Genomic DNA, 135,013 nt, shown 5'->3' with positions numbered 1-135,013 from the left:
GACTGCGTTGAACATTGTACATTATTGCGTAAACTTAATCACTATGGGATTAAAGGACAAGCTCAGAACCTCATAGCCTCATACCTGCATGATAGGATACAAACTGTAGTTGTTAATGGAGAACGTTCTAGCGGTGCGTCAATTAACATTGGTGTTCCACAAGGATCTATTTTAGGACCCTTCTTGTTCTTGGTATATATCAATGATCTACCTTATTATTTACAGGATAGGTGTGAAATAGTTCTGTTTGCAGATGATACCTCATTAATATTCAATGTGGATAGGCATGACCCAAATGTTGACGAAGTGAACAGTACTCTTTTACACATATCCGACTGGTTTACTGCTAATAATTTATTATTAAATGCCAAAAAAACAACTTGTGTTGAATTTTTACTACCTAACGTTAAAAAGTTGAGCAGAAATATTACCTTGAACGGGGAGGTATTACACCCTACAGAATCGACTGTATTTCTTGGGTTAACATTGGACGAGAAACTACAGTGGGGAGCCCATGTCAACACCGCTGCAGGTAAGCTCAGTTCAGCAGCATATGCAGTCCGAAAGGTAAGGCATCTCACCGATGAAGATACAGCTAGATTGGTTTATTTCAGCTACTTTCATAGTATTATGTCCTATGGAATTCTACTATGGGGCAGGGCAGCAGATATAGAAACTATATTTATCTTACAGAAAAGAGCCATTCGCTCTATATATAATTTACGTGCTCGGGACTCACTAAGAGATCTCTTTAAGAATACTGGTATCCTTACTGTACCATCACAGTATATATTTAATAATATTTTGCATGTACACAAAAATGCCGACGTACACACAAGAGTAGGAGATAGACACTGTTATGGCACAAGGAACAGAAATAGAATTGAAATGCCATTTTTCCGATTAGCTAAAGTTAAAAATTCATTTATGGGTCAAGGTATACGCTTTTACAATAGAATAGGCATGACGAAAGATTTTGAAATCCTCTTCCATAATGTGTGTATACGTTTACTATACAAGAAAAACCCTATATTTCGGTAATATACTTAAATTTAACGAAGATTAAAGCCATTTTTCAAAAAATATTTAATATCTGTGCCAAAACAGCTCGCAGGTGTCATGGCGTAGGCGTGACGTCAAACTTTTGTAAATACGTAATTATTTGTACGCATTGCGAAGAAAATTAAAAAAGTCTTTATTTAATATGTGTTATAGAAACGAATTTCAAAGTTTATGAGTGGTGTGCAGTATTGCAGTATGAATCAACATAAAAATAATGCTCAAAAATGTGTTAGTAATTATTTCAAGCGAGAAATAATAAGAAATGATTGTATAAAGTTGGTGCGGAGAACCCCGAACCACGTATTCGTGAATTCGCAATTATATTTCTGTTCTGAGTCGATAAAGCATACGTGAAACAATAGAAAATAAATAAAAATGCGTATTCTCAACATATTCATAACAACAAAACACATCTGACGCGAGTTGTTTACTTAAGCGTGACGTCACGCGTGTTTTAGTCATAATGGCTAACTGCAGAATTTCAATGTTTTATTTTATTGATAATCTCATTAATCTTAATGGTTTTAAGATTTCTAAGTCACTATATTGAATTTATTTATTGTACATTTTCCCTTAAAAACACTAATACGATCATTTATGGATACTGTCGTCATGCCTATTCCTCATAATATTAAAGAGTTTGGTAGTGCTAAATTTAAAACTTATGTAAAAAATATATTAGTTCAGAGAGCCTATTATAGCATTAAGGAATATATGGAAGATGAAAATCCATGGAGGGTTGTCGCGTAAGAACCACAGGACAGTTCTTTGGCATATTATGATATATTATGTAGTTAGATTTAAGTTACAGATTATGTAATATTGACAATATGATTTTAAAAGAGCAACTATGGAGTTTCTTGCCGGTTCTTCTCCATAGATACTGCTTTCCGAATCGGTGGTAAATGTTAAAAATACTTATGTAATGACGATTCGAAAGTGCTACTAAAAGTAGTCTAATTGAATAAATAAATGTTTGAGTTTGATGTTTGAGTTTGAAATCAACAAACAATATTATAGTTACCTACATATAATATTTTTTAATTTATAGTATCAAAACGGGTAAGTCCAATTTACCAATAAAATCTTCAAAATTGAAAATTGTGATGTGTTTGACCCTTCTTCATCGAATGTTTTTCTATACACATTATAAACAACACCTCTTGCTTGTGATCGCAGCGGCTTTTTCGACATTTTCGAAGATTTTTTAGACAAAATCCTAAAAATTATTCATCAACTGCAAAAAAGACAAATAATTTGACATCCAATTTGATAGTTGTCAAATAAGTTGCCACATAAAAATCTTTTATTTCTTAAATATAAATTTGCCATCAGATTCTGGTAGACCTATATATGCATCTTTACAGAAATACGTCAATCACGCGTGGTAGGGTATTACAGTATTAGTTTTCCAGTATTACTTAATTTCAAAGTTGCGTAAAAAATGTATTTAATCGTTTATGAAAAATACCGCTTCATTATATGTGTAGTATGGATTTTAAAGTGAAACTTTTATTACATCGTCTCAAACTTTTTGGTCTGTGTAGCGCATGTCGCGTGTATCGCGGCTGCCGAGTAGGTATACCTACTACCAACCTACTACCAACCGTCACGCGACATGCGCTACACAAAGCAGTGTTCGGAACCGTTCGAACAGTTTCACTTTTACCGTGGTTTCATAAAACCACACATTTTTTATTTGATTAATTGTGCAGCGGTATCGATAAGACAGAAAAAAATTACTTATACTTTATTATTATTAGAGTCAGCTCACACCAAGATGCGACGCGACGTACCTCGGCGGAAAGTTTTACCGTGGAAGGGGACACTCGTAACGTGTTTTCTACAATTTGGCCGATCTATCAAATTTAGTTCTTTAGTTAGCCTTGGACCTTGGTACACACAGATCAAGTAATATAGACGTACTACTTATTTTGTGGCGACTGAAGAGTGGCGAGCACTCCACACTAAAATGTAGAATATGGCCGCGTTTCCATCTGCAAGAAAACTTCCGCAAGAAATGTGCGACAGTGTCTGACAGCAGCTTGCAAGTCTACTTGCAGGTGAAAACGCGGAATTAGACTTACAAGCTACTGTCAGCCAGACTGTCGGACATTTCTTGCGTTTTCTTGCAGATGGAAAGGCGGCCTAAGTGAGGACATGTACCGGTTACACATATATGTCTTGCTCTGTGATATATGTAACTATACTAGACCACTATACACATGTATGCCGTTCAATTTATGTTAATAAGACTATGGAAAAATGTAATAACCATTTTTGTACTAAATAAAATTAAAAGATTTTATTATTTATAAAAAATTCCTGCACCACAGAATGGCACAATGGCACAGATGGTCACAAATTATAATCGTAACTGGTTACTGGTTACTGGTAACATTATTCACGCCATTTTGTAATTCTGAGCATGTTGATGTGCTCACGAAAATGATTTTAATTCCGATTGATATTAATTTTATTAGTTAATTTAGTTTATATTTAAGTTATAGTAAATAAATAAACAAAATGGATAAACCAGAAGTGAAATCGTTCAACGCGGAGGTAAAGATAAAACTTATTCGAAATTTACGTTTTCCGTGGCATCTTTCTTCATTAAAATTTTTCTTACAGTTATCCGGGTTGTACGAAAATAAGCCGCCAATATCAAAGGCAAAAATGAGTGCTATAACAAGAGGTGCTATCAAGGCAATTAAGTTCTACAAACACGTTGTACATAGTGTTGAAAAGTTCATCCAAAAGTGCAAACCTGAATACAAAGTTCCGGGACTTTACGTGATAGATTCAATTGTAAGACAGTCAAGGCATCAATTTGGACAAGATAAAGATGTGTTTGCCCCTAGGTTTGCCAAAAATATGCAACAAACATTTGCTAATCTGTTTAGATGCCCTCCAGAAGATAAGGTTGGTTATATAAAGTCACTTATTAGGTTATGATTCGTTCTCTGATAACTAGCGGTACCGCTAAAGTAGTATAGACTCAATAATTTGTCTATGAATTTAGGTAAATATTTGCTGTTTATTGGTAGACATCCTGTTAGTAAGTCAGATAAGCTAAATGCTCTTACATTATATTATTATAATGTCTCTTATAATCATTAGATTAATAAAAAAAGAATAGCATATTTTATGATATTATTGATATATAATTCTGATAATATCTTAGTTAAACAAAACCATACTATATGTTATCATAAAACTAATTATCAACAATTATTATAAACAAAATATATAATATTTTATTCTCACTTTATTAATTTTATAATATTACAGCGCAACATTATCAGAGTGTTAAACCTTTGGCAAAAGAATAATGTGTTTGGTCCCGATGTCATCCAACCCTTATTGGACATGGCAGATCCAAATCATCCTTTACATTTGGAAATACAACAACAACAAAATAACACTGCCAATGGTAACAAATGATGCAATATTATTTGCAATCTATTTTCTTATAGTCGCTTGATATTCATCTGCATCTTTAAACAATAAAGTTCAATAATTATTATTTGTAATACATTAATACCAAAAATTAAAATAATGAATTTGCTTCTATCTATATAGTATATTTGTCAAAATAACTAAGATTTTGTTATATTTTAGGAAGTTCATTAAATATCACCCATAATGCTTCAGATAATAAAATATCTCCTGGCCCTGCATCACAACATACGCCACATTCTTCTACACCAATGGGTGATCAGGTAATTATCCATATTTTATATATTTGCTTTTATTAAATTACAATAATTTTATATTTTCAATTTACTAAACTAACTGCTCAGATAATTCGAACCATTCTTAAGTTAATTTTGGAGATTATTCTCAATAAACTTTAATTTACGTTTAAAACAAGTATATTTTGATATAATTGTTATTACTATCAGTTTCAGGATCAGCCCTCAGGGCCGCCACCTGCAAAATTTAATCGCAAATTACTCAATGATTTTGAATATGAGAGTGGGGATGACACTCCCGCGGCAGACTCAAGTCCCGTGCAACACAACTCAGTTCATATGCAGAATATGCATAATGCTCACAATAATCAAAACAATATGCAGCATAATCAACATTCACAAAATACTCAATCTACTCATCAACATCAACAATCGCATAATCCAGCCGATGCGTTAGGAAGGTGAGTTTTAATTTGAATCGTTATTTATTTTAGTTCTTTATCATTATCATTACTCTACTCATATTGGTCTTAGCGTTACTATATGTATGTTTTATATTCCTCATAAATGGGCTATCTAACATCGAAAGAATTTTTCAAATAAAATCAGCCTTTCCTGAGATTTGCATGTTAATCAAACAAACTATTCAGCTTTATTATAGTATTAGTAAAGATTATAAAATAAAAAATCAGGACTTATTATAAACTGTGGAATGCAGCCTTGAGATGAATTTCCTTCATAAGTGTTTGTAATGGAGGTCATTAACCTTTTAACAAGATAATGTTTAATGAAGGTTACAAACATTTGCCTCATGCCTAGGGATCATGGAACTTTACTTGCAAATAATTAAATGAAACAAGGATAGCATTCCAATAGATATTTATTATGGTGCATATAAGTAACTTTTACACCAGGAACATATTATTAGAACCCAAACAAACAGACAGATTATTTAGAATAATATTCCTATTATTGAAAAAGCGGTTATTTTTATATCCAAGCATCCAGTTTTATTATCTTAAAAATGGTCTACAAAAACTTATATTACCTATATATTTTTTCAGCATATTAACAAATCCAGAGATTATGAGACAACTTCAAAGCTTACAAGCTCAAATGCAATTAGTAGCTGGAATGCAGATACCCGTGAGTATTATCACTTATCTGTACCCATTAGTGTTTTAAGTAGAAATATTTTTTTCTATATTATAATATACTAATGCCAATAATACCTTTTACTAATATAACTGTTATTTGTTTCAGAATTTAATGCCAATGATGTCAGATTTGCAAATGCAGCAAAATCAAAACCAAGGGCTTCCTTTCTTAGTGAGTATATTATGTGACTTACACTATGGTTTTTCTTATCTGATTAATTACTCTGGAGATAAGTTATAAAATTAATACTTTTACATTAATTGAAAAGTGATGAATGTACTTAATAAAATGGAAATCGTCACCTTAATTTCAGGGTTCGCAAAATGAGCCTCCAAAGCAAAATGAATCAAAGGATGACATGGCAAATGAATCTGACATAGAATTTGTGGACGCTGGACCTCAAGTTATTGAAATTCCTGATGCAAATGATTCTAGGTATGTATGTTTGTATGTGTTACTTTTGTCCAGACTAAACAAGCTAGATTGCAGCCTCTATAAATTTTATGAGTTTAATAAAAAATATTTATGAGTGAAGTATTCAATTCAATATGAAATTTAAAATTTATATTTTAATAATCATATTTTTTAACTAGCTGTTACCCTTTAGGGGATGAATTGACGCCTACGTTATGATATCTACCTGCATGCCAAATTTCAGCCCGATACGTCCAGTGGTTTGGGCTGTGCGTTGATAGATCACTATATCAGTCACCTTTGAGTTTTATATATATAGATGTAGATGATTCCGTCTTGGGATTGCTCCATTACATAATAAAACCTACCAAAATATATTTGAACTTGTAATTTATATCTGTTGAAGGCCGGCTTTCTAATCAATAATAAAAAAAAAATTGGTTGTCTGTAAAGTCGGTTTACTGACGATAGTTGAACGTGACAACATCATGATCATCATCAACAACAACTTACATGGAACGCCTCAGAGCGAGGTAACGCCGCATGAGTCATGTTTTTTCGTGCGTGCAGCCGGCTCTACCGAATTATAAGACGTTGTCACGTCAAAAATCTATTATGTATATATATTTCAGGAGTCCATCGCCAAAATCTCGTCGTCGCGGATCGCGATCACCGCGCAGAAGGCGTCGCTCGCGCTCGCCGCGTAGACGTCGGGACCGCGACAGAGATAGGGATAGGTATGTTATCTGTCTTTTTCATTTAATATTAAAATTGTGGTCATAATTTTTTTAAATGTATGTAAAAAATTCTTAAGATTCGAACCCCTCGTCGTGATTGGTTTTCTTATTCTAAGAAAATCGAATTTATAAAGCATTTGAATGCTATAAAACTAAATATTAAATGTTATGTTAATCAATATGTAGAGTGAATTAAAGTTGAATTGGAATGATAGATTTCGGATTACTTCAACAAATTGATGAATCTACATCCAATAACTTAATTGCATGAACTACATGATGTAGATAAATTGATCTTATATATGTTTAATTTTTTCCAGGGATAAAGAAAAGGAAAAAAGTTACAAAGAGAGGGAGGCGGAAAAAGAAAAACAACGGGAACGAGAAAAAAAGGGCTTGCCACCTATTAAAAAGGAGAACTTAAGTGGTAAGTTAATTATCAAGGAATCTTGGATTTAGTTTAAATTTACGTAAATTTTTGTTATTTTGCATAAGCTACATTATCAGTTAAATACTTAAAAATAATGGTAATTTTATTTAACATAAATTAACCCATTGAGCCCCGAACGGCCCGATCGGTCCACGACACAATAGATTTTCTATTGTGTCTGTGATTCTGGGGCCTGAGTTATTAATTGAGTAAAGTCCCTAATCTATAAATTATATTTCAGTGTGTAGTACAACACTATGGGTGGGCCATTTATCGAAACTGGCAACACAAGAGGAGTTGTCCGACCTTTTTGGTGCATTTGGAGGTCTCGTGTCGGTGGATTTAGTGCCGCCGAGGGGATGCGCTTTCGTTGTTATGGAAAGGAGACGAGATGCTGCGAGAGCGAAGCAAAAATTGGACAGGCATAAATTGCACTCAAAGGAAATAACAGTGAGTAATTGAAATTAAATTACATTAATGACATAGCAAGCAGAGTGTTTTAGAATTTAGATTTATTCATCAAACAAAAGTAGACAGTAAAAGTGCATGGCAAAACAGATGGAAAGAATTAGTTTGACAAAAGGTGACTAAGTACTTGTAGAACATTATTTTATTACCCAACTGCGATAGAAGCATTCGGATTTTTTTATGGTTTTCGTAATAATAATAATTCTTTATTCCTCTATTATTGTAATATCATACTTTACACAATATGTGCACGGCACAATAGATGAAAAATAGTTTGACGTAAAACAAAAGTACTAGTTTAAAGGTGACTAAGTAGATGTAGAACTTTATTTCATTACGCAACTGCGATAGAAGCGTAAGTTTTTCGTTATGATGATAATTCTTTTTTTTTTTTCCTCTATAATTGTAATGTCACACTTTTCACAATAACATCGTGCGCAGGTGGCGTGGGCGGCCGGCAAGGGCGTGAAGGGGCGCGAGTGGAAGGACTACTGGGAGGCGGAGCTCGGCGTGGCGTACCTGCCGTGGGCCGCGCTGCACGCGCGCTGGGTGCTCGGCGCGCTGTCGCTCGACGCGCTCGAGGAGGGCGGCGCGGTGGACGAGGAGACGCTGCCGCCGTGGCTGCCGCCCAGGGTGAGTGTGCGGTGTTGTTTGTTAAGCTATTGCATAGCTTCTATCGCGGGCCTTGAGCGCGGGGACCGAATCCAGAAATTGCGTATCGAAAAAACCCCACGCTCCCCACTCTGACGGGCGCGGAGCACACCTCCGCGCCCGTCAGAGTGGGGAGCGTGGGCTTGAAGGCATAGCATGCAATAGCTTTACCGCGGCAGTCTCCGAGTGCCACACGTCTTTTTTTGTTCTGATTGGATCAAACAGTGTGCATATGTATGTATGCGCTGTGCATGTGTGAAGAGGCCGAGCTGTGTGTGTGTATGGTGTTGCGTGTTTTATATTGTGAATGCAATCAAACAGGGAGCGGATGTATGTGTAATAGTGATTGGTGGTTTGTTTGAATGTGGTCAAATACCATCAACTGAACAGTCACGAGCGATGCCCTGGACCCTGGTTGCTGCACAAGGAATGTATATGTGCGTGCAGCAGTTTGCATGTTTGCGTCGCAGTAGTGCTTGGTGTTGAATGTAGTGAAACAATTTACTTTAATGTTACTTCACTTATAATTCTAAAATAAAGTATTAATTTAATCCGTCAGTCCTCGGATCACAGACACAATAGAAAATCTATTGTGTCTCGGCCCGATCGGGCCGCTCGGTGGTCAATGGGTTAAAACTACTTTAGAAATTATGTAAGTAAGTATATGAAAAAATAGGAATTACGAAAAAAACGCTTTATTTTCAAGTAAATTGAATAAAAGTTAATAATAACTGTCTCTCCACACAGATAATACCAAAATCCATGTCCGAGATACCGCTACTCGGCGGCATGCCACCAGTAGCCTTGCCGAGTCTGCCCAACCTGCCGCCCAGCACGATGGCGATGAGTGGCCCACTGCCGGCCAGCACGATGGCGATGAGTGGCCCACCGCCGGCCAGCATACCGCTGCCCGTGCCGAGGATGCCGCCGCCGGGGTACGTGCCCTATACTGTTGACGCTAGGTAATATATTACATATGTGATAGATAGTGATGGACCAGTAATACACTAACACTATTATAGTAATTGCAGACCTAATCTAATAATAAATATTTTTTCTGCAATTTTTTTTGCATAATTTGGATGTTACGGCAAGTGCGTTTTAAATGTTTAATTGATGGTTTATAAGTGTCGACCATGGACAAAATGATAGCCATAAAGATAATAGGTATATAATTTTTTAATGTTTTATGCTTCAAAATTATTGACCTTTGAATAAACAACATTAACTGCGCGTACGCAGGCCGTTACTTTCCATTATTCTTCATGTGGACGAGTGTATGATGTTTATCACTTAAAATTCTTGAAGTGAAAACTTCTTTAGCGGCGTTGGGTATAAAATCTTAAACTCGCGTCAGGACACGTGACCTGATCGAAAAAGCGTAAGACGGTTGGATATCAAACATGCTCAACGTTAATAATCAAGTTTTCACTTCTGCTGGCACTCCCGGAGTGCAACCCGTCTTTATTTTTAATTATATTTTGTTTTGCAGTATGGGACCTGGTCTGCCCACGGGCATGCCGCCCGGCATGCGGCCGCCGCTTCCCGCACCATTACCAGGTGAGACAAAACAGATCTTAAATATAAACTAAACTAGCAAACCCGGCGAACTCCGTTTCGCCTCCAGAGACACCTTTTCTTTGCTATAAACCTCACGGAGCCCGAGACCTTTCCAACGAATGCAAAACTGTGGAAATCGGTTCGTGCGTTCTGGAGTTATAGCGTCAGGAAGTAAAACCCGACTTATTTTTATATAGTAGATTAATCCTCTTAGCATATCCAAATTTTTTTGAGCTGTTGCATACATTAATTCTACCATCTGTAACAAATAATAATACATGATATTATTAAAAGAAACACATATTTTACAAAAGAACAGCCTAAGGCCAAATAGCATAATAAAGTCAACACCCATAAATTAAGCCATCACACTGTGTTATGGACATACACACAGGCATTCTGTCTGCTCATTTGGCTTTCGATAACATAAAAACTTGATTATTTAATATTGAATCTTGTTAAGGGGAGACTCCCTAAATTTCATGTGAATTTGTATTAATATTCTGAAACAGGCACACATACATTCTTTCGATGTACAAGACAGTAACTTAATTGTAACATTTTCGCTCGATTCATTGAAGTGAAACTTCTTTATCGGGGTTGGAAAAAAATTTTGTGTAACATTTTTCCGTTACGCGCCATCTTGTTTTTATCCCTTACACGCGTGATTGACGTATTTCTATAAAGTTGCATATAGTAAATTATTTTTTGAAAAATAAGGTCATAAAGAAGTTTCACTTCTTACGTGTGTACACTAGTACACGCATACATTTTTTTTTATTCAAAAATTATGCCTTTTTTAAGGATTATTACTTTTTTTAAAGATATACTGGGACTTTAGGTCTAAAATAAATGTTAACAGTAAGAAAATAGAGTTTACTATTGAATCACAAGATATTTTTTCTCTAGGTCAATTATTACTTTAGTTATAAACGAAATAATGAATTGAGACTTACTTTTCGAGCTCGAACGCGATCAAAGAGCGCACGCGATATTCAACTTTATTACGGCTGTGTTAGCGTCTAGTACCGTAACCGGTCTCTCAGTGCCAGAAATTATGTTAGGGAGCCTCGTCTTAAAGTGCCCATCATTGCTATGATTGAAGTTTACGTATGTATTTACTCGACATCATTCTAATGTATATTTGTTTGCACATACAGGTGTACAAGCAGAGGGTGGTTTAGGGGCGGGCGGTGCGTTATTAGGGTTCCCGCCTTCAATGCAACCTCACACTTTACAACAACCAGGTAATTAATTGTTTGAAATAAATACATGTACTTCATAAAATATATCAAAACAGTAAACAACCAATTTTTTTGAGTATCTATTTTATTTACCCATTGCTATTATTTCGTACAGGAATGGTGGGCGGTTTCCTAAGTGGGTTGATGGGCATGGGAATGGGCGGTCTTGTGTTACCGCTGCATCATGCACCGTTACCTTCGCAACCGCAGCCGCAGCAACAGGTTAGTATTAGTGTAATAAAATTAACTAATTCTTTTGTAGTGTATCATCTAAGGCAATTTTAATTTATACAAAAACGAGGTCCGCCCCGGCTTCGCCCGTGGTACATATTTCGCAATAAAAGGTAGCCTATGTCCTTCCTCGGGCATCAAAATATCTCCATACCAAATTTCATGCAAATTGGTTCAGTAGTTAAGGCGTGATTGAGTAACAGACAGACAGACAGAGTTACTTTCGCATTTATAATATTAGTATGGAAATAAGTAAATGTGACGCAAAAATGTTGAAAAAGAGTAATAATTATAAATTGTAACAAGTATAACATATTTTGAAGCATTGCAAATTTAATATGTGATATGAAATATTATATCGAAAACTTCCCCAAGTTTGCAGAACTTTTGGAATTTTTTTTCACGACCATACAGCAAAAAATAATTTAATTGCAATTTTAACAATGTTCCGGACTGCGGACAAGGTTGCAAAATGAGATTTATTGTCGTCCCAATGTACCATTCACTTGACCGAAGTTTGAAAACTTTTGGAATTATTGCGAATTGATTGTCTTGACTGACTGGAGTACAAAGTGTTTCTCTTCCAATGTGAATTAACCCTGTATAGAAATAAGTATATCTTGTAATTATGTTCTTAACTCATCAATATTATTGTTGTTAACAGCAGCAACAACAGCAACAGCAACAACAACAAGCCAGTTCAGACGTGAGTGGAGCCGATGACGCAATGGAGTTGGACCCAGAAGATACTCCTACAGATAGTCAGAGCGAAATGCATATACGTGACAATGTGCCTTCTAATATGCATCCTGATCAGGTAATATTATTAATTACTAGGTTTCCGCCCGCGGTTTCGCCCGCACAGTCAAAGAAAAACCCGCATAGTTTCCGTTCCCGTGGGATTTCCGGGATAAAACCTATCCTATGTCCCGGGGTAAAAAGTAGCCTATGTCCTTTCTCGGGTATCAAAATATCTCTATACCAAATTTCATGCAAATTGGTTCAGTAGTTAAGGCGTGATTGAGTAAAAGACAGACAGACAGAGTTACTTTCGCATTTATAATATTAGTATGGATTATAAACAAGGACATTACTTTTTTCCGTATTGATGGTTTTTTGATAATAACAAATCTGCAAACGTATCAATCATCATAATTACGTACAAAACAAACAAAATTTATACGTCTCTCGATTATCTCTCATTCTTTAGCAATGAGCCACTTGAATTTTTCGACCAAACCAGAAAAATTGCGGCGTTCTAACATGCAAGTAATATTTTTACGCAGTTACAAGCGCTGGTCTCGAAACCACCACCGGCGTTCAACAGCTCAGAACCGCCCCCTGGTTTCAACCCGGACAACTTCGACTCTACCCAGCCGCCCCCGGACGACAAGCGGGATGAGGATAGACGGGACCGTGACAGGGATAGACGGGATCGGGATCGGGATAGAGAGCGACGGGATCGGGATAGAAGGGATGGCAGTGGAAGGGATGGAAGCGCTAGGGATAGGGAGCCAAGGGGTGGCCGGGATCGCGAGAGAAGGGATGGACGCGAGCGGGATAGGTTTGTACGCATTGTTTATAGCTTTAAACACATCAAACACTGTCAAAGGCAGTTTATTTGTCAATGAAATACATGTGTAACTAATTTTACACTTTATTTAAAACTATTAATAACAAATATTTTGGAATTTTTCATATTCCCTTTTGATTTCATTTCACGTTATACAAAAATGGCATTGAAAGTAAAAGATTGTTGATATGCTAATTTTTACGAATAAAAATTGTTATACATGAAAATATCGATTTTATCATTAATAATTATATGGTTCAGTATCTATCGCATTGGAAGCATCGCGCCCTTCAATTAAAATGTGGTTAAAAAATTTAACAGTGGAGACACAAGCTTTTGTAATATTGTTAATCATCGCTTACAATAACCTGATTGTATAAACAATATAACAGAGGAGAACGGGACGACCGTCGTGACCGTGACAGAGATCGTGAGCGGGACCGCGGGCGGGAGCGACGTGACCGTGACCGCGGACGGGACCGCGACCGTGACAGGGATCGGGACCGTGTCAATAGAGATGCCAATAATCCGTGAGTATCGGTCAATTAAGGAAAGCTGGCATGTTCACAGTACTCACACTTATGCAATTTCACTTACAGTATGTTCAAAAATAATTTGGAAAATCCAAAAGTGCACGCCTCATAATTTTTTTTTAATAAATATTTATTAATTATTATTTTTGTTTATTTAATAACAATTAAACCACATCGAATCAGACCCTGAAAAATGAAAGGGTTCTATTCCTGAGCATACTCAAGCGTAAGAGAAAAAAAAGACTCGATTAGTAAAGTATTTCGGTCGCTATCGTGTTAACAAGAAAAAGGATCCGCACATACAGACACACGGACGTCCAAGACAGAACTTTTTTAAACTGTTTTTTAACTAGTTTAAATAACAAAAATGACATCAAAAATATCATGAACGTTAAAAATAGTGTTTTTTCTTAATATGTGTGTGTATGTATTATCTTACAAGTGCAATGTATGATACATAAAGACATTTTAAGTTTGAAAAATCAGATGTTTTGCGCGAAGTGACAGTAGTACCCACCTCAACGCTTCGCTTATGAGGCGTGCAATAAATGCGACTCTAGTTTCATTTTAGACTTGAATTGTAAAATGGTGCGTTGTAGATAAATATATGCAAATATAATTATGAAAGCTCTCATAATTTACCTGTAAAATTATAATTTAAAAGTAAATCAATTGATGAACTTAATTATTTATTCTAATAATAATCAATTGGATAAAAGAATTAATAATCATTCAATTATCAAATAATAATTAAATTTCAGGTCATAAAAACAATACAAATAACGCTCACTCCCAACACACGGATGGTTATTTTGATAATGATTTAAATAACGGACGTTTTCTTATTCAAAATCAAATTCTTTCATTTACTGTATCACAAAATTCTTCATAGATTTTTAGATATTCGTACTACACACATCACCCTGTATTTATAAACAATTGCAAAATAAAAGCTACACATAGGCCGGGAGATACTGACACAAAATTTCGGGTCATTTGTAACAGAATGGCGGTTCTACAGGGGTCTTATTACGCAATGACAAAAAGAAAAATGATGGTCAGAACGCTGGTACCGGTGGACTAGTCGCGTGGGCGTTAGTCGAACTCGTCGGATAAATAGCGAAAGTCAAACGATTTGTAACACAAAAATTTTAGAATTTACCGATAGCCCATAAAAAAGATGTAGGCGGTAGTGTCATGCCATACTTTTCCGGTGTAACTTACAGCCCCCCGTACCGACGCGATGCGTTGATTTAAAAAAACAATAAAATAAATAAAAAATAAAATAACGCCCACTGACCATCATTTTTCTTTTTGTCATTGCGTACTAAGACCCCTCTAGACCGCCATGCTGTAACAAATGACCCGAAATTTTGTGTCAGTATCTCCCGGCCTAACATGTGCAATGTGTAAATGTGTTGACGTTCCAGCTCTTCTTAATATAGGTATACAACAAGATTAATTAATTATTACAATAAAAACAAAAAACCTTACTGCAAGTTTTACTGTTTGTTTATAATTTTTGGCACCAAATTATTATTACTTTTTATATTTTATGTACACAGTTGTAGAGGTACACACCTCTACGACTGAGATGAATATATTGCCACAGAAAAATACGGCAAGCCGTTTAGGCTCCAGGTCGGGCCAAACAAATATAATACTTACAATCGAACAAGGGTTACATTGTCTCTGTCGCAGTCTGATACAATATAACTTTTTTAAATTTCTATTTTTTTTTATAATCGCTGTATTGATTAAAAAACACATTTAATAAACCTATTTTGATCAGGAGCCGGTTTACAGTCTAAATTCTATTTTCTTAAACATTTGGTTCCTTTTTTGAAGTATATCTCTTATTTACTTGTATTTTTTATTCAGCGAAAGAGGCCGCGACAAATCACCGCGCGGCAACGAGCCAACAAACGAGAAGACACTCCAAGAGCGGCTCTGGGAGATGGCCAACGGGAAGGAGATGGAGATTGAGGAAGAGCAACCGGAGGAACGGGGCAGTGACAGTGAGCAGATCGACCTGCCTCCCGCACTGCTTGATAATGGTAAGAAGATTTATATACGTGCAGCGATTCTGAAATAGGCCTCCACGTGGCAACGAGCCAAAAAAAGACGGGTTGCACTCCGGGAGTGACGGCAGAAGTGAAAACTTGATTATTAACATTGAGCATGTTTGATATTTTGGAATGGTATCCGTCTTACGCTTTTTCGATCAGGTCACGTGTCCTGACGCGAGTTTAAGATTTTATACCCATTACAGAAAAAGTGCTCAACGCCGCTAAAGAAGTTTTCACTCCAACAAACAAAAAGACTTTAAGGGTGCTTTTCCACCAGCGATGTGTTATGCAGGTATGCTGCGAAAGTGAAATAGCTATGCTGTGAAACCACAGAACAGTAAAAACAAATAGAAGTGTGATGTGGGCGTGGCCCACGTGTCAATAATAAGTTTAGATCACCTAACTTGCTCTCAGTTGTGCGTTCATATTGAAATGCTGAATTTATAACCTAAGTCGGTTTTGACTCAAATTAAGCTGTCCAATCAAAGGCATAGTTTACTTGTAGTGTACTGTATAACTATCGGTTTAAATGTGTGGGTTTGGCGACACTGGTTTTCATACTAATTATGACATTATAGCACTTCTATTTGTTTTTACTGTTCTGTGTGTGAAACTATGTAGCAGTTCGAGTAAGTTGTGCTATGAAGATGCGCCGACGCAAACTAGCTGCGCAAAGAAGATACGCAGCTCGAGCCATGCAATATATCGTAGTACACTACTCGCGGCCATTCGTAGCACGCATCCATAGCACAAATGCATAGCACCCAACATTCCATATAAAAAACATATCTTAGAGCGTATCCGCACTATGCGGGTAGCCGCATTGCGGGTAGCCGTCCGGCTGACCGCAAGCACAATTATGTACGTAACCGCAGACCGCACAGTGCGCATAGAAATGAATATTACGTACATAATTGTGATTGCGGTCAGCCGGACGGCTACCCGCAATGCGGCTACCCGCATAGTGCGTATACGCTCTTAAACTCTGTCCATTATATTATTTTCTTTTTGTCAGCTTCACGCCTATGAAGGATTGTATTGTAAATGTCATACAAATAATTATCGTACTTCATGGACAAGCCCCGCCCACTTAGTGATGTCTACAGAATTATTCAATGATGGGTCGATAAATTATAATAATCGATAGAAATACTCTGTAAAATATATCCGATACAGAAAAACTCTTCTATTATGATATATAATTTAAACGTAAAGACAACCAAATTGTAAGATAGAAACCAATAAATAATAAAATATTAGTTTAGTTTAGTTTTAACATACAATTCATAGATATGTGGTCTTATTATTACATATCTTATTAGTACGTTTACGATGTAATTATTATTTACGTACCTGATTCAATTTAGTATAATATTTTGAATTTATAATTGAAATGGTATCACAATCGATAATCTTTTGAACATCACTTCTGGTATCACCCATCGAGCTGTCAAAAAGCAATTCTTATATTGGACAGACAATAGTTGAATTCTATCCATCAGTGCTAAACTATATGCATGAATGAATATGATTGGTGGATATCAAACACATAGCAACGTAGCATAGCACATCTCTGGTGAAAAAGCACCCTTATGTTGATGTGGTGTGCGAGCGAGATATCTAACGATTAAGGTAGGTGTGATTGAGACAAGTAAATTATGTGATTCGTCCGTGTTAGATGATATTATTTTGTCATGTTTTTTACTCGACTTGGCCGTGTTTCTGGACTGTTTCTTATTATTTTTGACTCCTAATTAGGAATGGATTGACCTAACCTGTAATCCTAATTATAATTATACTAGCGACCCGCCCCGGCTTCGCACGGGTGCAATGCTGATACTTACTAAATACACTACAGAAAAATTGTGAACGTTGTATAGGTATAAAAATATAGCCCGCTCCGGCATCGCACGGGTATAAAATACATAGCCGGGCGGCCGCAAACGCTACGTCCTGCAATTTTTAAATCTGTAATATCTTCGAAAATATTCACTTAAATCATACGGTGTAAAGGGCCATATAGATCTATATTAAATGAACAATGTATCCTTATACAATATATTATTGAATTTTATTAGGGTAGTTAGTTAAAAAGTTCAAGTATCGTAACTACCATAATAAAATTCAATACCTCCTAAACGCCTCCATGGTGGAATCTGGTTTTTTTATCAATGATAGACCTAATTATGAGCAATCTATCGGTACCGGTCACAAGTTGCACTTTTGAGTTTTTTGGAAGAAAAAAAATAAAAAGTTCAAGTATCGTAACTACCCTAATAAAATTCAATTCCCCGTAAACGCCTCCGTGGTGGAATCTAGTATTTTTATCAATGATAGACCTAATTATGAGCAATCTATCTGTACCGGTCACAAGTTGCACTTTTGAGTTTTTTGGAAGAAAAAAATAAAAAGATCAAGTTCAGTAACTCAAACTACCCTAATATAATATTTTGACAATCGATTCCTCCTAAATGCTTCCATGGAGGAATGTGTTTATTTTACCAATTATAGACCTAATTAAGAGCAATCTATCAGTATCGGTCACAAGTTGCACTTTTGAGTTTTTTGGAAGAAAAAAATAAAAAGATCAAGTTCAGTAACTCAAACTACCCTAATATAATATTTTGACAATCGATTCCTCCTAAAGGCTTCCATGGAGGAATGTGTTTATTTTACCAATTATAGACCTAATTATGAGCAATCTATCAGTACCGGTCACAAGTTGCACTTTTGAGTTTTTTGGAAGAAAAAAAATAAAAAGTTCAAGTATCGTAACTACCCTAACAAAATTCAATTCCCCGTAAACGCTTCCGTGGTGGAATCTGGTATTTTTATCAATGATAGACCTAATTATGAGCAATCTATCTGTACCGGTCAAAGTTGCACTTTTGACTTTTTTGGAAGAAAAAAATAAAAAGATCAAGTTCAGTAACTCAAACTACCCTAATATAATATTTTGACAATCGATTCCTCCTAAAGGCTTCCATGGAGGAATTGGTTAGGGAGCCAGGTGCAAATTTGGTTAACTATTTCCTCTCAAGAGATAATTCGTCAAACGCATGAGAGTATAGTATTATAAAGCCTCGTGAACGTCAGCTGGCGCTCGGTTGGGGGGGTGAGCGGTTGTAGCCTCCCACGCACATAGGAAAAAAAATACATTCATTCATTCATTTCCTCTCAGCTAAAAATTTGTCAAATTGTAGCTAACCCAATATCTCAACGAAAAAAAATAGTCAGCTGGTTACAACATGGTGTATTATACGTCAGCTGGTGTCTCGAACATGAAAGTTAAATTTAAAGAAAAATTTATTTTCCGTTATTTCCTCTCAAACAAAAATTTACCTGATGATAGCTTATATTTAACTGTGGATAAATATATATGTCAGCTGGCTGTATCTTGGTGGAAAAACCGTCAGCTGATACGGGAGGCTACAACCGCTCTTCCCCCCAACCGAGCTCCAGCTGACGTTCACGAGGCTTCATAATACTATACTTTGATGCATTTTACTAATTACCGCTTGAGAGGAACTTGGTCATAAAATCTGCTGCTGGCTCCCGGACCAAATGTGTTTATTTTACCAATTATAGACCTTATTAAGAGCAATCTATCAGTACCGGTTACAAGTTGCACATTTGAGTTTTTTGGAAGAAAGAAATATTTTTTTGATCGGTATGGGGAAATTGTTTGAGCCAAAATCATTTTTTACTGCGTATAACTCAGAAACGGTAAGATATAGGAAAAAATGATTTAGGTACAACTTGTAGATAATTTTATGGCCTTTCAACTTTTGCTTAAAAGTTTTTCTCTAACATGTACCGTTTTTGAGATTTAAGCGAAAAATGAAAAAATGGACCCATTCCCCCCCTCCCCCCACTCCGGGGCTCCTCCTAGTGTCCCGGGGTTTTAGTATGTTTATTACCTAGGGACTCTTGACATGTTTCCGAAGAAACATCTTACGTTACTAACTCACGCACTCTAGAACTTTTTATTCAATGGACTAATTAACGTTCAGCATGTTTGATATTTTGGAATGGTATCCGTCTTACGCATGGAATATAAGGGCTAAAAAATAAAAAAAAATTCGTCTTACGCTTTTTCGATCAGGCCACGTGTCCTGACGCGAGTTTAAGATTTTATACCCAACGCCGCTAAAGAAGTTTTCACTTCAACAATTTCTGATTTAAAGAACTGACGTCGCTTCAATTTTGTGTTAATAAACCTTTTTTCTTTTTAAATACCAGAGACGTTACTCTAAAAATCGAAATCTGACATACAGAATCGAATGCATTGATTACTTGTGAATAAAAATCATCATAAAGTAATAAATGCGTTGTGTTTGTGTGTTTTACGAAAGAAAGTATATTACTGGGACAGGGATTCGCCTGATGAATTTTAAAATTGACATGTGTTTCAAGTTCGATTGACAAATGTTTCAAGTCCGTATCGATTAATTTACTTTAATCGATGTTTTTAAGCAGGTAACCTCTCTTCGAAGATAAAATTGATAGACGTCAAATGTTGCCTATTAAATTGGCTCGACTATAGGAGGATGCTTTGATGACATTAAAATTTACTTGATGAAATCGGTATAAATATACTTTAGTTAGCAATGTATGTTGGCATTTGGTTAATAAATATTACAGGGGGTGATAATCAAGCCGAAAACGAGGGCGGATGGACACAGCTGCCTCCACCGCGACAAATGGCACCGATGTTCAGGGCTGGTGAGTTTATTTATCAATTAATTCTTTATCCCAATTTCTTTATATAATATGATCCTATTAATAATTTACCTGAAATATACCTTGTGATATAACATAGCATGTTGCAAAATTTTCACTTTTTATGACTTAATTAAAAAAGTACTGTTTGATTGTGCATATTATTACCTGTTTCTAAGGTTATAAAGAGAGGAGATTCTATTGTTTGTGTTTGAAATGTAATAAATAATAAAAACATTCTTCTCCATGCCTTCAAATACTAGTTTAACTAAATAATTCAATATATTTTTACTAAATAGTAAAACTCATCTATTAACACAAATCACTATGATTGCTTAAACGCAATTGGCGTTATTGTCTGGTTCAATTTATTATCTTATAAATCATTTATATTTATTTATTTATACCTTATCAAAATAATTTTTAAACTAAGATTTTTCTGCTATTTTTCTTTAATGTGCGTAATTTTAAACTATTTATAGCCTTATTTTTTTTTCATGCTTTTTGTACTAATGTATTTATACAGTGTTTATTAGTATTAGTTATTATTTGCGTAATTGTATTTTGATAATATTATTATTTTTAAAAACTTAGCTCTTGCTATTGAATTATTTTTTTTATGAATCCTTCCAAATTATTTTTATTTTATTATTTCTAAGTAACAAACATCAATAGACAAGGATTCAAGCAAATTTTTAATTTGCAGAGCTAAGAATGAGAGGACCTCCGATCAGACCGCCTGTCAGAGGTATGAATCTCTCTTCTTCATAATTTTTCAGACTGAATTAAATCTGTCGTAGGGTATAAATCTCATTATTTAATATAGATAGTACAAATAAAATCACTCGTTATCAATGTTCGGTCTGAAAAATATAAGCTGACTTCGATCCTTACATTACATAACAATATAATTTTGTATCATTTCAGGACCGTGGATGGATCAAGGACCAGGAGGCCCAGGTCCGTTTGGACCAAGGTTCAATAATATGGGACCGCCTTTTAATAGACCACCTTTTGAACGACCACCGTTTGAAGGTGGTCCTGGGCCAATGTTTGATAGACCGCCGTTCAATCGAATGTCATTTGATAACCGACCACCGTTCGACGGCCCAAGACCTCCATTTGATGGTCCCAGACCACCGTTTGACGGACCCAGGCCGCCATTTGATGGACCACGACCACCGTTTGATGGTCCAAGACTACCTTTCGACGGTCCTAAACCGCGTCCTCCGTTCGATGGGCCTAGACCGCCTTTCGATGGTCCACGGCCACCGTTTGATGGCCCAAGACCGCCATTTGACGGTCCTCGACCTCACTTCGATGGCCCACGTCCACCAATTGACGGACCTAGACCGCCCTTCAATGTTCCAAGACCACCTTTCGATGGTCCCAGACCGCCTTTCGATGGACCGCGACCACCATTCGAAGGACCAAGGCAATACGAAGGTTTTGAAGGAGATAGACAGTTTGATGGGCCTAGATTTGATGGTCCCCCTGAATACTTTGATAGGAACAGAAGATTTGACGAACGCGAACAATTTGAAAGGGGCTGGAATAGAGATAGAGAATGGGACAGGAGAAACGAATGGGATGACAGAAGAAGGGACAGAAGGAGTGCAGGAAATAGTGAACATGAAGATAGATATAATAGAGATAGAAACGACAGAAGAAGAAACCATGATGACAGAACAAAACCCCGCGAAGACAGGAATTCGAGAAGAGATAAAGATAGAAAATCCAGATGGGGAGCTGCTGATGAAAACACAAATCAGAGTGAAGAAGCTGAACAAACGGAAGTTCAAAATAATACGAATGATAATGAAGCTAGCAACTGCGAACAAACTAGTGAGCCTAGTGTTAAGGAAACAAATTCTGTAGAAAAAGATACTAATAATGTAGACTCTGACACAAAGTATGTAGAAAATGAAAGCAATAATTTAGAATCTAAAGAAAATAGTGTTCCAATAGAAGAAAATACGTTAGAAAATAATGTACATGAATCGAATGTCACAGAAAAGGAAGATACTCAAGAATCAAACGATCATGAAATAGAGCATGATAATTTTGATAAAGTAGAAACAAATACTTTTAATGGTAACAGTGAAGATAGCAGAGAGATAAATGAGGAAGTTAGTGAACCAGCTAATCTTTACGACGCAAACGATGCTGTAGATACGAGTTTTTCAGTAGCGTCAAAAGAAGTACAAGAACCACTTGAACATGAACCCAGCACAGATACTGCTGACAAGTCGGACGATATATTTAACGATAAAGCGGTGGAGGAAGTTACGCAAAAGGAACCAGTACAAGAAAATACTGAAAGTGAAGTGGCACAAAGCAAAGAAGGTCATCTCTGACAGCGGTGGATAAAGTTTGGATATTTCCAGTGGAATTGATTCGGGTGACGCGTCCGGGCCCGACGTCACAAACACACAGCTACGCAGTGTTGCCAGCTCGGAATAGTTGCGCGTTGTTCGGGAAAGTCGTTTAATGAATTTTCTGAATATTATTGTTGCTATTTAAATGAATCAAAAATATAATTTTGTTGGCATAATAATATAATTTTAATATCACAAATGAGGTCGTCATCAAATGACACCAATAAATTATGTAATTTATTTAACTCGAACTGGTAGCACTGGTGAGCTGCAAATAGATTAACGCAGATTTATAACGCCAAAGATAATTTTATACAATATACGATTGCAATAAATACCGAGTGCCTTATTGGTGTTTTGTTTCTGCGGCGGTGAAGAGGAACCCGCCCGGGCGCTCAAGTGGAGCGACCCGGGCCAGGTACGGTTGCTATGTTGATACATACCAATACGCACGTCTACAACAATTTTCTATGTTTATCACGCCCTAACTGAATGTTAGTAAGTTGTTTTAGTTTCAGTAATTTCAATATTTTTCATTTACTTATTGACAAAAAAACAATTGTTGTCGACGAGTGTATATCATTTTTTAAATTATGTCGCAATGGATATATTAGTTTTGTATCAAATTAAGCCTACTTTTAGCTACCAATATGATCCATTGCAACATAAATTATATCACTAGCAATGTGTGCAAAGGCCTCGACGACGCCGTGCCACCCGAATCAACACTGGAAATAGAAGATAAGGAATAAAATGGATTCTTCAAGCGTCTTCAGTCGCCAAATTAGGTGTCCACGATACGGCCCATCGTTTAGCTCTTTCAGATTAATAGGCTTGACCTAGTGTTTATACAATCGTTAGTTAGGTAATTTTAATTTAATATTATAGACTATGATCAATTCATTATTCATTATTTGTGTTTCATATATCTTGGTGAAGGTCGAAAAGTTTTATTTTAATTTCATCTATTTACATCGTAAAGATACTAACAAAATCTATATCTTCATTTATGCATAAGGTAATAAAGTAGGATTATTTTTAAATTACATAATACATTGTTCACTTGACGTAAAATATAATTTTTGTTTTAAAATGATTATTATAAATTTATATAGCTGGCTTTGTTTTATGGATATAATAAGAACACGTTAGTTGGTGTAGTTATAAAGTTAAATTGCATGCTTAAATGTTTGTCATATTTGTGCTTACTTAAATAAAAATTAAAAATACACTGTGATTTTTTGATTCTTATTTCAAAAGAAAATAGGATCGCAACATGCTGCCTCGTCGAAGTGCCATTTGCACACATTGTTATGTTTGTTTTTTCCTGTTTGCATTTCAGCTCTACTTTTGCAACATTGGCGAGCCCTGTGTAGCCGAGTCACAATATATTCTATTATATATAAACATATCTATCAGCTTTTATTATAGTGGAATAAATATAAATCGTTAACGTGTATAAATACAGGGTTACTTGTAAAACATCAGCAACCTCGCAAGACAAGATAGCTAACATCATAAATAACAACATTTGTTCTACGACGTTTGATAATTTGTTAGATTTTATTATCATACAAAAATAAATATTCATTTAATTTTCCGTTTGAATATTATTTACTCTGCGCTCATCCCAAAAATTACGTAAACAAGAAGCGAAAGAGAGGGGGAAGGGGGCGTCGCGTCGTCCTTTCGATAATGAATAGAACATAGACTTACAAAATATGTTAGGATAGTACAATAAAAGCTTAAAAAATCATTTTAAAAATAATTTGTTGCATAATACCATGGACAAATAGAATATAATACCAATAGTCGTAGAACAAAATATGTTTTTACTTATGATATTAGATATCTTGTGACTTGTCCTGCTAGGTTGCTGGTGTTTTACAAGTGACCCTGTATATCACTTTCACTTCCTGTAACTTTTTTATTATGTTGTGTTAATCTAAATTGTAGATACTCCTACATGCCTCAATTAATTATTTATTATTAGGTCAATCAAATAGCTTTTATGCAAACTTTTTTTTTTTAATTTAGGATCCCAGAGATTATTTGTTCACTTTATTTTATTAAATTATAATTTTGATTTCAATATAAATAAATGGCATTCTTAGCTAAAACAAAAAAAGGCTCTCGTATAGTCGTTAGCGTAGTGGTCTATAGCATATCTGCACTGTGCTGCACTAGAACTATATAACGGAAGATGCGGGTTCGAATCCCACATTGCTTAAAATAACGGGAAGTGCTGCTGCTTCCTCACTTGTTTTGTATGCGCAAAAATCTAGCACCTTAGCTGTTTCCACCAAAGCTCTGCTAACCGAGGTCCGAGGCGAGGTAAAAGAAGCGATAGGATTAGTTCTTAGACATACCTCGAACATATCTAGTACCTCGAATACCCAGTTATTCAAATCGGACTCGTAGTTCCTTAGATTAGCGCGTTTAACCAAACAATCTAGGAAATAATTTTTTTCAAAGCTACTGATTAATAATATTAAGGTCGTTTGGTTGCAAAACTATAAATTCTATATTAATTATAGAAACATCTCAATTTTCTAAAATAGGTTCGTACTTCGTACCAAAAATACCTTAGCGTTTCGCCGTGGTTCCGCCCCGGCTTCGCCCATGGTACATGTTTACGTTATCTCCCCATAAGAACCATCCTCGTACTTAGGCATATATAGAGGAATATTATTAAAAAAAATTAATGAATTGTTAAAAGCCAGAAGGTTAAAACTTTTACCACCCTTTACCTTTGAGAGACATCTCGCTCGGACCGCTTGTGGCTCTCGGTAGAGAGTAGTATATTCTTTGGCTTGTGGTTAGTTTCCGCTAGGGAAAAAGTTACCAGGTTTAAAGCAATATAATAGAAAACAAATTCAATTATAGGTAAGTTTATCATCTTTGCGGCTTTGTTTCCTTCGTTTTTCATTTTTTTGATTTTCATCAAACCACAGCCGTAGATTTTTTTGAAATACAAGAAGGTTTTTTGCACATAAGTTTTAGTAAATATTTTATATGAGCTTTTTAATTGGCTTTGGCATACTTTGACAGTTGACACAGCTTTGACATTTTTATGCAATTATAAAAAATTATCTGTCTGCTGATTGCTGTCAACCTCGCAAATTTTCGTATTGTTTGTTGTTTTGAGAAAAAAATTCCACGAAAGATTTAGTTAAAAAATAGTATTTTGATTTAATATGATGGAAGGAGTTCAAGTGATAACGCAGGACTATGTAAATGTACATATTACAAAATCTGATTCTGAAGATGCACCTCCCGTGGAACGCAGGTTCAAGAAAGCCATTACTGTATTGGAATTTAAGGTTAGTATGATTCATATTATGTCTTCCTCTTCTTCTTCTCTTAAATAATGGCTCCACCCAATAAAAGGGGACTTCGCTAATGTCCAGTATATCATATTATGTCTCTGCTGTAATACATTTTGATATTTATTACAATTAATAGTATGAAAAGGGGGTCAAGCCATATTCCTACCAAATGTACTGATAGAGCTTTAAAAATTAAAAATACAAGGTAAAATCACCTAAGAAATTCTGTAGTAATATTGTTATCCCATTGTACAATTTTTAGACGAAGCTAGAACTGGTAACTGGAGGTTCTGCAACAACTATGAAACTGAAGCTTTATGACAACAAAAACAACTTAATTTGTGATATTGATAATGATAATGCATTACTTGGCTCATATCCTATTGATGATGGGATGAGGATACATGTCATTGATAAATTTTCTCTTATTCAAGATTTTGATGCATCAGATAGTGCTGAAAGGTGGGTTTATTATCAATGCTGTACTGAATTCATATAAATAATATAGATAGTGTGTCTCATACATGAAAATTAATTCTTATTCTCTGTTATCTTTCTAATAAAGTTTACAATTTTTCAGGTTCAAGTTATCTGAAGAAGAATATGAGAAAAAGAGTGATACTCTCAGGTCATTCTTGCAGCGCAATAAACTTGGCAAATACAATGAAGAAGAAATGAGCAAAATGAAAGAGACTCAGCAAAAAGAATTAGAGGAAGAAGCCAAGTGAGTTCTAATTCTAAATAGATAATAATTGCATTTTTTATTGCAAAAACCTTATGAATATCTTTTGTATTGAGTGGTAGAAATTTGAAAGCATTAAGTTATACAGTTTGCTTTTGTTAGTTTCAATAAATTAAACCAAACTAATTAAATAAATATGTCTGTTTTTTTACCTTGGGCAGTCTGGAAGAGATCGCTAGTAAGCAATAAGGCCGCCTTATGTACCTACCATATGATGTACCTTTGTATAATTGTAAATATTACTTGGTGTGGTATATTAAATTGATAAATAAATTTAAATGGTTTCATTCATTTTCCATAGATAATATTATTTTATTTATAACATTTCAGGATAGCAGAGTCTGTGCTAGTTGGTGCTAGGTGTGAAGTTCGTGTACCGTCACAGCCAACACGAAGGGCCACAGTTCGGTACAATGGACCTCTCGATGGAGCCAAGGGTCTGTGGATTGGTGTGCAATATGATGAACCAAGGGGAAAGAATGATGGATCGTTAGTTGCTTTTTTATACTTTTTTTTTTTTTTTTTTTTTTTTTTTTTTTGATATAACTGCGACCAGGCAATCTGTTAGGTAACAATTGGCCTTTATATTGTTTGGAACTCCGTCCGGGAACATTGATATTGTTTCAAGGGGCTCGTCCAACGACTCCACCCTTGTAGTCCAGTGTTATATTTGTTTAATTTTTATTTATTTCAGAATCTTTTAGCAAGGTTTGTAATGTCCTGTCTTTTTAGCCTGATGTATTGTTGGCCTCCCTCTCCACTTAACGCTTGAGCAAGGTCGTTGGTGTGTACTGTTAGCCTTTCCTGATATTTCTGGCTGCTTTCGACAATTTGTTTTCGAACTGTGGCTATACCGAGATCAAGGTACATGTATTTATTTGCAATACATTTGGGGATACCAAGTATTGTTCTGAGAGCCTTAGTCTGGAATCTCTCTAGGATTTCAATGTTGCTATTGCTGGCAGAGCCCCAAAGCTGTATGCCATAGGTCCAGATTGGCTTTAAGATTGTCTTGTAAATTAGAATTTTACTATTGTCTTTCAATTTTGAGTGGTGACCTATCAGCCAATTTAAGCTACGCAGTTTTCCATCAAGTTGTTTTCTCTTTGTCCATATATGTTTTTGCCATGTCAGTCTTCTGTCTAAGTGCATACCCAAATATCTAGCACTATCTTCTTGGGGTATTTCTTTGTTGTTTAAGGTTACCGGCGGGCACGTTTCCTTTCTGAGCGTAAATGTCACATGCGTGGACTTACTCTCATTTGCTTTTATCCTCCATAGTTTTAGCCATGTCTCAATTTCATTGAGGTGCTCTTGTATCATGAGAGATGCAGTTCCTGGATCCTTATGGATGGATATCACTGCGGTGTCATCGGCATAAGTCGCAATCATTGTTTCGCTGTTCGCGGGGATGTCAGCTGTATAAATAAGGTACAGTATCGGTCCTAGGATACTGCCCTGTGGGACACCAGATTTTATCTCGTAGAGTTCGGAGAGATCTTCGTTGCATTTCACCTGGTAGCTTCTTTTGGTGAGGTAAGATTTAAGAGTTAAATAAAAGCAGTGAGGGAGCTTCTCTTTCAATTTATATAGAAGACCTTCATGCCACACCTTGTCAAATGCTTGACTTATATCCAAAAAGACAGCAGAGCAATACAATTTGTTTTCAAGACATTTACTTATTATGTCTACGATTCGGTGGACTTGCTCTATTGTTCCGTGGTTTTCACGAAATCCAAACTGATGGTCGGGCAGTACAGTGAGTAGGTGTTCCTTAATTCTGCTGAGTAGTATTCTCTCGAACAGTTTTCCAATAATTGGCAGCAAGCTAATGGGTCTATATGAGGTCGTCTGATGCGGTGGTTTACCTGGTTTAAGCACCATCACCACTTGTGCTATCTTCCATTGCCCTGGGAAATGTTCGAGTCTTAGAAGAGCGTTGAAGATGTTGACAATTTTCATTATTCCTTTAGGTGGAAGATGTTTTAACAAAGTAGCATCGACCATATCATATCCAGGTGCCTTACCTTCTTTGAGGTATCTGATTTCTCTAGCGACTTCCTTTGGACTAGTGCTTTTAAGAGGAAGACACATCTGTTTTGCCGAGCCTAGGTATGTATTCACCTTTGCCGTATGATCAGGATTACTCTCAGGGTGTGGTTGAAAAACAGTGTTTAAGTGTTTTGCAAATGTTTCAGCCTTTTCTTTGTCCGATCTAGCCCACCCTCCGTTGCTGTTGTGGAGAGGGGACATATGAGCTTTAGGGCGTTTTAGGGCTTTAGTTACTTTCCACAATGAATAATCTGTGTCAGCATTGGGGCTTAGATTTGTAATACGGTTTTGGATGTTTTCATTTTCTAGTTGGCTAATGTAAGTTTTCAATTCCTCCGAAAATTTGTTGAAAGCTGTTTTGTCGCTCGGATACCCGCTCCTGTGCCATATTTTTCTAAGTCTGCGGCGTTCTTTGATTTTCTCTTTGATTTCTAGTGGATAAGAGTTTTGTTTTGGAGGCTTACCTTTCTGTTTTGAAGTGGCAATATTTGCAGCATTATGAATAGTCATATTGAGTTTTTCTATTTCATTTTCTACTTCATCAGAGGTTTTAAGTTTGCATTTCAGATCCACCAGTGTGTTTATTATGTCTTGATACTTACGCCAGTTCGTATTTTTACGGTTGTATAACTTAGATTGTGGTTGCAACAGAGTGATTGTTGAGCTTATGTTTAGGATGACAGGAGTGTGATCTGAAGTGAGGTCGATAGGTGATTCTATTGTGACGTAATTATTATCTATATTTTTTGTAACAAAGAAATCAAGCAGATCAGGTATCCTGTTTCTGTCATTTGGCCAATATGTAGGCTTGCCACCAGATAAGTATTCTAGATTCATTTTTTGTATTGTTTTCATAAGTTGTCTACCTCTAGGGTTATAGACTCTTGAACCCCAGTGAAGATGCTTTGAATTCCAGTCCCCTCCACAGACAAATCTTTTATTCAAAGTCGCAAAGTAGTTGTTGAAGTCTTGTTCAGATATTATATGTCTAGGCGGGCAATAGACGGCTGACAGTACAGTTTCCAATTTATTGTCTTCAATTATTATAGAGGTTGCTTGAATTTTCTCTGTGGAATAGTTCTCAATTGGGTAGTGCTTAATATTATTTTTAACAATAATGGCACTTCCTCCATGGCTGTTTCCAGATGGGTGATTAGTTGCATACATTTTGTAATTGTCAAAAACGGTGTGCGATTTAGAAGTGAACCTTGTCTCAGATATAAGTGCTACGTCAATATATTCTGTTTTTAAAAATAATTCAAATTCTTGACGTCTCTCCGTCAAGCCGTTGGCGTTCCAAGTGACAAGTTTTTATACTTAATTTTTTTGAAGTGAAACTTTGTTATCGGGGTTGGACAAAAATTTAGTGTAACATTTTTGCGTTACGCCGTACGCGTGACATTTTTGCGTTACGCCGTACGCGTGACATTTTTGCGTTACGCCGTACGCGTGACATTTTTGCGTTACGCCGTACGCGTGACATTTTTGCGTTACGCCGTACGCGTGACATTTTTGCGTTACGCCATACTCGTGGCATTTTTAAGGTCATAAAGAAGTTTCACTTCTTACGTGTGTACTCTAGGTCTAGTACATGCATAAGTACATTTTTTTAAAATATAAAACAGAATATATTTATTGATTAAAAAATGAAGGTATTTTACTAAGAATATAAACAAGGCACATTAGATATAGTAATTTTGAGATATATAAAATAGCTGTCTGACTAGGGCCCTTCTGGCCTCCTCTACTCAAGCGACAGCCCAAGCCGAGCCCTTTTTTTATTCCTAAAACAGTTAGACCCTATTTATATCTATATTATAATATATATTTTTTTAATATTTTCAGAGTGAATGGAAAGAGGTACTTTACGTGTCCGCCTAAATATGGAGGTTTCGTGAAGCCAGTGTATGTAACTGTTGGTGACTTCCCTGAAGAATCTTTTGATTTGGATGATGAAATATGATCCCAAACGAAAACATGCACAAAAGCCTATTAATTTTATTTAGCGCCTGAGCAAAAACATAATCGCTTAAATATTTAAAATCATATAAATATTAATCATGACTAGAAAGTGGTTGAATGATTTTGCTTTGTATGCAAGTTTGATAGAATCATTTATTAAGAAGAAAGACTGAAACGTAGTTGAATGTGTAACATCAAGATTTTGAATGTACTGGTTTAAATTGAATATACTTGTATTGTCAAAGATAGGATGTGAAAATTAATGATTCAATTGTGTTTAATCTTGAATAATTTCTTGTAAGCCTGTCTGATGCTGACCAGTTTTTACTAGTCTTATACTTTGTAGATTGTATGTGTGAATTATTTTATCGTTATATATTTTACTTGAAAAAAATCATGATAGTATTTTTTATATTTGATTATGAGTAATGTTCAATAACATAACTAATTATATTGTAATGTAAATTATGAGTTGTTTGGCAAACAACAAAACATTCCAAGAATGGATTGATGCTATTAATTATTGTCCATGTTCGAGCAAATTAATAACGACATGTCAGTGTAACAAAATAATGAGCTATGCAATAAATTTTTTGATATATTTGTTTGTTTTATTTTTTTTCCCAACTATTTTTAGGGTTCCGAACTTCAGGAAAACACGGAACCCTTATAGGATCACTTTGTTGTCCGTAGGCACAGAATACTTTTGATGTATGGAATTAAGCTAACCCGCGCCTGTCTGTCCGGCCGCGGCCAAATAGTTTCTGGGATGGGTTAGGAAGAGACTGTAAACTTTTGTGAGGTGGTTGGTCTATATGTTTATACTGGACAAAATACTTTCTATGTATTAAATACAGGAGGACGCACGATCTTGTCGATACTAAAAAGCTTATTTAAAATAAATCATCAAATTAAAGTTTTTTTATCATTCAGACTTTAAATTAAACTGCCGTTTTATAATAAAGAGGTATGGTTACGGCTAATTTAAGCAACTTCGACTACGACATACCATGACATAACATCTATGAATTCAAACAAAAATTCAATATAAAATCGTTTATTAAACTTATTCTTAATTAAAACTTCCGTCTCTTCAATATCTCTGGGCGCCAATTGATCGGATGTGTCTCCTCAGACGCCGTATCGTCTTCTTTATATATCTTGATGGTTTTATCAGCCTCTGTAGTTATGAGACGTGATCCCGATTGGTCGTACGTCATTGCGAATATACCAGCTTCGGAGTCCATGGAACCCGGTTGTACTGCCGCCTAGAAAAATAGTTGGTGAATTAGTTGATTATAAATTAATAATTTATACTTAAGGATCAAAATTATGCTAATCTGACAGTGTAGTAAGTTTGTAAACCTCAGTAGCAGAGTTTAGTTTGTAAAGCGATTTTGAGTTATTATGGACACATTTATATGAACTATTTTCTTTGATTATATTCAAACAAACAGGATTTTCGATCAAATTGATTTTTAAAGGTACTTTAAACACAGACGTAATACTGACCTGTAACCTCTGGAAATTATATCCCGTCCTCCAATCCCAGAAGTACATAGTGCCATTATCACCACCGCTCACAAGCACACCCTCAGGATTAACCGCCATACAATTAACAATAGCGTTGTGCCCAGACAAATTCTGTATGAACTTTCCTTCCGGACACTTCCATTGTTTTATATTGTCTGGTGAAGCAGATGCAAATGTGTATAGCGTCGGGTGAATGACGATAGATCGAACTGATTTCTTGTGGTTTGTTAGAGTACACATTGACTTGCCAGCGGCTAAGTCCCATAGACGAATTGTCGAGTCATGTGAACCGGTAATGATCTGAAAGTAAAATTGTGAATTAAATTGTTATGAGAATTACAATACAATTCTTCAACATACACTAAATTAAGAACTATAGAAGATATTTACACACCAAAATACAATTATAAATGTAGCAAAGCGTAAATAGATACTTTTTTGTGTTATATTAGTATGTTAAAATACTGTAAAACCAATTTATTTAATCTGTGTCTATATCTGTAATATTTTCTTTTATATTAGGTGGTGTCCTGTTTTTCCTACAATAAACGCGCGCGGTTTAGTATCTGCCAGGGGTCACCAGCACGTCGATAGTGACGTCAATTTATTATCTGTGCAACTTCTACATTATCTGTGGTCTACCTGTCAAACGCATTTATCATCTGTGCTCACCAAGAAGCTTATATCTAATACACTGGAGATTGCACTATGACCATTAACTTGTAACAAGAAAATATGACGTTGAATGACGCCTGTATGTTTTTTATCCCTTTCACACCAACCTGCCAAGTTAGGTGGTTTCAGTTTTAGCTGGTTTCCCCCACCTCCCTCTCTCACGCAAAATAGGCGCTTGATGTCGAGTTGCGGAGAAATGCCCGTATATTATTATTATTTATTATTATTAACATTGAGAAATACCACACAAAAAAAAAAACCTGTGGCTCCGCAGACTGGCAGGCTAGTGATGCGACGGTATCCGTGTGTCCAGCTAGAGTGTGGACATTGGCCTTTGTGCGCATGTCCCACACACGTGCAGTTGCGTCACGGCCGGCGGTCACTAGCACATCTATAGTGGGGTGTAGAGCTAGTGTGTACACCGCTGAAAGGTGGCCGTGGTAGTGACGTATCACCTGGAACAATCATATTTATAAATATTATAACCATCTAGAAAATGTATGCGTGTACTAGAGTACACACGTAAGAAGTGAAACTTCTTTATGACCTTAAAAATGTCACGAGTATGGCGTAACGCAAAAATGTCCCGCGTACGGCGTAACGCAAAAATGTCACGCGTACCGCGTAATGAAAAAATGTTACACTAAATTTTTGTCCAACCCCGATAAAGAAGTTTCACTTCAAAATTAACAATTGGTTCTATGTCCTAAGAAAATGACCAAACATATACCACATCACTCCGTGATGAGGTATATAATACAACTACGGAAACAATGCAGAAATGCATAGAATTATGTTTACCTTATTATACTCGAGATCCCAACATTTAACTTGTCTGTCTTCACCACAACTGAACAAGTATGGATGCCTAGCAGAAACTTCCAAACCTGCAATGAAACAGGATAATACATATAAGTATAATATACAATAAAATAATGAGTAACATTCTTTGTTTCATTTATTTGTACATACAAATTTAAACTAAATATAGTCATTTAACACTAACTAAATACATATATACATTAACATAAAATCTAATCATTTACTAACCTCTTACTGTACTAACATGTCCTGTTAAAGATACCTTCAATTTACCAGTTGCTAAGTCCCAAATCTTTATCACTCTGTCAGCAGCACCTACAATATTATTTGATAAGCTTAAAAAGACTCTTCAAAGGTAAATTATATGTTCATTGAGTAACTAATGATGTTCATTATTTATTAAACAAACAATCTGATGTACAAATAACAAAATAGTGACTATTTTTAGAATATGCGTGTCAAAAGTGCATTGCAGTTAATTTTGCATGATGTAATAGAGAAATAATCTATTTCTTTTGGTTTTTATTGCTCATAAAGGTAATTAAAATTCATAATATAGGTCTATGAGTATAAATTTTGAAAAATATACTTTACCAGTAGCAAACCATTCATTCCCTGGTTCCACGGCAACACAGCGAACCCAGCCAAGATGTCCAGATATGACCCTGAATAGTTTCCATGGAGCATGCCACTTGGGCCTCGGCATCACTGGCGCCTTTCTTGGTAGAGGTGTGATAGCTGTGTTTGTGGGCGCTGGCCCACTGTATGGAAGCATAGCTCCATCTGACGCAATGGCTGCAGATTCCGCTATTTCTGTATGAATAATTTGTAAATAAATGTTGGTACTGTATTTTGTTTGTTTTTCTTCCTAGCTTGACTTTTCAATTTATGTTTGTGGTTAGCTTTAAATTATCTTTAATAGTTTCATTGTGAAGTATGTATGATTCAAAATCATAAATTATAACTAATTGTGTATTTTACAATCACACAAAGTACTTAAATAGTCAGTTAACTGTAACTAAAATAAAATTAGTTTCAATTAAGTTTGATTTTTACAATAATTAAGGCACTCATTTGTTGCCCCGATTTTAATAGAATATGACTTGTCACCTGTGTCATGAGGAGTTTCTGGTCGACTCATGTTAGCTTCCAGTTGTTTTATGGCTTGTGCCTTTTGAACTGCTGACATGACAAGTCCATAACTATCCCGTGTTTTGGTAGCTCTAAGTATTTTCTCCCTAAAATGTACAACATTCGTTATCACTTATCAGTGATATAGGCATCACAGATTTAGATTAATTTAAACAAATATATGTATATACTTACGCTTTTTCGTCAATTGGTGGTAGCATTCCTTGGTTGGCTAAGAACATATCATGAGATCTTTTTAAAGAACGAAACACTAGCGTGTGCACTGAATGTTTTATTACTTCGTCAGTCATTTTGTCTTGTTTTATTATTACTTATTTAATATATATTAAAATGATGCGATTTGTTTATTCATATTCAGTTATAAAAAATAGTCTAATGCAGTATTTTTTTAAATTTATATTTTAACTACAAATTGTTAGTAAAACGCGTCCCGCTGGCCGCTTATTCGTCAACTGTCAAAGAGTATAATAATATATATGTCAACTGTCAAATTAAACTATATGTCAAATCTGACAGCTATGTGCTAAGACTAAAAACAACCGCGTTCAAAAATTTTATATAATCGAAGCAATTTACACAAAACTGTAAACCGGATTAACTAAATATTTATAAACGCGAAAGTTTGTGAGGACTGAGGATGGATGGATGGATTGATGAATGGATGGATTGATGGATGGATGGATGGATGGATGGATGGATGATTGGATGATTGGATGGATGGATTTTTATTAGTCTTTCACGTAACAAGTACTGAACCGATTACAATGAAATTTAGTGTGTAGGTATAGGTCTACCAGAATCTGATGGCATATTTATATTTAAGAAATAAAAGATTTTTATGTGGCAACTTATTTGACAACTATCAAATTGGATGTCAAATTATTTGTCTTTTTTGCAGTTGATGAATAATTTTTAGGATTTTGTCTAAAAAATCTTCGAAAATGTCGAAAAAGCCGTTGCGATCACAAGCAAGAGGTGTTGTTTATAATGTGTATAGAAAAACATTCGATGAAGAAGGGTCAAACACATCACAATTTTCAATTTTGAAGATTTTATTGGTAAATTGGACTTACCCGTTTTGATACTATAAATTAAAAAATATTATATGTAGGTAACTATAATATTGTTTGTTGATTAGAATATAATTTTATGAAAACTTATTACAGGAGTTTCCAATACGGCTATTCGTCAAGTCCAAGCTGTCCAAGTCAATTTTATAATGTGTGTCTGTTAATACTTACGAAAATAAACAGAATTTTATTTTATTTTTATTTTATTTTATAAAAAATTATAAGCAGTATTGATCTACATTATCATTATATCGATATTTTCACATGGCATACTGGTAATGAATATACAAATATAGGTATGTGTAAATAATAATATGTATTACCTGTATAAAAGTAATTTGTATAATTGTATATTATAATTTATACATGCATGTAAGTATGTACCTACATAATATTAAGTAGATATCTCATTATTAAGTACAGTATTGTCCACTTATGTAATGTGAGTAATGATATTGAGGACAAAATAAAAAAATAAGCAGTATCAAGATCGTTCAGTCCATTTTCCCTAGGGTTGCACACTCAAAATTTTGATTTCCCTAATTGCCATTAGATTCTGGTTTACCTATAGCTGAAGACCCAGAATAAGACATAGACATAGGCTACATAGACATAGACATAGACAAGACATAGGCTACTTTTTATCCCGGAAATCCCACAGGAACGGGAACTATGCGGGTTTTCTTTGAAAGGGCGGGCGAAGCCGCGGGCAGAAATCTAGTACTTCATATTTGTAACCAATACTCGTTTGTAGAATTCTTTGAAAAATACTGTATCTCGCTTCTAGAACGATTGAAATTTTGATGGTAATCATGTAATGACACTTTTTGAAGGCGCAGCGGTGGGTCAAAAAAATCGAAGCAATTTATGGATTTGAGAGTACAAGAGATCGCTGCGAGTCGAGGGAAATGAAAAAAATATTAAATAACGCAACTAAGAATAATTTAATGGTACAAAAGTCACTTTTTTCTATTAATTTTGCACATACCTATTATAAAAAAAGAAATAAAATCTTTATCCTTCCTATTCCAATTAATTATAATTTTACACATAAATATTATAGCTATACATATAGGTACTTAAAATCTAAGTTCATAGTGTTAAATGACTAGAATAAAAACTTACTAGAATAGACTAGATCAGACCTTATACCTATATTTTTTTCAAGCATGGTTTTACATTTTACACATAGCCCGTACGTTAATTTTACATACGTTAAAAATAAGGTGTTTGAAAGTGCAGTAAAAGTGGATTACTACTGGCTACTGTTAGATATGTACCTAGATGAATTAAATTGTCTACTTTATTTAGTTCTGTTTATGTTTAAGTATATTAAATAGGTATTCTACAATTTGGATTGGTGTTGTTAAGTGTTCATTTCTATACATTTTAACGACAATTTGATACTTGAGAACAAACACGATTTTGAAAATTTGAAGTCTTTTTGTACACAAAACTATTAAAGATCCGTTCAGTTTCTTCTGATTTTATAAGACTATATTTCCATGTTTTATCTTCAAGATAAGTATAATATGTCTTTATACAAGTCGATCGACGTTTGAATCTGTAATCGACCACTCATAATCGATATCTGTTGAATCGGCGACGGAAAATACCGCGCCATTCTCGGTTCAGATGGTCGATTTCTCTGAATTGTTTGCATCGCTGACCCTGCGGGAGTGAGGTGCACGGCGGAGAGTTCTGGGCTGAAGATTTAGTGGCGGCAAGTTAGGTCTTTCAATCCTTGTTGGAGAGGAAACTAATGGTCTATTGCCTCTGCGTAGAGTCTCCATTCCGTTTCTGAAGTATTCCTCCGTTCGGTCTGAATAGCTTTCTATTAGCGGAGCTGGATCTTCGTACTCAACGTTGTAATGTCTAGTGATAGCCAGGTCTTCGGGTGGGCCAAGTTTGTATAGAGGTGGTTCAACGCATTCATAGTGGTGGTCTTCAGTTTCATCATGTGGATAAGTGTCGGCAACGAAATGTCTGGTGCCTCGGGGAGTGAGAGCCGCCCAGAGGACTCGAGAATCAAGAGCTGCACTGCCGTATAGGGCATTTGAGCCGCTGGTTTTTCCTGTTCCACTCTTACATCCACCTCTCGCCCTAAAACAATAAATAGAAAATAAAATATTAAAATAAAAATAGTAAATTGCAATAAATCATGTTAAAGAAAATATTAATAATGTCGTAATTATAAAGGCATAACTTACTCTCGACACTTAAGAAGAAACAGAGCCAATAGAGCAGCAATACACAAAACCGCGATACAGCATGTTATTAACACCAAAAACCATGTGTCGTCTGTTGCAGCTGGCTCTGAAAATGTAATTATTATTTATATGGACGAATCATCAATATTACATTGTTAGAAATAAGCTATCTTATCCGATTTATATCAATGGGCATAGGGCATATATATGCCTTAGCCTTTGCCTTTGTTACACAATAATGCCCTGTGCCAATTTATTGAAGCCTACTTAAAGTGTAATGTAGAACTAGTAGTTAAATACTTAAGTAGTAGGTAAGTAGGTATATAAGTTTTGCAATCAGTTTTGGCCTGGTTGATAAGATATTAAATTATTAAATGTGTATCTGTGGACTGTGAATATATAATTCATCATCCTCAATGAATCGATCCTAATCACATTTGAACTAATTAGAGTCTACTAAATAGCCTTGTGTAATAGTATCTTGACTGATGTATTTAGGGCCAATTATTTCATTTACTTTATCAGTAAGTCTTACGATATTCTATATATTAGTGATAGGTACTACTTCAAAAGATATTTGTCATTTTAACAAACAGATATGCTAAACAACATTTCTTTCACCAGTGAATGCCAAACAATTAAACATTTTATTCGCGACAAAACAAACTGATTTGTTACTTTGTTTTTGTAATGACTGGTACAAAATCTCACCATGTCGTGGTAGCTCGTGGTATTCAACACCAGGGAACAGGGAGTTGTCTTCGTTATTGTGTTGCGGGGGACATTTGAAGGCTCTGCAAGGAGGTGTTAAATTTGCCATGTTTGCGAGGAACGCCGGCAGCGGGGGAGGTGGCATGTGCACGATGGAGTCCGGAGGAGGTCCCAGGGAGAGGCATTCTGGCCCACACGACATCCTGTGACAACACATTATGTTCTATATTATAAATTCAATGTAATAAAGGTTGTTTTGAATGTTGAATGAATGAATGTTTGATACTTTTATAGGTTTTATAATACCTATGCAACTTAAGATATAGACCGTACCTACCTACCTATAGAAAACCTTACAATTTAAAGTTTAGACCGTATTATTTTTCAACACACTGGATTAGAAAGTTTTAGTATTTTTTTAATAATATTATGAATAAATGAAATTCCCGTTTTTTTAAGTAATTCTCTTTATATATATAGTAATTACCAATGCACTACTTATTTATAGAGATATAGAATAATTTTACATATATTAAAATAGTAACTAACTACCCGTCATGGCTTAACCGCGTTACAAAGAGATTTGCAAAATAATACAAAAATGTGTTTTTCTTATGATTTAAAACAGTACACACAATATCTAATCCAGTACATATTATGATTATTGTGTCCTTATTTACATTATAAAATATAACATACTGAAATAAACTCACATTAAATATATATTTTAACACTTTCTTCACAAAAGACTTCTGTAAGCTGTTCTTATTTAGTTACACTTGTCCACTTTGGTCCAGGGATGAAAAGCGCATGCGTAACCCTCTACTCCTAACTTGTAAAACATATTTTATCCTGATGTCATATCGCAAGATGTTATCCATTGCTGGTTTTACTGGTAATTGCTGTAGGGTCCATTATATTATAGCAGCGTTGGACATCCTGCTTTGCTAAAATCCACCCTATTTTAAGGGTAAGCGAGTAGTTAGTAGTTAGATAATTATTGATCCGCGCAAGCGCGCGAACTGATTTGCGTCCCCTAAGCAGGGGTAAGTATAATAATAATGGTCACAGCAAAATTTAAATAGCGTACTCTTTCTTTCACAACATGCTTTGTAGACAAAACAAAATGTATGGGCATTTAACGTATAAAATTTAAAAGTATAAAGAAAAAGTATAAAAAGGAAACGTGTAGTTTAATAATGTAAAGTGGAAATAACTTTATTTGTTTCCTTGATAGGAAAATTTATTTAATAAAGTAAAGACGATGATAGATTTTAAAGCTACACGCAAAAGAGCTTTGTAGGGAGTACCCCAGTTAGTAAACAAAGAGTAGATAATAGATATCATGAACGATGTCATGTAGATATTATAATATAACAGTTATATTATATCCACTGTTCTAAACTTAAAAGTGTCAATATATTACCTAACTCCTAAGTCCTAATCAATAACAAATATTTTCCCACATTCAATATAACGTTTACGTTTTGAAAATTAATAATTACCTAACTAGTATCTTTAAACAGAAACATATTTTACATAATATTTGTATGAATAAAGAAAGAGAAGGAGGAGTAAGAGGAGGAGATAATAATATGATTAAGTTCGTGACTCGTGTCGGGCTAAGCTTGATGTACCACCAATTGTAGGTTTCCGTAGTTGCCTGTTGCCCGTCACAAAACTTTATTTAATATCTCTTTGAAACATCAGCTAATAATTACTGGATCTAAGTTATTTTCCATAAAATTAGTATGAATTTTTTCTTGTCTTGGTCTTCTTTTACTTGTTACTTAAAATGTTAGTATTCCGTATAACTTAGTTATCCTTACTAGACCTTAATAATGGAGGTAATAAATGTTAAAGTACTTATCTAAATATCTATATATTTGTTTTTTATCTGAGCTATTTTATGGTATGATTTTTGTGTTTGGAGCTAGTTATGAGGCTAGAGACTGACATAGGTAAATGAATCACAACTTTTCCTGCTAAATTTTCTTTGTCTACGCGGGTGAAACTGCTGACTGAAAACTAACGTATTTTATAATTTTAAACTACTGTTTATTTTTACTATCATTAAACTAAAATAAGGAGTTTAAAAATAAGCTCTTTTGCACTGACGCCTGAATGCCAACCTGTGATGCCAACCTATTTATAAACTTATCCAAATATACTGCGATGGGTGAAATATTTTCAGTTCTAATTTAGGTACATCGGAGATTAAATATATTTATGTTTTAATTTTATGAATAAAAATGTCCATAAAATAGTATCTACAAGAAAATCATAGTAGTCCTATATATCGGCTAAAGCAACATTCGAAGGAAACACTCGTTTCTAACATGAAACGTATTTTATATAAATGCTAGAAACTAATTGGTAGGTACTTAAGTATTATAAGATATTGCAAAGTGGGTTTTAATCGGTGTCTGCCTCTGGTAGTCTGGTCTTTTGAAAATAAAAAAAAATATATTTAGTCCAGATTTTTTATTTTAATTTTATCTTTTTTCATAATTCCAACATAGTCAAACTATGTATGTATATATACGTACCTAACTATACGTCTACTATACAGTATACCCACGACATAGAACCTCATAACAACTACGCTCTACGTGTCTCTACGTAGGTTGCAAACCTTTCATTATAAATTTAAAAGCGTAGCTTGTAGCTACCTTATTCATTATCAAAACCTAGATCTGAACAATATGTCATTACAGTACCTACTAAAGCTGAAAAATAAAAGCTCGTTGGAAACAAAATAAACATGACAGCCATGGTTATGACGTCAAAAGATGGCCGTCCCAACTGCACCGATTCGATTTTAAATATGATAGGAGAGCTTTCACATATAATTATCTTTAAATTAATAAAAATATAGTTTCCTGTTTAAAAGCAAGACGTGACTAAATAACAACTTGCGGATTTTTCAAACGACTTTTGGATTGAAAACGATTACATATTTGAAATTCGGAATTTTTCATCTATAGTACCTAGAGGATAAATTACTATAGTGTCATAAAATACTTACTACAGTATAAAGCTTGCATTTAACATTTACTAGCGACAGATTTTTTCATTTAAAAATGTAGAGAAATTGTCGTGTCGCTGTCGTTTCGTGTAAAATTTTCGCTAAGCTTTCAGGCAATAATGTCGTCCACATCACAAGCTTTTCAGGAAAACCTCAGTCCGGAGGTGATTTCACCCGAAGTGGCCGGTTCGCTGCTTCTCTCGGGGTATAAAATTATTGTGCCGGTTTTTGAAACTTTTCTACAAACCAACTTAAGTATCTCGCGTTACATTTCATTTTCGTTACACGGTAAGTTTATAGACTATTAAAAATGAAGTACTTAGTTGTGAATATACATTATTTAATCTTTATCAGATCTAAAAGACTCACGTATTTTTAGACACCACAATAATGAAAGGTCTGTTAATTTGAAGGGCTATTTATATCTCCTGTATTAATTATAAATTAACGTAGAATAGACATAACATAGTACCCTTGGTGCCTCAGGTCTATGTGCGTAAATCTACAGGTGGTTCGGAAAATTTATGATACGTTACCTATCACACGATTCCAGTACTTAATATATATTTATAGAAACAATATTATTTTGCAAATTATTATATTAATTATCTATACATATAATAAAATCGTAGGAAAGTCAAAACTGTACATTGAATATTTTTTTAAAAGTATACATAATCCATGATCTATAATCGATATAGAAGCCAAAAACATAGTTTTTAGAATTTTTGTCTGTTTGTCTGTTTGTCTGTTTGTCTGTTTGTCTGTATGTTTGTCCAGGCTAATCTCGAAAAGTACTGCATAGATTGACTTCAAATTTTGCATGAATATTACTAACAGGTCGAGTGAGGCTTTTTTAAACATATTATCATGCTATCACCTCCGGGGGAGGAGCTGTGAACCTTTTTTTTTCTTACGTATTCCGTGTATTACGACAGCGTACAATCTAAAGACTCATGTTTAAATGTTGGTTTCGGGTAAGCCATGCTATTATCTAGCTTTACACAATAAAAACTATGTCATTTACGTAATTTGGGCAGAGAATCAGTTTAATGAATTTATTAGTATACAAATTTGAAACAGCGCCATCTATGAGATTTCGTAAAAATCAAATCAATTTACATGATAACACTACTGGACACAATGTTAAAAATTAATAATTTAAATATAATTATGTTATTTATTTATTTAACTCTTTAACCCATATCTTCCCTTCCCTATAAGGTGCGCTTATAATTCGTGTGAACTGTGAATATACTACATTTTTAAAAGTGAGGGTAGATGTTTATTATTTTAAGTCAAACTAGACACCATTACAGTTAATCTAATATTGATTGTGTTCATTGGTTACGTTTTTTAAAATCTTCGTGTTTTAAAAATTCGATAACGAGGCGGGACTCGAACCAGCATTCTTTAGTGGTCGAATTTTTTCTATTCTTTATAAATTTATTGTTTATGAATTTATATTTATAAACAATAATACAAAAAGGTTAGTTCGTTGATAATTATTATTCCTTCATCATTTACATGTTGTAAGTAAAAATATACTTTGACTGTTAATACTTTTGTTCAGTATTTACCTGTATGATTATTGCTTGGTAATTAATATAATATTTTCATGTCGTATACCTAATTAAAAACATAAGTTTGATGTGAAACTAGCTGGATTTATTTTTACACACTCACAGTCTTATATTTTGTGTTAATGTTAAAATAGTATTAATAGTGTAAATCATAATATTTTTTCACAATTAAAAATATTTCCTTTTTTTTTGATGGTGTTGGCATCGAATTAAACCGCGCTGTCGTTTCGTTCACAAAAAGTGAAGTTATGAGGACCGAATATGTAGCCGCCTCAACTTACGGAAACGAGAGTAACCTGCGTTGTCTGTTAGTTATTGTATAGTCGAATTTAACGTTACATGGAAATTGGAATCTAATTGTATGTATACTTATATACTTATATTAAATCTGTAGAGGTCAATTCTGTACATGAAATATATTTCCTAAATAACTATCACGAGGTGATTAGGGATCGACACTGACGCCAAAAATTTTTCCATCTGTCTGTCTGTATAACCGTTATAGAAACAAAAACTACTCGACGGATTTAAACGAAACTTGGTACAATTATTTTTCATATTCGTGAGCAGAGCAGTAACTCCATTTTTAAGCTTTCGTCGCGTGTGCAACCTACGGGTTAAAGCTACACAGAAATCAAGTATGAAAGAAATGTTCTCCATATTATATAAAAAATATCTCCTGACATCATAAATGTCTATCTTTTATGGTTGAGCTTAGGAGTTCAAAGCTTTCTGATTATATTTGTCTACTAGCTGTGCCCGCGACTTCGTCCGCGTGGAATAGTGACTACGGGACCTATGACCATGGGCTCAGGGTGGGGCAAGAATAATTGTTTTTATTTTCATGCTTCCACTCCCACGCCCACTCCCAGGCCCACGCCAACGCCCACGCCCACTCTTCCTACACTTCACAATTGGTACCTACCAGATCAAAGCCAGGGTAAGCGCCCCACCCAGCCCCACCGTGGCTACGCCCATGCTGAATTACTACTTAACATACAATTATTGAGTAAATACGTACTACCATAAATAATTAAAAGAATTGTTATTAAAGTTTCTTACTAAACTGAGCTAAAAAACTTACGTACCAACTTTCTTAAAGAAAATCAAGAAATGAAATGCCTAACCTATACCAAATAGTTACTACATAATATTGTAATTAAAAATTATGATTAGTATATAATATTGAAAATCAAAAAAGAAATGCCTAAATAATTCTACGTAAAATTTATTTTAAATTATGTCATATTATTTTTTAGGAACCAGGGGGGGAGAGGAGCAAATTCTATTTCCTTCCTTTCTTAAATGGATGTTTTTAATAATGTATGGTGTAGCCACTGATCAGCTTAATCGATACTCAATTTTTATCAAATCCAGCAACAAATCCAAATTAGATGTTTCCTGTCTCACGCACGTAACTAAAGGCTGAAGAGAGAGAGAGGGAGCACGTAACTAAACCGTTTAATCGAAGAAAAGTGTATAGAAAAAGGAATAAATAATTTCATAAACTTCCCGACGATCTTTAAAAATAAATTATTATATCATTTTTTTCATTCCCACTTTTACCCCTATGTAGGTATAATAAGTGGATGAACCGATTTTGATACAATTTATCTAAGAACCAGCGTCGGAAAATATGCTGCCTAACAAAAAAAAAGCCGCATCTAATTCGGTTTACCTGTTAGCCAGCTACGGTGCCATAAACAGACACACACACACACACACACAGAAATACATAGCAGTCAAACACATAACACCCGTCTTTTTGCGTCGGGGGTTAAAAATATAATACGACATAATTTAAAGGACATTTTATGTGGAAAATTTACCTATTAGAAGTAACCATAATGTTAATTTGACCCCGCCCCCCCCCTACTACCTCAGCTTACCCCCAAACCCTTGGGGAATTTTGATATGATCATCTGGACATGTAAAGGAATAACTGTAGCGTATAACAGATAAATTACGTTTTATCGTACACTGTACAGTGCACAATAGAATGCCTTAGCAAATGTTCGCCGTGATTACTTATAAATTGTCATAACTTTTTTATTTATGAACCGATTGACATGAATTAAACACTAAATGTTAAATGAAGATTACCACAATACATTAGTGAAAACCGCATCTAAATGGGTTAAGCTGTTTCTGAGGTTAGCGTGCACAAACATACATACAAACAGACAAAAAAATTTTTAACTACAGTTTTGGGTTTAAGATCGATTTAATAATAACACCTTCTAATTTTTTTCTACATATTTTCATTGTACAGACATCGCTTTTCCACAATTTTATTATATGTATTGATGATGATGATGATTGATGATTATAACACTCTCAGTCCGTTTCAACTTAATTTTTATTCACTCGCATCAGTGCCACCTAAAAAATCTTTATATCGAAATTCGAGCAAAGCTAAGAAAATGAGAAATAAGAGTTCTCAAGGATCGTTAGAGGTAAGAGGCTTACTATTGACCGAAAACAACATGTGTTATGCCGAGAACCTGAAACCGCTTCACAACGAGAATTGCAGCTCACAGCTGACCGCGAACGGCATGTACTATCCTGTGAGACCGAAACCTTCACTGAGAGGGTATAACGTCTCACAGCTGACCGCAAATGGCATATTTTATCTCGATAATCTGAAACTTTTACTCAATATGAAGACCGTTTGACAAATGATAGGGTGCACCATAATATTATTCGATCTCTTGAAGATGAACATGAGCATAAGCAATGACTAGAGTAGGGACGCGAATATTACCATTATTTGAGACAAGTACGATTAATAAGTTTGTTTAATGAAAGATTAAGAATTGAAACTATTTGGTCTCTTGAAACGGACGAATAGCGAGAGGCCCGTCTTACTGTAGACAGATTTCGAGTCTTAATGACTTAGAGGTAAACATAGAAGATCAATCTACGAATTCGGTGGTGTGGTCCGACAAATATAAAAGTGGGTTTGCTTATAACCTCACAATTGATTACAGATCATCTTCTGTATAGGCGATATTAACGTAGTATGTTCTTTTTGTAATGCTTTAAAGAGGAGTAAGGAGTCGGCTTTCGTTTGAAGATACACCAGAACCTTTGAAATCACTACTTTTAGAGGAACATGTGCAATCTAAACAGTTCTTAGACAATATTCGCTCTTATAGTAGTGCGTTTTAAATGATCCTTTGGTGCTCAACAATTATCAGAGGATCCTTTCATGCTTACTTTTAAGATACAAGGTCAAGTTTATCATTTGATAGGATCCCTTTTGCCTGAAGGCCAACCTAAGTTTCTTCAAATATATTTTGTATTCGACTACAACGAATAGTCGAATAGGTCGGACGCGGGCCACGTACCACAAACATGCTTAGTTTGTTGTACCGAGCGCGAAAGAAAGTCATCGTGTTTTTAGTAAAATTACTATGTAAACTAACGTAATTTAATACTTAGGTACATATTATATTATAATGGTGCGCTCAAACTGTTAATCTACATTTAATTTAGATTATTATTTGAATTACTAAGTAATGTAGAATTCAAATCAAATTCACTCATGTTTTCCTCAGATTTTCGATGTCCTCCGATTTTAAGATTTTCTTATCAGAGTATTCAATTTTAATGTAGTTAATTTTTATAAGAGACAATTAAGAACATTCAAAAATAAAGTGTCACGTATTTTTTTTAAACGACGAATGACGAAAAACGACGTAATCGCGGACGAAGTCGCGGGCAACAGCTAGTTTCTGATGAAATGCCGTTTCTGTTATATATGAATTTCTTTGAAATAATACACCGAGCAAAATTTTAATTTTGAAATTACATATTTAGACACCTATAACTTGGATCGGGTCTTTTATAATTTAGTCATATTTATTTTTAACGAATAAGTGGTCTCAAATAAATTAAAAACTGAATTATGAGCACAAATGGCGAATTTTCTTTTTAATTTGTGACCGATTTTAACAATAAGTTTAATGTTATTAAAATATGGAATTTTCCTTCTTTCCAAATTAAGAACACTTTGATGAAGAAGAAGGAAAATGCTATTGTTAGAAGGCTATCTTTGAAAATATTATTTTTCCATTATTATTTTCAGCTTATACTTTTCTACCTACGTTAAGTAATTGTCATTTCATTTAGCTTGGTGTCAAAGGAAATAGGTTCTTAATCAATTGAAAAAAATTCAAGTGATTGTCGCCATTGAATCCAAATATATTAAATAATTACCTATCTTACTTATACTATAAATAGTTTATCTTTAAATTGATATAGTTAGACAATAATATATTTCCCTTATTACGTCAACAAAATTCCATATTTTTTAGTCCATATTTTTAGAAAAATCGTTAAAAATAAATTATAATAAAATTCATATTAATCCAGCCTCTACATAAATACATATTTTGGTTACCAATTTCAAAATAGGTTAAAGGTATTGTTGGGTGAGAATTTTATCTGAAATCTCGTAAATGAAATATAAGAGCTTGCGAAAGCTCTAGGTGGCTCTAGCCTGCACTGTAAGAAAAATACCTCCGGGTTGTTTTCATGAAGTTTAAATGAGTTTGCCAGTTGCCTATGATCAAACTGTGATCAAACGCGCAGCCAATTTTCAGTCTTTATAACTAAAAAATATTTAACTAACTCATTCCAGTAAATAGTATGTATATTTATGTTATTTACTGTTAAAATTGTAGAGGACTCGATTTAAAACTTTATATTCTCTACATTTCATACAACCTACATTTAAATTTTTCATTATTTTATTTTCGTCTTTACTAATTACTTATTATAATTTAAATATGTATCAGGAAGCATTATTTTAACCAAATGCTTTTGTACTTGTATAATGTACATACTACTTAATACATAACTCTACGGTCTACCCTAGCACGTATATATAATTCAAAATTCAAATCACCTATTCACTTGAGTTTTGATCACACTAATACTATTTACAATCCAAATAACTATTGACGTAACTAATTGAAGATTCCCGGAAATGAAAATCTTTGGTGTTTTGGAACGTCCGCGTCGCGTCGCGTCGGATAATAAAGTGATATCCCAGATCCATCTTCATCAGATACCTATCCTTTTTATAATTTTTGTCCTTGCCTTTCTATTTTATTAGCTTCATTAGTATTTTATTTTTGCATTTAGAAGTGTTTTGTTTAAATATATTTATTTTCATAAATTGCACCTACATTCCTTCGTAAGGCTACCATTCTACCCTGTGATACTACCTATTAAATCAAGTTGTTCCAAGCATCGTTTTGATTTTGATTGCTATTAATATTGTATAAATTTATATGCCTATCGCTGAATATTTAGAATATCAATTACATCGTGGAATTTTTTTGGTTGAAAGTCTACATCAGATGTACATTAAGAGGACTGGTGAAAATATTCGTGAACCGTGACGAGTGTTGACAGGGTCGCAAGGGTCACGGTCGGATCCCGCTTCTGAATGATTGATGTCGCGATATCCCCGGCATGAGTTACAGATATAATATAACGATATACCTACAATATCAATGTTTAATCTATTGCTACCTATATGGGAGAATAAAGTATGTAGCGTTCGCACAGAAATGATGTAGATCAAAGTTACAACGGGGTGGAAAAACATATAGACCGGGAGATACTGACACAAAATTTCGAGTCATTTGTAACAGGTTGGCGGTTCTACAGGGTTCTTAGTACGCAATGACAAAAAGAAAAACGATGGTGTGAACGCTGGTACCGGCGGCTTAGTCGCGTGGGCATTAGTCGAACTCGTCAGAAAAATAGCGAAAGTCAAACGATTAGTAACACAAAAATTTTAGAATTTACCGATAGCCCATAAAAAAGAAGTAGGCGGTAGTGTCATGCCATACTTTTCCGGTGTGACTTACTTAGAAAATCCTTTCTTAGCCTATGCCTACGTAATAAAATCTCATTCATATAAACTTTTATCCCCTATTTTATCCCCCTTGTGGTTGAATTGATCAAAAACCTTTCTTAGCGGATGCTTACGTCCTAGCATTTTACCTCTATGTGAAATATATTTAGAAGATGTCCAAAACGAGGGCGAAATTTAAGAACTCTCCCGATTTTCGAGATATTTGATTAATTGAAGTTATTTTTGTTTCCAAAAATATCCAATTATCCGTTTTCGCGTCTAAAAATAAAAGATGAAAGTAAGTAAATACCTATTATATAATTTTATAACTATTAATTGACGAACTGTACCTACTATATACCTAGAAACTTTTGGTCATAGACTTTTGAGTAGGTAACGTACCTACTTACGATTTGGCAATAACCCCAATTAAAAGTTGGTGCGTATGAAAGTTTAATCCTTTAAATGTAGAAACTCGTTACGAATGAGAGCTCTACCCGTGTAACCTGAGATTTTATACTGATAAATTGCAACATTTTATTTGATAAATTGAACATTTATATGTACCTAGATAATATTCTTTTAGGTTAAATCGATTTAACTACATATCTAACATTTATGATACGTATAACCCACTTAATTCATACTTTTGTAACAAAAATAGTTACAGACTTCATCTGCAGACATAATATCTAGAATACTTATCTAAGAGACCTACATTTCCATCTAAATAAAGAATTTAAAGGCTCCATATACCTACGTCTATAAATAAAAATAGCCCTGAAGCGCTTCGTAGCCGGGCCGGGCTACGAATTAATAACAAAATAGAGCGCTAAATTTGTTGTAAACGCTTCATTATTTTAGGACTTCAGTCTTCAGCGTGGGCCGTCGGAATAAATGAAAACGAAATATGTTTAATTGAGTAGGTAGTAATACCTACTTGTTTATCAGAAGGCAATTTTGCTTTACATTACATACATATTTTTTAAAATGATATAGGGACTGTAAATACAGGTCTGTTGTCTGCGTTATTTTACATTTTAAGTTTATTATATAAAATTTAGTTGTAATTTTAATTATCGATTGTTAAAAAAATATGTTTCAAATATGCTTCTTTTTCTTTGCTTTTGTTGTCTCAAAATACGTAGGTAAATATAGTTCTGTGGTGTAAATTACAGACGTGAAAATACCTATGTATTTATTTTTCCATTACGTAGCACGCACTATGTCACGGGGTGAAACACACAATTTGTATCGATTGTGCACGAAGGTCAGGGGCATCTCTCGACCTTACTCTTGAGACTTGAGTTTGTAGGTATGAAGATCGTATCTTCACACAAGCGTGAATCTGTCAGCTTGAGATTAAGCTGTGATATTTTAACGCTAGTACTTCATCAACTCGTGCGACAAAGTGTTTCATCTCCTTGTTTTCAACAAACAATCCCATCTCGTTTTATCTTTCCCTGCAATATTTGAAATGTATCGCTGTGAAGGTACTTACATATAGCCATGTAAAACTATTAAAAAGTTAATGAGACCCGTTAAACATTAACCGAATGATTTCATACATTATAATACTAGACATCGCCATTATATTTTTCTTTTCATCATAGACAAAAAGGCTTAACAGCGTAAAATATTTTAATATAAATTCTTAGTCTGATAGCATAATTTTGTATTCTGTGCGAGTCACAAATAACTCCTACTAAGCCTTATTCCCTGCGACACGGTCGTCTAACGGCTTGCTAATAAAACATATAGTTAATACGTTCACGAAGAAATACTTAACTAGAAGTACCTACTAAGTACTTTTAAACTTCAACTTGCCTCTTGGCACGAACTCAAGTCCTCTTGTAAGCACAATTATCAGCTAAGTCCTCACCAAACTTTAAACGTGAAGTGTTCAAATGAAAGCTCACTGTTCCCACTAACCTTATAAAAAACTAGCTGTTCCCCGCGGTTTCACCCGCATTGCTCCGCTCCTGTTGGTCTTAGCGAAAAGAATTTTTCAAATCGGACCAGTAGTTCCCGAGATTAGCGCGTTCAAACAAACAAACAAACAAACTCTTCAGCTTTATAATATTAGGCTCTCCAGGCTTGGTATTTTTCTACTCTGTATGTTTTGATATTATAACTCCATTTAATGTTTCTCGGGAATACAGATAAATATATCTAGAAACAACTAATTAATAGTCTATTAAAAAGCTATTAGATATAACTAAGCCGGGTCCGAGCAGATGATTAGTTTCTATTTCAGTCTAGATAAATAACAGATTAAAGGTCAAAGTTTATTCATTAATATGGGATTTGATTTCATTTAAACTTGCTCTTTCGTTTTAACATGACCTATAGCTGATTTAGAAGGTATGTAGTTGGTAGTTGGTAGGCTTATAGGGAAATTTGGACTAGCTAAAGCTAGTAATTAATTTTAAAAATAATGATATTAAACATGTAAATAGTTAGCAATACGTTTTAGATGAGAATCTCAGAATTCAAGATCGATAGAAATCTGCAGACGTCGATAACATTTACTTGGACTTACTAACTTACTTACGTCTAGTGTCTAGACAAAACATAAAGCATTTAAGGTCGAAAAATTTCACATTTATTTGTCGTGTAGATACCTACTTACCAAATAGGTATAAACTTAGCTTAGGGTATCTTAATATACCTACATATATAAATCTCGTGTCACAAGGTTTGTCCTCAAGGGACTCCTAAACCACTTAACCGATTATAATAAAATTCGCACACCATGTGCAGTTCGATCCAACTTGAGAGATAGGATAGTTTAAACATGTAGGTACCACGGGCGAAGCCGGGGCGGACCGCTAGTAAGTTTATAATATGTTCAAAATTAAAGTACCTACGTTTAGGTACGCGGTATCTAACGTTAGTCGATTCTCAATTACTTTATCAAACTTAATAGTTATGTCATGACAAAAATTAATGGACCAAACATTTTTATTGAATAATTAATACTAATAATAAATTAGTTACTGTCTTTAATAATTGTTATTGAATATTTCCATAATTCAAATGGTACATGATACATCGCGTTGTCTACGAACTAAAAAGTAAAAAGAGAATAAAGTTGTTATTGCAAACTACCCTCTTACGGCTTACGCGTATAATAGTAATAGAATAAGTTTATAACGTTTTTATCCGCAATTTTCTACGCCATAATAATAGTAAGCAGGATACAATGAGCCGATAATCCGAGCTAACTTCATATCAGCTTATACGTTATGCGGATGTGCCTTGTGCTAATATGTAGCAATATCGAATATCGATAGACGATTCACGATAACATAAAAATTTTATACTATACGCATGACGTCATTCGAATAAAGTTTACCCTACTGTGACGTCTAGGTTCTGGCCGCTCTAGCCTAAAATAATTGTAATTGTACATTTAATTTAATTAAATATTATATTATATTATATTATATTATATTATATTATAATAATTAAATTAATTTAATTTAATTAAATTTAATTTACATTTGTGTAATTGTACATGAAAGGTACAATTATTTTAGGCACAGGCAACATTAAGTATGTTTTATTATAAACCAGTAGTTGAACAAATTGGTTATTTGTTTAATTAAGACTTTACTGCACTGTGCATCTGCCCTACTTACTAATAATATTAATCAAGAAATAAACTGTATTCCTAAATAATGATCTAGAAAAGTGAATGAAGACAAATCATAGATAAAATACAAAACGTGGTATCTTTTACGTTTTTCGATAGTGCTGTTAGATTATTTTGGCGAATGAATACTAAACAAGTAATATGCCTTATCATGATATATTTTGTAAGATAATCTAATGTAATGGCTACCTAATTACGGTACCTAACTAAGTATATTTTGTAAAGACACGCAAGCCGTAATGGTTACTAATGTACGTGGGCCTTTAATGGAGGGCTAACGATCATGTAGTCTTTGAATAATTAAGTAGATATAAAGGTAAAATAATAAAAAAAGAATGTTGTAAATATATTATAGATAAATAAATATCTAAATACCTTTAGAAAAAGTCGCTAATGAAGTAAAACTTTCAAGGACTCCAGCTAAAAGCTTTGTTTGACAATGAAAAAGCCGAAATGTTTAACTTTTGCAAAGTTAATATTATGTATGATGATCAAAGTATGTATTTAGGTAAAAAAGTTTATTTTTATTTTTATCAGAAAACTTAACATATCTGCAAATAATCCATGAATTTTCATGATAACAGCATTGTATATTTTGATCTTCAGGTCAGTGCCTAACTAGTAAATGTGGTGCAGATTACGTAGGTACCATAATTTAAAACGAGATCCATGATTATAACGGCGATTATAACAATGTAAATGGCTAAACTGTCATAGATAATTTTCAACGTTATTTTAAAAAAATTACAATGCAGAATACGTATCTACATACCTACCTACTTAATTTAAAATAAAATAACTAAGGTGTAAACGTCCAAGTCGGTGCTTCATATTTTTATTTATTTTTTTCGCCGTAAGTATCTCTTTAGTGTGTAATGTCAGAAATTTCCTATAGAAAAAAAAATAATATCTATCAGTTAAGACTACCCGGAGCTAGAAGCTTCACAATTACTACTCTTGTGGATTTACCTAAACGAAAAACAATGGATTAATCCTGAAGTCAGATGTTATCTAATTCCTTCCTTCCTTCTTAATCCCTTTCCAGTCCTTATTATCTTATTTTCATATTCTTTCGGAATCGGATAATGATAATAATCCGTTTAAATATGACTCAATCGTATGTTTTTACTCAACTATTGTTTGTTGACCTAATTACAAGGTACCTAGCGAGAGAGCCAGCTACTCTATTTTAATGAATTCTCATGACCAAAGCGAAGCTCTTTCATTTTCTGTGGCGAGATCCATTACCGCAACTTTGTGATTAACTTATAAGCATCGGATATACAATAATATATACGAGACGTACCTATATGAATCGAATCCAATCAAGATAAGCAGAAATGAAGGATGTTGTGTGCAATAAACTTATTAGAGCAATATATTCACCTATGAACGTGATTAAAATTTAAAAACATCCAATTTCATTCGATTAAAACACTCGATTATCAACGATGATATGAGAGTTTGTTATTAAATTTTCAAGCTTATAGAGAGCCATCCTACCTGTAGTTCGAACGCGATTTAATATCGAATAAATTGAATTTTCCACGGTGAACGTTGTTTTTGATGTTGATTGCATGAAAATCTATACTCGTTAACTCGTATAATGTTACGCAATTATATAAAGCAAAATCAGAATATAAATTATATTTTGTAATTTGATTATAGTTTGTAATTTATTTGCGTAAATTGAATTTTATCAGTAAGTCAAGTCAGTACGTATGAAAGCGAGTGATTTTGAAAGTTGAATCCCATGGTTGAATCGTGATAGGTACCTAGGTACAATCAAAACATCCTGACCATTTTCATCAAGCTCATGAACAGTTTTAGAAATCAATAACAGCCTAAGATAACAGCATAATTAATATACAATATGTATTATTAACAAAGTTTTCTTCCACAGATAAATAAGCAATGAGGCTCGTGATGCCGGGTTGTGTGAGCCACGTGCGGAGCGTGCCGGCGCTACGCGTGCTCGTTCTTATTATGGCTATGGCTCTATATTTATCTATGGGTATGTATGTTTTATGTTTGAATTGAAGCTTCTATATTAAATGAATTCATAATATGGCAGAATAAGATGGCGGAACGAGCTTGACTCTCATTTACCGGATTGGAGCAAAATTGCTCAAAATAGGGTAAATGGACTGAGGGAAGAGAGGCCTTTGCCCAGCAGTGGGACAGTCATGGCTGATAATAATAATGATATGCTTAAAATTTAAAGATAATTTACAAAAAACCACAGGACCACAATCTAACTTTACCTACGGTATATCTGCAACTGTGGTCTGTGACATTTCCCGTTCCTACAAGGCTACAATTAAAGTTAGATTATTTTAAAACTAAGCTGTAATAAAATTTTCTAAAATATAAGAATAAAGTAGCTAAATAATAAAATAAAGCACACACATGACACATCTCTGATATAAGCTTAAATTTTCTCTCGTTACATTGCTTTATGTACCTACTCATCCCTATTCTGTTTACATTAAACCACACGATAAATAAACAGTATTACAGTGTGGGCAATCCTTCAACGTCTTTATTAACAGAATTCAATATAGTTACTCGCTTTTACAGCTTTGATTTGTTGAATTACTTCTTTCAACGGCAAAAAATACTAATCCTACTGAGATGGAACATCCATTCAATTTTCTAGCTTTAAATTTCTACTAACATTTTATTTTTCATTCGTTAATGAATTCAGTATTATAATTGAATCATTTTAAACGTCTCGGTAATTCAATTTTGTTGGTAAGAGGTTTGCGAAGAATTAGTAGCGTTGTATTTTATTGCTGCGAAGTACTTTAATTCGTTTATAACTTTCAAATTACAAATATGAACCATGAAGTCACTTAGGTTAATGAATGCATGAATTTATTTTGTTACTACCTACTTTTAACTTAGTTTGTAGGAAGAGTTATTAATGTAAGAAATGGTTATTATAATATTTTTGTTCTTTTCTATATTGGGTACTTGATAATAATTATTAGCGGTGGAATTAATAGGTACACAACTATTTTTTTGACCTTATAGATTGTTAATTGTAACTCTCTTATTATTATATTTAATTGTTCCTAGATTACCCCTAAATATAAATACAAATTTCTAAACTATAATAATATGTGAACATAATATGTAATCAAGCGTAGTGTCAACTATATAGATTTAAAATCGAGTATGGGCGCAATTTTGTGAGAGATATTGGAACGGACGCGGAGAATTCAATTAACTGTGGTTCTGGCGTCACAGGGGGTGAATTAATTGGTGTACCGTTAACTTAGACCGTTAACCTCCATCTAGCTCAAGAGCGTAGACTCTATAAGGATTTTAAATCTGATTTTTTCACTTGCTAGTCTTCACTAATAAATGAATGTTTGAGTTTTTTTTTTGAGTTTAATTCAAACAATTTATTTACTTTCGTATAAGTATGACATTTTGAAATCAGTTTCGTACATACTTATTACGATTTTCTTCTTTTATTATTAATCTAGGACGTACTTAACCATTATAAGATTCCACTCTCATTCGTCTATCAAAATACGATAGTACCTATTGGTAGATGAAGAGATGTGTTTCGAAAGATTAGACGGTTATAAGTAATAAGCTGTACTTAGTTTGTCTAAGACAGTTACAAGTACCTAATCATTTGTTCTAGGCGCTACAGTTTTCCAAGCAATCGAAGGACCTGTTGAAAAGGCAAGAGAGGAACGCGTGGAGATGGCGAAAAGTAATTTTCTACGCGACCATCCATCTGTTACAGGTATATTACCTTTTTGAATCTTTTCTAATAGTTATAATACATCCCATGTATCTACAATAGTAAGAAAAAAGTGCACTTTTACAATTTCACATTTAGAACCTAAATAAATAGTATGTAACTACATTAAATAATATACCTTATTACCTATTTGGAGCAGATAAATATTATGATAAAGATCACGTGCCGTAAACAAAGTAATTATGAGTGTATTATTTACACACTTACTACGATTGATAATATTTAGGTAAATATTCATTGACGATTGTTAATGGGTTTTATATGTCATTTTCTATTTAATTTTATATCATTAATCTTTCCTTGCTCTGAGACTTATTTATTTAAGTGAATGTTTGACTAAGTTTGGGTTATAGGTAGATATGCCTATGAATTCTATGTTACGCGCGGATTAATTTCGTGATTTCAGCAGAATTGTGTAGGATCAAGGATAGGTACTAAGATTATCATAATATAATATGGAGGCAATTGTAATTACAAATTCGTTTTAAACGCATTTAATAACCAAATATAAATACTTTTTAAAATCGCACAGATGTGTTAAGTTTATAAAATTATATTTAATTAATAATTTATATTAAATTAAAATTAAAAAAAACACAACTGCATATAACAAAAACGTCAATGATTTTATGGTCATTTATTTATTTTCGTTTATCAGCTTAACAGAGCTTTTGAGACATAATTATTAACAGTTCATAGCATTTTTTGACGATACTTACATTTATAATTTCAAGTTTCTGCTGTACTATTTTAAATTGTTGCTAGTTCAATTAATATTCAATAAGTAGGTAACTTTAAAATAATATTATTACCCATACTCACACATCTCACAAAATTAATCTTTCACGGACCCTTCTTTTTCACGCATGGTAAACACCTTACACCTTACCAAAGCCTTACCTGCACCTGCATTCATTACCAGACTTATATTCTCTTGTTTTATATTTATTTTGATATTTTAAAATTTAAATACTTGCTCATTTTTTTCCTATTTAGTCTATAATCTGCGTATACCTACATACAACTATTTATTAAAATTATGAAACAATTAATTTATTATTTCGGAAATTAACTATAATCTTTGTAATAAGTACTGGTATTTTATATATTTATTTTTGTTAACTAATTTTTAATAGATATCTCAGACAGCAATAATAATTGAAGAATGCGCGTGCGCAATCCCTCATGTCATTAGTAGTTTACGCTTTTTGTCAGTTTCGCTTCACTCAGTTATCGGACGTGGTGTATAACGGACGTTAACGTCGTTTCGTATAAACGATAATTAGATTTTTCATTTCGTCATTTTAAAATGTATCAAGATGACGCCCAAAGTAATTCGCACAGCTTATAAACCCTGTTCGTTGTTTTTCGAATCGAATCATCCCAAAAGATTCTTCAAATACAGTTGACCGTAGCTACAGCCGTTACGAGTTTTTCTCATGTAACGGACATTAGAAAAAGTGTATGTTGACGTGTCTTAATTTTGAAAAAGATTATATAATTTCGTGTTAATTCAGTGTATTTTACTTATGTTTTGGACATTTTTTTGACATTATTTCGGACATTTGTGAGTCGACTTAGTTGCGGTTGCAATTTAGAAGTACGATAACAAAGATGGATAAGCCAAAGTATACGAGAATCCATTCCTATGGGAGTATGAGCTCTGCAAGAAGTGATGACGATATGACCGTGCATAGCCAAGTATTCCCATACCAGAAGAAAATGATTGTGAAAAGGGAGATTTTGTATGAAGAAGAACACCCACCGTTCCAGCCGCTTTTCGCAACATCGAGAATTTTTGGGAAAGCTAGATTCGCGTGTCTATTGCTGATTTATGTAATGTTCTACGCAACATACCTTTTGTCTGGAGCACTGGTATTCTCAGCATTAGAGACGCCGATGGAAAATCAAATAAGATTGGAAGTTATTCGTGCGAAGCAAGATTTTATGCTGAAAAATCCAACTGTTTTGGGTAAGGAATTATCAGATATTTAAATTATCTAAGTGAAAACTACTACTATTTAATATGTTACCGACAAAAAGAAAACAAAATTAAACGAACTAGAAAAGGAAAGTTTTAATTATCTTTCATAACAAAATGACCCGTCACACGCTTGGAATTATCGTAAGAATTTAGAAACGTCGCGTGGTTTTGTATTTCAAATATAATTTAACAGTTATAAAAAGCGTTATAATGACTTTAGGTCGTTATTATTTTTATTACCTATTAAGTAATAAAACATAATATTTTCAATAAAAAGCATCAGTTTTGTATAGCTTAGAAGATTATTATAAGCCCTCTAAAATCGGGAATAAGTTACTGGTTGTTACATTAATTTATATTAATTAAATCTTTAATATAGGTAACTACCTACCTATTTAAATTTTTTTTTTTTCAGTTTTAATATACATATATATCAATCTCATTATTTATCATACGTGTTAGAAAAAAAATGAACATTAAGTGAAGTCCCATGTCCGGTGTCCCCTAGTTTGGTAAGGAGCAGATTTATTATACATCTGTTTCACTGATCGATTTTCTTTAGGGACAAGTAGGTGATCAGCCTTCTGTGTCCTACCAGACCGAGACATTTTTTTTCTTCGTCTCCACCGGGAATCGAACCCAGGACATCGGTGCTACGCTCACGCGTCAACCACTGTACCAAGGAGGCGTTTAGAAAAAAAATGAACATTGGCGACCCGAAAATTAATATTTTCTAAGAGAGATAACATTATCGTGAATAATTTAAAATATTATTAGTAGAGACGAGGCACTGATAAGATCAAATCTAATAAATAAGACGATCCAATCTCAATTATATTCGTCTATCGAATACCTACATTATGTTACCGGCAAAAAGAAAATACCTACGTGGGAATATTTTCAATTCAACGACTAGGTACGTTTATTATATTCATGCTATATGACTAAATATATTAAGATCATAAGATGCACAAATGTGCATCGGGAAGATTTCTAAGTCACTGGTTTAGAACGCGACTAAAGCTAATCTAAAAAGTAAAGTAAAAACATATTTTACCTGGCTGCTCCTCACAAATAAGTCTTTTATTTACTAGGGTTCCAGGTGAGGGTCTGCAGATACAGGTTTATTTTTTATAGAGTTGGGAATGTAATGATCGTGCCTGGCCGGTTCTTATCTCCAACGTAATATGTTGTTGTAGGGGTAGCTATTATTAGATTTTCAAGCAAGTTATAGATTATAATAAACCTGTTGCAAAGGTACCGGTTTTATAACTTGGAACATCGTCCTTGTCTATGCGTCCAAGCCTTGACTTGACGACTCGATATAAATTGGAAAATTACAATATCTTACCCATAGAAATCGAAATAACAAGACACGATTTCTATGATCTTACCATATTCTTTCATTTACAAATGCTTGTTTTTCGTTTGCGATAGTTATGCTGTTTACAATTGTTTTTAAAATAAATAGGTATTTTAAAACTGAGTCCACAATATCACCGTCAATTTGAAATATTTCTAAATAGACAAGATAACACACAGCGTGGGTCATTTAACCGGTTTTTAATGATCTTGCAACAAAAACTAGAAACTACTGCCACAGCCTATAATAGCATGCCATAATAAATGAGGAAGGTGATCGCATAAATACAAATAGAATGAATAATATTTTGTCTAGGTTAGTATTACATTTATTATGTAATTGGGAAGGTAAGTAAAAAATATTATTTGCTGGTGCTTGGAGTTCTTGAAAAATATTCTCCTATGTCTCTATATCTTTAAATCTAAAAAAATCAAATCCGAGATAATGTCTGAAGGAACCATTTAATGCCATTTCTATAAGTTAAGTTGAGAATGGAGAATGTTTGTAGGTTCCCAATAATAACTTAAGAATGAAATAACTTTCAGAAAATTGAGTTTGGAAGTCAGGTGTGTCAGAATCACGGACCCTTCTCAAAACGTTATTATTCGATAGAAATATAGAATGCCTTTCAATTGTAAGTAATGGAAGATTTCTTTTGAAATGGATTTCTCATGTTGTTTGAACGTTGAAGATGTACATGACAGCTATGAAGAGAAACTTCGTATCTTATTCATGAAAGGAAAGATTTTCTTACATTGTCTTTGTATAAAAAGAATCCTGTCAGAACTATCTTCAAGTGTCCTAAATAATAAAAATCCAAAGGGGATCAATGATAAAGAGAATGAACCTGTAGCACTAATAAACCTTCGCAAATAATAACTCCCTATTTTGAAGAATTCTAATTCATTCCGGGGAAAGGGCCGTGGGTTATATTATATGATTTATGATTATGTCAGTCATCCAATGCCTACGGTGTGGAAGATTCTAACGCATCAAGATTATATTTTCACGATTAATATTTTTGTATCTATTGCAATCGACAGTCGACAAACTCGCATAATGCCTTACAAAAAAACTGCTTGGAACTTCTAGATTTAAATTCTATGTACCTAAGACTACCAAGATCACGTGGAAGCAGTCACTGCAGGCAGCCACCGATGACCATTATTTATTATTTTATTGCTCTGATAGTACCTACTAATTAGTGTCATGTCGGTACATTCCGCTATTAATTACAACATAATATTACCACAATATTACCGTTCCATTAAACTTTACTTATATAATTTAATTGTATCAGTTTAATCGTAGGTATAAGTAGATATCGATTCATAAATCTTATATATAACCACAATATGACGCCCCCTACATTGTAATGATCTACGCCAATTGTCTCGGATATTGTATGTCAATATAATATCTGTTACGGACGATGACACTTTGAAATGAATGTAAATACCGAACACAAATTATCAAACTACAATTCGGCTACGTCTCACAATTTTTTAATAAGGTAAAGTTTTTATTATAGTAGCAGACAAAAATCTAATTTAGAAAAAAATAAAACGAACAGGGTAATCAGTGTGTCACCCTGTTTTATTTTAATACAAAAGAAATATTGTTTAATTCGAATATATATTTTACTTATTATATCCTTAGAATCACTCAATCAACTTCATCAATCGAACAGAGATTATAAAACATGATAGTTAAAGTAATTTGTAGGGTACTTTTATTGTCGGTCATAACTAGTAACACTGGCAATCATAAAGCATAAATTAACCGCAGACATCGTTGTGTGTGACACCTTTATTCAAGCACTACTTCCTTGTGTTATTCTACACAAAATCGTAGTTCATTTGACCCCACACGATCAAAGATATATCGAGTGAGCTAAAGTGGACCGTTGACCCCTATATATTTTACGTTATTGCTCTGCCCTCTGAGCTACTCACACCGACATGTTATATATTGTATGACGATATTACAAAGGAGCAATTTGTGGTGATAAAATTAACTGCATAATAGGGCTATCCTATTACAGTATCAGATGCCAAATATGAATAAAGTGGGCATGACAATACTCTTCCAATTTTGTAGCGTTGATTTGCTATTAATTTATAAAATAAAACCGGTCAAGTGCGAGTCGGACGCGGGTTCCGTATTATGGGGACCCCCCTTAATATACAGGGTGTCCCAGCAACGGTATACTAAGCCCCAAGGAGGTTATAGTTTTGCATACGCTGAGTACGTAAAAAATACTTATAAAATTCCAGACGAATTTTTTTGACAAATAGATGAATTCTTAAAACTCTGTGTGTAAACCCCTAACAAGCAACCCGCCCAACTTTGCCGCCCGCACGTGACCTATCGTTTAAGATTATGTTTTCATAGACAAAATGCTCACATTAGCAAAGCGGTATATGCCGACTGCGTGAAGCTAGAGAAGAAAACATGGATTTTAAGGAAAAATTAAGCAAAAAATTTTTGGCGTAATTTTGTTGTTTAAGTATTTTTTACGTAATCAGTGTATGCAAAACTACAAGTCCCTTCGCGCTTAGTATACCAATAGTGGGACACCCTGTATATATTTTTTTATTTTTAGTATTTGTTGTTGTTATAGCGGCAACGTAAATAAATCATTTGTGAAAATTTTAGCTTTCTAGCTATGACGGTTTATGAGATACAGCCTGGAGACAGACAGACAGACAACGAAGTCTCAGTAATAGAGTCCCGTTTTACCCTAACGGTACAGAACCCTAAAAATGAGTCGCTCAAACAATCTCAAACACCAAAGAAGAGCTAAGTTATTCCAATTGCATGCATCCTGATGGTAATGAGATGAAAGAAACATCATTATTTATTATTGTTCTTACAGCATGATGACGAGCAGTAGCACGCACTTTCTTATCAATATGTTATTAATCTATATCATTTGATAATAATAAATATGTTTATATCAATATATAATCTTCCACTACGTCAAATTGTGTTGTAACTTGTAAATCAGCTAATATGGGGGCGGGATCGTTTAAGATTACAGTGCAGTTCCACAATAGGTTCTTATTATTCCGACAGAATAAGCACGACTAATTTAATTTTATTTTATTGGTACCTATAAATAATTAAGAGTAAAAGAATTAACGCATTAAAACTATTTAACTTAGTTAAATTCATTGTAATTCATAGATTATTAATAAAGTTATTGACTTGATTGTGAAACATTGCGTTCACTTTTACTCTTATTTTGGATCACAAAGTGATCAATTTTCGTCAACCGGTACATTTTACAACGATATGCATAACTGGTTTCAATATAGGTCTTTCAATCTGTACCAAGAACTACAGTTTTGAAAGTAAAGCTTTTACCTGATATGTCGTTACTGACAAGATACGTTACTAAAACCTACGTACTACTTTCAACTTTCTGAAAAGACATTTTACATACATACATTTATATACTACATACTTGAGTTCTTACAACACATAGTAGTATTTAATGAGATGAGACAGAGGTAGTGATAGGGAAGATTTTTAATTATATTTATGTTATTATGTTATATTTATATTTATGTTATATATAGTTTTTTAATTATATTTAATTATATTTATGTATACTATATGACGTATGTTGACATTATTAAGAGAAGATCAAATTTTAGACGAGACAATTTAGTTTATTTAAAGATCATTAAAACTACCTAAGAATCATTTTATTTCGATCTAAATTAAAACTTAAACAAAGAGTAGAAATAAAATTGTACAATTATCACAAATTAGTTTTAGATAACTATAATTTTATAATGACAGATCAGCCGCGAGTTTACATATTACAATTATTATCTTAAGTCGTAACACATATATTCCTTGATAATAATGTGTTATCCATGATAATACGTGTAAGTAGCGTAATCTTGTAAGTATAAATCCGTATTATGTTGAAACTTAAATACATACCTATGCGCATGTATATATATGCTTAAGTCAACAACATAAAGATCTAGTAGTATATACATATACATAATACACCTAGTAATATACTAGTAAATAGTAATATATGTATGTATCTACAATGATTTAAGAACACATAGTTACCCCTAGTAAGAGTAAAGGCTATCACCCTTTTGATTGCATTCCTTTGTAAATAATACCGCGTGATCTGATAAATATGACACGATATATTTATTGACGTAATTGATTGCAATTAGTAGTTTGAATTTTCCTTGTCTTGGAAAATAGTTTAGAATTTATAAATATACACGGAAATAAATAAGTATGTTCTATGAAGTTCGCATGTCGTGTTTGCATGCTTCCGATTAAAGAATATTTTATTAGGTGTTAATAACGGTGTTTAATTACCTTCAGTCGATCACGTGAACATAAATCAATTAAAAAATATAGCTTATATTATTACACTTTTGTTTACACACTGTCAAACAACTCTTATCAAAGAGATATCATGTACCTAACTACTATCAGGCGCTCATGTTGACTTTAAATGCATATCGATAGAGTAAGCATTACTCAATCCTCAAAGTCTAATTCATCTTGCCTTTAAAATTTAGCTGACAGACAGAAAATACATAAAAAATAACAAGTTAAAAAAGCTCTTTGGTTCGTCACAGCTTTATGAGCGTAACTCGCATAAAGTAGGTATATACTTATAGCTGTAAAATCGATTTTACGACAAAATAGGTGGTATTTTTATATGAAACCGTTGACCTATGGGCTATGAACATTCAATATACATAGAATGCAAATGTTGGAGAAATAGGGCTGTACAGTCATACATAAGTATAATTTTATAATCCTACCATTTTTCAATCCTGTTCTATATTCCCGATATGATAAATAATAAATATTATGCTTAATTAGTTATACATGATTGAGTGTATGAATTTTTCTTATTCATTAGCAAAAAAATAGCAGTTATAAAACAAAAATCTAATCACCAATTTAAAACTCAATAATGTAATTAAAAAAGAATTAGTATTCCACTTAAACGTGGTTATACAAACTACGTGGAAAAATTTTAGAATAACATGAATGAATAAAAAATTGATTTTACTCAGAAAGAATCGTTTACACCTAATTCATATTTAATTAATCTCAGGACGCCGGGTCTTTGGCAGCTGACCCATTTCAATTAGACCTAACATAATCCAGACTCTATAATTCTATATATGTATGTATATCTAAATAATGAATTAGGTACCTACGTTGATTTTGTTGACCCACTGTTATCCTTTTAATGTATGTTGAAAAAGAGAAGATTTAATTAGAAAGGACTATTGCACGCCTCATAAGCGAAGCGTTGAGGTGGGTACTACCACAGTATTACCATTATTTCCTACAGTAGTGCGACGAATGTACTTGTGCAGAGAAACGGAGGGGAACTGGCGGGGGTCGGGCGACGCGGGCCGCGTAAAGCAAACACGCTTAGTTTGCTTTACCTAGCGCGAAAGGATGACGCAGTCGTATTTTTTGTGTAATAATTTTATTATACATAGGTACTTACATATTCTATTATGGCGCGCACAAACTGTTCGGTTTACGGATGTAAATCTACATTGAAATCCCAGAAGGAAACAATATTTCAGAAAGATTGTATTAATTGTATCTGTTGAATTAAAATCAAAGCTATGTTTATATGTTGTCCTCATTATTTTCTAATCAGATTGTACATCCCAATGCGAATGCATTACTTAGTTAAATGTTATAATATACAATTAAGAACATCCAAAAATAAAGTGTCCACGTAAATAATATTTAGCAGTGCAATATCTGTAATTATATATTTATGAACAAATAATTACATCAGATTTAATAATCGCAATTATTTTGAATGTACATATGAATAAAGATTTCAGCATAATATGTATTAATAATCACAATTGTTTTATTTCCCATTTGTTGCAACCCTAGCGTATTTTCGTGTGGCAGCGTCATTACCTACGCTGGCGGCGGCATCGCGCGACATCAAAGGCGATTCCCTACTGTAGGAAATAATGGTAATACTGTGGTACTACTGTCACTTCACGCAAAACATCTGATTTTTCAAACTTAAAATGTCTTTATGTATCATACATTGCACTTGTAAGATAATACATACACACACATATTAAGAAAAAACACTATTTTTAACGTTCATGTTATTTTTGATGTCATATTTGTTATTTAAACTAGTTAAAAAACAGTTTAAAAAAGTTCTGTCTTGGACGTCCGTGTGTCTGTATGTGCGGATCCTTTTTCTTGTTAACACGATAGCGACCGAAATACTTTGTCAAACTCAAACTCAAACATTTATTTATTCAATTAGACTTCTTATAGAAGCACTTTTGAAACGTCATTACATATTTTAAAATTTACCACCGATTCGGAAAGCAGTATCTACGGAGAAGAACCGGCAAGAAACTCCATAGTTGCTCTTTTAAATCATGTCAGTTTTACAATTTTACAAAATACATATGTAACATCATATATTATAATAACATGCCAAAGAACTGTCCTGTGGTTTTTTCGCGACAACCCTCCATGGGTTTTTATCGTCCATATATTCCTGAATACTGTAGTACGCTCTCTGAACTAGTACATTTTTTATATAAGTTTTAAATTTAGAACTACTAAACTCTTTAATATTATGAGGAATTCTATTGTAAAAGCGTATACCTTGACCCATAAATGAATTTTTAACTTTAGCTAATCGGAAAAATGGCATTTCAATTCTATTTCTGTTCCTTGTGCCATAACAGTGTCTATCTCCTACTCTTGTGTGTAAGTCAGCGTTTTTGTGTACATGCAAAATATTATTAAATATATACTGTGATGGTACAGTAAGGATACCAGTATTCTTAAAGAGATCTCTTAGTGAGTCCCGAGCACGTAAATTATATATAGAACGAATGGCTCTTTTCTGTAAGATAAATATAGTTTCTATATCTGCTGCCCTGCCCCATAGTAGAATTCCATAGGACATAATACTATGAAAGTAGCTGAAATAAACCAATCTAGCTGTATCTTCATCGGTGAGATGCCTTACCTTTCGGACTGCATATGCTGCTGAACTGAGCTTACCTGCAGCGGTGTTGACATGGGCTCCCCACTGTAGTTTCTCGTCCAATGTTAACCCAAGAAATACAGTCGATTCAGTAGGGTGTAATACCTCCCCGTTCAAGGTAATATTTCTGCTTAACTTTTTAACGTTTGGTAGTAAAAATTCAACACATGTTGTTTTTTTGGCATTTAATAATAAATTATTAGCAGTAAACCAGTCGGATATGTGTAAAAGAGCACTGTTCACTTCGTCAACATTTGGGTCATGCCTATCCACATTAAATAATAATGAGGTATCATCTGCAAACAGAACTATTTCACACCTATCCTGTAAATAATAAGGTAGATCATTGATATATACCAAGAACAAGAAGGGTCCTAAAATAGATCCCTGTGGAACACCAATGTTAATTGACGCACCGCTAGAACGTTCTCCATTAACAACTACAGTTTGTATCCTATCATGCAGGTATGAGGCTATGAGGTTCTGAGCTTGTCCTTTAATCCCATAGTGACTAAGTTTACGCAATAAAGTACAATGTTCAACGCAGTCAAATGCCTTGGAGAGGTCACAAAATATCCCCAAAGCATTTTTTGAGTTTTCCCATGCCTTATATATATGTGTTAGTAGTGCAACTCCAGCGTCTGTGGTTGAGCGCCCCTTTGTGAAACCAAACTGTTTGGTGTGCAGCAAATTATTAGATGCAAAGTGACCAGTCAATTGGTTTAATATTAACTTTTCGAATACCTTACTTAATGTTGGTAAAATCGAGATAGGTCTATAGTTGTTACAGTCTTCTTGATCGCCTTTCTTAAATAGAGGTATAACTTTACTAAGCTTTAATAAATTAGGAAATGTACCATAGTCACAACACTTATTAAATATAAAAGCTAAATTGTTCGCAATATTTTCTATTATATTATTAACTAAATTTACGGACATTCCCCAAAGATCACAAGTATTTTTTAAATTTAGTGTCTTAAAGGCTGTAACAATATCATTAGCATTTACGTGTCGCAATTCAAATAATGTACTGCACCCCGCAACATGGTCCCTCAAAAAGGTCTCTGCAAGTGCTGAAGACGTTTAAATTATTAGTAATGCTAGCAGGGACACTACTAAAGAAATCTTCAAATGCAAGCGCAACATCAACATTTTTGTCAATAACCATGCCATTATTAACAAGTTTTATGGTATTACTTGATTTGCTTTTACCCATTTACTAATCGAGTCTTTTTTTTTCTCTTACGCTTGAGTATGCTCAGGAATAGAACCCTTTCATTTTTCAGGATCTGATTCGATGTGGTTTAATTGTTATTAAATAAACAAAAATAATAATTAATAAATATTTATTAAAAAAAAAATTATGAGGCGTGCACTTTTGGATTTTCCAAATTATTTTAATTTTAAGAAGGCGTACTGAACCCCATAAAATTATAGATGAATGGAAAAAATATTTACATATAAATCTACATTTTAAAAATGTGTAGGTAGGCTTTTATCATTATTGGAGCTGATCATTTATAATACCTATCTAATAAATTAATAATATATATTTTTACCCGGTTATTGTCCATCCCGATTTATAATTCGCCGCACATTTCGCTGATAACATGAAAACTACATTATATTTCATCGTAATGTTCTTACCAACTTATCTAGGTTGTTGAAAATGCAATTAGAGCGATATTGCGTTGCATCAAAAACCATTTACAGGGACGAGTGCTCTATGAATAATGCAAACACTACGTCATATGTGTCGAGATCTCTTAACGCTTTCATATGAACTGAAAAGTAGTAATTAAAATCTTTATAATATTGTACTCGTGCACATGTGGAGCACACTTATGTTGTATCATGATTATGACAATAGAAATATGGTAAATAATAATTGGATTTAATACAATTTTACATAAACTTATATGGTAAAATTAATATTTAAGGTTGTTTGGAGAAGACATAGTATTTGTATTTATATTTATAGGCAAGTCCGTGCTAATATTTTAAAGTACCTAAAAGTTAGAGAGATAAACTAAAAGATAATGTTTTTGGAATTTATACCCTCCTACAATCTACATAATATAGGTACTTACACTCATATGTAATTATAATAAGTTTTCATTACCCGCGTTCAAATGAAAGTGTCTCGGGTAAAGTCATGTTTATTTACCACAGGCACCTCCCTTTAAATATGAGGGCAAAGACCCATAGCACTTCGCCCTTACTGCGGTCACGACATGTCTTGGCTTATGTTTAAATGAATTTTTATGCGACACTCATGATGAATGAAGTTAAAATAAATAACGTTACTTTGTTAAACATGAGCTTTATTTTAACAGCTAGGTATTGCTTATTCCTACCAGACACCTACGCTTTGACTTCGCATGGTTGAACATTGTCACTTGCGATGTTATAAATCACCTGTGTACTGTAAAGTCCAATTCCGTTCACCTCATTTGCTCGGACCATCAAAATTCCAAACATGCCTATGAAACTAGCGATATTAAATATATATAATGGGATATAATTAATTGTTTTATATTTTTATAGATGCGGATCTAGAGGCACTCCTGGACGTGGTGATAACTGCCAGTAACCAAGGAGTATCAGGTTCTAGAAACGTCAGTGCAGGCCCCAACTGGACTTTTGGACAATCGCTCTTCTTTGCATCCACTGTCGTCACTACTATTGGTAAGGACGTTTAACAATTCAATTTCTAGAAAATTCTTGTCGGCATAATTGGATACACAGATCGAAAATAAAAAACAAATTCTGAATTAAGAAATTCAATTTATATAATAATTCATTCACATTACGAGAAAGATAAAATATTTTTAAACTGAGCTTTCGAAAGCTTTGCAGCTAGCGAATTTAAAGTCAACTACCTACGACTAACCACTATTTTAAACGTTTAGTTATGTAACTTATTATAAAAGCGTCGCAAAATCTTGTCTTAAATGTTACTTACTTATAAAAATAAATAATTGGCAATTTGGCATAATTACAAAATTCAATATCTAGGTTGTACCCTCAATGGTTGTACCCTATTAATTGTATTAAAACATCATGTTCTTATACCGTATGCGATCTCTGCTCTCATGAATGATTTATTTAGTTCATGTAATTTTACTGTATAATTTAGTAGGTAGTAAATTGCTACATAATTGGTGTTATTAGTTATTTAGTTTACAGTAAATCTAAATAATTTGGAAAATCCAAAAGTGCACGCCTCATAATTTTTTTTTATAAATATTTATTAATTATTATTTTTGTTTATTTAATAACAATTAAACCACATCGAATCAGACCCTGAAAAATGAAAGGGTTCTATTCCTGAGCATACTCAAGCGTAAGAGAAAAAAAAAGACTCGATTAGTAAAGTATTTCGGTCGCTATCGTGTTAACAAGAAAAAGGATCCGCACATACAGACACACGGACGTCCAAGACAGAACTTTTTTAAACTGTTTTTTAACTAGTTTAAATAACAAAAATGACATCAAAAATATCATGAACGTTAAAAATAGTGTTTTTTCTTAATATGTGTGTGTATGTATTATCTTACAAGTGCAATGTATGATACATAAAGACATTTTAAGTTTGAAAAATCAGATGTTTTGCGCGAAGTGACAGTAGTACCCACCTCAACGCTTCGCTTATGAGGCGTGCAATATAGATGGCTGTATTGTACATAAATGTCTGAGGTCTCGACGTCATTCGAATTTCCAGGCGACATACTAACCTATTACAGAATTTGGGACTAAGTTATGCTATTTATAGACTTAGACCTGATTTACCAAAGATGTTTATATCTTATATAGCTATATCCAATGTCGATAAATTTCATTGAATGCTATATGTTATTATTTGATTTGATCTAATTTTGTAATAGATATTGAAATTTTGATCACTAATTAAATAGAGATATACCAATACAGTTGGTACTTACATTATAATTATTATAAACTACATACCTACATAATATTATTATATATCCTTGTAACTAAATGGCACGTAGGCGGTAGATATAATATAATATTCAATATCGATGAATATTCCGATGTTTGACAATAATGTCGCCATATGAATATTTTATTAGAGCTATTTTCTGTGTATGAGGATCAATAATTCAAATGAAATAAGCGGGTAAGTTTGTTGGCGTAATAGAGATCGACGTCCCGCCCTTCTGAGGGATGAATTTTAAATCGAAATACCTTTTCGAGCCTTTTCGATACTTTTTGGAAATACAATATGCGAAATTTCGATACATTCAAGTGCTATTATATTTATCTTTAGCTTCTGATAGGGTAATGTAGATACCTATGTATCTACACTACAGATCAGTGTACCTATTCCAAAAGTAAATCTATTTGTATATATAAAAATTTTCGCATTGAAATTCCAGCATTCTTTATTCGGGGTAGTAATCTTGCTTTACAATATTTGAATGATATTCATATTCTTCGATCTTCTGAAAAGAACCCAAAAAAGGTTTACTCTACAAAAGTTTTTTGCTCTTATTTACTTATATTGTTACCATCCATTTATTAGGATCGGATACACGTGGCATTGTCCAGCCTGTCTTTTGTTACATCACTTACATACATCACGGCATTATAACATAATATACTTATTGATAAACATAACGTTACGAATATTTTAATACATACCTATTACCTATGCCTGATATTGTTAATAAATTTTCTCAATTATTAACAGGTTATGGTCACGTAACACCACTGTCGAAGCCAGGCAAAATGTTTTGTATGGCGTACGCTCTGCTTGGAATCCCCCTGACTCTGGTACTGCTGTCTGCTCTGGTGGAACGTCTGCTGCTCCCAGCGACCTCCTTGCTGAGGGCGCTCAATAGCTCGCTGGGTCACCTGTATCGACCCTTCACTATACGGCTTGTGCATCTTTTTATTATCGGTAAGTTATAAGTTACGATTACTTTTCAAATTATCTAATTGGGTTGCGGGTTAGACTTTCGAAAATCTTTCATTGGTCAATTTTAGGCCTTTACAGATATTACCGGTACTTTCTGGGTCATTTTTATTAAGAAATATGCATTAAGGTGTTTCTGTTTTCTAGTTTCAGAACAAGTCTATTTTAGTCCTCTCAATGTTAACTTCTATTTCAAGGAATAATATCTACTCGATTTATTGTTGTATTTGCAAGTCACTTAGCCCGTGAATTACGTGAATAGTGTAATATTTACACAATATTAATACCTTTTTTTAAGTGGGGAAATCTTCCAAAGATACCCACGGCTATTTCACGAATATTTACCTATACTACTGCCGAAATAATGTTCATTATTTATTGATTCCGTACCTAGACAGTTTTTACAAAATTCCTCGTTACAACACATGAAAATTTCTAAAGAGTTTGTATAAACCATGATGATAGACGAGTTTCCTATCGCTTTAGAAAGCGGTAGACCGATCATCTGCAAAACTAAATTTATACGAATGAACAATAAAGCTTTGAAAAGATTTTGAAGTTACGAAGCTACCTTCGATATAAAAAAAGCTACGTAAATTATTCTTATGAGACAATATTTTGAAGAGACAATAGGAATAGTTAGTTAAAATTGTTTTATTTCCTTTTCTTGGGAATTAAACAAAACTAAAATAATTACCTACATGTTTTAGTGCTAATGCTCGTGATATTCTTCCTGGTGATACCGGCGGGGGTGTTTTCTGCCATCGAGCCGGAGTGGGACTACTTGGACTCGTTCTACTACTGCTTCATTTCGCTCACTACCATCGGCCTTGGCGATTACATCCCGGGAGACTCCCCTGATCAGATGTATAGACCCCTCTACAAAGTTGCTACGACGTGTAAGTTGATAATTTTATTCGATTTTGTTATACCAACATTTATTACATTTGCCAAAGTAAACTAAATCCAAATCCATTATTGATTAAATTAGAGTAGTTTGTATCAATTCGACCTAGGTCGAGCGACAACATTCCGATAACAGATTTTCTCCTTTTACATAATCACAAACAGATGTTTCATTTAAATTGTTATCTTTTTGGAGATATGGTAGCTTATTGGAATTATTTGTGATTTCGTTTCAGTTTACTTATTACTGGGTCTCACGTTCCTCATGCTGACTCTGACTGTCTTCTACGATATACCTCAGCTGAATCTTAGCAGCGTGTTTTCTTCGATGAAACTTGACGATGATCCGGAGAAGATGCGTTTAAGTGGTTCTGGGGGAATTTGCCCTGGGTACGGTATCGGGGGACTTATGATGAGGGACGACTACAACCACCATGACCAACGCCGCTCCGTTGTACACATCAGGCCACATTTGGATGACAGCCCGAGCCCCGAGGACACCACGCCAGTACACGCCAGAGACCTTAGAGTCCAGTAAATTCTATCCAACAATAGACCGACTTATTCTGAAAACCTTGCGCGACTCATATTTTATTCTTACGTCATTGTATCCACTATTAAAGGATCGATAAAAGCGGCCGTCAACAAATATTAGACTAGACGCGATGTGAATATTTTGCTCACTGAATTTCTTTAGTTTAAGTATTTTGTGAGTTTTATGCTTGATTTAATGTAGATATTGTGGTATTTTTGATGTATGAGAGAAAAACATAAATGTAATACATGTACTAACATCACAAAATATAATTTGTTCATTTAAAAATTTTATCGTGGATATGACTTAACGTTAAGTTATATAAAAAAAAAATACTTACTGACTTGAAAAAAATAATTGCCGATAAATCATGGCAGCTCCTCTATGCTGCTATAGTATCCTGAATTTTTAAACGGTCAGAACTCTGTAAAATGTTAAGATAATTATTTAGGAAAACTGAATACATACCTCCTTCTTGTAATATTGCAAGAATTAATCTTCATCAAAAGTTTGCTTCAATTAGGTAGTGTAAGTAAGCTTATTTAGGTTCTACGTTGACTTATTAGGTATATTTTTTTATTGAATTCAATCAATTTTAACTGATAACAAATCTTTTCTATGTTAGACCAATAAATATTAATATAGCGTAAGAGAAGAAATATCAATGTATTTTAGATGTTGTCGTATAAAAAAATACAAAATTTACAAAAAATATATACGTATCAATATCATTACAAAATATTTAGAAACTGATTAAAACTTTATGTATATAGAGAGTATTTATAATATATCAGTGTCTATCTTATATGTGTAGTTAAGTAACCTATTTACAAAATATATTAGCATACTTGAAAACTTAGGTACCGTCTAAAGGAAAATATACACAAACTTCCACCTAAGTATATTTTCTTTAATAAAACGAAAATATTTTGACAATCCCAAAAGTATAAATTATCAATTGAGAGATTTTCAAATTTTATTATTAAAATGTCCTAATATACTTGTTTATATTACCGTCCCCACAATATTATGAAAATTCTTATTAAATCCGCAAAAAATAGATTTAGAAATTCTTAGTAAGACTGACGAAATTTATAAAATTTTGCACTTTTCTAATGAGAGTTTGAATGCTTCTCCCTGTCCTGATAAATACCTACTTGAAAATACATAACTTCCTACCACAAAATAAAAAAAAAATGCATATCAACCCTTGATATCAAAACTTTTTAAAAAGTTTACGTTTCGACGAAATTAAATTTTAAAATGATCCAAGCTCTGTTAATTGCTACAATAAAAACTACTCAAATATATTTAACACAGTAGGTACACACTACAACTCACTACATATTTGTTATTGTTACACTATTATATTTTTTTAATGTTGCGATATAATAATTTATTATCGTTATATTTGATTTCATTATGTACTTTACAAAACATTCTATTTTCCTAGCCTAATTTTTAACTACGGCTGTGATTATAATTTCCGTTATTTTTTTGATTTTATAGAACGAAATATTGACAATATAGCAAATGTTTAAATTACAAAAAATATACAATGCATAATTAAATAAAATACCTAATAGGATCTGTATGGCGAAGTTGTTATTAAAGGAATTGTATATGTACTAATGAAAAATATACCTATTTATTTTATTCTATTCAATATATATTTTTAAACATGAAACTAAAGAAATATATTTAAAATGCACAGAATTAACGAATTTATATGAACTTATGCGTAAATAGATATATTGAATTTAACACAACAGATACAGCTATTTAAATACGTAATAATCTACTATTGTCAACTTAAAATAAAATTCAGATTTTGAATGTTACGGTCAGTATCTCGCCATCTTTGGTAGATGAACGAATAAAAATTTGAAGGAGATAAGCTTGATATTCATTGAATAATCTATTAAATTCTTTGCCTCGTAACTAGAATCGATTGACGAGCAAAAGCACGAGTGTAAAAAGGAAATATTTACTGTTATTATAAATTACTTAGTAATTTGCGTCTATGTATTAGTATATTTATGTCACTGTAGTTTGTCGAAAAAACACAACGTTAAAGATGTAGGAATTTATAATATTTTGAGATGTAGCTATAGACTGTAGCTGTTATAGATGTTGACTCACAAAATGCCTTCAATGAATAACCGCATTAATAGAAAGAAAACTGTATCCGAGATTTACCTATCTGAAATAAACATTTGTAAAGTAGCAGCGTGTTTTTATTTTTTATCCCCTATTAGTATTAACGCACACTTGTCCGAACGCATCGAACGAGGCCAATGGAACAAATTTTGAAATTCATTACGTATATGAAATCTGAACACTTGCCCGCGTGGAATCCACCGTACCTTCAAGAGTATTCTGGGTATCCTAGATTATTTCGGATGACGTCATTCACTATATTCCTTTTATTTTGCGTACGACGGAGCATTTCTTCAGCGCGGTCGATTATTTCGCTTTCTGTGCGAGGCCTACTTGACTGACTCGTTGGGCTCGGATAAGTGTGCGTTCACCTTAAATCAGATTAATATAGATTCTTTGCTTTTGTCATCTTAAATTTGATACAGTCAAGAAACGACTGACAAAAGATAAGTAAAGAATGAAAAATTAAAATGATAAAAAGTTAAGAAAGTGTGACATACCAGTGTATATGTACGTTTTATGCTTCAAGTTATAGTTCTATCCAAGGGTGGCTCCAATAGGCTATAATACAATGTAATTTATTAATCGAATTAAAATAAATGCAAAGGGATAAACTATTCACTCATCTCAAGGGCTTATGAGAAAATATATTTTTGAAGATAATGCAATTTATATCGGTTACTTAAGACCAAATAATTACAACATGAAGATTTGATAAAATAAATGTTTAATATTGACCGTTGCCTATGTATGGTAAGACAATTTGATAGAAAAATGAAACAACGCATTTCTTAAATTATTTATATTTATTTCTGAATTGCATAGAAATTTTGTGGACTTTCTGTTACAATAGTACTCTTCGTCTGATATCTTTATTTTGTATAAAACGCTAAATTTATGTTTTACATCTATTGTACCAGAGGGCCAGTTATTCGCTCTAACTTAAAACAGAAAATTCACACGCAATAATATATAACTAATCTTATTCCACCTTATTTCTATTTAATAATAAAATACCACCTACATTTAGGTACTTACATCTACTAATGATTCACACACACACGCTCACACTGAGCTCGTTGCAACAATAAGGTCACCCATACATCGAAAACAAATAAAAAACTATAAATGTATTAGTACATTCGTAACAATATTGTGCCAGTGATGTAATTATTTACATACTATTTATGTCGACGAAGTTCACAATTGAGTTGATTACATATAAATCTCGTTTTTCATAATTTTCTCTCTTAAAATTAGAAATTATGATTATTCCAACTCATTCGTCATCTTCATCAACCAGTACGCCATAACATTTCCACAAAATAAAATTATATTAGTATATTTGATAATTTTTACTTAAAAGAGAAAAAGAAAACATCGAATAAATTGCCTTTTGAGACTTTCAGGTGATAAATTCATATAAAGTTCCGAGGCAGTGTTTCAACATTTGGCATCAAATTGTACACTTACCTCACTACGTTACGTTTGGTCCAGATTTCGATTGTTTTTCAACTTTTATTTGCACAAAATAGTGTGATTGTAAATTAAAGTCATATAATAATAACATCCAAAAATTTATCAATAACACACTCGCCGATGTTTTGTACTAATATACAATTTGTGTCGCAATAAATCGAATACTCTAAAAAGTTTAGAATTTATATAGTAATTAGATAATCCTAAAATAACTTAATTAGCTATTGCTCAACGCTTTGAGGTAAAAATACCTCGTTACATAATGTTCCGCCAATTAAATATGATGGCTCAATTTATAAAACTTTTACTGCATATATTGACTGCACGGAGCCACTCTTCAATCGGCGCGGACATTACTATAATATGATATTTTTTGTTAATTTTATTTACAACGTTGGTTATTCCGTAAACTACACCCTATGAACTAATTCTTCCAAAATGTAAGTAAAAAGAAATAAATGAAATGAAATATTGTGATATATTTAGTGATTCAAAGGGAAAAACAATAAAGTTTTGTTCATAGATCTTGCAACTAACACAGCCTACAAATCGTTAATTGAACTGTGCGTTTCAAAAAATTACATAATTGCATGTAAATTGACGAAAATTGTGGCGTGTACTTGAATATTGCTTATAAAAGCTCTGATTGTGTATCCTATGTAATATCAATCTATCTATTCAAACTATTACGATCTAAATTGCAACTATTGTACTTTTAAAACATTCAAAGAATTCATGTAACAATGTAGAGATTGTCTAATCTAAAAATGAACGCCCCTCCACTGTGTTTACGCTCACATTCAAAGTACGTGTATAGACGCAATACACACAAATTGGTCTGCCTCATTGGTCGTTCAGTCCTCCAGTCCCGTCCATGCCCGAACGACAGGACCAGTTGGCCAACTAGTGCATAAATGACGCGATGCACGACAGAACGGACGTGTCATTCCGTACATAGCGCGCTCTCGCCGCCATACAATGCTAGGCACCTGAACTGATCGCCCGATTAGTTGACAAATCAGTGCGCGAGAGAGTCAAAGTTTGCAGTAGAATCGCCGCGCGCACACATATAAAGTGGTTCAATAATTATTTGTCCTCACACATTGAAACAATTAAGTTTAGTGGAGGGGCGTTCATTTTTAGATTAGACAATCTCTACATCTGTTTTCAATTAATTTAACAAAGATGTTATATTCGCGCCAAGAACAGTATTACATTTTCTATAGAATCAAACAGTCTATCGCTTTATGAGAGGCTACATATATGATATGTCTAGTGCGAAAATATTTCATTAAAACGTGGTATTTGGTACTATTATTAGAGGCGTACTATAGAATTTTTTTTTTTGAAAGTAATCTCATTTTGAGCGATAAACTTTTAAACCTTGTTAGGAGTCTCACAAAAATAAAACCAAAATTATTCAATTAAATTTAACAAATCAAATACAATAAAGACATGAATGGTCATTTAAAATGTTTTTCAATAAAGAGGCGTGTCAGTTTTGGAAACTTACAATAACTATATTATGACGTCATAACCAAAAATGGTCGCAACAAATACAAAATCTGATGTTTCCCGGTAAATAAGTCAATTAATAAAACTACATTATGCTAACTCAATATAAATATTTTCATTCATATGAAAACACATTTTTGGTTTTGTCAAATGGAGAGCAATGTGGTGCAAACGACAAAACTGAAATGGATTTAAAAAAAATCGAATATTCAAAATTTCACTTTTCACTTTTTATATTATATTCACATGCATATAAGGATTAAATTCATCTATCGAAATTCATCGGTAATTCTGTGAAATGATAATTAATTGTACATTAAACGTGTAATCATCGGGAACAACTTTAGCAATTAGGCCAAAGATATATTTAATATTGACAATATGTCAATAATAAAAACGCTATAATTTCACGTAGGCGAGCGCATAAAACGCGCTCCCGTACCGCACCTACACTGAATTAATGTTCATTAAAGTTCATTTAAAATCATCTCATTACCAAACTAATTAACAATAGGCACGTTGCAATGTCTTAAAGCCTTGTATCCACTTGAGCATGCTCAGGCGAATGAGCGGCTCATTTGGCCGAGCCGCTCAAGTGGAGACGCCTGAGCATGTTCGGGCCGAGCATGCTCAGGCGAATGAGCGGCTCGGCCAAATGAGCCGCTCATTCGCCTGAGCATGCTCAAGTGGATACACGGCTTTACATTCCATAGTCTCTCGATTTGACAAAACCGTTAGCTACATACAACGTGTGTCGGTATGTCTGTGTATTATTTCTTCGAGGGCGGCTTTCGTGGCGTGCGAGTCGTCTTGCCCGTCGATGTGGACGGGGTCGGGACTAGCGGAGAGCTTTTTGTTTCTGCAAATTAAATATCACATGTATTTTTTGTTCCTTATGGTGGGAATGGAAAAATATTGGATACTAGCTTACCGCCCGCGGCTTCGCTCGCTTTGTCTAAAACCTTATAAATTATATACTAAAACCTTCGTCTTGAATCACTCTATCTATTAAAAAAAACCGCATCAAAATCCGTTGCGTAGTTTTAAAGATTTAAGCATACAAAGGGACATAGGGACAGAGAAAGCGACTTTGTTTTATACTATGTAGTATAATGGTGGGAATGGAAAAATATTGGAATGGATGTAATGTTAGGAAAAAATTACACTTGCACGATTAAGATACATGTGTATCGACACATGTATCCCATGAAGACAAAAAATAAGACATAGGCATTGAGCTATTATTACTACGTATAGTAGAGACACCACGGACAAAATCTGTGCTGCAAGCGCGGCGGCGCGGGGCGGCTTGTGAGTCATAGATTAAGCGATGTCATCGACTCACCGCTATAGAGGCGAAACTTTGTAAATATTTTGCCTATTACTTATCAATTAAGAACAATCAATGGAACAAAAAAAACATAATTATTCTAATAAATAAATTATTAATAAACTTATCAATTATAGTAGAGCCATTTTAATAGGCAACATTTGACAGTTCAACAAAATTCAACAATGTAACCTAGTAACGACGACATTGAATAACATGATATTTCGTTTTGTTAGAACTGCACATTTGCTTAACTTTTTTCAAATACGATTACATATTTATAATAATAATGACCGATACAAGTAATTTTAAGATTTCATTTTACTGATAAACCATTCTAAACATAATAAACAATTTCTGAATTAAAGAACTGACGTCGCTACAATTTTGTGTCAATAAACCTTTTTTCTTTTTAAATACCAGAGACGTTACTCTAAAAATCGAAATCTGACATCTAGAATCGAATGCATTGATTACTTCTGAATAAAAATCATCTTATATTAATAAATGTGTTTCAAGTTCGATTGACAAATGTTTCAAGTCAGTATCGATTAATTCACTTTAATCGATGTTTTTAAGCAGGTTACCTCTCTTCAAAGATAAAATTGATAGACGTCAAATGTTGCCTATTAAATTGGCTCAACTATAAAACCAATCAATGTAACAAAAAAAAAATTAATACATACTTAGGTAATTTATTTTCATCTTTCATGATTTAACCTTTTTTCAAATAATATCCACAGTACAATATTTTCTAAATGTGTAAAATTATTTTTTTCCACTAAGTATAAAAATTTACGTCTTCTAATATGACGAATATCTAAACATCTTTCATACCCAATGCCGTTTCTTAAATTTTTAGTCTATGAAGTTTTAAAAATGATTATCTAATTAATTACCGATGAAAAGTTATTTCTTTGCACTTTGCCGCATTACTTGAATTATAATTGCAATATCGCAACACACTCAAGGGCATATTTGACGAGTTTTTTGGTTTTTTGCTTTAAAACAAACAAGACATGAACGCGACCATCGCGCTAAAGCGACTGAGTGCAGATAAGCCATATGACCTATGTTGAGCGGAACATATGTGATGTAGGCGGTGTCGTCTCCATACGTAGTATTAATATCTCAATGGACATAGGCTACTTTTTATACCGGAAATCCCACAGGAACGGGTACTTTGGAGGTTTTTCTTTGAAAAACAGGGCGAAGCCGCGGGCGGTAATCTAGTACAATACGACCAACGTAACTTGGCGGGTCTGAACATAGCCTCTGCGAACTTTCGCGCATGTACACTCGTAAAAAAAAAGTGTTATAGGCATTCATTTTTTTTATTACTGAAATTCGAATAAAATTTCCTTATACAGAGACCAAGTACAAATAAAATAAATATCAAACCGCTATGAGACATAAAGCTATAAAAATAACCTAATGAATTCAGGATTCACTCACCTTTCGATATATGTATTTTTCTTTTTTTAAATACTGCGTTAAATCAAATATTATTTTTCTCGCCTGACGATTTAAAACAATATTATTATGCTTTGGCATCTTTGTTCGCGAATAATACGACCAAATTTAAAACTCAACTCTTAACAATATAATAATAAGATTTAACAAATAAAAACGATCAACGAAAACTTTTGTAACCGCCGGTACTCAAGACAGAGATAGCGACACGAACACGACACCAATGTTAACGTGTGACTGAGACACATAATTGCGTACCGAGAATTGCCGAATATGCACGAAGTTATACGACGTAAACAAAAAGGGATGTCCACTATGCGTGTCTGAGGATGTTGATTAATCGATTTTTTTTTCAAATCGATTGAAATTGAATAATAAAATATATTTATATTTAATTTTATAAGAGGTTTCAAATATTTTCAATCAGTCGTTATTGTAGTGATCATTTATAAATAATTGATATTTAACTAAATCATGCAGTCCTATATGTTATAACCATGGAAATAAAATGTTATTAGTTTTTTTTTTGTTTTTAAAAGCGGAATCTCTTTTACTAACGACAACATTCATTAATTCTGTAAATCTATTTCGTTTAGTATCTCATATAAACAAAAATCAATAAATTTCAAATCGATAAAAATCGATTGCGATATTTGATCGAATAGAGGAATGATTGTGTTTACATAGAGTCAATCCCTAGCATAGATCTCCGCCCCGCGCACGCCGCCTCATGCCACCATTTCGTTCCTAAAAAACGTTCGTGCGCAGCCTTCTGCGCGAAGTTCAGGCCCGCCAAGTTACGTTGGTCGTAGTGTAATACATATATAAAACTTACCTTTAACCGCTCTCCGTCCCTTGCGCGTAGACGTCGGCGTTTCAACCTTGGCCGGTTTGGTCGGCGTCTTCTTGGCCGGTGTGTTTTTCTTTTTATCCGTTGCTTTTTCAGTCACCGCCGTTGCCGTCTGTGGATATCGATTTTGTTTACGAAAACCGCTTTTATAATTATAAATTACATATAATATATGAAATACACACAAAAATGGAATGTAGTCACTCTTTGACGTTTTGCATAATGTGCGATATGGTATTACTATGATGATTATGAATTTAACGACAAGTTTATGAACATATTGATGACTTATGAACGCCAAAGAGTGATTCATATTTGTTACATTAATTTTATAATGAATGAAGAATTAGGTAAATGGAAACCAAATAATACATTGTGTCGTAACTCGTAACAAATGCATAAATTTTTAAAACAAATATCCAATTATATGGAATACCTATCTATCGCAAAAATACACTTTTATTTGTGTTCCATTGACACTATTTCTTCAAACACATTAGTTATCATAATCTTTGTTAAAGACACATTACTTTTAATTAACATTTATAAAATAAAAGAATAATCAGCTAAATGTGCCTTCAACAAAGTAATCACATTTAAATAAATACATGCTTAACATACATGCATTTAAATAAATATCATATAAAATTAGAGGTCATAAAAATTAAATAATTATAAAATTAAGAACACCAAATAGAACACAAAGCAAGCATGGCGGATGGGTAATGACTCATGAATGATTTATTTAGTTTTGTTAGAGTTCAGTTGTTGAAGCTATCATTCATATAAACATAAAGAAATAATTATTAAAGAAAATAACTTTGAATATACAAAAATAATGAACATCTGTCATGTGATTTTCTGTTTGACCATGATAATATATTCAAACAAAGAAAAATCGTCCAGAAACTAACACAAATTCGAAAATGAAAAAAAAATGCAATGAGATGTGACGTCATAAAAAATAATAAAAAGAAAACTAAATAATACCTTGACCCAATCAAAATAATATTCTTGAAAAGTTGGACCGCATATAACTATAACATGCAACATTTGCATCAATTAATTTCGACATAACATTCACTCGTTTACACATTCTTATGTCTATTTTCATACTAAAATTTGTATTCATACAACTCTGTGCCAACGTCTGTTTAGAATTGATACTCATATCAAATCTTTAGGCAAAATAATAATGCGTAATAATTTTGAAAGAACAAAAAATTATGGCTCAAAATTGTTTGTATTACAAAACGATATTTCTCTGTTTTTACGGCCCTTTTGATAAACAATCATGACATATTTAAGACAACATTTAATTAAATAAATAAATAAGTTTTCGACGTACAGCAATTTTCCAATAAAAAAATAACAAATAATAAAAAAAAATATCTAAACAGACGTAGCCCATCGTAACGCACATCCAAACCGTACGTACGGGCCGGCACAGACACACATACACACACTGGGGTCACCACTTTAACACTGCATGCTTATATAAATCTTTTACCTACTTATTATAAAAATATTTGATTTTTAACTGACTTTTCTTGCTTTCAATTATGTCTTTATGAATAAGAAAAAAATAACGAATATTAATGCATAATACAACAATATTGTTAGCTACATAATATTGTATACTCAGTTAACAAACATAAAAAAAAATTAAAAAAAAATATCAAAAAAATTAACTTAAAATAGTGCATTTAAAGTGCTGACCCCGCAACAAATCCACAATGTATGTAAGTGAGATGAGAGCAGTACGTACATTTCTATAAATCCGCCGTACTATGCCTACCTTGCTTGTGACCGCCGCTATGGGCGAACTACCTGATGATTTCGCTTTATTTGCGGCCACTTTGCCTGTTTTCGGCGATTTCGACTTTTTCGCGGAACGCGGACTGCGCTTGGGCGTCGTTCGCGCCTTTTTGCTTGGCGTCAATTCTTCCTTCTGGAATTTTATTGTTTGTTAAATATCTGTATGAACACTTATTTCAAGTCTGTTAAATATATATAAATTAATTTCTATTTAGATTTTGGAAACAAACAATATCTAAATATTGTTATCGTAAAAAATAAAACTACGACTTACTTTTTAACTAGAACCACAATCAAATAGAATGCGTAATGTACAAACACACATAATATAATATAGTCGACATTGTTTCATATAGTACTAGATCCCACCGCAGCATTACTTCGTTTATATATAATATATCGACTAGGTTGCCAGTCAAAATTTGGCCGCAAAATATACATAAAATTTTGGTTTCATCAAAAAAACTATGAACAAAGTAATCCTGCAGTGGGATCTTAGATTTAACGTAAAAGTAACGACTTACTGAAGTATCATTATCGTCGTCTTTTCCCCGCGGCGAAGACTTGGAGTTGGTCCGTTTCCTTGACTTTTTGTCCAGTTGCGACTCGTCTGTGTACAGCGAGAGATCCACTGACAAACAGATTTAAATATTTCACTATTCACCATGCTGACGTCTTTTGCGATTGAAATGATGAAGACGTATAGTAATAGTGAAATTATTAAAATCTTATGGATAGGATGCGATGAGGTTATGAAATGATAAGCATTTTATTACAGTGGTAAGTACGCAACATGCAATTCTCACAAAAACTTAGCTGTCAAAAAAATGTGATACTGTTCGAGAATGGTTGATAAAGTGGGTTAATAAGTAATTTCTCTCTAGTAACGCATTTTTCGTAGTCATGCAAAAAAAATGATAAGCAATTCCAGCAATGTAAACAATGTAAGCAATTTTGAAACAAAGCAAAATACACACACAAACAAAAATTAGTATAAATGTAAAAGAAAATTTAACTTATGAATGTAGAAATGCGGTAGTAGTACGGTAAGTAGTTGTTGTGTGAATAAAAAAAATGTTAAACATTCAATATACAGGATGTCCCACTATCGGTATACTAAGCGCGAAGGGACTTGTAGTCTTGCATACACTGATTGTAAAAAATACTTAAACAACAAAATTACGCCAAAATTTTGCTAAATTTTTCTTTAAAATTCATGCAAAACTATAACCTCCATTGAGCTTAGAATATCGACGGTGGGACGCCCTGTATTTGTATCCAGAGTATTTGTCTGTTTTTTGTTCTAACGCGTTGAATGCCTTTGCCTCAATCTGTTTTCATGTGAGCACGCACATGTGAGAACGCGCCTGTACACGTGTACGCATGAACGATCCTACGCGTTTGCGTACATATATCAGTGTACGGGTGCTTATCTTTGGATCTGCTTTCATGTGTGTGAAAACGCGCGTGTATACACGTGTGCGCATGCGCGTGTGCGTGTACTCACGTCCATCGGGGTGCTCCTCAGTGAGCTGCAGGCAGTTGGCGCCGCTCTGCTCGGCGCGCAGGGCCCGCTGCAGGATGGACGTGGCGCGCGCCTGCTCGGCCGGCCGCAGCAGCCACGCGCCGCCGCCGCTCGCGGACCGCGTCAGCGATAGCGTCGTTAGCACGCACTCCATGTCTGGAATACGCATTTAGAGTTAATAAATAAAAAAAATGTTGTGTGGTTTTATGAAACCACGGTAAAAGTGAAACTGTTCGAACGGTTCCGAACACTGCAACGGTTCCGCATGTCGCGTGACGGTCGGCTGTCGAGTAAGTATACCTACTCGGCAGCCGCGATACACGTGACATGCGCTACATAGACCAAAAAGTTTGAGACAATGTAATAAAAGTTTTACTTTAATAAATAAATATTATAGTGGGTACACACGTACGCACATGCTCGATAAACTTGCTCGATCTCGAGCAAGTACGAACGTGTGTACCATGCAAGTCTCAAGACAAATGCTCGAAGCCAACCCTTTCAATCCAACAACTTCGATTCGAGCAAGATTCAAACCTCCATAATTTTTGCTCGATGTTCGAAGCAATCTTGTTTGTACGTGTAGCTGCGACTTCGAGCATGTCAGTCGTGAGCGAGTGATTAATCGAAAAGGTTGTGCGTGCGCAGCTGAAATGTCGGACTTTCGAGCGTTTACTCGTGATTTTGTGGAACAATTTATAAACATGTATCGAGAAGAAGAGTGTTTATGGAAAACAACGTTAAAAGAGTACAGCGACAAGGGTAAAAGAAACGCTGCGTATGATCGTTTCATTTTATTATGCAAAACGGTGGAACCAAACATTGACAGAAATGGAGTGATAGAAAAAATTAACTCTCTAAGGGCATCTAGTCCATTGAATAAAAAGTTCTAGAGTGCGTGAGTTAGTAACGTAAGATGTTTCTTCGGAAACATGTCAAGAGTCCCTAGGTAATAAACATACTAAAACCCCGGGACACTAGGAGGAGCCCCGGAGTGGGGGGAGGGGGGGAAAAGGTCCATTTTTTCATTTTTCGCTTAAATCTCAAAAACGGTACATGTTAGAGAAAAACTTTTAAGGAAAAGTTGAAAGGTCGTAAAATTATCTACAAGTTGTAACTAGATCATTTTTTCCTATATCCTACCGTTTCTGAGTTATACGCAGTAAAAAATGATTTTGGCTCAAACAATTTCCCCATACTACTCATCAATCGATCAAAAAATATTTCTTTCTTCCAAAAAACTCAAATGTGCAACTTGTGACCGGTACTGATAGATTGCTCTTAATTAGGTCTATAATTGGTAAAATAAACACATTCCTCCATGCAAGCCTTTAGGAGGAATCGATTGTCAAAATATTATATTAAGGCAGTTTGAGTTACTGAACTTGATCTTTTTATTTTTTTCTTCCAAAAAACTCAAAAGTGCAACTTGTGACCGGTACAGATTGATTGCTCATAATTAGGTCTATCATTGATAAAAATACCAGATTCCACCACGGAGGCGTTTACGGGGAATTGAATTTTATTAGGTTAGTTACGATACTTGAACTTTTTATTTTTTTTCTTCTTAAAAACTCAAAAGTGCAACTTGTGACCAGTACTGATAGATTGCTCTTAATTAAGTCTATAATTGGTAAAATAAACACATTTCTCCATGGAAACCTTTAGGAGGAATCGATTGTCAAAATATTATATTAGGGTAGTTTGAGTTAGTGAACTTGATATTTTTATATTTTTTTCTTCCAAAAAACTCAAAAGTGCAACTTGTGACCGGTACAGATAGATTGCTCATAATTAGGTCTATCATTGATAAAAATACTAGATTCCACTACGGAGGCGTTTACGGGGAATTGAATTTTATTAGGGTAGTTACGATACTTGAACTTTCTATTTTTTTTCTTCCAAAAAACTCAAAAGTGCAACTTGTGACCGGTACCGATAGATTGCTTATAATTAGGTCTATCATTGATAAAAAACCCAGATTCCACCATGGAGGCGTTTAGAAGGTATTGAATTTTATTAGGGTAGTTACGATACTTGAACTTTTTAACTAACTACCCTAATAAAATTCAATTCCCCGTAAATATAATAATTTAATTATATTATGTACATATTACTAGTGTTTAATGAAGACAGTTTATTTGATTTTATTATGATGCATGCGATCGGAGTCAAAGTTTGGGGATTTTAAAAAATAGATACTTGTTCTTAGTATTTACTAATGACATACTGTAACATATTGAATAAGATGGATGTTCTATTTTGCATTTAAGTACATATTATAAAATAATAAAACTGTAATATCCCACCTGTGATATCATAGAAATCAGGTTTGTATGTCTCTCCTGTGGGGTCTGCTTTATCTTGCGAAAGCCAACGAATTTTGATCTTGCGAGTGGTGCGGTACACATTTTGTAAAGCTTGGCATACATAAAAACCACCCTCTGCATTTCGAACAGCCAAGTATTCATTCCTAAGAAAAAACAAATTAAAATAATCAGTCACAAATTACAATTTCAACCAAATAAATTCCAAATAAGAAGAAATTGAAGAATTATATTTCCTATTTCAGATATTAGGCTAAATAAAGAAAAGTTGGAATAAGTTCTTTTTATTTATTTACGGTAACTTAACACTTGCATATTTTGTTTGTAACATTTTATATAATATGTAAGATAAGATATCAATCAGTAACACAAATTCATAATATTATTTACTTTTAGCAACTTTGTTTTTATGTTTATTTCATACATTTATATATGTAATATATAATATGTATAACAAGTCTATTTTTATATTGATGATTGCGGCATTGTTTTGATTTATATCAATACATTTAAACTATAAATTAAGATGACATCACCATAATGTATTCAAGGAAAAGTTATGTTTGTATTCAAAATTCATTCATTAACAACTTTTTAAGCAATTATAATATAGGAGTTGTGAAATTGTGAGTGTAATTATATTGCTAATTATATGACCTAAAACATAGTTTCAATTGGTAAAATCTATACTCACTTATAAAAGACAATCAATTTATCGTCATTTTGTTTTGTTGGTGTAGATCTACCAGCAGAAGCAGATAACTTTGTTGCCATCGCTATTTCAGGAGTTGGTGATTGGTATAGTTGCACCTGAAATTGTGGGAATTTATTATGAATATATTTTTCAGAAAACTTTCCTTGTTTTATTAAGTAATTGATGAGTAAAAGAGCAAGCTGAAGGCTCTTTAAATTTTCACTCAGATTTCAGCCTTTGGTAAAAAAGTTTATCAAAAATCTTATGGGACACTTTTTATGTTATCTTTATTGATTACTAGCGGTCCGCCCCGGCTTCGCCCGTGGTATATGTTTACGTTTTCTCTACATAAAAACCATCCTCGTCCTTCAAGGAATATAATAAAAAAAGAATTATCGAAATCGGTTCAGCCGTTCTCGAGTTATGCGCTTACCAACACATTTTGCGATTCATTTTTATATACAGATTTACCTTGGTTCGATTTCTTTTTGATTTTGTATCAGGTGTTGAGTCCTCATTTGACTTCTTAGCTGGTGTAGACTCAGTTTTTTCTGACAATTGCCTTCTTTTTCTCATGGGAGGAGTGACTGTAGCTAATTTTAATGTTGATTTTGTAGATACTTTAGATTCAGCCTTAGCTGGAGTTTTAACTTCTGATTTCTCTTCAGGTTTTTCTTCTTTTTGCACTTTAACTTCTTCAGGTTTTGGTGTTTCTACTTTATCTTTTTGTTCTACAGGTTTATCTTCAGAACTTTGTGCGACATCTTTACTGTCTCCGTTTTCTTCTGTCTTTAATGGTTCAGGCTTTGGATTCTCAATTGGTACTACATCTTTCTGTGGTTGTGGTGGTATTACAGGACTTGGATTTTCATTAGCTGACTCTGGTACAGGTTTACTGTCACTTTGTGTGGGTGCAACATCTGCTGTTTGAGCTGGTTTGAGTTCTAAGGGTTTAGATGGTGATTTTTCTGGTGGTTCATTAGCTGTGGCCACTTTTGGTTGTGCGGGACCATCTCCTTGAGATACAGGAGTTGAAGTGTCTGCTTTTTGGGGCGTGCTCGGAGCACTTGCAGGTTTTTCAGGTGGTTTTGGTGTACTAGGTGAAGTCTTAGCTATATCTTGTTTATCTTTGTTTACCTCAGGATTCTGAGGCTTTAAATTAGATGGTACACTGGTCCCTGATTTAGGAGAATCAATCGTACCATTTGCCTGTGCTGTAGAGTCTGGTTCTTTCTTTTCTGGTGTTCTGGTTAATGCTAGTGGTTGTGATGCAATTGCCTTATCTTGCACTAAGCTTAATGGAGTTGGAGCACTTGTACTTGCACTTTTGCTAGGGCTTGCCGCCACATTTGTTGGTGTTACAGAGTTTTGTGTTACATGAGATAAATTGCCATGGTGGCTCATGTTTTGAGCCATTTGAGCCATATTTGCTGTAACTGGCGCCATTGACGGTACTGCGTGGGCGGGCAACGGTGGTGTGTTAGGTATGTGATGGGTCAAATTTTGACCTACAAGGTTATTAGTACCATGATGGAGGGAATTTTGTGCGCCTTGAGGTAAGCCAACCGCGTGGTTAGCGTTAGCCACATTAGCTTTGGCGGGACTAGCCTGACCCCCCGGCTGCGGTACCCCCGGCTGTGGTAGGACTGGCTTTAACGCCGAGTTCATTTCAGTAAAAGATCTCTCCTCACGTTACTAAGTTAAAACATTAAAGACCGCGGTTTCACTGTTGTTGACACAGGTTAACACACTGAGATGTCTTTGACCCAAAACAATAATTCATATTTCATACATAACACAAGTTGTCTATGTATAGGCGGTACGCGCGCAAGAACGCCAAAGTAACTGCCCGCTTTTTCTATCACTAGTCCTAAAAACTGTTTTTAGGCGGAGCAATATCTATGACAAGTCGTCACTCAAAAATAAAATGTTAAAAGACGTCCGAAAACGATGTGTAACGATCGTAATGGAAATAGTCGTAAAAAATATGCGTTCCTATATCTAAGAACTTCCGCAACACCGATACCCGCCTTCAGCGTTCTCTGATTTAAGTTGGTAAACACTTATTAAAAACACTTGCACTCAGTCACAAATAAGTAATTCCATCATTACCACTTTTTAATATAAATTAGCATAAACAAAATCTTAAATCATTGAAATTTCTCAACAAGTAATATGCACAGTACTTTAGAGATGGCGTCGGCTTACAGCGCATGCGCCACCTTCTTCTTACCACTCTCCAATCAAATACTAGAGAGAGTCAAGTTTCAAACATAAAATCTGAAAATATTTTATCTCTTTCTCTCTCACGTATTAGATGGACATTGATGTTACTGCTATCTCGTTCTAAATCCGGTCACGTTCAAAAAACATTTTTGGAAATGTCAACACAGAAATGAATAGATGAAAAGCCCAAGCGAGAAGCTGCATTTTTATAATGTTTAGCTAGCAGCTAGCACGGTCAATACAAATTACAAAAGTTTTGAAAGAAAAGATAGATAGAAGATATCATCATAATCTTTTTATTAATTAGGTAGTATTAACCTAGTTATTTGATAATACATAATTAGAAATATTTCAAACCAAGTTCAAACCCTTGTCTTCTTTACACATGGGACATTATAAAGGACGGAATCTTATGAATAATCTGGATAATAATCCTTTGTTTGAAATCTTTTTTTATTTATAAATGAAATATTTTGACGATTGAAATATTTTTGATGAATTCGCAATCATAAAAAATGCTTGTTTTATATAAGTGTAATCGTGATTTTTTAAATTACATTGTTAATAATAGTAATTTATAGTAACCAATAGTTTAATTGCTAAGGATTATGAGCTGTAAAGAATAAACAGGCCCAAAGTATGCAGGATTTTACAAAAAAATATTGGGAACCAAAATTGGTTTTGTTGTTTTCCTTTTAATAGCTTCACTTGTCCTAGTTTTATCTATATAAATGTAGTATTTCTGTGTTAATATAATTATCTATGGTAAACAGGGTGACAGTTCGCACTCCGCTGTCATTTGTCAACGTCAATCGCATTTTGCGGCTCTCAAAAGGAACTCGTGTTTGTAATTACATTGAGAAAAAGTATTTATTAGAATATTTGTAATAATACATAGAGAACAACAATACATCATAATTGTATCTGCACTCCTCATATTCATTTGTATTAAATATGGTAAGAATATTCTTATTTATAACAAAAATATTAGAACACTTGCTGTTGAAATGTACTCCAATGCATTCAATTGGTATTTCAGGACGTACTTACCCGACCGGCGGAAGAATTTGGTAACGATGAGACCTTGGAGCATTTATGGGCAGCTAGGGCAATGGAGCACAGTGATATTTATTTTAATGTATGTCTATATGAAATTATTAATTATTATAATATATATTGCTCTCTATATGTCCTATAAGCTAGGTTATCACAAATTAAATATATTTTAAATTGCAGGTTTTGTGTTCAGTGGACACAAGGTGGCTAAAGCTAACTCCACATGACGATCTTATTTACACACACTTCAGACAAGATTTTCCAGATTTGGATGTATCATACATCAAAGAAGATGAAATAAAAAATAACATGAATAAAGCGAAATGGCGAGCTTACTGCGAAAAATTTAAAAATATTGTTGAAGATTACAGTTTTGGCACATTGATGAGGGCAGATACTAAAGGTGATTATTCAGAATCAAATACGATACTGGTTCCTCGGGTTCAGTTCTACGCTATAGAGATAGCAAGGAACCGTGAGGGGCTAAACAATGAAGTTAAGAAACGATACAAATGTGCATCAAAAGCAAATATGGAGGAACAAAATCATCAAACTGAAATAATGGCATAAACTATCAAAATGATTTACACTTATATTATAAGTATACTGTGTTAAAAATACAGTCTTGCCATTGTCAAGTAATAGAACTATAATTATAATCATCTGTATCTTATCTTAGTACTTTTACATTCTTACACTATATCAAAAAATACTTTATTACAAGCAATTTCAAATTGTACTCTTTACTAATAGCCTGCCAGTACACATCATATAAAAAAAAAAAATTCTAAGATCTACTATCCATGTATATGATAATTTCTTACATAAGACTGTACATATATTTTAGTCTTGAAATTATTTATTACAGTGGTATAAGAATAAGGACACTGTTTGCCAACAGCAATTGTAATAAAAGTAATCTTTCGTTATTAATATTATATTTGGTTAAAATATGTATGCTAAAAACATGTATCCAAGATGATATTATCAATTTAGAAAAATGAATGAGGTGCTCAATTACTCATACATTTTATAATAAATTTTGTATTGCAGTACATATGTGTTTTATTTTATTCAAAAGACTACATATAATTATTATAATTTCATTAACCAAAATAGAAGACCATATCAACGATACATTAATATTCAATAACTCATCAGATTCAACTCATGAAATTAGGATATTGACGAAATAAAATATTTTTTCAAACAAAAAAGTATATTTTAATCATCATCAATATTATCTAATGGATATTCAGTCATAATCAATCCCCTAGTCCATAATACATCAGCAATTTGTAATTTTTTATAGTCATCTTGTAAATCGAGATTTTCCACGGACACATATTCTGGATATGCTGTTATCAAAGTTTCTATTGCCGGAGCCATGTCTTCTTCTATTTCCAAAAATGGTAATTCATTCCCTTGATACTCTAGAGAATTTGCAACATGATAATACAATCTTATGCAGTCTTCCGATACCATTCTCAATACATTTTTTCTTAACAATCTAATCCTGGTGTCCAAGCCTATCTCCACTCTATTTATTACTTTTCCATCATTCACCATAACATCTGTGTCTCCATACACAGTTACAGCCTTTTCCAAATCGGTGACAACAGGAGGTAGAGCATCTCTTTGATAATTTTTAGCCATTTGATCTACAGCTTCATCCATTGGTAAATGTGATTTAATTTTATCAAACATACTTATTATTAAATCAGTAATTTCTTGCTTGCGAGGGGTATTCACATCAGAATGTACTATACCAAAATTATCATAAATATCAAAAGGTAATCCTCGCCGTAGTTCTACATTTTCATTTATAGCAAGTTGTAAAGCTGCGGGTAACATTTTCTCAAACAAATCAGCCCATGAATGCTTTTGATACATACTGATTGTGACATGGAGTGAATGTTCTCCATCAATAGTTACACCCTGATGGATATACCCACGTGGAAAATAAAGTAAGTCTCCAGCCTCTAAGATGATGTCCATCATGGGTGAACCAATCTCATCATCAGTAAAATTTTTAGATGAAACACGTGGAAGTACTTCATTTTCTTCCCTAGGCTTGTAAACACGCCAACGTTTCTTCCCTTCAGTTTGTAATATAAATGCTTCTATGTCATCATAATGTGGTGCAAAGCCCTGGCTGTCTGGTGGTGTTAAATAGGCATTAGCCCCCACAAATGAGTTGAAGAATTCCTGAAGAGTAGCATTAAGTAAATGCAACCGAGACATATATGTTTGTGGATTTAATAATCTTATGCTACAACCATTTAGATAATAATCCCACACTAAGGGAGGGAGAGCTCTGTCTGCTGGGTTATGTGTCTCTCTTTTACCGTCTATATAAGATGTAATGTCTATATTTTTGGTGAACTGAATATTTTCTGTTCTCAGCATTTTATCTATCATTGGTGTTGTAATAAGCTCTTTATAGTATTTAGGCTTTTTTCTAGAAATATGAATTGGCTTCTTTTCCCAGATTTGATTAAGAAATTCATCAACTGTACAAGGTGCTATCATCCACTTAAGTATCTTTAGGCCTTCCTCACTACTGTCAGTCATTACAGGAGTGAAGTCAAAGCTCTCATTGCTTTGAGGTGAATATGTCCCAGAGTCAATATCATTTGTATTTATGGAAACACTAGGTTGTAATGGTCCTTGTATTAACTCAGGGATATCTTCATCATCTGATGTCTGAATTTTATCTAATCTTTTATCAACTTTAACTTTTGGTTTTTTCTGGATCAATTTCTTTTTCTTCTTGATAGTTTTCTCTTTAGATATCTTCCCAAGTTTTTGAACATTTTCCTTTTTCTTGAGTTTTGATCCAATTTTTTGCATAGTTTCATCGTTTATATTTTGATTCAGTAAGATTTTAGGTGAAACCGGCTTTCTTTTTTTGTTTCGCTTCGGTTTTTTAGGTTTAATAGTACTATAAACAGCAAATGCTGATACAGGCGAATCCATTATAGAAAAATCAACTCATATAAGAATCACCAAGGAACAACTATTCTTTTAAACACTCAACGATTCTTGCGAACAACTTAGTCTAAAATGTTAAATAAATATAATAAAAACACGTAAAAACAGCATGAATCTTCAGGTTTTTAGGTTATGTGTCAAACTCAATTGTCATATCATGTCAATGCCTTACCTAGGTTACTAATCGATTTAGAATACGAGTAAATTGGGACGCTTCTAACGCCTCACCCGTTAAAAATCACGTAATAATTTACATATGTAATTAAACCAATCAATAATGAAGTGTTCACGTACATACATAGTAATATTTTATATTTATTACTAACATAACATGTTACATGAATCCAGAATAATTCACAAAAATTATGTTTAGTTCAACGAATAAACGATAATAATATTAATCGAAGCTAATAATTAAATAAAGAATACTCTAAAATAAAAAGTTTGTTGGTGAGCGCAAAACTCGAGAACGACTGAAGTGTGAACCTATAATCACCTTAGTTGAAACCAAATCAATCACATTTTTGTTTTGAGATTCATGTACGCTAAGTAAGGCTCTTATTTATTAAAATAACATTTTGGTAATTTACTACAATATTCTGATTTCAAGATACATATTATATAAATATCTGGTAAAGGGAGCTCAAGTCCAAGAGAATGTGAAATTTTTGTATCAATGTGAAATATTATTGGCATTTGAACGTAACAGTAATGCTAGGCGTCCATTAGAGGCAGATCGGGCCGGGCCGTCTCTAATGGACGCGCTGTTTGCTCCTGCGTCCACCTGTACGGGGCGCGGCGGACCGCCTAGGCGGATTTTATCTAACAGACGCTCGCCGCTCACATCCGCCTGCCTGCGTCCACTAGACGGGTCGGGGCGGGCCGGGCCGCAGCGCACCGCCGCGCCGGCAGAAATCCGCCTGCGAAGCGATATCCGCCAATGCGTTGCGGCCCGCCCCGGCACGATCCGTCGCTTATGGACGATGTTTCATACAAAACATAGGCCGGCGTATTTTTGCGTTGCGATGCGGCCCGGCCCGATCCGCCTAGTGGACGCCAGCCATAACAGTAACGTAATTATATAAGTTTTCTTGTGCATACCTGCAATTGGTGTATACATCACATTAATATTCGTTAGTTGTTTATTTCTAATTGTTATAATTTTTATGTGTACTCTGTTGGTATGTCTAAATAAATAAATTTGAACTCATTTGCAATTTCGTCAAGTTTAGTTAGCTAGCTGATAAAATTTAGTTAGCTGATAATAATTTTGATTTGAACAGGCATAAAAAAGAGAAAAGTCATGTGTGTTTTAATAATTTTATTGTTCTTAAATCTATGTTCATGAGGTCTCTACGGCAGTAGCGGTTTCCTCAGTGTATTTGCCCTTGTCTTTGCCGAGTGCCGCCAATCTGCCCTTCGCTCTGCGGTCCAAGATCGCCTTACGATCCTTGTTCATCTTTAGTTTGACAATGACACACTGAAATGAAAAAACTTGTATTAGCATCCCATTGTAGCATAGACTAAAATAGTTAAGTTTTTTTTAATTTTCAGAGCCATGGAAGTGTCTCAGCAGTAACAATAACACGCACATATTGATTTTCACCAATGTGTGTCATGATAAAGCCTAAGTATAAATGTTTTCATCATAAAATCAACATAAGTAATGTTTACATTTTATTTTGTGGAGTTCTATTCTCTTATCACTAAGTATACATAATTGATATCCACAAGAAATTTTACTTTATATAACTCAGTGGGATTGCGTCTATAAAACATGACAACTGGCATAAAAAATAATGTATGTTCAAAAAATAAACTAAAATGTGCAATATGAACTAACTCATTTACGAGTATATAATTATGTGTTTCTTTGTAATAAAAAAAGTACATAAAAACTTAATATATAGACTGTTCCTGTATGTTATATCCATAGAAATCTAAATAACAAGACACTAGAAGTCGTAAGCGCGCGTGACATTGTCGCCGCTCAGGTGGTTACCATTCCACAAGTCTGTTCGTCGCTTGGTGGTCGCTTGTTCAGTTGTTTCTGACACGTGCGTGAGTAAACATGGTGTGTTGCAGCATTTCCCAGTGCGGAAATTCTTCCATAAATTGTAATTATACTAATAAAGGAATAACATTTCACCGGCAAGTATTTTTGTTTATAAATATTGCCGTTTTTCCTTAAAATTAAACAATATTTACAAACAATACGAATGACACAGTCAACCGTTCCTCTCATCACGTTTAGCTATACATTGCCTTTTACTATTGTCAACATCTGACAGGTCGGTTGTTATAACTGCCAGATGTTATCAAATGACAATTACAAGAAGCAATGTACTGCATTGTTAACGATAAAGAGTAAATAGTCGCAAGCTAGTGATGTGATGTGTTAAAATTTTTCGATATCGTAATACGATGTTTTTTTGCGGAATATGACGACTGATGGAATAACTGGATTATATTTTAATTTGAATTCTATTTTATTTTTATAACTGATATATAACTTTTTAAACTAAGTACATCGATACAATCATTTTCGGACAATTTTACTGTCGATACAGAATCACATTAATTAAATATACAATAATGCCATAATGTAAAGGACATTCTTCGCTTAGGTTGACAAAACTATTTTATGTTAAATATATTCTTTGTAGATTTCCACAACGCCGTCCTGACATTAAGGACGAATGGATATCCGCGACTGGGAAAAGAAATTGGTTCCCTACAGGCTATAGTAGGATATGTTCAAAACATTTCAAAGAAGATAATTTCAATGTCACAACAAAAAGACGTACATTAAGTAATTGTTATAACTCTTATAATTTTTGGTGGTCTGGCGCGGTTCTGCATCAGGTGTTCGAGATTTTCAAATTTAAACTCTCAGTTTCTAAACCCCCTCCATTTTTTTAAATATATAATGTACAGACACTGTTTTATTATTTGTATATATAGATAAATTTATGTTCAAAACATTTCAAAGAAGATAATTTCAATGTCACAACAAAAAGACGTACATTAAGTAATTGTTATAACTCTTATAATTTTTGGTGGTCTGGCGCGGTTCTGCATCAGGTGTTCGAGATTTTCAAATTTAAACTCTCAGTTTCTAAACCCCCTCCATTTTTTTTAATATATAATGTACAGACACTGTTTTATTATTTGTATATATAGATAAATAAATATTTAAGTACATAACATGTTTTTATTTCTTATACCTATATGTACAGTCTGCCGTGGGCCCACGAGATGAGCCTACCACTGTATTAAAATCAACAACTATATATTTCTTATTTGTTAACTATCACTTAACTATCGATAACAAGGCTGATGAAGTCTTACATCACTAAAGCGTTGAATGAACGTTAATGAAATTTCAACCTTATTTCTATGCGTTGAGGTTAAAAGTTATATCTATCAAAAATTAACGCCCTCTGTTGTCGAGTAGCCGAACTTTTTCGTATTTGAAGTTTCTAAGCAAAAGGAAACAAAACATCTTACGTACCTAGGGATGTTATACTAAAATAAACCGTAAAGTCGTGAGTTAGGGTACATATTAAAATGCGAAATTTATTATTTATGTTAGTTTTCATTAAAATGAAGCTGTCCAATAAAAGGCATAGTTTACTTGTGTGAACTGTCTAGATATCGTTTTAAATGTGTGGATTTTGGCGACAGTGGTTTTCATACTAATTATGACATTATAGCACTTCTATGTGTCTTGTTATTTAGATTTCTATGGTTATATCAGTTTTTATTTATCTTATAATTTAAGGAAATGACTCTTTAAAAAGCAGTCAATTTAAATTTAACTAAGCCAACTATCTTCTATTGAAAAATAATTAGTTTCCTAACCTATATGCTCACTTGGATCTGGAATTGCCATATAGGAAAGAAAGAAGCATATAGGTTATATGCTTTGTTTACTCATTATAATTTGAAATTAGCATATCCCAAAGTGTTATAAATCATTAGATTTTAATAACTATTAATGCATAATTTAATGATTTTACATAAAATATAGAAATAAGCCACACAATGGTCACACAATGCGACAGAATTTAGTAGATTGATTTGAAAATGAATAGTACATTGTAATATTGAATAATTTACTTATAACAAGAAAAATATATTGATAACAAACCTTTGAAGGGTGGATGCCGACATATGCACTGGCACCATTGGCCTTTTCCCTCTGAATCCTCTCGATGTAGACGACAAACTTCTTTCTGTACACTTGCACAACTTTGCCAACTTGTTGTCCTTTGTAGTGGCCACGAACAACCTGTCACCGCAATTTTAACTATTTTTAAATTATCTACAGAAAATATTTAGCGTATAATTTGCTGTATTGCAATAGTAAAGAAAACTACAACTTGAAATTACAATTGTTTCATTGTTTAATATACTGCTCATAGCTAGACAAAGTAAAGCATTAATAATACATGGTACATAAGTAAAATATGTATTTCAGTATGCTTCTGGACTTGCATCATAATATAAGCACATGGTATTTACATTTGCAAAACAATCAGAGCCATAAATACACCATGGCACAGATTAGCCATACACCTTTGAGGCTAACCAGAGAAAACCTCAAGCCCACCTCTCAAGTGACGACAAATATCTGTGGTCTAAGAATGGTTTGTCATCATCATTTTGTTTTGCATTCATTTTTACAACTTAATTTATATGAAAACATAACTTAGTAAAGAAAACACGTGGTAAACCGAAAGTATGTTTGTTTTTTTGACAATTTATGAATGCTAAGAAATATGTTATTTTAACCTGCAAATAGGTTATGTATAATCTAAAATAATGTAAAGATATTCACCTGCACTTCGTCGTCTTTACGAATGGGCATCGATTTAACGTTGAACTTTTGCCTGAGCTCCTTTGAAAGAGGCGAAGACATAAGTACTCTCCTGATGTGGGAAGGAGCGCTGAAATGCCTCTTCCTGTTTTTCCTCCTCGAGGACGTAACCAGTTTATTGTACTTCATACTGGCGTCTTCGCTGAAATCCAAAATATCACGTTTATTTCACTGCGCTACTTCAATAGGTTACCGTTTGTGCGTGTTTGATGTCAAACTCCCGGAATGTTTTTTTAAAGCACTGAATGCGTATATTTGGGAAATAGTCATTGCTAAACGTCTTTAGACTATTATAAAATAAAAATCTGGTGGTTTTAAGTTATAAAATTACACGTTTACTAAGATTTTTTGGGATTGAAAGACCTACCCGAATCGACACGGCAAAGAATCAAATCTAAAAAGACATACAGATTAAAAACAAATGTGTATGTTAAGTTCTGAGTTGCCATATACAAAATATTCAAACTACTATTCACTTTCGTCGTCCGAAAACTAAGGAGAAAAAAAGTAATTATTAAAATACGAACCGTTATAAAGACATTTTATGTTTAAATAAATTCATAAGTCATCTTACTACGTTTTTTTAGAAATTAAATACGTAAATGAAAAATATTTGGTATTGCCATCTCCGTAGTAAGAGTTAGTACAGTTTATTTTTCATAGAGGGCACTTTTACTAAGTAGTGTACTACTGTGAGTGTAACTTATTTTGGTAGGCCTATATAATAATTATTAATTGTTTATAGTTTGATTTGTAATTATTAGTAATTACTTATTAAATAAGATTTTTTTTGAAATGCAGTTAAAAAGCTTATATAGTTAGAAATACTGCAAAATGTGTCTTTAGCTAAGGTCTTTAGGCATGGACCAATATACCGTAGGTAAAATTTAAAAAAATCTAACCAAATGTGAACCAAATACGCTTTGTGTAAATGGCGGTTTAATCATTGAGTTACTATGTACTACGCACTAGAGAGGACATCGCTACTACACTATTTGTAACACGAGTTAGAGCCAATCGTCTCAAACAATTTTTTTGGTTTTAATTGATAAGTTTATTCATATTTTTTTAATAAGATAAACAACATTTTTTTGTTACATTGATTGGTTTTAATTTATAAGCAATAAGAGGCAGAATATCTAGAAAGTGTATGACTCACTAGCCGCCCCACGCGCGCTAAGCGCCCCCGTCCGATTAGGGCCCTTCTGGCCTCCTCCACTCAAGCGACAGCCCAAGCCGAGGTTCGAGATCCCCGTCAAGGGGGGACGCCCTTGTGCATGTCGCTACCAGGGTGAACCTTCAGTTCACCCCCGCGTCCGCGTTAAAATGTAGAACGCGCTCTGGCTAACATTGAGAGACACCACACAAAAAAAAAAGCGCTAAGCGCCGCGCCGGCCGCCGCGTTTGTCGCACGGATTTTGTTCGTGGTGTCCTCTCTATAGTCTATATGTTATAGGCAAACTCCGAAGCTCCGGCGCTCCTAGGTTGGACTGGTCAATCCTCAGGTCAGACTGAATGACTTAGTCAAAGCCCAAACAAATGTAAATTTTCGGCCTTTGACTAAACAATTTTCGTCAAACCTGGGAGAGACTAATTTGGTCAGGCAAACGTCAAAACAAAATTTTATTAAATCGGGGTTTGACGAGTCAAACTCCGATATAGGTATGAAGTGTCTTATCTTCGTATATTTGGAAGCATTTTATCATTTAAGCAGCTTTCAAGTCTTAAGAACTTACGTTACAGCTTACGTGATTTTCACTTTTATACACACACCGGCACAATTAGCGGAACACAAACCGATGTGCGAGAACATCGTCTGGGATTTGAACGAATGGCAGCAGGTTCTCTTTACTGATGAGTGCAGAGTTCTTTTAAAACAGATCGATGGGAGACAGCGAATATGGAGACGCAAAGGAGAACGCCACATACAGTCTAATTTTGATCACACAGTGGCTTATGGTGGCGGCTCGATTATGGTTTGGGGAGGGATATGTTTGGGAGCTCGCACGGAGGTAGTGATAATCACAGGAGGGATCATGACAGCAGATCGATACATCAGAGACATTTTAGAAGAACATGTTGTACCATTTGCCCCATTTATTGGTGACGACTTTATTCTAATGCAAGATAATGCTCGTACTTATAGAGCACAATCGGTACAGGCATATCTAAGCCACGTAGTTATACCGGTGATGCAGTGGCCAGCAAATTCCCCCAATATGAATCCAATAGAGCATGTCTGGGACTTGCTAAAAAGAAGGGTTAAATCCAGAATGCCACCCCCCAACAATCTGAATGAACTTGAAAACGCATTACTTGAGAAGTGGGAGCGGTTGCCTCAAGAAATCATCGATAACATAATCTGTAGCATGCCCAGACGAATGAAAACCGTAATCGGAGCAAGAGGGGGAAACACTCGATATTAATTTTGCTTTAATTTTATTGTTAAATCATTTAATGCATACTTTTTTTATTTTTTGTGACGGTTCATAATTATCCAAAAATTTCACTTATTTCAAATTTCTTTATTTTTTCAATAAAAAATAACGAAGACTTTTCAAAGTCGTTGTTAAAAGATGTTAATCAATTTGTTAGTTTGTGTCTAATTACATTTTCGTCAAAAATATGCGTTATTATCTCATAGTCTCACTTTTTTTTCTGTTCCGCTAATTGTGCCGGTGTGTATATTTGAGATGCTTTGAGAGAATGCCGTGTGGCATTAGGCCCGCCTTTTGTACGATGTGCAATAAAGTATAAAATAAATAAATAAATGCTTTGGAATATACGGAGGTTAGTTTGTATAAGATTAAGTATAAAAAAATAACATTTTTAAAATTTTGATGTTTATTGTTTTAATAATTTCAACATGAAATGACAAAACAATCGGTCGGAACTCGGAACACCGCGGTCCGCGAGAGACATTATGAACCTGTTTAAACATGTTCAGATCAACGTTTGACCGAGAATTGCAGTCGCTTCTAGGATTGACTAGGCCAAAACCGAAACAGAATAATTTACTTTCAAAGTTTGACTGAAAAGTTAGGAGCTCCTGGGTTTGACTAAAAATACTTCAGGCAAAGGGCGAAATTGAAATGTATTTCGGGGATTGCCTGATGGCTTTGGCCAAACCTAGGATAAACCAGTCCTTCCTCGAAGAGACTGTGTATCGGACTTTGACTATAACATATACATAGTAATAATACCTCAATGGTTATAATTTATAGTTTTTCACCACAAGAGCTAGGTACTATTATATATTATATTCTATGCTACAAGAGTAGTGAGCGATCAGTATAAACAAAGAATATATTATTACGTAGTATGTAGGTTATTTCATAGATAACGATAGCAATCATTAAAATAATGAGACTTCACACTTCTCGTGTGAAGAAAGTTTTACAAAAACTTAGGTACTTCACACTTACCTACCTACGTCAATCTTTAAAAAAACTTACAAGGAACCAGTGGCGCCATCTGCCTCCACCCTGAATGTTTCTGTTCGATTAATTTTACATTTCCATTAAAATTATAAATAATTATCAACAGTGTAATTATCTAATGATGTCGATATTACTAGGTAAGAGAAAAAGAAAAAATTGAAGCTTACTATTATATACTACATAATATTTTAAAATATTACCACTAGTCTTAGCCTATACTCTATAGTATTTTCAAATATTCCTATAGTATTTCCTGTAAGAAATGTACTTTATTTTTAAAATACTTCAAATTTATCTAAAATTGCATATTAATTTGTTCTAAACATTTTAGTAAAATCAGTCGATTTCTTATTTTGTCTAGAACTCATGTCTTGTATCAGTCATTAAATAAATAAAAAAAACAATGCTTAATTAAGCACTTTCGAAATATACAAGCTTTTCAATATAGGTACTTTATTTTCTTCATAGAAGTAGATACCATACAAACCGGCTATAACGCGTCCATATCATAAGTTGCGGATGCGTGGCCATATTGTTTGGATTGTATGCGGAGAGATTCAGGCTTCCTTATTCAGAGCTGGCTCGAAGCTTGGCGAGGCCCTGAATATTTTGCGTATTACATTCGCTTTATATTGCAGAGCTATTGATGTCTTGAAAGTTTGAAACCTTAAAGGGTGTCGAATGTTGATAGATAAGAACGTTCACTTGTAACAGAACATCTGCATTCGACACTTTTTAATTTATAGAAATGCTTTGAATTTGATGCGAACAGTGAACACGATGATAGGGTAAAAAGTAAAAACTAAAAACCTTGATTTTAAAAACCATTAGTGTATTGTTGTATGATTTCACGAGCAAAACTGAATGAAATGTAATTCGAAATGTTACAGGTAATTTTTGTACATTTATCGAATATTCGCATTTCGATGTAACGGTAAATTAAATGGATATATGCTCTAGTCTAGTGTATACCCATTACCCACCCTTAGCAAAATTGTGAATCTATTATAATAAGTATAAAAACAATTAATAAATGCCGGGTACCTACTATGAAATAATATATTAAGTATTCGCGATTGTCCATGAACAAAATATAGTTGAAAATAGTCCAGCTACTACTAAGAAAATAAATTAACAACTAAGAAAAACTCGAGTCTATTGCTTTTAGTCCGTATCATTAAAAAATAACATAAAAACAACAAATAAAAAAATAAAATAAAAAAAATCCAACATTATATGTTGGATTTTACATACAACTTATTTTTTTGGAGGCCCTTGCAGTAAGTAGGTAGGCCCTGGAGCGATTGCTTAGCAAGTGCTTAACTTGTATGCAACGTTCGAAATATAAAGTGTGCATGTTTTATGAAATACCTTGTAATATGTTACCCTAAGATGTTACCGTATAAACCTTGTAATAACACTGCCAAGTAGTAGTAACATATAAAAAAAATGTTATCAAAATTTATTTTTTTCTGCAGTTTGTACCTACGTTCGCACTATAGAATCAATCATACATTCGAATCGAAAATAGATCATCTATGGGATGTGAAAATTAATGTTAGAATATAGGTATTAGGTGGGTCAATCAATTTTTAAAGGTCCCGATCATAATTTTCTCGTATTTTTTTTTTTTACTTAATTTTCAGCATTTTACTATTTCATTTAGAAGATAATTCTTCGTAGATTAAGATTATATAAGCAGCAGTGATGTTGATTAAATACATTTGTGGATTTACCTTCACGAACCGATCTATTCACGGGAAATAATGTCCTTTGGACAACTTACACAATAGTACTTTTTTAAATGTTAAATTCCCTTAAGAATTAAAACAAATTCTTCAAATATTAAATAATAAATAATATTTTGATATTTGTTCTATTTACACCCAAAAAACGAAATATTTTTATTAAAATTGAAACGAATGATGTCTTTTGAACAACCAAATAATGTTTCATATATAAAAAAGTTTCAGTAAAGCGGAAATAGTGATATTTTTTACAAAAAAACTATTAAGGCGAGGTTGTTACGTATCGCATTATTGATTTTACTTAATTAAAATGAACTGATTCTCGATATAACTGAATGAATGAAGTATAATGTGATTTTCATATGGGGACATCTTAGTCGTCTTGATTTTTGAAATGTTATAATTACAATTAAACTAGACATAAAATCGCGTAATAAAAATGTGTTCCCGAAACAGCCGAGTAATAAACAAAACATGAACTATTTAACTGTTAAAGTATAAGTTTTATATAATGATTGTCCTAGGTACAACCAAATTGTCCATGGTACAACCACTTTGGTTGGCCCAGTGACTGGTTGTCCGCGGGACATTTTTAACGTTTTGAGCCGCCAAGCAAATAATATTGTTATTTTATATATTAATCTCAGCTCACACTAAATTATAGACGAAAGCGCATCTTGTGTAGTATAATTGATAACAATGCATCAAGTACTTATGCTTTAATCACAGTTGTCTGACGGACTGACAATAAAGCCACCCCACACTCACCAACATCGCTCGGACGACTGTTGCCGTGATTTTATACAAATCAAAATGGCGTTTGAGCCCGACAGTTAATTGTTGTGTTTAGCTTGTTGTTTAGGAATCTACCGCGCCATTTGTGTTTTGTTTCCATAACTAAATTACGGTTGTCTGTGAGACCTGTGCCATGTAGATGATTTATGGGGACAAAAGTAAAATGCCTGAAAATCGTATTATATCCAATAAAAAAAAAATATTTGTATGTTTTTATGTCAATAATCATGAACTGAATCAAGAAGTGTATTTGGTATTTATGGTCGTGATAGTATGTGTTCGTGATGCGAAGTTTGTTTATGCATAGTAGCTTGGGGACAAATGTGATAGTACTGGAAAATTGCATTTAGTCTCTGGACAACCATGAAACTACGCACAAATTAATAAAGCAAGTAAAATATTGTTCACAATAATGTTAGAAAATATTAAGAGGAATATAATTAAAACCAATTTAACTCTTTCTGATTTCATGTTTATTAATTATCGTTCAGGGACATGATGCGTGTACCGTCGGACCATTAAAAGTTGATCGACCCAGCTGTAACTACCAATCTATACTAATATTATAAAGCTGAAGAGTTTGTTTGTTTGTTTGAACGCGCTAATCTCGGGAACTACTGGTCCGATTTGAAAAATTCTTTCGGTGTTAGATAGCTCATTTATCGAGGAAGGCTATAGGCTATATATGATCACGCTACGACCAACAGGAGAAGAGCCACGGGGGTGAAACCGCGCGGAGCGGCTAGTAAAATATATTTTCCATTAAGAATATCATTAGTCGAGATAAATTGAGATAATACACTGAAAAATGCATGATGTGAAACCACAGAACAGTAAAAACAAAAATTAAAGTATGAAACCTCAATAATTAATTAATTAATTAAAACTATTACAAAACATATTCACATAATAATTATAACTTCATAAATATATTAGTTGGCATTGAAGATTTTAGAATAACCTAGAACTATCAGTTTCAACAGTTAGCAACTGAAATAAATGCTTAGTGAGAACTCGGAGTTTACTTATTTATGGTCACGACACACGTTTGTTCCTCTGACCTCTGAGGCGTACCCGTGAAAGGAGAGCAGAGGGCTCTTCTGTACCATCGCATCCGAGTCTGCGCAAACCTCCCTCGCCCGGGCCTTCAGTGAATGGAGAGAGTGCACAGAGGGTGTACGCTACTCGCGTTGCTCCCCCGGTTATAATATGAGTGACGTGCAGTGAATGGCGTAGCGTGGTGATGATAAATCTGTGAAAAGAGACATGGCCGCGCGCCCTAAAGCGCCCGGCGACTGTGGACCATGTTCGGGGTCGTAGGTAAGTGAAGGTCACCCCAAATCCTGGCTCGAACCCGTCTGTCAAAATGCTCCGTCGCGGGGTTGGGCACCTATGATTTAGACAATTTCTAAATTCAATTCCAATTTTTATTTGTGGGAATTTTATATGAATTTCCGCGCGGAAAAATACAATCAGGGCGGATTATGTTTATTTTGATTCATGAAAAACAAACACATTTTTTCTCAGTGGATTTTTATTTGACATGTGTGAATTTAAAAAATATTTTTTATGAATTAGCAAAGATTGTATGATTTTATTAGTGTTATTATGATCAGGTGAAGCTCAAGCCCTACCTATAAATTATTATGGTTTAATAATTATTCTGTGCTAGGTGCGTAGAGATTAATAATTTCTAACTACATTTTGAACTTTAATTAACAAGTTTGTCCAAGTTTAAGGGTACAAGTTAAGTTATGTACGTGCTGAATAATAAGTTTTCTTTAAGAATATGTAATATGTATGCTTAGATTTCATATTTAACATATTTATTTTAAATAGTTAGTAATAGTAAGTGGTACGTATTTTTCTATTTCATTTCATTATATTCATTAGATATAGGAAACTTAATTTATTTTAACAATATAATTCTCAAATTTAATATAATTTGAAACGAATGAATGGACATATTGTTAACGTTCCTCAACATCAATTGTTAGGCAAAACGATGTATAGTTTACGAAATACATTTTATAGTATAGGTACTTCAACTAATTTCGAAATTTCATGAATAATATCATTTACAATCAGAATCAACAATTTTTATTTTATCGAATTACTTCCACCTTATCTTTCAGTTCATACTGAAATTGCTAGAGGATATAGATACCTATAGAGATTCACGTAACATAAATTCAAAGAGGTTTTAAGACCCTTCCACATTATGTTACTGAGCGAAATTTACGTTCAAATTCCATAACTAATTGTACAAAACTAAAGGGTGGATTAATTCAGCGTTGCTCGTAACTAAGCCATAGCTGTATGAACTTCTTAACGTATTTATGTTGAAATTAACATGGTGGGTATAAGACCTGCATTGCTTAAAAGTGTATTTTTTAAGATTTTGCTACAATAGCTATAATTTTAGGCATGTAGCAGAGGATCCTAGAGGCATTTGGTCGTAGCCTATGTGATTCTAAATAACTCCCCATAAAATGGTTATTCTATACCCTATGGCAGTTTATCTAATATTGTAATAATATAAAAGTAAAATGTATAATACATCCAAACGAAAGTATTAATTGAGCAAAATTTTAAAATTGATTTTACTTTTTACACTCTACCTATTTAAAATATGAAGGCTATACATATATAATATATTACTGTTAAATGGAAATAAAACCAGAAATCCTCGTGCATCGAACCTACATAAATGGAAAGAAGCTAGAATACCGATGATGAAATTCTAAGCCGCACATTGGTGTTTGAGTGAGTCGTAACTCGTATCAAAAGTTATTACATTTGGGAGCAAATACTCGATAGAAATTGGATACAAATTCAAAATTAAATTCAGATATGTAGGTACTGTCGCTTCAATCGCACGTATCTGTATTTAGATGTATCAATGATTGAAAGAGTTATTTACTCACTGGATGAGATTATATTGAAAATCAATTAAGTATGTTTATTTATGTGTTTAGCTTGTATGATGAATCTCACTTTGAGATCTTGTAAAGTGAATGTAAGAGAATGTGAATCAATAAGTACATTTAATTATGAAAACTTTTTTTTGTGAATTTAACTAGTTACCTATATATATATTCTGGTGTTATGTATTAGCATTATTTGTCTATGGTATTAGTCAGAACACGGATAGTGGATACATCGAATGTGTTACAGTAATCGAGGTTAAATTGATATTAGAAATTTTGTCTACTTAGACTTGAAATATTTGCAGAAGATTGCATGTATGTAGTTAAACTTGTAGTTCCAGTCGTGACCTAATTTATATCAGTTCGTTGCTTTTTATAAAATGTCAATGAACTTTTTTTAAACAGTTTCTGATCAGAATTTGTGATAATATATAAGTATGTATTTAACATTGTTTAACATTCAACTGTTAATATTCAACCTTAAATCCCACTCAACTATTAAATATGTCATAAATCTTAAGATTTCAGCTGTTAAGCTAGTTTTATAACTCCAAAGATAGTAGTGATATAGAATTTTACAGTCCTCATACATGTTCAAAGGTTCCACCGTATTTGAAATCATTTATTCAGGCGGAGATGCGAGCGCCTTTATTGAAATGTGAATATACGACCGTCCTCACATTAGAAATGTTTATGCGTATTTGTACATGCACATAAAATATGTTCCTTCCCGTTTTGTATAATTTTAGCTCGAAGAAAAGGTTCAATGTTTAATTTAAGCCGAGAATCAGATGTGTGTACTTTCTTCTTAGTACTTTATTAGTGTTTGTAGTCAAAGCTAATGGTTATTGAGCTTGTTTGTTGGTGAAATAAGTAAGTATAGGTACTGATTTGGATAAGATTTTGCATATTGACCATGACTTTCATTACTGTAACGCTGTAATATGGCTGATACTTGAAGAAATGTACAGAATTAAATTATGATAAGTATTATTTTTTTGCATACGAAAAAACAAATCATCCCCCTTTTAAATATGTATCTAATATGAAAGGAGAACATATGACAGTATGCATAAAATAATAACAATGGAATTCCCAAGAAAGAAAGCGAGACATAATAAGATGTTTATTTTTCAGCAAATGTGTGACTTGAAGCGTTTCAAAACAAAATTCGTATTACTTGTGACAGGCCGGCTGCTGGTAATTCACAGGGCTCAAGCTCTCCACTAGCCATAAAAAGAATGATAAATGTATTTATTTTTGTTGTTGTAAAAGGGTAGTCTGATTCAGCATAACTTGTGAGTTGTGGTACATTAACGCCATAACACTATCCATTCTGAATAGTTTCCACCGAGCCCAAATATTGTTGAATAAAAATATCTGCAAACCAAAGCCACGTTTTATTCGTTGGGGTAAATATAAGAGTAAATCACAAATGTATACTGAATACGATATTTTTTCAACATTACGCGAATAATATTTATATCCCATAAAGGATAGGTACCTTAATTTTAAGATAGATTGCAAAAATGTAGAGAAATGTTTACTCTATATTTTTTAAGTTACATGGAATTATTACATATATACATTTCAACCGTAGCAATTCCTAGTATCCGTCTTATAAATTTGCAAATCTTGTTATGTCCACTAGACTCTAGAGCTTCAAAAATGTAAGTCTAACGTGTAACGATGGTAGGGTGAATTCTCAAATATTCCTGTTTATTGAAGGCAACAGTCATGATTTGTAAAGTTTTTTAATTCGTAACTAGATCCGTTTGACCAATCATCGCCATAGATGAGAGCTACATTGTTCAGTAAGCTCCTGGTATACTAATGGGCGAGCAGAATGAATACAAGGGAAAGCTTTGAAGGAATAATGTTGGTTAAGCGGATCACGTTTTCATAATGGTACAATGCCAATAACTAGACAATGCCAATAATTAGAAAATGTATATGGAACTTGACCAAATGTGGGGATACAAATTGTTTCTATTTGGAAGCGTATGTTGTCGTCGTCAGCCATTGGACGTCCACTGTAATTGGACATAGGCCTCCCCCAAAGACTTCCAGAACGGCCGATCACCAGCGGCCTGCATCCAGCGGCTCCCCGCCACCTTGATCAGGTCGTCTGTCCATCTTGTTTGAGGCCGTCCTACGCTGCGTCGTCCTGTACGTGGTCTCCATTCGAGAACCTTTCTGCCCCAACGGCCATCGGTTCTACGGGCTATGTGCCCAGCCCAGCTCCACTTCAACTTGCTAATCCGGTGGGTGACTTTAGTTCTTTTGCGGATCTCCTCATTTCTGATTCGATCACGCAAAGAAACCCCGAGCATAGCCCTTTCCATAGCTCGTTGAGCGACGCGGAGCTTGTGCACAATGCCCGCGGTTAGGGACCACGTCTCAGATCCATAGGTCAACACTGGCAACACACACTGCTCGAAGACTTTCGACTTCAGGCACTGCGGGATCTTGGACGAAAAGATGTTGTATAGTTTCCCGAACGCTGCCCATCCGAGTCGGATTCGACGATTGACCTCTTTCCCGAAATTGGACTTACCTAATTGGACAGTTTGTCCCAGGTAAATATACTCGTCAACAATTTCGAGCACAGAGTTTCCAACTGAGACCGGAGTGGGCACAACATGGACATTCGACATGATTTTCGTCTTGTCCATGTTCATGCTAAGGCCCACTTGTTGTGAAACTCTGTAGAGGTCACCGAGCATTGTATTGAGGTCCTCCAGGGACTCCGCCATGACTACGATATCGTCGGCAAATCGAAGGTGAGTGATGTACTCGCCATTAACATTGATGCCAAATCCTTGCCAGTCCAAGAGCTTGAAGACATCTTCCAAAGCAGCGGTAAAAAGTTTTGGAGATATGACGTCTCCTTGCCTGACGCCGCGCTGCAGAGGAATTGCCTTCGTGCAATGCTCCTGAACCCGGACTGACATAGTGGCGTTATCATACAAGCTTCTCAACACTTCGACATACCGATAGTCAATGCGGCAACGCTGGAGAGACTTCAACACGGCCCAAGTCTCGATCGAATCAAAGGCTTTTTCATAGTCCACAAACGCTAAGCATAATGGCAGATTATACTCCTCCGTCTTCTGTATAATCTGCCGCAGCGTATGAATGTGGTCCATGGTGCTAAAGCCTCTTCGGAAACCGGCTTGTTCGGGAGGCTGGAAGTCATCTAGCCTGCGTTCGAGACGATTCGTGATGACTCTCGAGAACAACTTATAAACGTGGCTCAGCAGTGATATTGGCCTGTAGTTCTTCAACTGGGTTTTGTCTCCCTTTTTGAAGAAGAGGACAACCATACTGCTGCTCCACGCTTGTGGCGCTGTGCCCTCGAGTAAGGTGGAAGTGAATAATCTCTGTAGCACTCTGAGGATTGGTTTGCCACCCGCTCTCAGAAGCTCAGAGGTGATTCCATCCTCACCCGGCGCCTTGTTGTTCTTAAGCTGTTTGAGAGCCATCCTAATCTCGTACAGGCTGATGTCCGGGATATCTTCGGTGTAATGTCGGGTAAGTCGGGCTCTAGGATCTTTCGCCGGACTCGCAACAGGCTTAGCAACGGAGGTGTAAAGGTGTCCATAAAACTTCTCGACCTCTCCTAGTAGCTCCGGTTGAGACGACACAATTTTGCCACTTTCCGTCTTCAGCTTAGTCAGCCGGCTTTGCCCAATAGATCCATCTCTTGCGAACACTTTTGAGCCTTTGTTTCGCTGTATCGCTTCTTCAATATTTTTAGTATTGAAGGAGCGAATATCGTGTCGCAAGGACTTTGTAATTCGTCTATTGAGCTGCCTATATGACTTCGCATCATCGGAAGTATTCAGTAGCAAAGAGCGTCGCTCTGCCAGGAGCTTGAGGGTATGGTCGGAAAGTTTTTGTGATTGATTCTTACGGGGAATCTTGCAGTGATGCAACCCTACCGTACGAATCGTTTCGATAAGCCTGTTGTTCAGATCGTCCACAGACACGTCATCGCCTAGGCAAGCGAAGCGATTTTGGAGCTCGAGTTGAAAGCTTTCGGGGTTCTGAATCTGGGTGCGGAACGGTCGAAGAGTTGACTTCATCAATCGAGACCTTTCGAGTTTTACATCTATATTCAATGTGCCTCTTACCATACGGTGATCGCTGCCGGTTTTCACCCTGTTGATCACAGAAACATCATTGAATATATGTCTCTTTGTTGTCATGATAAAGTCAATCTCATTCCTCGTTTTACCGTCGGGGCTTATCCAGGTCCACTTCCTATGCGGAGATTTCTGGAAAAAAGAATTCATCATAAAGAGTCCTTCTCTTTCAAGAAACTCAGCGAGCCTCTGGCCCCTCGGGTTGCGCTGCCCAAATCCAAATTGCCCCACTCTCAACTCATCATCGCCTCTTTTGCCCAGTTTCGCGTTGAAATCCCCCATCACAACATTAAAATGTGTTTTCGAGGTGTGTATGGCTCTACTGATGTCCTCATACATTACCTCCACATCTTCATCAGAGTGTGTCGAGGTCGGTGCGTAGACCTGAATGACCTTCAAAGAATATCTATCTGATATTTTGAGGATCAGGTACGCTACCCTGCTCGACACACTTTCGATGGCTATGATGTTGTTGATGAGGGGTCTGCGAACGATAAACCCTATTCCACCTTGGGCTTTTTGGTCGCCCTCCCGGTAGAAGAATAAATTACCAGACGTTAGGGTTACCGTGTCCTCCCCCTCTCTTCGGACTTCTGATAACCCTATAACATCCCATCGTAATTTACTCAATTCTTCTTCCAGCTCAACAATCTTTTCGTCCGTCCTCAATGTGCGTGCGTTGTATGTTACCAGGGCCAGGGGTCGTCGGGAGTGGTAGCCGGATCGCATCCGGTGATTCTTAGCACCCCCCGCCCCGCCGTTACCATGGCCGCTACCGTAGCCAGGAATAGCGGGGCTGCCGGGTACTAGGGGCCTGGTTGTGGTCGTACTTTTCATGTTGTTTTGAGTCTACGGGGGGAAAAGTGCCAATACTCGCCACGCTTGGCAGGCGGGTTGGCGAGCGCAGTTGATGGTGAGGGAGATCATGCATAACGCTGCTGCCCGTTTGCATGTAGTATAAACCCTTAGTCGTCTTTTACGACACCCACGGGTAGAGATGGGGTGGTGCTATTCTAGGCCGGCACCACACGGCAAATAATATGGTATGTTGATTATAATTTAATTTTGCTGCTTTATCATTGTAAGTTACATGTTAATCAATGCTGCAGTTTATCTACCAACAGTTTAAGAAAAGCCAAACCTAAATTTTCTTAATTATAAAAATATGTTACGTACATATCTTTCTACTACGTTTAACTGGTAAGTTACGTAGAGATACTGTAGAGTGTAATGTGAGTCCGCAATGGAAAATTGTGAATTTACCTAGTGACTTAGTGTGTAGGTTTGTTTGAGTTGGACTATTATGTATTTATTACCTTTGGGACTATCCATGAATTTATTAGTGTATAATAGGTCAAATTTGGATTATACTGGTTACATAGGAAACGGTAAAGGTTTCGTTCGGGATTTGTCGATTTTGTAAAGTTTATATTTTATAATGGCCAATGTATATGTAGGTACAATGAATACATTATTGAAAAGGCCATGTTTACTCTTCGTTTTATTAATTTTCTCAAATTCTGCATTCAATATCTCTATTTTCATGATTATTAAGGTATTTTTTAAATGGCACATCAGCAAACCTGCAAGTCTTTTTGTGCTTCCGCTTGATCAACCATCTTCCTGTAATAAAAAAAGCTTCAGCCATGATTTGCAAAAGCACTTCGTCGAATAAAAATTCATCACTTGTAATATTTTATTTTACATTCATAATTATACATGACTCGGTGAAAAATTCATACGTCGAGGCTCGTATGAAGGTACGGTCGTTCCAGATAATATTTTATGATGTCGTATTACCACATAAACCGTGGACTTGCGCTTGTTGAATCCGCTTTTATTTATGCGGGTAGTTAAACAAAAATTGTGGAAACAGGTCGGGGTTTTGTAAGATTTCGTATTTAAAAGTAGCAAAATATGTGAATTTTATTTTTAAATACACGCTTTCGTAGTTTTTTCTGCAAGAAGATAGTTAAAATAATTATGTTTATTATGGTCCGGGAGCCAGCAGCAGATTTTATGACCAAGTTCCTCTCAAGCGGTAATTAGTAAAATGCATCAAAGTATAGTATTATGAAGCCTCGTGAACGTCAGCTGGAGCTCGGTTGGGGGGAAGAGCGGTTGTAGCCTCCCGTATCAGCTGACGGTTTTTCCACCAAGATACAGCCAGCTGACATATATATTTATCCACAGTTACATATAAGCTATCATCAGGTAAATTTTTGTTTGAGAGGAAATAACGGAAAATAAATTTTTCTTTAAATTTAACTTTCATGTTCGAGACACCAGCTGACGTATAATACACCATGTTGTAACCAGCTGACTATTTTTTTTCGTTGAGATATTGGGTTAGCTACAATTTGACAAATTTTTAGCTGAGAGGAAATGAATGAATGAATGTATTTTTTTTCCTATGTGCGTGGGAGGCTACAACCGCTCACCCCCCCAACCGAGCGCCAGCTGACGTTCACGAGGCTTTATAATACTATACTCTCATGCGTCTGACGAATTATCTCTTGAGAGGAAATAGTTAACCAAATTTGCACCTGGCTCCCTAACCATTAAATCTGACGTTAAGTTGACGATTAAAATTATTGTACACATCAATAATCACACATCACAAAGCTCGCATGATATTATTCTATGTTATTCAAATTCCATGGGAAATACATGTTTTAGTACGAATAATATTCAATTGAAGTTTAAATTACCTACATTTCTTAAAACCGCCATTTGCCATCATGTGGCCATAAAAAATAAAACACAAAGAGAGCATTCAAACAATTCACATCATTTGATTGCTTTTATCACACGAATGTACATTGTACACACAGCAAATAGTAAAAATGACATTTTTATTACTGGTGTATTTCATACCAACAATATAGTTTGCTACCGTAAAAAGGCTGTACCATTTATTCATTCATTTCGGACTTGGATGAGGACGCATATCCAAGATTACATTTTACAATGATATTAAACTGGTAGTTTGGTTTTACAGTTCCTGTATTGTTTTTGGAAACGTTAGTTAAAATATTTTGTAATAATATTGTGAACATCCATAAGTTTTTGTGCGTCAAAAACTACTTAGTTTGTTCGCGAAATAAAAAATAATAATTAAATATAAATTTTAAAACGTTTAAGTCTGTAAATCTATTATATGTATTTATAAAAATGAAACCCGTTTTCCTTGGTCACGGCATCACGCGTGAACTGCTGGACAGATTTCGATAATTCTTTTTTTATTATATTCCTTGAAGTACGAGGATGGTTCTTATGTAGAGAAAACGTAAATTTGTACCACGGGCGAAGCCGGCGCGGACCGCAAGTATTCGATAAATACTTTCCAAGAAATTTTACTCCATCAAATAAGTCTACCTATACATTATAATATTATTTCTATTATGGTAGCATACCATAAAGACAGCTTCAATTTCAGCTAATTATTTAAAGTAACATTAACGAGTCTACACTTTACTTAAACACGATCCTTTTGTACGAGAGTTAATGTTTTTGATAGTTATGTAGCCCAATTGCTCAAGTGGCTTGCTGTAAAGCGGTAGGGCGGGATAATTAAAACTGAGTGCCTCTGATTTCATTATTCATATCTTTTGTAAGAGGGCGAAATGGACATGAATTTTGTGAAGTGTAAAAGACGCTTTTTAAGATTTTTAATCTGTTACATGCTGATAGCGGAGTCGTTTTTTCACAATTCTTTTTGTAATTTAGAACGAATGAATTGTTCTCATTAGTAATAATTGATGTTTCTAGGTCATTATTTTAAAATAATATTTTCAAATTAAAATAGATACGCAATTAATAAGCTCCATAAAAATAATGCGTACCCATAGGCCATACGATGAATGAGAAATGTGAAACGATACAAGTTTCATAAAAATGAAAAAACTACGCAGAGCTTCTTTTATCTCAGTGTATTCATACCGTGAATTGCTCCCTCCTCAAATGATTATCCAAGCAAATTGTTTTACCGGCCGATAATAGAAAACGGTTGTATAGAATTTTGAAGCAGTAGGTAGTCAATGTCGCTACCCGGCGTGGATAAATGAAATTTCCTTGATCTTTCCTAATACGAACTAGCTAGACGATCGTCTGAATGTTTCAAGTTGGATATTTAATATGAAAAGAAGTATTGTATGTAACGGACTTTATGATTTACATTTTTAAAATGATAACTCAAATATTTTGTGTAATTTGAGATGTATATTTAATTTTCTAATTGATATAATATGTAGTTCTGAAAGAGTTCTATGTAATTTCTGGATTTAGGTAATAGTGGTACCTAGTATTCTTATTTTGGTGGGCACACTGTCGGTTGAAATAAAAAGGCAATCAGTACATCAATAGTATCTCATAATAGCCTTTTGTAAACATTCTTATAGTTATTACAGTAAAACGCGAGCGTTATCACGAATTGAAAATGATTTTAAGCCATATTTTATGTATATCAGGTATTAATTGAAAAATATCTCGTTTAAAGAGTAAAATACGGGCGCGGTTCAGTTGAAATAACATTTTTTCATGATTGGAACGAAAATGGTTTTTCATTGTTATGGGAAAACAATGTATCCGTGTGATAACAAGCTTGACATAATTCACTTTTATCGTGTAACGTTGCAATAAAATTTGCATCCCACGTAATCGTGTCATAAAATGGGGATACATATGAAATGGCAGGATAATGGATGCTCGTAAAGATTAATGTTTAAATAATATTCAGTGTTTTACTAATTGTTGCAGTTTTTAAGGGCGTGTCTTTGTAAGTCGCAAACAAAAACTACCTTATGAAGTGATATAAATATGTATTTTAGACTTTGACTTTTACGAAATCATAATACATATATTTTGTTCCGTTTACGGAGCCGTTTTTTGAAGTTTTCATTAGTTTCAACAATAAATTGATAAAGCTCTACATTTAAAAAATGTTGGTTGCATAGGTATATTAATTATTTATCACTTAAACTAACTGTAAATTACCTACTACTTATTTACAATATCTATAAAAACTAAAAAAAGGTACAACATAAACTATTAAACCTGCACGAAGGAACTAAATAGCCGAGGGAAAATTTTAAAGAGAAAGTAAAAGACTATGAAGTTTTATCGTTCACGCTTCGCTAGCTCAACGTGTAGGTACTGCGCTTCGATAAAGCCCATAAAATTGTTCTTTCTTTAAGTATGGTATTATATACTAAATTAACTGAGTTTTAGTTTGATTCTTTGTACAATTAAATTGATGTGTGGGTAGCAACATTTAAAAAATAAAATAAGGATTATAAAAAGTGATACATAGCACGTGGAAATAAAAATATCTTGCGATATTTGTACAACAATCTGCTAATAGATTTGAAGTTTTGAAATCAGTAATAAAACCTAAATAATTATTAGACAAAGGATTTTACAGTTAATCGTCTCTAGTACAGATTTTTAGTTGAGGTGATTGTCAATCGAAGTATTGTAACGTAATTTACGATATTATTGAATTTTATTATCTACTAGCGGTCCGTCCCGGCTTCACCCGTGGTACATATTTATGTTTTCTCTACATAAGAACCATCCTGGTACTTCAAGGAATATAATAAAAAAGGAATTATCGAAATCGGTCCACCCGTTCTCGAGTTATGCGCTTACCAACACATTTTGCGATTCATTTTTATATATAAGAAGAAGAAAGATACAGCCGTACAAATAAAAACTTGCTTATTCAAACCTTATGCAATGCATAGATATGATAAGAATAAATAAAGAATGAGGATGTCATAATTTCTTACAAATAAATTTGGAATAACGTCGATGTAACTATGCTCACGCTATGCAATAGCCGCGAAGCGGCAACGTCGCAATTCATTCACAAAATTATGAAAAACATTGAAATTGTCTACGGTTAAGCCTTGATGCTGTCATTTTGCTGACCACAGACATAGATCTTGATACATGTCTGTGTTGCTGACGCTCGTTTGACTTCGTCGAATTTGTTGTGAAGTTTCATCATACGATGTTCTGTTTATTTATTTTTTAAATATTTATTGGAAATAATTTAAATATATCATTAAATATGCAAGCAAATGATAGATAACGCTATCCAATATCTGGAGAACAGAAGATAAACCCACCTTGAGATAGAGAGTTGCCAAATAACTGGTACAGTCAGAAGCATAAATATATTACCATTTGCAGATTAGCAATAATATCTGTCATAAGAACGGGTTCAATAATATCTGTCTGCCCGTATACAGCAAAAATATCTGACATTAGTAGGCAGCATAATAAAGTGGCATCAAAATTATGTGACGAAAATGTTACAGCAAATAATTGTGACAACCTCTCGAAGCATAAATATGTGACGTCACCTAGGACTCCTAGGAGGCAATAATATCTGACACAATTTTATATTTCTGTATTGTAAAATATAATTGATTCCTCACAAAAAGCATAAATATGTGATACTAGCTTTCCGCCCGCGGCTTCGCCTGCGTTTTCACAGAAATACCGCATAGTTCCCGATCCCGTGGAAATTTTGGGATAAAACCTATCCTAAGTGTTAACCCAAGTTACCCTTTATTTGTCTGCTAAATTTTATTGTAATCGGTTCAGTAGTATTTGCGTGAAAGAGTAACAAACACACACATACACATACTAGATTAGTAGGATAGGAAGTAGGATTATAGTAGGACTAGAAGGATAAGATAGGATAGGATTTTAAAAAGGCAAAACGTTATTTATTGAATTAGTGTTATGTTTTTTGCTGGGGTAAGAATATGAACAAAAGACACATTATATTTTGTAAATATTTTTTTTTAATAAAATTACGATAAAATGATAACTTGCCATAATTTTCGATACTCAATCAAATAATAGCAATATTATAGGCTAATTATAGGTAAATGAAAATGAATAACGGAGCAATCGTGTCAAACGTCGCTAACGTCAAATATAACAAAACATGTGACAAAACAATTTCTAAATAATACATGAAGGTTACACTGAACCTTCAAATAAAATAGATCTACCCAAGTGGGCATTCATATAAGTATATGAATACTTTAATTTTGTCATGATATGATATCCTTCTAATATTATAAATGCGAAAGTTCGTGAGTATCATGTAAGGATGTTTGTTACTCTTTCACACAAATAAAAGAGAAAATGGAATTTATCACACACATAGAAGGTAACTTGGATTAACGCTTATGAGAGCTTTTATCCTGGAAATCCCACAGGAACGGAAACTATGCGGGTTTTTCTTTGAAAACGCGGGCGAAGCCGCGGGTGTTAAACTAGTAGGATATATGTAATATCTAGACATACAATATGTAGTATACAACGACGGCACATATTAATTAATATGGTAATAATGTTTTTAAACAACGTAGTTAAAATAAAATTTATTTATTTTGTATTAATTCAATATTAAATTGAAAATAAAATTGTGTCAGATATTATTGCTTCCTAGTTGATGTCACATATTTATGCTTTTAGTGTGGAATCAACGCAAAATACAGAAATATAAAATTGTGTCAGATATTATTGCCACCTAGTCGGTGTCACATATTTATGCTTTTTGTGAGGAATCGATGCAAAATACAGAAATATGAAATTGTGTCAGATATTATTGCTTCCTAGTTGATGTCACATATTTATGCTTTTTGTGAGGAATCGATGCAAAATATAGAAATATGAAATTGTGTCAGATATTATTGCTTCCTAGTTGATGTCACATATTTATGCTTTTTGTGAGGAATCGATGCAAAATATAGAAATATGAAATTGTGTCAGATATTATTGCCACCTAGTTGATGTCACATATTTATGCTTTTTGTGAGGAATCTATGCAAAATATAGAAATATGAAATTGTGTCAGATATTATTGCCACCTAGTTGATGTCACATATTTATGACTAGCGGTCCGCCCCGGCTTCGCCCGTGGTACATATTTCGAAATAAAAGGTAGCCTATGTTCTTTCTCAGGGTCTAAAGATTATCTGTGCAAAATTTCATCAAAATCGGTCCAGTAGTTTATGCGTGAAAACCATACATACATACATACATACAAACCTTTCCTCTTTATAATATTAGTATAGAAGTATAGATTTGTATGAGGAATCGATGCAACATACAGAAATATGAAATTGTGTCAGATATTATTGCTTCCTAGTTGATGTCACATATTTATGCCGTGAGAGGTTGTCACAATTATTTGCTGTAACATTTTCGTCACATAATTTTGATGCCACTTTATTATGCTGCCTACTAATGTCAGATATTTTTGCTGTATACGGGCAGACAGATATTATTGAATTAGTTCTAGTGACAGATATTTTTGCACATCGCCCCCTAGGCATATATTATTGCTCGTGACTGTACTCAAAACATACAACTCCAGGCTTAGAAGATTTATATTTTCAACGAAAGTTTATATTATTGTGATAAGTTTAGAAATAAGTTTTATGTATGTATGGTTTGGCGCATGTTGTAAATAAATAAATCATTATAAATATCAAAAGGGTTTTTCATAATTTCGTATATTTTGACATTTCATACAAAATTTTCCATTTCAATAGGTACGTAATGAAATTATTAATTTGCTTAACTTTTTCTACTTCTCGTATTACTCTCATTGCTATTATCTCAAATTTAGATTGAAAATTGCTTCTAAAACTTGTAAAACACAGCACAATGTACTAAAATATATGTTATAACTCGGTTATGTCAGACTTATACTAGGGTGGTAGCCGTAATAAGGACGGAATAGCATTAGTATGAATACTTATTACGAAGTTATACTAGGTTACATTTATTTCGTGTTTATTTGTATGATTTTTCCTTATTCTTAGTTTATTCTTTGCATAAAATGTTATAACTCGTTTATTTGTACGGCTGATAGGATAATGGTTGTTCATAATATGCATAAAAGTAACGATGGAGGCAGTGCTCTATTCCAGTCAAATTGCTTATACATATTTATATATTCAACAACCAATGGAAAGCTATTTGGGAACTCTTTAGCAATCTGTGGTCTTGTGTACAAATATAAATTTACTAAAAATGATGATTGCGATGAAACGAAAATGATCCCATCTCCAAGTGAGCTAGAAAGATATGCTAATTAACAATAACAAACGATCACCATACACATGATGAAAGAGCACATTACACGCATCAGTTATCACACCCTTAAAGGACAAGGGGAAACCTCCGTCATTATTGTCTTGAGACGTCTCCACATTAATATCTTCATGCAAGGTCAGTACAACGCCAGCTCGAAGGACTAAACCATTTATTATCCTGTTAAACAACTTTGCTATCACCTTATTGTGTGAAAGCGTACGCTGAATAAGTTTTATTGTTTATTTTTATAGCATTTACTCACGCTACTACTATAATATTGAGAGCGAATTTTGTGGGATTGCAATCTTGGGATATATTTTATTACTTGCAAAACGAAATGTAGAGAACTGCGTGATCCTGACCATATATTTGAATCTTCTATTGTGTAGGTATGGTATAAATCAATTTGTCCAATTAATTCATATAAACGCATAAATTATAGAAGCTGACATCGTTTATGTGTACATTGAATTAAAATTTATCGACTGTCGGGAATCACTTGTGATTAATATTATCAGGCAACATGCACAAATAAACTATGATCCGAATTTCAATAGGGACAAGCGTAGAAAAGATATTATTTGTAAAAAGAACTCTTTTAATTCATGTCTATCACATAGATTTTATTATTTTCGCGGGGCATTTTTATACAATAGAATCAATAAGTCTATCTCAATATACTCTCTTAGTACATCAAGGTGCAAGACGTCGGTATGTAAATGGCTCAAAAAATTAGACTATCAAACAACAGAAAATTTTATTCATTCAATTCGGTAAATAGAGAAACTGAAACGTACATACTCCATCGCAAAAACCCATCCACACCTTACCGTCAATCACTCACTCACACACACACACACATACACGCGAGCACATACGCACACTCACTCACACACTCACACACGCATACACAAACACACACATTATACACATAGTATATCAATTCACTTTAACCTTTCACCTCATCTATAATAATTTATAATATGTCCATTGGTAATTTTTTCTATTTTAATTTTTCATTTAACTTTAGTTACGATTAATTCTTTCTCATTTCATGCTCACGCTCATTGTTTATCTTATAGATGTGATTGTTAATGCTTTGGGGGCCTGGTGACCCGTAACACAAGTATTTTATACTTCTCGCGGGCACCAGTCTCTCACAAATGTTAGTGTTAAGATATTATATAGATTAACAATGTATATATATTGTGCATTTGTGATGAGAAAAATAAATAAATTTTAATTTAATTTAATTTAATTATCATGGACTAACAGTAACTAACATTATGTTGAATAATATGTACATAGTATAACAAAGTTACTTCATCGCTGTTTATCTGTCCCAATGTATGATGTATTTTATTTTTATTTATTATACTTTATTGCATTATTGATGTATGCTTAAATCTTTAAAAGGAAATAGGCAATGGATTTAAAGTCTTTTTTTTATATATAGAGTGGTTCTCAAAAAAGGTTTTAGTATATAATTAAGTTTAACACAAAGCTTGCGAAGCCGCCAGCGGAAAGCTAATTACAATATAAGATGCAAAATATTATGGTATAAACTTCTGTAATCAGATAACATTGGCAATTGTAATATGTACAGTGAAAACAGTACACAGTCTACATGTTGTAAATTCACGTAGAACGTTACATGTAGTGAATTTGCGAGGTAATTCATGCAAGGAACTCAAGTTTAGCTGGAATTACCTTCTAGGTAACGCTACATGTGGGCTCAAGTACCTCACTGCTCACATAATGAAGCTGAAATGATCCATACATGCTACATTTTAATCTATGAAGGTTGTGGAAAGTGTGTGTGAGGGATAAACAAGGGATAAATAATAGTTCTTATGCAATGGTTACGGTATCGTAGGATAAATAATAGTTCTGACGTATAGTTTACGGTATCATAAGCACTGCTTTTCACGCAGTCGAGGGTTGAAAACTGACACTTTAAAGCCACAAGTTTCATTAAAAGTTATAAATATGTATAAGTTGGAGATATAGAGCCATTTTATACGTAATTACATTGAAGATGATTTATAACTTAGATAAAAAACATAGGCTTATATACTTTGGTCTCAAATAAGTATCAACAGGCAGCTTTTATATAGGTCACTGTATAGTGTAAGGAATTTTGAAGAAACAAAGCGAGGGCGTGGCGCTAGTTGTCTCATAAATTTGTAGTTAATACATTTTCTTCATAATTCTATGAAACGCAGCTGTGTACTGCTAATCGATTTATAATTACTAATTAGCACCGTACGTAGGTATAGCGTTGATGAATTATTATAGCTCAATATTAATTAAATAATATCGAAGTGTAATACTGATTCTATTTTTAAGTGTACTAAATTTCCTATAATAAAATTTAAGATGGTATGGGAATGCATACTTGGGTAGTGAAGCAAAAATACATTTTTAAATAAATACAAAAATGGTTCATGCTCAGAGTTCTTTTATCTATGCTTTTTTTAAATTAGGTACATTCTAAGCGGGCTATTAAAAGCAAGAAAAAGATAGATAATTGTCTGTGGTTCGCATTTTACTACGAAGCGTAGAACATTACAACGTAGACGTGACTAATGGCATTCGTGCGAACTCAGTCGAGAACTGGAAATGAAGTTTTTCTACAAATTACAAAGAAACACAATATTTTTAAGCATCTTGTATAATTTAAGAATGATATTTAAGAATTTCACAAAATGGCGTAAGAAAAATCGACGAATGTTCGCGGTATCCTTACAGATTATATACAAAATTTGAATTTCGAACGTACCTATTCTCCTTTTATTATTCTTAGTTTTCTAACTTCGACCAGTTCACAGCCCTCACAATTCAAATTAAATGTTGAGTTGTTGCCAGTAAAAACTCATTGAAAAGTTAATAAAACGCAAAGGGTTGTTAGTTAAAAATATAAAAGTCGGTAGCGTGCTTAATCACTTACTCTCCACACACTGTCCCACTTACCTGCTTGTGACAGGCTCTTTAATAGGTCATTGCTTATTTATAGAAATGGATATTTGTGACGCTTTGAAAGGTTATCCCAACTTCATAAAGTATAAAAAATATAATGATTTTAATCGCCGTAGTTCAATATCTGTAGATCTTTTACAGGATAGATAAATTCTCATAACTCCGATAAGAAATAAAGTCCTAATGAAAATGTTTGAAAAAATTACGTGTTCTAAGATAGCTAAACTAAATATATCTGGTTTAAACAGTACTAACTAACACTATATGCAGTCATATAAAATCGTGTAAAAATGAGAATTATAAGCTTATAATCTTCAGACGTTGAAGTACACTTTCAAAGTATCGTCTTCATTTACAAATTGGTTTTTATTATCTGTAGAATGTATTAAAAAAGTGAAAACATTAATTCAATGTTATAAATTTAATTTTCTTTTACGATTCAATTACAGAGAGAGCGAGTTTTGTAAGTTCAATGCAAATTGCGAGAATCTTGATGAAGCGAGATGGAGAACTTTTGAAAAAAATTAAAAGAGTTTCCCGCGCGACCGTTGCGCACTTATAACTCCAGTTTGTTTTTAATGAAATTTAATGCATTTTTGGATGGAAACTGTTCTGTATGTAAATTCTGTTTTTTAGCGGCATTATAGAAAAGTAAAATTAGGAAAAGGTAAGTAATAAAACGTGTTCGCACATTATAAGTACCAGTATACAGGGTGTCCCACTATTGGTATACTAAGCGCAAAGGGACTTGTAGGTTTGCATACACTGATCACGAAAAAAATACTTAAACAACAAAATTACGTCAAATAGGTATATTTTGCTAAATTTTTCCTGAAAATTCATGTCTTATTCTCTAGCTTCGCGCAGCCGGCATATACCGCTTCTGTAATGTGAGCATTTTGTCTATGAAAACATAATCTTAAACGATAGCTCACGTGCGGGTGGCAAAGTTTGGCGGGTTGCTTGTTATGGGTATACGCATAGAGTTTTAAGAATTCATCTATTTAAATAAAAAATGCATCTGGAATTTTATAAGTATTTTTTACGTACTCAGCGTATGCAAAACTATAACCTCCTTTGAGCTTAGTATACCAACAGTGGGACACCCTGTATAACCTGAAAAATAAATAAGAAATATACAATTTCGGTCTAACCTGATAGAAATATGTAAACATTTCATTTCAGCCAATAAAACAGTTTGTTAGATAGGCCTCTAAAAATGATTTCATTTTAGGTTAAAATTAAAAAAAAAGACACTCACATATTGTTATTTTTGTATGTATTAATCGTATTATAATACGTATACGGCAGATTTATAGATGGCAGTAATGGTACACCGAAATTTATATGAAAGGCAAACATTTATTGCTAAATAATTCTCATGAATTCTTTCACCAGTATAAAAATAGGTACGTAAAGCTGGCGATGAAAAATTAGCGAAATTAAAAAAAAACAACACCAGAATTTGTTGCTTATTTGTTGCTAATTAGTTGCTATAATGACGATTTTGTTGCTCAACCCGTTCGCTGAAAATCAGCAACAGTTCTAGCTTAACGTTAAGGTAGCGTGAAGAAATCGGAAAAAGGGATGGATCGTTGCAAAAATGCAGGTGAATTTGTTGCTAATTTGTTGCTGCATAAATACAGTGAAAATTTTGAATTTTTTTTCATTGGCGCCAAAAATAACACAGGCCACGTCAACTTAATTGTCGATTTTCGGTAGTGAAACATAAAAAAAAATTTGTTGCTCCTCACATCGTTCACTAGCACAGTGTACAGAGCCAGCAACAAAATAGAAACCGGAAGTAGAGTTAATTTTGAAACCAGTTTGCTAGAAAATCGTCCACGCCAGCTTAACTGTCGATTTTCGGTAGTGAAACATAAAAAAAAAATTTGTTGCTCCTCACATCGTTCACTGGCACAGTGTACAGAGCCAGCAACAAAATAGAAACCGGAAGTAGAGTTAATTTTGAAACCGGTTTGCTAGAAAATAGTCCACGCCAGCTTAACTGTCGATTTTCGGTAGTGAAACATAAAAAAAAAATTTGTTGCTCCTCACATCGTTCACTGGCACAGTGTACAGAGCCAGCAACAAAATAGAAACCGGAAGTAGAGTTAATTTTGAAACCGGTTTGCTAAAAAATTCGTCCACGCCAGCTTAACTGTCGATTTTCGGTAGTGAAACATAAAAAAAAAAATTGTTGCTCCTCACATCGTTCACTAGCACAGTGTACAGAGCCAGCAACAAAATAGAAACCGGAAGTAGAGTTAATTTTGAAACCGGTTTGCTAGAAAATCGTCCACGCCAGCTTAACTGTCGATTTTCGGTAGTGAAACATAAAAAAAAATTTGTTGCTCCTCACATCGTTCACCGGCACAGTGTACAGAGCCAGCAACAAAATAGAAACCGGAAGTAGAGTTAATTTTGAAACCGGTTTGCTAGAATATCGTCCACGCCAGCTTAACTGTCGATTTTCGGTAGTGAAACATAAAAAAAAAATTTGTTGCTCCTCACATCGTTCACTGGCACAGTGTACAGAGCCAGCAACAAAATAGAAACCGGAAGTAGAGTTAATTTTGAAACCGGTTTGCTAGAAATTCGTCAATTTATTAACTCTACTTCCGGTTTTTATTTTGTGGCTGGCTCTGTACACTTTGTCAGTGAACGATGTGAGGAGCAACAAATTTTTTTTTTATGTTTCACTACCGAAAATCGACAGTTAAGCTGGCGTGGACGATTTTCTAGCAAACCGGTTTCAAAATTAACTCTACTTCCGGTTTCTATTTTGTTGCTGGCTTTGTACACTGTGCTAGTGAACGATGTGAGGAGCAACAAATTTTTTTTTTATGTTTTACTACAGAAAATCGACAGTTAAGCTGGCGTGGACGATATTCTAGCAAACCGGTTTCAAAATTAACTCTACTTCCGGTTTCTATTTTGTTGCTGGCTCTGTACACTGTGCCGGTGAACGATGTGAGGAGCAACAAATTTTTTTTTATGTTTCACTACCGAAAATCGACAGTTAAGCTGGCGTGGACGATTTTCTAGCAAACCGGTTTCAAAATTAACTCTACTTCCGGTTTCTATTTTGTTGCTGGCTCTGTACACTGTGCCAGTGAACGATGTGAGGAGCAACAAATTTTTTTTATGTTTCACTACCGAAAATCGACAGTTAAGCTGGCGTGGACGATTTTCTAGCAAACCGGTTTCAAAATTAACTCTACTTCCGGTTTCTATTTTGTTGCTGGCTCTGTACACTGTGCTAGTGAACGATGTGAGGAGCAACAAATTTTTTTTATGTTTCACTACCGAAAATCGACAGTTAAGCTGGCGTGGACGATTTTCTAGCAAACCGGTTTCAAAATTAACTCTACTTCCGGTTTCTATTTTGTTGCTGGCTCTGTACACTGTGCCAGTGAACGATGTGAGGAGCAACAAATTTTTTTTTATGTTTCACTACCGAAAATCGACAGTTAAGCTGGCGTGGACGATTTTCTAGCAAACCGGTTTCAAAATTAACTCTACTTCCGGTTTCTATTTTGTTGCTGGCTCTGTACACTGTGCCAGTGAACGATGTGAGGAGCAACAAATTTTTTTTTTATGTTTCACTACCGAAAATCGACAGTTAAGCTGGCGTGGACGATTTTCTAGCAAACTGGTTTCAAAATTAACTCTACTTCCGGTTTCTATTTTGTTGCTGGCTCTGTACACTGTGCTAGTGAACGATGTGAGGAGCAAAAAATTTTTTTTTATGTTTCACTACCGAAAATCGACAATTAAGTTGACGTGGCCTGTGTTATTTTTGGCGCCAATGAAAAAAATTCAAAATTTTCACTGTATTTATGCAGCAACAAATTAGCAACAAATTCACCTGCATTTTTGCAACGATCCATCCCTTTTTCCGATTTCTTCACGCTACCTTAACGTTAAGCTAGAACTGTTGCTGATTTTCAGCGAACGGGTTGAGCAACAAAATCGTCATTATAGCAACTAATTAGCAACAAATAAGCAACAAATTCTGGTGTTGTTTTTTTTTAATTTCGCTAATTTTTCATCGCCAGCTTTACGTACCTTATAAAAATCCAATTTTTCCAACACTAGGCTCACGTACAAGGTCGTATCTGTGAGTAAAACCCAATAAAAATTCCCGTTGTGTCGATTTGCATCCGTCTCCAACCGATCGTAAAATTTCTAGAAATTTATTGGGCCTGGAAATGTAAAAAATCTCCGTTCACATTCGTATAAAGATTGAAATTAACTATTTCAATACCTAAGTTTATCGTATGTTTATAGCGATTACCATAAATGTCGAGGAACATTTTCAACCAGAAGCAATAACTACGACTATACTGATCAATCAGGTTTGTAAGCCACCATAAAATGTACAAAATCATAAATTCTCGTAAAGTTAAAGACAATCTTCCAATATCAATCAGTGGGTCGGCGCGTCCTCGTAAACTTAAATTCACCAACATTTACGACCAGAGACAATTTATGGGGTGCGCTCTGTGGGATAATATTGGTTTTGGTCAAACATGGCTGAAATACGTTACGGTCTGAATTTCTGATTGGGATACGGATTTAAAAGTTGGGAGATTAATGCTCAAACAAGAATGTACATTGTCCCAAAATTAACCTAAATACATTGAGGGGACAAAAGTTATCACAAGTTTAACGCGTCCCACAGTAAATACTGGTTTTATAAATGAAGACTGATCATTTATGAGTTTATAAATTGTACATTTCATACAATTAGCATGAAAGAACTTACAATTGAATTACAAATTAAAAATAATGAATTCAGAAAATTAAAGACTATTATATATATTTCTATTGAAGATGTAAATTATTAATTTTTATTATTTACTACGGCAAATATTAGTTTCAAAGGGCTTTTATATAAAAAAATGTATATTTTGGTAACTCTATTATGATAACTAGGTGTGTATAAAATCGTTTCGAGTAAACTCATGTCATGATTTCCGATGAATTTTAACTCGTAAGCTGATGAGACCATGAATATGTACTGTAGTGAAACAAATATTACTAGTGGTTAATTAAAATAGCACGGACGCATGGATTTGAAATTTCCAATCATCGATTTGATGAAGTACGTGTTAGAGATGACCCTTGTATTTGATGGGAAGGTTGAATTTTATGTCGTTGTAACAATGCTCACATTAATTGGAGGAACACGATTTCAAATCTATATTTTATGCAAATAATTAATTGGATGGGTATTGGATTCTATGCTACAAATTATTATTTAGCACAGGAACCTCATTTAGCTACACATAGGTAGTATATATGTACCTTGTTTGTTTTTACTTCATAAACATTGGATGTTGGATGTACAGTTTTCACTTTCCAACAGGGATAGTTAAGTATTGTTTTTCTCTTTATTAGAAAATTGTTACATCTGCCAGTAGTTCATTAATAATAATATTAATCTCAATACGAATCAATATTATTCTACTGATCATAGAGTAAATTTATGGCTACCGCAATATTTATACCTCAAGAAAATTCCGAAGCGAAAAATATGTTGAATGTGCCGAATAATAAAGGCAATCCCATAAACTCTGGCGGGGGATAAACAAGGTCACATGGAGAGGTAACGATTGCTCCATAACATGCTAAATATCCGACAGAATGGCGGCATTGATTGCGGAATTTAATTAAAGTCCAGCTCACTGAGACTGATTCTAATGAGTCAAAATGTTAAAACGTATTTGCATATTGTTTGTTATGTCGGTTGACTGGTTGGTTATTAGTATATTCAAACTTGTATTATTTGACAGTAATTTAAAGTATACATAAATTCTCTCGTCAATTCAATATTTAAGTTCAATATACAAATCTTTTAGTTTGACTTATACTATCTAGGAATAACTTACAAACGTTTTAATACTGCTATTGTAAATATTAAATAAGTCGGAATTAGGCGATCTATTTTTAGCAGAAGTCAGGGGTCTTTTGATAATAAATTAATATATTAGTAATAATACCCACGCAGTACTTACTGTGTAAGCGATGTTAAGCAAAAGATATTTGGGAAAGGGCAAATGATGATAGCGCGTAAGCAGGTATAAGTAAGCGGGATTAATTCGGGTTCTGTACGGAAACCTCGAGATTGAGGCAAAATATCAAACATTATCAGAGTTTACTTGGCGAATATTGACATTATTTTTTACTGGCTAATGCTTTATCCTTAATCTTTATATTGTTTGTATAGGTATATCAATTATGAAAAAATAAAGTTCTTATCAATAAATAAGTATTTCACCCATAGACAAAGTGTAGGTATCACGTTTGTTATCCACAAACAGTAATGCTGGAATTTGGAAACTATAGCAGATGCCAGATACTCTCTTATTCAAAGGTATTAGGAAAACAGAACTGAAGGATTGGGTGTCTCATCCCCTTCGCTCACCGTTTGATACTCGATAAATTCTGAATACAGCTTCTCAGTGGGTGTGGTTACTTCCATGCGAGTTTGACCCAATTCGTGCCGATGCATGCTCAACTGACACTTACAGATTTAATGCGATCCACACATGATGGTTACACATTTTTTAGTATAAATCTTCGCCTGTAAATGTAAACATCGATGATCGAATTTTTTCTATTCTTTATAAATTTATATTTATATGTCATGTCTTTTTAATACAATGCTTTTCAGTTTTCAATGAAGCTATTGCTCAATCTGCTTGAAATATTGTAGAGAAAGAACTGCGTGGGTGTGTGTTTGGTAACACTTTCATACGGGATCCATTGAGTGGGCGTTAGAACAGACAGCTGGGTGATTTTTATTATGGTCTTAGTCTTTTAGTTAACTAGATTTTAAATGAACCTAGTTAATAACGTATTCGCTATGTTTTTAGTCTTTGTAGTACGACTATACTCTATGTAACATTAAAGCGCGTCACACACGGTGAAGATACTGTAATATTTTATCTTAAGATACTGTAACAGGATGGCGGTTCTACAGGGGTCTTAGTACGTGATGACAAAAAGAAAAATGATGGTCCGAACGCTGATACCGGATGCGTTACGATACTGTAATATAAAATATAACAGTATCTTAAGATAAAATATTATATCTAGTATCTTCACCGTGTGTGACGCGCTTAATGAGTGACGTCAGAAGTAGATTCGTAGCAAACATGATAATTAAACTTCAGTCTTACCTTTTTTTAATAATGATCTAATACTTTTTAAAACAATTACGAACGATTATGATAATGTAATATTATGTACATTGAATACTTTTTGTCGAATTATAGTCACGCACCTCATATATATGTTTGCTATCTGTGGTTTTCCAGCTACCACAAAATGTTATTTATCTTGTCCATTCCCCACTATTACTTGTTATAGTGGAGCGATTTTTCACGTTAAACTTTATGTGAGTTGGCGCGAAACTACTGGATGTCATTTGTTTCAATTTGGAAATCGCAGTTCCTTTACACGTTTGCCTTTTTTGTTTGGTATTAAAGTGAGTTGCTAAGTAAGTTTTTTTAGCATTTTTTTAAATTAATTTATAAATACTTTATTGACTTAAAGATAAAATAAAAAATACAAACACAACTTAAATATCTTAATCTTAGAACAATTAGCGGTCTTATCGCTAGGAGAGATTTCTTCTAGAGAACTTGTAAGGTTCTCTGGAAGAAATCGCTGGAAGAAATCAATATTTGAGTATCAACAAAATTTACAGTTACTTAGTATATTATATTAAATCTTCATTGCGTTCGAATGAAAATTTAAATAGACTTGTTCGGTTGTATTTTAATTTTTAACCTTGACTTCCCATTTTCCACCACTAGTATGTGAAGCTGATATGCTGATAGATCTTGCCAAAAAAATTTAAGTAAATCCATTAAATTATTTGACCATATAACCATTGTCTCGAATCGATAAAGCTTGTTATACAAGTGATATAAACAGAAGTTTATGGTCGATCTTCCAAGGCATAAATTAAAGAGGTCAATTCGATTGTTTACCGCCCACACCGTTTGTGGGAAATTCACATGTAGGTGGCATTTTTCCCGTTCTAATGTTACATAATATCTTTGTGAGTAATTAAATTAGTAACAGACGTTTCGACGACCGATATGATAGTACGATACGTAATACAGAAAGAAAAGGTCTATTTTCCTCAATAATCGTTTTTTAGGGTTCCGTAGCCAAAATGGCAAAAACGGAACCCTTATAGTTTCGTCATGTCCGTCTGTCCGTCTGTCCGTCTGTCCGTCTGTCACAGCCGATTTACTCGGAAACTATAAGTACTACAGTGATGAAATTTGATGGGAATATGTGTTGTATGAACCGCTACAAAAATATGACACTAAATAGTAAAAAAAAGAATTGGGGGTGGGGCCCCCCATACATGTAACTGAGGGATGAAATTTTTTTTTTCGATGTACATACCCGTGTGGGGTATCAATGGAAAGGTCTTTTAAAATGATATAAAGTTTTCTAAAAAACATTTTTCTTAAAGTGAACGGTTTTTGAGATATCAGCTCTCAAAGTCGTAAAAAGTATGTCCCCCCCCCTCTATTTTTATAACTACGGGGTATAAAATTCTAAAAAAAATAGAGGTGATGCATGCTAATTAACTCTTTCAACGATTTTTGGTTTGATCAAAGTATCTCTTATAGTTTTTGAGATAGGTTGATTTAACTGTAATTTATTATATTTGCTGCTACGGAACCCTTTGTGCGCGAGCCCGACTCGCACTTGGCCGGTTTTTCTATTACTACTATTGGATATGATTGGTTATCTTATACAAGAAAACCCACAGCGAATGAAGAAATTGTGATATAGGGCAAAGAAATATTATGTTTTGTATACGCAATTCATATGTTAATAAACTGCATCGTACACATAATATTACAGCCTGTATGAACATACATTTAGTTTGACTCCTACTTAAAATCAATTACTTTTATATACTCAAGCGATAGAACATTTTCCTGAATCAATAGGGTTACATCATTTTTACAGAATTCAATGCTCTCCTATCTCCTATACGAATATATCGTATTACGATCGATATGAACATTGGAAAATTTTGGGCACTTGCAACCAATTTAACATCATACAGTCGATATCGGTTCTACTACGTATTTAGTACATTCAAAAATCACGGGTAGTTGAAGTTGACCTAAATAAAATTTAACCAAAATGATTGGAGACAAAATGCCATCTCACGTTCAATGGATTGTAGCGCTGCGAGCGCTTGTTCATTAAATATAATTAAATTTTCAACCCCCATATTATGATAATTACGTCAAAGATTTCAGTCTTTGAACAGAATTTAGCTTTTGCTTTGCTACACTAGAACTATGTAATTAAGGACGGTTTAAGGTACGGGCGCGATCTCGTTTTATTTATTTTTTACCTTTTAATCTTTCAGTTTAAAGCATTGTGTAAATAGTTTTGAAGTAAAACTTCTTTAGGCTAGTTTAGCGCGTAGGCAATGTCGCATCATGACAATACCATCACGTCTTGGGTAAGGCGACGATTTTGGTATCTTTAAATATGGCCAAAGAAGTTTCAAGAAATTTTCAAACAAAAAAAGAATCACGTAGAAACCTCGGTGTAATCGGTGTACATACATAAAA

General features: G+C 33.9%; 10 protein-coding genes across 20 annotated transcripts; 5 read left to right on the top strand and 5 right to left on the bottom strand.

Moving 5' to 3' along the window:
• The first annotated feature begins 3,470 nt into the window (after positions 1-3,470).
• On the top strand, positions 3,471-24,156 carry Isha (Insulator su(Hw) mRNA adaptor). Of its 5 annotated transcripts, none has more exons than XM_090109730.1 (23): positions 3,471-3,624; positions 3,694-3,984; positions 4,354-4,495; positions 4,717-4,784; positions 4,968-5,218; positions 5,822-5,903; positions 6,021-6,086; positions 6,229-6,350; positions 6,962-7,066; positions 7,387-7,493; positions 7,738-7,946; positions 8,406-8,597; positions 9,363-9,577; positions 10,108-10,175; positions 11,336-11,422; positions 11,535-11,641; positions 12,315-12,467; positions 12,937-13,214; positions 13,616-13,753; positions 15,638-15,813; positions 20,470-20,550; positions 21,254-21,295; positions 21,475-24,156. In XM_090109730.1, exons 1-23 carry the CDS (start codon positions 3,589-3,591, stop codon positions 22,902-22,904), a joined length of 4,446 nt encoding a protein of 1,481 aa, XP_089965856.1. In that variant the 5' UTR covers positions 3,471-3,588; the 3' UTR covers positions 22,905-24,156. The 5 variants fall into 5 exon arrangements, with proteins under 5 accessions (XP_089965856.1, XP_089965855.1, XP_089965854.1 ...); XM_090109729.1 differs by having other exon boundaries at positions 4,684-4,784; positions 9,363-9,550; XM_090109728.1 differs by having other exon boundaries at positions 4,684-4,784; positions 12,318-12,467.
• Positions 24,157-25,999: 1,843 nt separating this feature from the next.
• Positions 26,000-31,611, top strand: LOC149902847 (tubulin-folding cofactor B-like). The gene is made up of 5 exons (XM_090109616.1): positions 26,000-26,248; positions 26,517-26,716; positions 26,835-26,978; positions 27,327-27,485; positions 30,894-31,611. Exons 1-5 carry the CDS (start codon positions 26,123-26,125, stop codon positions 31,009-31,011), a joined length of 747 nt encoding a protein of 248 aa, XP_089965742.1. The 5' UTR covers positions 26,000-26,122; the 3' UTR covers positions 31,012-31,611.
• A 440-nt stretch (positions 31,612-32,051) lies between these two features.
• On the bottom strand, positions 32,052-35,640 carry Tango4 (transport and golgi organization 4). The gene is made up of 8 exons (XM_090109615.1): positions 35,367-35,640; positions 35,151-35,278; positions 34,635-34,853; positions 34,269-34,355; positions 34,020-34,105; positions 33,479-33,673; positions 32,523-32,843; positions 32,052-32,278 (listed from the first exon to the last, which is right to left on the bottom strand). Exons 1-8 carry the CDS (start codon positions 35,480-35,482, stop codon positions 32,087-32,089), a joined length of 1,344 nt encoding a protein of 447 aa, XP_089965741.1. The 5' UTR covers positions 35,483-35,640; the 3' UTR covers positions 32,052-32,086.
• Positions 35,641-37,230: 1,590 nt separating this feature from the next.
• On the bottom strand, positions 37,231-39,965 carry LOC149902845 (uncharacterized). Its single transcript, XM_090109539.1, has 4 exons — positions 39,897-39,965; positions 39,184-39,386; positions 38,473-38,578; positions 37,231-38,365 (listed from the first exon to the last, which is right to left on the bottom strand). Coding segments are annotated over exons 1-4 (783 nt in total). The 5' UTR covers positions 39,899-39,965; the 3' UTR covers positions 37,231-37,893.
• A 2,411-nt stretch (positions 39,966-42,376) lies between these two features.
• Positions 42,377-57,104, top strand: LOC149902844 (potassium channel subfamily K member 4-like). Its single transcript, XM_090109671.1, has 3 exons — positions 42,377-42,499; positions 55,228-55,338; positions 56,983-57,104. The coding sequence occupies exons 2-3, from the start codon at positions 55,239-55,241 to the stop codon at positions 57,102-57,104; spliced, it is 222 nt and encodes a 73-aa protein (XP_089965797.1). The 5' UTR covers positions 42,377-42,499; positions 55,228-55,238.
• Positions 57,105-58,343: 1,239 nt separating this feature from the next.
• LOC149902843 (potassium channel subfamily K member 6-like) lies at positions 58,344-74,432 on the top strand. Its single transcript, XM_090109339.1, has 5 exons — positions 58,344-59,077; positions 70,057-70,197; positions 72,224-72,433; positions 73,159-73,347; positions 73,591-74,432. Exons 1-5 carry the CDS (start codon positions 58,720-58,722, stop codon positions 73,890-73,892), a joined length of 1,200 nt encoding a protein of 399 aa, XP_089965465.1. The 5' UTR covers positions 58,344-58,719; the 3' UTR covers positions 73,893-74,432.
• Positions 74,433-79,723: 5,291 nt separating this feature from the next.
• On the bottom strand, positions 79,724-91,293 carry LOC149902842 (uncharacterized). 7 transcript variants are annotated; one of them, XM_090109366.1, is made up of 9 exons: positions 91,173-91,293; positions 89,532-90,514; positions 89,061-89,176; positions 88,349-88,512; positions 86,022-86,195; positions 85,039-85,145; positions 84,465-84,647; positions 82,682-82,808; positions 79,724-79,902 (listed from the first exon to the last, which is right to left on the bottom strand). In XM_090109366.1, exons 2-9 carry the CDS (start codon positions 90,504-90,506, stop codon positions 79,814-79,816), a joined length of 1,935 nt encoding a protein of 644 aa, XP_089965492.1. In that variant the 5' UTR covers positions 90,507-90,514; positions 91,173-91,293; the 3' UTR covers positions 79,724-79,813. The 7 variants fall into 7 exon arrangements, with proteins under 7 accessions (XP_089965492.1, XP_089965494.1, XP_089965493.1 ...); XM_090109368.1 differs by having other exon boundaries at positions 89,532-90,496; positions 91,173-91,292; XM_090109367.1 differs by having other exon boundaries at positions 91,247-91,279.
• An 800-nt stretch (positions 91,294-92,093) lies between these two features.
• Positions 92,094-93,397, top strand: LOC149902841 (protein PBDC1). The gene is made up of 3 exons (XM_090109427.1): positions 92,094-92,243; positions 92,326-92,424; positions 92,523-93,397. Exons 1-3 carry the CDS (start codon positions 92,241-92,243, stop codon positions 92,910-92,912), a joined length of 492 nt encoding a protein of 163 aa, XP_089965553.1. The 5' UTR covers positions 92,094-92,240; the 3' UTR covers positions 92,913-93,397.
• A 117-nt stretch (positions 93,398-93,514) lies between these two features.
• Positions 93,515-95,500, bottom strand: NO66 (Bifunctional lysine-specific demethylase and histidyl-hydroxylase NO66). The gene has a single exon (XM_090109617.1). The coding sequence runs from the start codon at positions 95,319-95,321 to the stop codon at positions 93,567-93,569; it is 1,755 nt and encodes a 584-aa protein (XP_089965743.1). The 5' UTR covers positions 95,322-95,500; the 3' UTR covers positions 93,515-93,566.
• Positions 95,501-96,642: 1,142 nt separating this feature from the next.
• Positions 96,643-100,699, bottom strand: RpL26 (ribosomal protein L26). Its single transcript, XM_090109303.1, has 4 exons — positions 100,586-100,699; positions 100,180-100,360; positions 99,490-99,630; positions 96,643-96,816 (listed from the first exon to the last, which is right to left on the bottom strand). Exons 2-4 carry the CDS (start codon positions 100,345-100,347, stop codon positions 96,679-96,681), a joined length of 447 nt encoding a protein of 148 aa, XP_089965429.1. The 5' UTR covers positions 100,348-100,360; positions 100,586-100,699; the 3' UTR covers positions 96,643-96,678.
• Between the last annotated feature and the right edge of the window lie 34,314 nt (positions 100,700-135,013).

Source organism: Colias eurytheme, chromosome 14 (genome assembly GCF_061535395.1).
Source record: "Colias eurytheme isolate Ceu_HAF_F1 chromosome 14, ilColEury1 Martin Lab GWU primary, whole genome shotgun sequence".
NCBI classification, from domain to species: Eukaryota; Metazoa; Arthropoda; class Insecta; order Lepidoptera; family Pieridae; genus Colias; species Colias eurytheme.
The sequence above is the reverse complement of the archived record's forward strand: the minus strand, read 5'-3'. Positions and strand labels throughout refer to the sequence as shown.

What these genes read in the sequence shown, in the direction of transcription:
- Isha (XM_090109727.1), top strand. Translation starts at nt 3,589, where the DNA reads ATGGATAAACCAGAAGTGAAATCGTTCAACGCGGAG. An exon ending in TAGCTGGAATGCAGATACCC is followed by an intron (nt 5,904 to 6,020) that starts GTGAGTATTATC and finishes TATTTGTTTCAG; the next exon opens with AATTTAATGCCAATGATGTC. An exon ending in CGCGACAGAGATAGGGATAG is followed by an intron (nt 7,067 to 7,386) that starts GTATGTTATCTG and finishes AATTTTTTCCAG; the next exon opens with GGATAAAGAAAAGGAAAAAA.
- Tango4 (XM_090109615.1), bottom strand. Translation starts at nt 35,482, where the DNA reads ATGACTGACGAAGTAATAAAACATTCAGTGCACACGCTAGTGTTTCGT. An exon ending in AGAAACTCCTCATGACACAG is followed by an intron (nt 34,854 to 35,150) that starts GTGACAAGTCAT and finishes TTATTCATACAG; the next exon opens with AAATAGCGGAATCTGCAGCC. An exon ending in ACATGTTAGTACAGTAAGAG is followed by an intron (nt 34,106 to 34,268) that starts GTTAGTAAATGA and finishes GTTTCATTGCAG; the next exon opens with GTTTGGAAGTTTCTGCTAGG.
- RpL26 (XM_090109303.1), bottom strand. Translation starts at nt 100,347, where the DNA reads ATGAAGTACAATAAACTGGTTACGTCCTCGAGGAGGAAAAACAGGAAG. An exon ending in GTAAAGACGACGAAGTGCAG is followed by an intron (nt 99,631 to 100,179) that starts GTGAATATCTTT and finishes TTGCGGTGACAG; the next exon opens with GTTGTTCGTGGCCACTACAA. An exon ending in TCGGCATCCACCCTTCAAAG is followed by an intron (nt 96,817 to 99,489) that starts GTTTGTTATCAA and finishes TTTTCATTTCAG; the next exon opens with TGTGTCATTGTCAAACTAAA.
- LOC149902841 (XM_090109427.1), top strand. An exon ending in ACAGTGATATTTATTTTAAT is followed by an intron (nt 92,425 to 92,522) that starts GTATGTCTATAT and finishes TTTAAATTGCAG; the next exon opens with GTTTTGTGTTCAGTGGACAC.
- LOC149902847 (XM_090109616.1), top strand. Translation starts at nt 26,123, where the DNA reads ATGATGGAAGGAGTTCAAGTGATAACGCAGGACTATGTAAATGTACAT. An exon ending in GAATTAGAGGAAGAAGCCAA is followed by an intron (nt 26,979 to 27,326) that starts GTGAGTTCTAAT and finishes ATAACATTTCAG; the next exon opens with GATAGCAGAGTCTGTGCTAG. An exon ending in AGGGGAAAGAATGATGGATC is followed by an intron (nt 27,486 to 30,893) that starts GTTAGTTGCTTT and finishes TAATATTTTCAG; the next exon opens with AGTGAATGGAAAGAGGTACT.
- LOC149902844 (XM_090109671.1), top strand. Translation starts at nt 55,239, where the DNA reads ATGAGGCTCGTGATGCCGGGTTGTGTGAGCCACGTGCGGAGCGTGCCG. An exon ending in GGCTCTATATTTATCTATGG is followed by an intron (nt 55,339 to 56,982) that starts GTATGTATGTTT and finishes CATTTGTTCTAG; the next exon opens with GCGCTACAGTTTTCCAAGCA.
- NO66 (XM_090109617.1), bottom strand. Translation starts at nt 95,321, where the DNA reads ATGGATTCGCCTGTATCAGCATTTGCTGTTTATAGTACTATTAAACCT.
- LOC149902845 (XM_090109539.1), bottom strand. An exon ending in CCACGAGCTACCACGACATG is followed by an intron (nt 38,579 to 39,183) that starts GTGAGATTTTGT and finishes TTACATTTTCAG; the next exon opens with AGCCAGCTGCAACAGACGAC. An exon ending in TTTCTTCTTAAGTGTCGAGA is followed by an intron (nt 38,366 to 38,472) that starts GTAAGTTATGCC and finishes TTATTGTTTTAG; the next exon opens with GGCGAGAGGTGGATGTAAGA.
- LOC149902843 (XM_090109339.1), top strand. Translation starts at nt 58,720, where the DNA reads ATGGATAAGCCAAAGTATACGAGAATCCATTCCTATGGGAGTATGAGC. An exon ending in TGTGCATCTTTTTATTATCG is followed by an intron (nt 72,434 to 73,158) that starts GTAAGTTATAAG and finishes TACATGTTTTAG; the next exon opens with TGCTAATGCTCGTGATATTC. An exon ending in CTACAAAGTTGCTACGACGT is followed by an intron (nt 73,348 to 73,590) that starts GTAAGTTGATAA and finishes ATTTCGTTTCAG; the next exon opens with TTTACTTATTACTGGGTCTC.
- LOC149902842 (XM_090109363.1), bottom strand. Translation starts at nt 90,728, where the DNA reads ATGAACTCGGCGTTAAAGCCAGTCCTACCACAGCCGGGGGTACCGCAG. An exon ending in CAAAAAGAAATCGAACCAAG is followed by an intron (nt 89,177 to 89,531) that starts GTAAATCTGTAT and finishes CCACAATTTCAG; the next exon opens with GTGCAACTATACCAATCACC. An exon ending in TACGGCGGATTTATAGAAAT is followed by an intron (nt 82,809 to 84,464) that starts GTACGTACTGCT and finishes CGATATCCACAG; the next exon opens with ACGGCAACGGCGGTGACTGA.